Here is a 144179-nt window from a genome sequence, read left to right as displayed (position 1 = left end):
AATTTTGCCCACCACTTATGAAACACTCTGTATACATATATGAAATATACATCAGTGTTCAACATACATATGTAAAATAAATTTTATTACAATAAACATGTATATCAATATTATTTATTAATTTAATTACATACTTTAAAAATATATTGAAATAAAACACATTTTTTAAAAATCATGTTTAAAACATTTGTTTTTTTAAATATGTTTAATACAAAATTGTATTTAATTTGATGTAAAAAACATGTTTTAAACATTTGCTTCAAAGATAAATGTTTAAAACGTAACAATCCTGTTACATATTCACGTAATTTTAAAAGACATGAAGAATGATATATTTTACTTTGTAAATTAATTTTGTATATTAAACACTTATTTATTAAGCGATTGATGTAACACGGCATCATTCGTTATGCCACTTATGGATTTATTCGATTGTTTTACCGCGCTTTTTCGAAATCAAATTCTATAATATATAATTTTGCATTTTAAAGGACTAACTTATAGCAAACTAAATAAATAAATAAACTAATGTTGAGAAGAAAAAGAATAAAAAACATAAATAAATAAATAAATAGCGTGGAATTAAGAGAGAATATATTATTATAATATTTTTATTATAATAAATTATTATTAATTAAATTATTTATATTCTTATTTATATTATTTATATTATTTATATTATTAGGGAGAAGACTGAAAGGTGTTATAGTCTGCTTGATTTCTGAAAGAGTCTTTTTTCTGAATGCGGCATCTGTGGACATTAAAAAGAGAATAACATATATATGTTGCTCTCTGAGAACATTCGTGGACATTGGCCTTGTAGTTCATGACCACGTTTCAGCGATCATTTAACAGCAGGCCACCTCTCTATCTTCGCTCTAGTTTTAGTATGTATTAGAGTTCATTAATGTCTCTTGTTGGGAAAAGCCTTATATCTCTCATATTTACGAATATTTATTATTTATATATATATATATATATATATATATATATATATATGTATATATATTGTAAAAGCTTATTGTAAAATTATCTACAAATTTATAAAGATATTTGTTTTTGTATAAATCGATAAAATAAAATGTATCGTGCATATAATTAAATAAATTAATTAGAAATCATATACTTAAATATTTTTTTATTGCCTTTAAATATTATTTAAAAGTTGTCAATCAATGATAAATGAAATATATCGAGATAAAATTTAAAAACTGCAAATATATATACATATAAAATAGGAAATTTTTATACGATATTTTAACATAATTCATAGAATAAGAACATACAAATATTAAAATAACTATTAAAAATAAAACACATTTATACATAATAGATTTTATTTGGCAAGCAATAAGGTAAATATTAATATTTACGACGGATAAAGAGAAGGATAATCTATTAACTGTTTACGAAAGCTTCGTTTTTTATTAAATGTCTCTTATTTAATGCTTATATCGATAATTTATATACGACTATCTTACATACACTCGGCAATAAAAATATTTTAATACACGCAATAAATGGACAATTAGCCATTTATCCGTCTAATTTCAAATAATCCATTTAATATATTGAATTCCAACAAAGGATCCAGTTTATTAAACAAATTACTTTAAATCAAATCAATTTGCCAGAAATTAAACTGACAAAAGACAAGAAATATACATTAGATCTTATGTTAGCCTGTATCAATCCTTTTAATGGCTTTATTTTTACCCATTTACTGATGAAAATTTAAATACGAGTTTGTTAAGTTTGTCGTCGCGTAGCGTACAAACGAAAAGACACATGTCATACACTAATATACATTTTTGTTATTTGAAAATGTTGCACATTCTGCTATAATATTGTTAAATAATATCTTTGCAATATTTCTGCAACTTTATAATGCAATGATCATAGCATTATAATATAACATTGCAGAAATATTGTTGCCATCTTCTTTGTTGTATGAGATATAAATAATATTCTTGGAAGTAAATTTAAATATATTCAAGATTGCTTATATTATTCTTTTATCGCGGCTTCATAGTAAGGAATACACCTTCTTTGGGCGTAAGTACAGCGTTATTCGGATTATAAGTTAACGGGATCATAGTTCGGGGATCAAGTTTGAATTTGAATTTCGACAGAAGACTTACGAGTCCAATCTTGGTTTGCATATAGCCAAATCTTGAACCTAAAAATTAATAGTAATAATAACGTAAGATTGATACATTGATTGGATAATATCGTAATACTTCATACAGCACGGAACATTGCAGCAATATTGCGACCATATTGCAATGTTGCTACAATGTTACAACAATATTAATAATACTGCAACAATATTCTGTGCTGTCTGCGTGACAAGATAATGATAGATAATTCACATTTGTTATAGTCATTACATAATAAAATATTACACAGATATTACATAGTAAAATAATTGATAATTTATATACATATAATTAAATATAAACTTTTTTAGATTACCTTTTAGAATTTTTTTAAAAATATTTAAAGTTAATAACATCTCTAATTAAAATATAATCAAAATATAATTATAATATCTTAATAAATCATAATAATAAATCATAATCTTAAATAATCATATACAATTTATTCAATAACATATTAATAATCAATGAAATATTGCAATATAAATAACTCAAAATCGAACAAATCAGAGCCAGCGCTAGATAAAAAGCGCTAAAAGAATAATTATATCACTCTTCTTAAATTAAATCATATATTATTCAATAATGTTGCTAACATAATATCATAAATAAATATTAAGAAGAAAAGACTTTTGGAAAAATATCTAAAAAATATATTATATTATATTTACACTATAAATAAAATATTTAATTATTTAATTATATGTGTTTTGAAATATATGTATTAATCTATATATATTTGTATCCCCCCTTCATAATTTAATAAAAAATTGCTATAAAAATATATTGAAAGAAATTAATAATATAAAAAGTTAAAAAAAAATTCGCGTAAACAATGAGAAAACAGATTTTATCAATTAGATAGACAAGACTTATCTACATCTTATCTCACCGATACAAATTCGTGGTCCTTCTCCAAATGGTAAATAAGTGTAAGGATGTCTGGCTGCTATCTTATCCTCGTTAAATCGTTCAGGATCAAATCTATCAGGATCTGGATATATCGATGGATCTCGATGTAATCCGAATATCGGTATAGTTATTGATGTGTCTTTTGAAACATGAATATTTGTAGTTGGAAGATCTATTTCTTCGGTACATATGCGATTCAAAATAGGTACAGGCGGATATTTCCTCAGTGTCTCTGCAATATACAAAAGAATATAAAAACACTTCAAAATATATAATCAATTATTATTAGACATATTTACTTAGATATATGTAAATCAAGAAATATTAGTGTGTATGTGTGTGTAGAAACTTCCAGTTAGAATTTGTAATCTGTTTGTGCAGGAAACTTGATAAGAATAATTAGTCCCGATGACTTTACAATATAGATTATCAACTTGCCATTTATTACTTTGTGAAGATATGTCATTTCGTTCACAGCATTATAAGTCAATTCGCCATGATTTTTTAATATTTCATCGATTTCATTGCGAAGTTTGTCTTGCAAGTGTTGATGTTGAGCTAATTCGTATAAACAAAATGTTGCTGTTGTCGAAGAAGTTTCGAAGCCAGCAGCGAAAAAGACGAAAGCTTGCGCACCAGCTTCTGACAAAGTGAGCCTGTTGATGGTAGCTATATATAAGCAAAACATTTTATATTAATCTTATTTCTTTTAGAAATATTCTAAAAGAAAAATTAAAAATGCTTTTATATAATTACTACACACAACTTATTATATCGTCATATTGTTGTCTGTATTTAATTAAAATAAGAATTGTATGTATTATATTTAAAAACAAAATTGATTTTAAAAGACAAAATAAGCGCGATAGAAAACAAATATTTAAAACAATTATATACATATTTACAAGATTTATCGATATCCTTTATATCATCGGATTCAACGTAGCCCTTCTCCATAAGTTGTATGAGCAGATTCATAAAATCCTGCTTGATGATGTTATGACTTTGTCTATATTCCACATTCTCTCGAAAAGTTTTCATAAAAAATTCTCTGATACTTCGTATATGTAAAGGAATGGAAAAGAAATTCAAAATTTGAGGCATAAGAAAAAATAAAGCACTCCAAAACGGATGAATTTCAAAGATCTTTTTTCCCCAATATCGAAACTCACTATCCTCTTTCGCTATGCAATTGGATTTGACTCCAAAAGCTGTTGACATAATTATATCCGTTGTAAATCTACAAATACATTTTCAACAATTTATTGTGGTAATATTAAAAAACTTTTTTTATGTACAATTTTTTTTAACAATCCTTGTACGAATATATATATTATTCATACAAAGATTATCTCTTTAAAAAAATTTTACCTTCCAAACCAATCTTTTATCTCGATTGAATCTCCTGTTTGTGCCACATTTTCTAAATTTTTCACAAATTCATCGGCGCACATTTTCATAATCGCAAACATTTGCTTCATTTTTCCTGAAGTAAAAGTGGGTGTCAACTTGACTCGCAAATTCCGCCACTTCTGCCCAGACAGTGCAAACAAATGACCGGTTAGTGGATCAATCTTCTCGTTGCAAAACACTCCGCGATCATGGAAATTCTTGAATTCCTTTGTTAGCACCATTCGAATAAGATCAGGATCAGTAATTATCAGATTTGGCTTGAAAAATACGTATATTCCAAAGGCACGATGTTCCTTATATTTCATGTAGACATCATGGAAGAATTTGCCTGTTAACAAAATTTTTTTCCATCAGTTTTTATTTCAAATAAAATGAAAAAAGGAGAACAGAGTAGAAAGAACAAATATTAAAGATAATAAAGATTGCTTGCGTAAAAATAAATGCATTATAAGGATTATAATATATTCTTATAATATATATAATATTATAAGAAAATATACTCACCTATTGATCTTTTTTTAGTCACTATGGATCCAATATTACCAGTTGGCACAACAGGTTTAATATAAAAAATATTTCTTTTGCGCCAGTAATTGAATAACACATACTTATAATAAGTATACGCAATAATCAAAGCAACAATGAAAATCCCAATTAATTCCGCGAATAACATCGTAAGTTTTCGTCTAAAATAAATAAAATTAAGCTATTTCATTATATTTGGTTACAATCATAAATCATCATGATTATCAAATTATAAAATCAAATTCAATAATTTGATTAGAATCATAAAATTGCAAAATATTGCGAAGATATAAAGCCAATAAAATAAATTAGTATATTTAACATTGAGTTTATTATTAGAGAAATTAAAGTTAATTTTTATTTTCTTTCTTTTGCATGAATTAGGAGAAAAATATTATATTAATATAGAAAATGTTCTTTTTGTTCATAAATTAATTTTACTTTAATAGAATTTTAATTTTATAATAGTAAAAGAGGCTCCTATCTAAATAAATTAAACAGTAATCAGGATTGAGGAGCTAATATTATTATAATATTAGCTCCTCAATCCTGATTACTGTTTAATTTAATTTTATAATATTATTTGATTGACTCGATGATAGTATTTAAATATTTAAATATCAAATTTTAAAAACTCTTACGATAAATAATATTTTTGCATGTTTATATTAAAAATTGACTTATTAAATAATCTGTTATTATAAAAATATGCAAATTTATTTGAAATAATTTTTATATATTAAATTTTAAAAAAATTTATGCAAATTAAGACAAGGTGAAAAGCATTTACGAGCAATCACATGTTATTGAGTGTGAGAAAGTAAAATTTAATACATATTTAAGTGGACGTTTCGGTTCTTTCTTTGAACCCTCTTCAGCACATTCTACAATTTAACAATTTAAAAAATTTTTAATATATATATCATCGGTCGATCATTAACGGAACTAAAAACATTCAAATAACAATAAAAGCGGTCAATCCATTGTATGGACATTTATGCAATACAAAAATCTAATGCGTATATATAATTTTTACGCTCGAGTTTCAAATTAATTACGGTCCTGGTTTGTGGTTTCATCGAACTTATCTCTCGTTGTTTGGCAAGGGAGGTTGATGATGTCAAGATCCTTGATAATAATTATTATATAGAGTAATAGAATCGAACACTCGGGCACCGATAAAGTAAAAAACAAAAAATATAAGAAATTATAATATGTAATTTTAACGTACCCAAAATTCGCAAACACAGATATATTTATTGTTGCAAAGTTAAAACGTATCGAGGCTAACGAACAATAAACTCGTATAGGTCGCTCTATGTCTTATATATATAGGAACGAATGTTATTTATTATTGTGTTTTTTAGATAATTTGTCTATAGCTGTAACGTATAAAATTTATGCAGTTATCAATATTACCTTTTTTACACAAGGAACGTTTAAAATAATTTTTCCATCAAAAAGCAATCAATTGTTTGTAAGCTATATCACTGTCACTACATGTGTACGACGATATATTGAATGTATATGTTTTCATCAATATTTTTAAAATACTGAATGATATTTCAATCGCGGATGCGCTTATATAATGAACATTTCGTTATATAATCATTATTTTTTAAATATCATATATTCACTATTTTTTTATTAACATTATATGTAAGAGAACATTATATGTAAGTGAAGTAAATGTGCAATAACAAGAGTTATCTTTTCAAAATATCTTTATAAATTGCTGCCTAATCTTTTTTTTTTATCTTAATAATAATATTCACACTGCAAGCAGAATATGCGACTTTGGAGTCGTCGATTTAAGTGCAAATGCAAATTATTTGCATTAAAAATTCATTCATATGTAAAGAGAATTTTATTCGTAGAATGAATATATACAGGCTGAGCCATTTTAATTTATCCACCCCAATAACTTTTTTATATTTGAATGTACAACAAAATGTTTCAAATAAAAGTTGCTTGACTTCGAAGGGGACAGAAGATGGGTGGCAAAAATTTGACCTTGGATAGTCATTTGAAAGTCGCATAAAGGTTACCTTCAATTTCCTAAATAGAACCCCCTATTTTTCATTGCATATTCTTGTAGCTTATCTCGAGAGCTTTCCAAAACACTATAATGAAGTACCTTTTCATTAAGTACTTTTTGAGTTACAAGGCTTGAAATAATTTCTTAATTTTACATAAACCTTAAAATATCTAAAATAAATTAAACAAAGTTAAAGGCTCCTCTAAATTAACAAAACTAAATGAATAATGAAAGGCAATAAAGAGCCAACGCAGTTGTAGGGCGTGGATAAAATAATTTCCAAAGCAGCGATTCAATTCTAACGATCCATTCGCTTTATTCCAAACGTTTCGGCCTCAACTCGACTCAATTCGAGCCTTCTTCAGTGATTCTGATAAAACAAAGAAAAAATACATAAATCAAATGAGAACAAGATAGAAACGCAATATCGGTAAAATACAAAAGAGAGGAGAAAGCATAGTCACATGAATGCATGGTCTATAAGAGCGACACGACTTCGTCACGGCTGATCCATCCGAGAAAGCATGATGCAAAAGCCCTCTCAGCGGTACAAAGCGCGAAGAGCGATGCACTAACAAAATATATATAATCAAAACTAGTCACATGTCTTAAAAGCGAGAGAAATTCATTAACGTTAGTCAAAGGACACTCACTCACTCAGACAAAAGACGAATCAGCAAAAACGAGACGAAATAATCGACACGGTAACAGTCGAACGGGCCGATAATTTGAACGATAACGGTATCATAGTGTGGTCGGCAATAACAAACTAAATATAATGAGGACAAAGCCAGTAAAATAGAAAAACAATCCGTTAAATTTTTGGCATGTTTTCAATAATCGACAGACATGAAGCATTCAATTTTAAAGTCGCTTTGGAGGTTCAACGACTTCTTTTGGCGCTTAATATGAATCATATTTCTTAAAATATCTAGTAAACCATTCATTTTTCGATTATCTTACCTTAATACTTTTATATAAAAAATAATGAGATAAATAAATTGGTGTAAAGAAAACATACAGTTGTTTTTAAGAAAAAATATGGAATTGTTAATTGCAAATTACATATTTTTTCTTAGAAACAACTATGTGTTTTCCACATATATATATATATATATATATATATATATATATATATATATATATAGGGTGACCCATTTTAACTTAGGCAGCCAAATATCTCGAAAACCAAGTCCGAGAGAGAAAAATGTTTCAGACAAAAGTTGTATGGTTTCAAGGGGGACATAAGATGGTACCATTGGTTTGACCTTGAAGAGTTATTTGAAGGTCACATGAAGGTCACCTTCATGTGACCTTCAAATAACTCTTCAAGGTCAAACCAATGATACCATCTTATGTCCCCCTTGAAACCATACAACTTTTGTCTGAAACATTTTTCTCTCTCGGACTTGGTTTTCGAGATATTTGGCTGCCTAAGTTAAAATGGGTCACCCTGTATATATATATATATATATATTTATATATTACTTAAATATATATATATATATATATATATATATATATTTATTTATATATATATGTTTTGAAGCCTACGTTTAAAAGGCAAACCTATATATATATATATATATATATATATATATATATATATATCTATATATATATATAGGTTTGCCTTATGAACGTAGGCTTCAAAACATTTAATCGACCCTTTATAAGGCCAAAAATTATTTAGAACATCAGAGTTTTTATTTTCCAATTATTTTGGATTTAAATTATTCGCGTGTTATCTAATCTACTTATTTTACATTCAGTCATTGCTTCGATGATATCAATTAAAAAATCTCTTCTTATTAAGTATGTTATATTGAAAGATTATTTTCTACTTTTGGCTTATATAGTAAAATACTCAATAGGCTGGAAACAGAAAAAGAGTCCAAACTGATATTTATTATGAGAACTTTATTCAAATATTATTTTATTCTAAATGATGATTAAAAATAATATTTATTTTAATGTTTAATTTGAAATTCATTTCTATTCATTCTTTATAATATAATATATTACAATATATTATTCTCCATTCCGCTTTTGGCTTGATATATACAGGGTGTTCGGAAATTCAACCGACAAATTTTCAGAGATTGTCGGGGGCACCATAAGAATCATATTTTGCAAATAAATCTGGGGTCGCAAACGTGTCGTTACATCCCTACGGCATACGGAGTGTTCAAAAGAGTCGGGACTTCGAAATATCACAAAAAATAGAAGTTTTACAAAAAATTGTTTTAAACAAAAATTGTAGGGTATAAAAAGGTCTATTTACTGGTGCTATGTGTTTGACCTTGGATGGCATCGCCAAGGTCACGACAAGGCAACCTTGAATTTTTTAAATGGAACTCTCTACTTTTTATTACATATTCTTGTAGCCCTTCTTTAGAAGACCTTTTCAAAACACTATAATTAGGTTAGTTTTCATTAAGATTCTTTCCGAGTTATGAGGCCTAAAATCATTTTTTAATTTTATATAAAATATCTTGTAAGATATTCATTTTTTAATTTTATATAAAATATCTTGTAAAATATTCATTTTTCAATTATCTTACCTTAATACTTTTATATACAAAATAATGAGAGGAATCAATTGGTATAAAGAAAACACAGTTTCGAAAAAAAATATGTAATTGTTAATTGCAAAATACATATTTTTTCTGTTACCGAACTTGGAAAACATTGTTAATGCTTGTAAGAGGACTTCTAAGACGAGAAATGAGACAAAATTTTGTATTACAAAAATTTCAAAAACTCAAAAATTAATTATTTCCGAATCTATGTAGATTAACTTCTTTTTCTTCTCTAAGTATGAGGAATCCATTCCTGAAATTTTGCCCACCACTTATGAAACACTCTGTATACATATGAAATATACATCAGTGTTCAACATACACATGTAAAATAAATTTTATTACAATAAACATGTATATTAATATTATTTATTAATTTAATTACATACTTTAAAAATGTATTGAAATAAAACACATTTTTTTTAAATCATGTTTAAAACATTTGTTTCTTTAAATATGTTTAATATAAAATTGTATTTAATTTGATGTAAAAAACATGTTTTAAACATTTGCTTTAAACATAAATGTTTAAAACGTAACAATCCTGTTACATATTCACGTAATTTTAAAAGACATGGAGAATGATATATTTTACTTTGTAAATTAATTATTAAACACTTATTTATTAAGCGATTGATGTAACACGGCACCATTATGCTACTTATTTGGATTTATTCGATTGTTTTACCGCTCTTTTTCGAAATCAAATTCTATAATATTTAGTTTTGCATTTTAAAGGACTAACTTATAGCAAACTAAATAAATAAATAAACTAATGTTGAGAAGAAAAAGAATAAAAAACATAAATAAATAAATAAATAGCGTGGAATTAAGAGAGAATATATTATTATAATATTTTTATTATAATAAATTATTATTAATTAAATTATTTATATTCTTATTTATATTATTTATATTATTAGAGAGAAGACAGAAAGGTGTTATGGTCTGCTTGATTTCTGAAAGAGTCTTTTTTCTGAATACGGCATCTGTAAACATTAAAAAGAGAATAACATATATATGTTGCTCTCTGAGAACATTCGTGGACATTGGCCTTGTAGTTCATGACCACGTTTCAGGGATCATTTAAAAGCAGGCCACCTCTCTATCTTCGCTCTAGTTTTAGAATGTAATAGAGTTCATTAATGTCTCTTGTTGAGAAATACCTTATATCTCTCATATTTACGAATATAAACAGAATTAGTAAAACGAAACTAATATTAGTCTGTTGCAAGATTTTTTGTTTTATTAAATATTCTTTGCAATGACTACGATTACATCATTACCTAACGAAATAATCATTTTTATTTTGAAATGTGAGATTATCGACATCGAAGATATAGTAAGATTTGGATCCACGTGCACGAGATTTCAAAAGTTATTACAAGACAAGAGTTTGTGGAGACAGAAATATTATAAGAAATATTTATTTCTTGTTTATTTTAATATATTCCTATTATTTTATTCTTTTTAATTTTTTATATTAATTTCATTTGATTGACTTTCATCGTTCAATGGAATATTTTTCATGAAAATAAATAAACATCAAATAACGACAAATAATTGATTTGTTTAATGTTCTAAATCCCAATGAGGGAGAAATAATTTGTTTAATAATCGCGATTACTTACTGAAATTCAGAATATTAAACAGATTTTTCAATTAGATGAGTAAATTGGAAATAGTCCATTTATAAGAGAATACAAAATTAATTGAAAATTCGAAAATGCTTATCGCAAACAAAGTCTTTATCCAGACAGAAAAAGAATGATATCATCTGCACCATGATGTTTTTGGCCTTTTCCTGAACCTAAAGGCCCTTGCACAATGCTAGGCAACAGGCAATAAGAACAGAAATACTATCTATTCTCTGCTCCTATTGGCGAATATTTCCTATTCCGCGTTTTATTGGTGAATAATTTCTATTCCCTATTTCTATTGCCTATTATCTAGCATTGTGCAAGAGCCTGACAACGTATGCCTATTACATATATATGTTCTCTACTTTTTATTTTTATAGATTTCTTATTTCTATTTTTGTAGATTTTGTTACTAAATTATAAACAAAGAAACTAACTATGTTCCCCATAGTGTATGTCGCCTTTTTATATTAACTAATTAATAAAACTACTTAAGATTTTTGAAATACAAATCTCAAAAAAAATAATTTTTAATATAAAAATTATATTATCTATAACAATCTTTAATTTTTAATTCGACCTTATAATTAAATCCAATTTGACCTTATAATTAAAAGAGGAGTTTATTTTTGTGTTGTGAAAAGAATAGAAAGATATCAAATTAGATTATTATTATATCTATTTTTAAACTATTTTCTATTAAAACTTCGTAATAATGAACCTCAAAGTATAACACGTAAAATCAATATTGTATACAATTTTTAGAATTTAATCCAAATATTGATATAAATGCAATTAAAAAATTTGTACATATTTTAGAAATTAGAATTTATTATTGGTTTAAAATAATTATTAAATAATAATTAAATAATTATTATAGTTTTGCCTAAAATTTATTATTGTTTTAATTTTTAGGTATCCATGTGGATGGAGGAAAGACGTAATACAGAAAAGTGGAAGAAACTTACCAATTTAGATTTTCAAGAACAACTAGCGATTATGGGCGATATTATAATATCGTTTCAAAGCATGTGAAAAACCTACAGTATTTGGTATAAAAATTTTCCTACAGTATTTGGTTTAAAAATTAAGAATTTATTAATAACTTTTTGACATAAAAATACAAACAATTATTCTTTTATGAATATTTTAAAAATATATACTGCAGAAACAAATACTTTAATTTAATAAATTACTATTATGTTAATTACTATTATGTAATCATTACATATACTTTGGATAATTTTTCGTGTAATTTGCATAAAAATTTACAATTGTAAATACAATTTTATATAATATAATTATAGTCATAATTGTATTGTATTTTAGAATTAAAATATTAATGTTAAATTATAATTAAAATACAATTACAACTATTTATAAATTACAATTTACAATTTACAAATTTATGATGCTATCAATATCAAATAATAATATTCCATTTATTCAATATTTAATAACATCGATATAATAATTTGATATTGATAGCATTAACATTTAAATTTAATATTATATTATATTTGATTTAATACACATATATTTTTTAAGTTTTAAAATAAAATATAATATGTTAAGATCTCTTAAACGTTAATAATTGTGCAATTTGTTTAATATTTTAATCCATTTAATATATTGAATTCCAACAAAGGATCCAGTTTATTAAACAAATTATTTTAAATCAAGTCAGTTTGCCAGAAATTAAACTGACAAAAGAAAAGAAATATACTTTAGATCTTATGTTAGTCTGTATCAATCCTTTTGATGGCTTTATTTTTACCCATTTTCTGATGAAAATTATAAATACGAGTTAGTTAAGTTTGTCGTCGCGTAGCGACAAACAAAAAGGCACATGTCATACACTAACATACATTTTTGTTGTTTGAAAATGTTGCACATTCTGCTATAATATTGTTAAATAATATCTTTGCAATATTTCTGCAACTTTATAATGCAATGATCATAGCATTATAATATAACATTGCAGAAATATTGTTGCCATCTTCTTTGTTGTATGAGATATAAATAATATTCTTGGAAGTAAATTTAAATATATTCAAGATTGCTTATATTATTCTTTTATCGCGGCTTCATAGTAAGGAATACACCTTCTTTGGGCGTAAGTACAGCGTTATTCGGATTATAAGTTAACGGGATCATAGTTCGGGGATCAAGTTTGAATTTGAATTTCGACAGAAGACTTACGAGTCCAATCTTGGTTTGCATATAGCCAAATCTTGAACCTAAAAATTAATAGTAATAATAACGTAAGATTGATACATTGATTGGATAATATCGTAATACTTCATACAGCACGGAACATTGCAGCAATATTGCGACCATATTGCAATGTTGCTACAATGTTACAACAATATTAATAATACTGCAACAATATTCTGTGCTGTCTGGGTGACAAGATAATGATAGATAATTCACATTTGTTATAGTCATTACATAATAAAATATTACACAGATATTACATAGTAAAATAATTGATAATTTATATACATATAATTAAATATAAACTTTTTTAGATTACTTTTTAGAATTTTTTAAAAAATATTTAAAGTTAATAACATCTCTAATTAAAATATAATCAAAATATAATTATAATATCTTAATAAATCATAATAATAAATCATAATCTTAAATAATCATATACAATTTATTCAATAACATATACTATTAATAATCAATGAAATATTACAATATAAATAACTCAAAATCGAACAAATCAGAGCCAGAGCTAGATAAAAAGCGCTAAAAGAATAATTATATCACTCTTCTTAAATTATATCATATATTATTCAATAATGTTGCTAACATAATATCATAAATAAATATTAAGAAGAAAAGACTTTTGGAAAAATATCTAAAAAATATATTATATTATATTTACACTATAAATAAAATATTTAATTATTTAATTATATGTGTTTTGAAATATATGTATTAATCTATATATATTTGTATCCCCCCTTCATAATTTAATAAAAAATTGCTATAAAAATATATTGAAAGAAATTAATAATATAAAAAGTTAAAAAAAAATTCGCGTAAACAATGAGAAAACAGATTTTATCAATTAGATAGACAAGACTTATCTACATCTTATCTCACCGATACAAATTCGTGGTCCTTCTCCAAATGGTAAATAAGTGTAAGGATGTCTGGCTGCTATCTTATCCTCGTTAAATCGTTCAGGATCAAATCTATCAGGATCTGGATATATCGATGGATCTCGATGTAATCCGAATATCGGTATAGTTATTGATGTGTCTTTTGAAACATGAATATTTGTAGTTGGAAGATCTATTTCTTCGGTACATATGCGATTCAAAATAGGTACAGGCGGATATTTCCTCAGTGTCTCTGCAATATACAAAAGAATATAAAAACACTTCAAAATATATAATCAATTATTATTAGACATATTTACTTAGATATATGTAAATCAAGAAATATTAGTGTGTATGTGTGTGTAGAAACTTCCAGTTAGAATTTGTAATCTGTTTGTGCAGGAAACTTGATAAGAATAATTAGTCCCGATGACTTTACAATATAGATTATCAACTTGCCATTTATTACTTTGTGAAGATATGTCATTTCGTTCACAGCATTATAAGTCAATTCGCCATGATTTTTTAATATTTCATCGATTTCATTGCGAAGTTTGTCTTGCAAGTGTTGATGTTGAGCTAATTCGTATAAACAAAATGTTGCTGTTGTCGAAGAAGTTTCGAAGCCAGCAGCGAAAAAGACGAAAGCTTGCGCACCAGCTTCTGACAAAGTGAGCCTGTTGATGGTAACTATATATAAGCAAAACATTTTATATTAATCTTATTTCTTTTAGAAATATTCTTTTAGAAATATTCTAAAAGAAAAAAATGCTTTTATACATTTACTACACACAACTTATTATATCGTCATATTGTTGTCTGTATTTAATTAAAATAAGAATTGTATGTATTACATTCAAAAATAAAATTGATTTTAAAAGACAAAATAAGCGCGATAGAAAACAAATATTTAAAACAATTATATACATATTTACAAGATTTATCGATATCCTTTATATCATCGGATTCAACGTAGCCCTTCTCCATAAGTTGTATGAGTAGATTCATAAAATCCTGCTTGATGATGTTATGACTTTGTCTATATTCCACATTCTCTCGAAAAGTTTTCATAAAAAATTCTCTGATACTTCGTTTATGTAAAGGAATGGAAAAGAAATTCAAAATTTGAGGCATAAGCAGAAATAAAGCAACCCAAAACGGATGAATTTCAAAGATCTTTTTTCCCCAATATCGAAACTCACTATCCTCTTTCGCTATGCAATTGGATTTGACTCCAAAAGCTGTTGACATAATTATATCCGTTGTATATCTACAAATACATTTTCAACAAATTATTGTGGTAATATTAAAAAACTTCTTTTATGTACAATTTTTTTAACAATCCTTGTATGAATATATATTATATTCATACAAAGATTATCTCTTTAAAAAAATTTTACCTTCCAAACCAATCTTTTATCTCGATTAAATCTCCTGTTTGTGCCACATTTTCTAAATTTTTCACAAATTCATCGCCGCACATTTTCATAATCGCAAACATTTGCTTTATTTTTCCTGAAGTAAAAGTGGGTGTCAACCTGACGCGCAAATTCCGCCACTTCTGCCCAGGCAGTGCAAACAAATGACCGGTCAGTGGATCAATCTTCTCGTTGCAAAACACTCCGCGATCATGGAAATTCTTGAATTCCTTTGTCAGCACCATTCGAATAAGATCAGGATCAGTAATTATCAGATTTGGCTTGAAAAATACGTATATTCCAAAGGCACGATGTTCCTTATATTTCATGTAGACATCATGGAAGAATTCGCCTGTTAACAAAATTTTTTTCCACCAGTTTTTGTTTCGAATAAAATGAAAAAAGGAAAACAGAGTAAAAAGAATAAATATTAAAGATAATAAAGATTGCTTGCGTAAAAATAAATGCATTATAAGGATTATAATATATTCTTATAATATATATAATATTATAAGAAAATATACTCGCCTATTGTTCTTTTTTTAGTCACTATGGATCCAATATTACCAGTTGGCACAACAGGTTCAATATAAAAAATATTTCTTTTGCGCCAGTAATTGAATAACACATACTTATAATAAGTATACGCAATAATCAAAGCAACAATGAAAATCCCAATTAATTCCGCGAATAACATCGTAAGTTTTCGTCTAAAATAAATAAAATTAAGCTATTTCATTATATTTGGTTACAATCATAAATCATCAAGATTATCAAATTATAAAATCAAATTCAATAATTTGATTAGAATCATAAAAATGCAAAATATTGCGAAGATATAAAGCCAATAAAAAAAATTAGTATATTTAACATAAAGTTTATTATTAGAGAAATTAAAGTTAATTTTTATTTTCTCTTTCTTTTGCATGAAGTAGGAGAAAAATATTATAATAATATAGAAAATGTTCTTTTTGTTCATAAATTAATTTTACTTTAATAGAATTTTAATTTTATAATAGTAAAAGAGGCTCCTATCTAAATAAATTAAACAGTAATCAGGCTTGAGGAACTAATATTATTATAATAATATAATATTATAATCAAATAATATTATAAAATTAAATTAAACAGTCATCGAGCTTGAGGAGCTAATATTATTATATTAATATTAGCTCCTCAAGCCCAATTACTGTTTAATTTAATTTTATAATATTATTTGATTATAATATTATATTATTATAATAATATTAGTTCCTCGATGATAGTATTTAAATATTTAAATATCAAATCTTAAAAACTCTTACGATAAATAATATTTTTGCATGTTTATATTAAAAATTGACTTATTAAATAATCTGTTCTTATAAAAATATGCAAATTTATCTAAAATATTTTTTATATGTTAAATTTAAAAAAAATTTATGCAGTTATCAATATTACCTTTTTTACACAAGGAACGTTTAATATAATTTTTCCATCAAAAAGCAATCAATTGTTTGTAAGCTATATCACTGTCACTACATGTGTACGACGATATATTGAATGTATATGTTTTCATCAATATTTTTAAAGTACTGAAGGATATTTCAATCGCGGATGCGCTTATATAATGAACATTTCGTTATATAATCATTATTTTTTAAATATCATATATTCACTATTTTTTTATTAACATTATATGTAAGAGAACATTATATATAAGTAAAGTAAATGTGCAATAACAGGAGTTATCTTTTCAAAATATCTTTATAAATTGCTGACTAATCTTTTTTTTTTATCTTAATGATAATATTCACTGCAAGCAGAATATGCGACTTTGAAGTCATCGATTTAAGTGCAAATACATATTATTTGCATTAAAAATTCTTTCATATGTAAAGAGAATTTTATTCGTAGAATGAATATATACAGGATGAGCCATTTTAATTTATCCATCCCAATAACTTTTTTATATTTGAATGTACAACAAAATGTTTCAAATAAAAGTTGCTTGACTTCGAGGGAGACAGATGATGGGTGGCAAAAATTTGACCTTGGATAGTCATTTGAAAGTCGCATAAAGGTTACTTTCTTAAATGGAACCCCCTATTTTTCATTGCATATTCTTGTAGCTTATCTCGAGAGCTTTCCAAAACACTATAATTAGCACCTTTTCATTAAGTACTTTTTGAGTTATAATGCTTGAAATAATTTCTTAATTTTACATAAATCTTAAAATATCTAGTAAACCATTCATTTTTCGATTATCTTATCTTAATACTTTTATATACAAAATAATGAGAGGAATCAATTGGTGTAAAGAAAACATACAGTTGTTTTTAAGAAAAAATATGGAATTGTTAATTGCAAATTACATATTTTTTCTTAGAAACAATTATGTGTTTTCCTATATATATATATATATATATATATATATATATATATATATATATATATATAGGTATCAAGAACGTAGGCTTCAAAACATTTAATCGACCCTTTATAAGGCCAAAAATTATTTAAAACATCGGAGTTTTTATTTTCCAATTATTTTGGATTTAAATTATTCGCGTGTTATCTAATCTACTTATTTTACAATACATTCAATCATTGCTTCGATGATATCAATTAAAAAATCTCTTCCTATTAAGTATGTTATATTGAAAGATTATTTTCTACTTTCGGCTTATACAGTAAAATACGCAATAGGCTGGAAACAGAAAAAGGGTCCAAACTGATATTTATTATGAGAACTTTATTCAAACATTATTTTATTCTGAGTGATGATTAGAAATAATATTTATTTTAATGTTTAATTTAAAATTCATATTTCTATTCATTTTTTATAATATAATATATTATTAAATATTATTCTCCATTCCGCTTTCGGCTTAATATATACAGGGTGTTTGGAAATTCAACCGACAAATTTTCAGAGATTGTCGAAGGCACCATAAGAATCATATTTTGCAAATAAATCTGGGGTCGCAAACGTGTCGTTACATCCCTACGGCATACGGAGTGTTCAAAAGAGTCGGGACTTCGAAATATCACAAAAAATAGAAGTTTTACAAAAAATTGTTTTAAACAAAAATTGTAGGGTATAAAAAGGTCTATTTACTGGTGCTATGTGTTTGACCTTGGATGGCATCGCCAAGGTCACGACAAGGCAACCTTGAATTTTTTAAATGGAACTCTCTATTTTTTATTACATATTCTTGTAGCCCTTCTTTAGAAGACCTTTTCAAAACACTATAATTAAGTTAGTTTTCATTAAGATTCTTTCCGAGTTATGAGGCCTGAAATCATTTTTTAATTTTATATAAAATATCTTGTAAAATATTCATTTTTCAATTATCTTACCTCAATACTTTTATGTACAAAATAATGAGAGGAATCAATTGGTATAAAGAAAAACATTGGTATAAAGAAAACACAGTTTCGAAAAAAAAATATGTAATTGTTAATTGCAAATTACATATTTTTTCTGTTGCCGAACTTGGAAAACATTATTAATGCCTGTAAGAGGATTTCTAAGACGAGAAATGAAACAAAATTTTGTATTACAAAAATTTTAATAACTCAAAAACTAATTATTTCCGAACCTATGTAGATTAACTTCTTTTTCTTCTCTAAGTATGAGGAATCCATTCTTGAAATTTTGCTCACCACTTATGTAACACCCTGTATATGAAATATATATCAGTGTTCAACATACATATGTAAAATAAATTTTATTACAATAAACATGTATATTAATATTATTTATTAATTTAATTACATACTTTAAAAATATATTGAAATAAAACACATTTTTTTAAAATCATGTTTAAAACATTTGTTTTTTTAAATATGTTTAATACAAAATTGTATTTAATTTGATGTAATGTAAAAAACATGTTTTAAACATTTACTTCAAACATAAATGTTTAAAACGTAACAATCCTGTTACATATTCACGCGTAATTTTAAATGATATGGAGAATGATATATTTTATTTTATAAATTAATTATTAAACAATTATTTATTAAGCGATTGATGTAACACGGCACCATTCGTTATGCTACATATTTGGATTTATTCGATTGTTTTACCGCTCTTTTTCGAAATCAAATTCTATAATATTTAGTTTTGCATTTTAAAGGACTAACTTATAGCGAACTAAATAAATAAATAAACTAATGTTGAGAAGAAAAAGAATAAAAAACATAAATAAATAAATAAATAGCGTGGAATTAAGAGAGAATATATTAATATTTTTATTATAATAAATTATTATGAATTAAATTATTTATATTCTTATTTATATTTTTTATATTATTTATATTATTAGGGAGAAGACTGTGTCATGGTCTGCTTGATTTCTGAAAGAGCCTTTTTTCTGAATAAGGCATCTGTAGACATTAAAAAGAGAATAACATATATATGTTGCTCTCTGAGAACATTCGTAGACATTGGCCTTGTAGTTCATGACCACGTTTCAGGGATCATTTAAAAGCAGGCCACCTCTCTATCTTCACTCTAGTTTTAGTATGTATTAGAGTTTATTAATGCCTCTTGTTGGGAAAAGCCTTATATCTCTCATATTTACGAAATTAGTTACTAGTTATTAAACAGAATTAGTAAAACGAAACTAATATTAGTCTGTTGCAAGATTTTTTGTTTTATTAAATATTCTTTGCAATGACTACGATTACATCATTACCTAACGAAATAATCATTTTTATTTTGAAATGTGAGATTATCGACATCGAAGATATAGTAAGATTTGGATCCACGTGCACGAGATTCCAAGAGTTAATACAAGACAAGAGTTTGTGGAGACAGAAATATTATAAGAGGTATTTATTTCTTATTTATTTTAATATATTTTTATTATTTTATTCTTTTTAATTTTTTATATTAATTTTATTTGATTGACTTTCATCGTTCAATGAAATATTTTTCATGAAAATTAATAAACGTAAAATAACGACAAATAATTGATTTGTTTAATGTTCTAAATCCCAATGAGGGAGAAATAATTTGTTTAATAATCGCGATTACTTTGAAACTCAGAATATTAAAGATACAGATTTTTCAATTAGATGAGTAAATTGGAAATAGTCCATTTATAAGAGAATACAAAATTAATTGAAAATTCGAAAATGCTTATCGCAAACAAAGTCTTTAGCCAGACAGAAAGAGAATGATATCATTTGCACCATGATGTTTTTGACCTTCTCCTGAACCTAAAGGCCTTTGCACAATGCTAGGCAACAGGCAATAGGAACAGAAATACTATCTATTATCTGCTGCTATTGGCGAATATTTCCTATTCCGCGTTTTATTGGTGAATAATTTCTATTCCCTATTTCTATTGCCTATTATCTAGCATTGTGCAAGAGCCTGACAACGTATGCCTATTACATATATATGTTCTCTACTTTTTATTTTTATAGATTTCTTATTTCTATTTTTGTAGATTTTGTTACTAAATTATAAACAAAGAAACTAACTATGTTCCCCATAGTGTATGTCGCCTTTTTATATTAACTAATTAATAAAACTACTTAAGATTTTTGAAATACAAATCTCAAAAAAAATAATTTTTAATATAAAAATTATATTATCTATAACAATCTTTAATTTTTAATTCGACCTTATAATTAAATCCAATTTGACCTTATAATTAAAAGAGGAGTTTATTTTTGTGTTGTGAAAAGAATAGAAAGATATCAAATTAGATTATTATTATATCTATTTTTAAACTATTTTCTATTAAAACTTCGTAATAATGAACCTCAAAGTATAACACGTAAAATCAATATTGTATACAATTTTTAGAATTTAATCCAAATATTGATATAAATGCAATTAAAAAATTTGTACATATTTTAGAAATTAGAATTTATTATTGGTTTAAAATAATTGTTATTGTTTTGCCTAAAATTTATTATTGTTTTAATTTTTAGGTATCCATGGATGGAGGAAAGACATAATACAGAAAGGTGGAAGAAACTTACCAATTTAGATTTTCAAGAACAACTAATAGCGATTATGGGCGATATTATAATATCATTTCAAAGCATGTGAAAAACCTACAGCATTATCCGTCTGCGATATATAAAAATGAGTCATTAATCACTCAAAAAGACATTATTAAAGAAGAATTCGATAGGCTTTTGTACTCCGTAGCTGCAAATTCTGAGGTTTTCACATTTATTTTTTTGAGTTATTTAGAATTGTTTCTAAAAAATGATCAAGGTAGAATTCAATAAACTAAATTGCTATTAACATTAAATTAATGTAATTATTATATAGTTAATAATTAAATTTTTATTTAGAAATTTTGCAAGAATGTGCACTAACATATTTGACTACAACTTCATTTTACGACGTTTAGACGATCAAGAACTATATATAAATTCGTCATACATCGACCATTGCATGCACGACTACATAATTCGCTATATAAATGAAATTGAGCGATATCTCCTATCGCACGTGTCTTATTCGAAAATGCATGGTTAGATGATATCGAGCAAGAAATATTGTCTCGCTTTAAAAATAAATATCTTACATATCCAATATTTTGGATATGTTCTGAGAAACTCTCCTTTTGCGGAGAGACCAATATCACTGACACTTTCTGGAATGAGACAGAAATTAATACAAATTGTAGAAACACTCGACGAGTATGTATTTTCGAAGGTAATGCTCCGTAAATTGGATCAACTATGACAAAAATTAGATCCGAAAGACTATCGTAACTATGTAAGTTATTTTGAACAATACATTACGGATTATATGAATTAAACTTTGTTAAGAGAAATGTTTCCACACTTTTTTTAGAATATATTAAAGTGATGAATTATTTAAAATATTTTCAAGTTGTCTGACAATAATAAATACGCACAAAAAAGAAAATGTCAAAGAATGTCTCCGAATTTTAAAAAATTAAAGTCTTTCAAAATTCAAAATTTACATCTCCATTACGCAATATATTAAATTATACAATCATATTTTGTTCCGCGTTAAATACATCTTTATGCTCGGTATGAATATTCACAGAATCATATAGTCTAACGTTTAATTTATGCCTTAGGAACAGTGTTGACAATTTAGCTACTTTGTAGCTAGATATAGCTATTTTTTCTTTCATCTAGCTTGTGAAAAATGGATTTAGCTATTTAGCTTTTTTCTTGCTTTTTTTCATAAAGTTAAAACATTTTTGTACGGTATTAATGATTACAAATGTTTTAAAATTTTGAATTAAGGTCTTTGCATGTACAAAAATTTTAGTTGTAATCGTAAAATCGTAAGGAAACTGACAAATCATAGTCGAGTATTCTGATGAAAATCCTTTTAAGAACATTGCAGAAGTAGCTTTATTATTTCTAGTACTTCTAATTTCAAATGCAGAAGTTGAGCGTATTTTCAGTTAACTCAACTTAATAAAAAATAAAACAAGAAATAATCTAAGTCTTAATATGATTAATTCAATATTATGTGTACGCTATGGTTCAAAAAGGCACGGTAAATATTGTCACGATTATGAGTTACCAGAAAAAAATATTAAAAATTATTGGTACAAACAAAGCTTATCTCTAAAAATATGAAAATTTTTAACTTAAATGATTTTTACTTAACAAATTTTTAACAAATATTTCAGCTAGTTTGCTTTATCTCTTAAAAAATTCTCACTTAAATAAAATATATATACATATATGTATATATATATATATATATATATATATATATATCATTTAAGTGAGAATTTAAATATATTAAAATAAATATTATATGGATATATTTATTTATTTATATTGCTTAATAATAAAATTTAAATATTATAGCTTAAAAATAAAAATACAGAAATTTTTATAAAATATTTTATTCATTGAAATAAGCACCTTCACAAATTATAATTTTTTTTCGAGGTACAAGTTTATAAATTTTACCTTTATAAACTGTATTTTTAGAAATAAAAAAATTTGATAATTTTCATTTCACTCTGTACTCTGGACTTTAACTGTCATTTTTTAAAAAACAAATCTTACTGATAAGTATTATGTAATAAAATCTTGCGTTAAATTTTAACTATTAATCTAGCTATTATTTTAACTATTAATCTAGCTATTATTTTTTCTTGACATTAAAATTCAGCTATTATTTAGCTTTTTTTAAAATACTGTCTAGATTTTTTTTTCCCAGCTGTTGGCAACACTGCTGGCCAATGACGATGCTCTGGAGCCATGGCTGCTGATGCTCACTCTCAGATCTCTCTCTGTGTTGTTATAAACGAGAATTGTATTAAAAATTTTTATTTTGACTGCTCTACAATTAAATTGATCGGAATTTAATTGAAGTAGCTCTTGATTAATAATTAGGATTCATATTGTATAATAAAAGTGCTTTTATTCAATATTCTACGTGCGTTAAAAATATCAATCTCAAGGTAAGAGAATAATGATATTCAACAAGTGCAATATTCGATGGGCAGCTCAAAACAGATGATCTATAGAGAAATAACGCGGTAACAAAAAATCGACCGCTAATCATGTTCACGTAAGTATTAATTTTTTTTTTCTAATTTTGTGAGCCGATATTAATTTTTCATCTATTGGGAGGAAAATCATTCAAATTAAACGAAAGAAATAATTACTTAAATGTTTTATAAAGAAATAATTAAATATTTTAGTATTTAATGTTTTAGTATAATTAAATTAATTATACCAAAATATAACATTAATTTATTGTAATATTATTTTCTCCCATCTGAGATATTTTATATTTTAAGGACCTTTTTTTATCTTTATAAATTGCAAAAATTTTGTTTGCTTTTTTTAGGTTGAGAAAATAAGGGATAAATGCCCTTTTTACGAAAGTTTCTATTAAGGCTGACGATTCTTGCATTGTTTCTGGTAGCCCTCTACTGCTATCAGACATCTAATGGTGGGCACTGGATTGTGCCTAATCTACGAATGCGAAATGCAAGCCTGGCGAATCATACAACCACCTTAAAGGTGACAAATTATTCCATCGAGACTGCTCAAGACAATTATTTATCTTCGACAACAAATGCTCTGCCACACAATTGGACAGACTATTACAATATTTGGTGTATCTTCACCAAAGTTGCTTCAAACTCGCCCATGAGACGCAAGTTCCAGATATTTGTAGATTCTTTGCTCAGATTCACCTCTGTAAACATTGCCTTCCATGTTATAAGTGATGATGAGAGTCAAAATATAGCACAAATTGTTATTGGAGATGTTATGGTTAATACTGGAAAGTTTATGAGGGTATATATATCCTGTTTTATTTATGATAATATTTATATAATATATCATATATAATATTTTAATTTATATAATATATATCATATATAATATTTTAATTTAAATAATATATCAATATATCATTTATTGTAGTATTACATTATAGGTCAAATCTAAATTTATTCATACATATATATACAGGTGTCCCAAAAGTCCCAGACCAGTCGAATATTTCATAAACTATGCACTTTAGAAAGAAATGTTTCAGACAAAAGTTGTATGGCTTGAAGGGGGCCATCAGATACTGGCAATGATTTGACATGGGAGAGTCATTTGAAAGTCACATGAAGATCATCGTCAATTTCTTAAATGGAACTCCCTATTTTTTATTACATATTCGTGTAGCTCGAGAGCTTTCCAAAACACTATAATTAAGTTAGTTTTCATTAAGTACTTTGCGAATTATGAGGCTTGAAATCATTTCTTAATTTTATATAAATCGTAAAATATCTTGTAAAATATTCACTTTTCGATTATCTTACCTTAATACTTTTACGTACAAAATAATGAGAGGAATCAATTGGTGTAAAGAAAAAACATAGTTGCTTTTAAGAAAAAAATATGTAATTTGCAATTAACAATTACATATTTTTTTTTTTAAACAATTATGTGTTTTCTTTACACCAATTGATTCCTCTCATTATTTTGTACATAAAAGTATTAAGGTAAGATAATCGAAAAATGAATATTTTACTAGATACTTTATAGTTTATGTAAAAGTAATCTTAAGTAATTAAGAAATGATTTCAAGCCTTATAACTCGAAAAGTACTCAATGAAGAAATACTTTATTATAGTGTTTTGGAAAGCTCTCGAGATAAGCTACACGAATATATAATAAAAAATAGAGGGTTCTGTTTAAGAAATTGACGGTGATCTTCACGTGACTTTCAAATGACTCTACAAGGTCAAATCATTGCCATTATCTGATGGCCCATACAACTTTTGTCTGAAACATTTCTTTCTAAAGTGCATAGTTTATGAAATATTCGACCGGTCTGAGACTTTTGGGATACCCTGTGTGTATATATATATATATACATATATATATATATATATATATATATATATATATATGTAAATGTAAATGATAATATGTAAATGTAAATGATATATATATATGTAATGTAAATGATAATTAATTTGTCAAAATATAAAATCACACTTTGTGTCTAAAAAAGATACAATATGTCAAAAAAATATCTTAAAAAAGAAACATATATATATATATATATATATATATATATGTTTCTTTTTTAAGATATTTTTTTGACATATTGTATCTTTTTTAGACACAAAGTGTGATTTTACATTTTGACAAATTAATTATCATTTACATTTATACTTTGTGTGATTACATAATTAAATGTTTTATTAAATTTATTTTCAGGTGTTTTATTATGATGTACATAAACTGGCCACACAATTAGAGGATATTGTATCAGTTATGTCCCCACATTTTAGTAGTAAACCAGGAACGTATTATTCTGATGCATTGTTCTTTCTCTCGCTGGGCATGCACAAGATTGCACCGAGTCACCAGAAACTTGCCGCGATGTTCGATGCGGATACAAAATTTCGCAGAGACGTAAAGGATTTATTTGAAGAGTTTAATAATTTTGGGAAGGAGGCTTTGTTCGGCTTGGCTCCAGAGTTGACCCCCGTTTACCGACATGTTTTGTACTTATATCGTACTAAACATCCAACAACAATGTTTGGCGAACCTCGGCACAAGGGCGGATATCCTGGCTACAATAGTGGGATGGTGCTTTTTAATTTAGAAAGATTACGAAAGTCTCTCGAATACAATGAAATTCTTACTAAGAATAGTGTGGATATAATGACAGAGAAATATCACTTCAAGGTAAATTTGAATAATTGTGCAACTTATTTTTTTTTTGTGGCTTTGTATAACAAAAATTTTGCGTTATATAATACAACATGATAATCTTTTATTTATCCAAAAAAAAATATTCCATTATAATAATTTCTTTCCTATCTTTTTTTGATAAATTTATATTTATTCTAAATCTCCATTTATTTTTCTCTGACTAAATACTATTTTAAAAATTAAAATTCAACTTCAAATTTATATAAATCCATATGATCAAATATATCATTTATTAAGAGACTTGAAAAAATATTTTTATAAAATTTTAAAAAGAAAACTGCGATTATTAGGACTGAAAGTACATTTAATAGATATCTTTTACACCAAACATATAGAATATGATAATCTATATTTATTAGATATTGAACATCACTTGTCTTGTTGTAGGGTCATTTAGGCGATCAAGATTTTTACACACTTCTAGGCATGGAAAGACCAGAACTTATCCACACAGTTGATTGCGGTTGGAATAGGCAACTTTGTACCTGGTGGCGTAATCGTGGTTATGCGGATATATTTGCCAACTACTCAGAATGCCACTCAGAGATCAAACTGTGGCATGGGAATTGCAATACTCCTATACCTGATGATTAATGATTTATAATTTTTATCGAAATTTCACATGTACGCATGTGTGTATATAGTAAATATTAAATATAAAAAATGCTTCCAATTTGTAATTTTAAGAACAATGGTATTAAAGTATGAACAAAATGATACACAAACTAAGAATGTTAAAGAGAATTATAAGTAAAATTACATAATGCTTATTTATGTTAATAAATTTAATAAATTTTATTTGCTTTAGAATTATTGACTAAGAAACATAGAAAAGTGTATATTTTTCTCTCTATTATTTTTATCCTTTTAAAATTGAATACTTATTAATTAAAGGAGTGATTTTTAATATAAACAAAGAGCAAGGAATTAAAAAGTATAATTTAAAGAGTACTTGTTATAATGCAAAGTTCATTAATACTTGATTGTGCTTATAGAATTTGATTCAATATTTTGCTTTTTGTGCAACTGTGATTTTTCATTGCAATATATATTTCTATGTTTCCTTTCCAGTGGCAATATATGTTGTATTATATAATTAATATAGTATCTAATTGGTTTATAATAGGAATCATTCCTGCAGATTATATAATTATATAATATTATATAATTATATAATATTATATTATATAATTATATAATATTATATAATTATAATATTATATAATTATAATATTATATAATTATATTATATAATTATATAATATTATATAATTATATAATATTATATAAAAATTATATAATATAGAATATATTATGATATATCGTAATTATATATATTAAAATAAATCAATATCTATATAAGTTTATATATAAGGCAATTTTATATTGAAGTAAATGTGCATACTTATATCAAAAATTATATTCTATTAGACGAAAGAGGAGTTATGCCTATTCCAGATAATTAATAACGAATTTAATTTTTGAGTAAATTTGTCGCCGATCTTGCATATATTTTGTTTACTGGATAATTATATTGTGAAAAAAAAATAGATTTATAGGTATATAATACAAACAAAGACTAATTTATATTTGAATATATATGTATATATAATACTTTACACCTTATGCCAAAATACAATCGTTTGTTATATCGACACAATATATTTATGGAGAAAAATAAATTGCTCAATTTAAATATAACGTATTCTTTTCTACAAGTAGTTCTAGTTTAAGTCCAATTATTTCGATTATTTATAACTCAATATTGACCAGATTTAAAGACTATTTTGTATTTAGTATAATAACGCATTCTACACAACTTTAAATTAGTGTACAATAGATAAAATAAGATATCACCTTTGGTCCCGTTGACAGAAACTTATAGTTAATCGTGAAAATTGTGTGGAAACATGTTAATGTTTAGCATTAAATCGCTATTAGTATCTATCTGTTCACGATTAATTTTGGTATTATATATCCTTTTTATAAGTATATCTCACAGTAAAGCTAAAATCAAACTGTTCTATCCAACTAAAAATAACTAATCTAATTTTCTCTCTTCACGTTAATTAATGAGCAATCGTTGATGACTATTCATGTAAATAAAATAAAATAATTTCCCGTCCTTTTTTTACGAGCAAGTAAATATGGAATACACTTCGAATACTATGTACATTTTCTATCGTCTTGCGACGGAGTTTTGGTTGTTGTAGCTTTTTCTGTATCATATTTACATGTGCTTAACGTGGAGCCATAATCAGATTTTCGGTCCGTTTAGTTATTTCTATTGAAAGTATAGCTTGAGAAAAATATACATGATAAAATATAACGTTCGAACAACTTGCAATATCAATTACTAATATTGCAAGCACATATTTCTGAATTGTTCTCTCTCTCTCTCCACGTTAAATGCTGATGCGGAAAATATAAATATTTCCTTTTCCTGAATTTATACATATATAATATGTGTGTATTATATATAAAAGCATGTGTAAATGTTTCGAAAAATATTTCACTTATTATATTAAAATGCCATTTGGATATTTATTTCTTAAATTAATCCTAAAATACTACAAAAAAAAACAAAATACAATAATTATGTTAACACTAAAATTGCAGATGAAATATTTTTGTCTTATTTCTAAATTTAAATTGACATTGATTTTACATTTTTGCACTACAAAATTGTAAATTTTTATTTACATGTAAAATTTATAATAATATCTTCATAATTAAACAGATGAAAATACTGTAATAATATATATTCGTTTCTAATGATTTTAAAGATTTAACAACATCAGCAGTTTTAGTGTTAAATATTAATTACACATATATATATATATATATATATATATATATACATATATATATATATATATATATATATATATATATATATATATATGAAAGATCAGATATCTGTTCAAAGATTTTAAAAAATCACGAATTATTGAAGTTTTTCGAAAGTTTTTTATTTATCTTATTTGAAAAAAAAAATCTTTAGTAGTATTTCAGGATTAAATAGAAATTTTTTCAAAATTATTTGCACATACTTTTTTGTAAACAAAAAAAATAGAGCTTTAACATTTAATCTGAAAACAAATGCAATAAATTTATATCTAATGAAATAAAAAAAAAACACTCAGAAATCTTGAAGTTACACAAATTTCGGTTTAAACGAATTCTTTACTATATCCAAAATCACTGTGCTTATTATAAGTGATTATTTATAAAGACTCAATAACACACAACAGCACACAAATTAATATCTCCCAGCGATCTGAAACAGAAAATTATTATTTTTTATAACAATTAATTTGTTTAATAATTTAATTTGTTAATAATTTATTTTATAGTACACACATACTGTTCGTTACAATGTATATATAATATGTATGCAATATATTTACAATATAATAAGATAACAAATCATATAATGTAAGTTTAAATTTGACGATTATTTAAACTTCAAGTTTCAATTTTTTTTCAAAATTATAGTCTATTTTTTTAATTTAAAAGAAAATTACAAAGAACAATAGATTTTTTAAGATAATTTTTTGAAAATTATAATCTATTTTTTTTATTTAAAAAAAATTACAAAGAACAATAGATTTTTTGATATAATTTTTTAAAAAATGACTATTTTGAGGCATAAAATTTGCATCGATATACTTACACTTTTTAACTTTTCACGTCCGCCGAAATTCCTGATAGACTCCAACAGCGTATCCCTAGAATCTAATTGAACCGGTGCCGATTTGGGTCTTGTGCTTGTATTTTTCAGCGTTACTCCCGTTATTATTGGCATGGTTGGAGGTTTACAAGATTGAATATCATTGTAACTATCCATTGCTGATAGTTCCTTATGCTTTATTTGATTGTTATTCATCTTGGAGTCGCCAATAGGTATCTTGAATCCCTTTACAACAGGCATCGGTGGATTGATCCTTATACTATTACTGATATTACACTTGAGAGACGTTTCATTTTGCGGCCTGAAATTTTGACTCGTCCCATTTACGCCCACGACGGACGTGAATCTCTTTGCCTGTGAGTTCTCCTGAATATCGTGCATCCAGGACTGATTCTTGGAAGAGAGGTCATTCTGATTAGGTGCCTTGGCAAACTTGGGGTGACCGTTTTGCTTGACACTCGTGTCTACCGTTCCTTCTATTTTATCCAACTGTATATCGCAATTCGCCGAGTGTCTATTAAGATTAGTGCGTTTAGGCTTCTGCTTAAAGTTCACATTCTGACCGAACGAATTTGTCAATTCTCTGAAATTTATTGGCGTATCGATTTCGTTCTCACTGTTCTTCGGCAGCTCAACGAATGTCTTCTTCAACTCGACCCCCATCACGAAAGGTCTATCCTTGTTCTTCGTCGAATCGAATGCGTTAACTCGGTTCGGCATTGGTGCCTTGAAGCCCGACGCTGTTGTGTGTGTAATCAGCTTTCTCGTGAGTTCATCAGGATTTTTATTCGCCGAAGAATTCACGTTAATCTCGTGCTTAGCGGTGTTATTTTTATTGCTGACGTTGCTGGCATAATTCGTGAAATCTTTCTCGCTTTTTGCGCTGTTAATATTAACAATAGTCTTACTGCTGTTCGTATTGTTTCTTCCTAGTTTGTAATCGGTATCCATTTTAATTTGGACATTGACGCTGGGTCTTTCCGACCAACTGCCCAGACTGATCGCAGGTGGACCGGTGTAAACATAACGTTTCGTATTTTTTTCCTTCGACAATTGTTTACATTCCGAGTCTAAATCTTGAGATTCCAGTGTTGAAGCTGCATTCGTTTTGGTCAAATGTTCGTTGGGTTCAGGCTCGTATCTGCTGGAAAATAATTTCTTTGGTGTAAAATATATATTGTCTGATTTATGCAATCAATATTGAAAAGTGATAAGATAATCAATATTACGATATTAAGTAGCACTATACTAAATATTTATATTAAGAAAATTTAAATACATAATTATAAAGAGCTTTAAAAGTCATAGAATTTCTGTTTGAAATAATTTTTCATAATAATGTTGATAATAATTTTTTATACGTTACAGTTTCGTTTGAACTCGAATATATCGAATTTTTTATTTAAAATTTTTAATTTAATTTTTATTTAAAATTTTGATACATTTTTATTTCTTTGCAAGAAATAATACTCACTTTTTTTCAGTCAATAATGCGCTACTGTATTCTTTGGATATATTTTCTTCCGCTTGTTGAGCATTTTTCAACTGCGGTAAAATACTTTTCAGCACCTATAAATTCAAAATAATATTTTTATGCGATTGTTGATAGAGCTGAAATATTACATCATTAATTTTATCATGAAAATCACACTTACAATTATTACAATTATTAAATTATTGTATATAATTATTGTATACAAGCTTAATTTTAATAGAAATTATATCAGTGGCAACAATTATAGTAATAATATTTATAATATTTATTAATATTTATTAATAGAATATTTATTAATATTAATATTTATATTAATATTATATAATTTATAATTTTATTATATTATTAATATTAATATTAATATTTATAATAGAAATAATAAAATAATAAAACTGACATAATCTCTGTAAAAATTTGCCGCATATTATTCTGTAATTTATTTACTTTTCAAAATAAATCATCTTTTTCTAATGCATACCAAGTTGAACCCATCACATTTGACTCATGATTTTCACTCTATAACTCCAAATTACCTGCAATGATTGTAATTGCTTCTCTTTGCTAGGTTCCTTCTGATGTTTTAACACGTTGTCTCTCCACTGCGAAAACTTTTCGTTGCCCCGCAATACGTCGACATTTAAATCTGTGATATTCGTAGATTTTCTTTCATCAATAATCCCCTGCTCGTGCTTTCTCTCAATTTTCTGCACATCTGTCTGGTACTTGGCGTTACTGGATATCGAGATATAACTCTTGGATCGCTGAATATTAGTCTTTTCGTTAAGAGACTGCAATCTAGGGGTCAACTCATTTTGATTGTAACATTTTTGGATTGGGACACTTTGGGACAAATCGAGATTAAGAGCGTTCGATTCTTCGAACTTGGTCGTCTCCTTATCGCGCGATATGTTGTTAATTAAATGCATACTTTTCGTCGTATTTTTCTTATCATTATCTTCTGCTTTGCTCCTCGAAAGCGTGGCAAATGTTTTAATAAATCTGTCATCCGAGTTTCTGGACTCCGCAAACTCCTCGAAAATGTCTATGCTGTTCTGTTTGGTATAAGTGGTGATCGTAAAGTTGGATAAAGTATTGTCCACGGGTGCTAATAAGCTGCTCGTGCTTTTCCGATCAAAATCCCTATTGATAGTCTGCGCTAATGCTCCAGTCTCTATTTTGCTCTCCAATTCCGAAATAATTTCCCTCCGCAAATCTGGATCGGCTTTTCTCTTGTGGGACACGACGGACATTTGCTCGACAGATCTGCCCAGTATTGGTTCATCGATTTCCGTTTCGGACGCCAAGTCCGTTTTTCCACTTGAAGCTCTTTGAAGTTGAAAATCTGCCTCCGAGCTATTCAATAAGTTCCTCGTCGATTCGATATTCTTACTGTTGTCTGTCGCATCAACGGACTCTGGAACCGGGCTTCCTGGCGGGTCCTTGAAGGCCTCTACCGATCCTAGCGTGATTGTGTCGTATTCAGTGTCGAAGACAGGGGAATGTGAATCGCGAAAGGCACTTGGTGGAGCCGGAAGATGATATTCCCAATCGCTGATCGACAGGTCCTCGCTCATCGCTGACACATAATCAGAGGTATTCACTTGCGAACCCGCTGTCGCAGTCATATTTGGTGTGCTAGCGCTCAAAGTATTTTCTGGGAGGTCGACACACGACTTGTAGATCTCGTTCGACTCATCCTTGATATCGACAGGTTCCGATTTGATCGTGGAATCGTCGAGAATGGCGACGTCTGCTTGCTTAGATGCAGTTGTACAACTCGATTTAAACGGCAACGATATTTCCGGTATTGGAGACGATGAGGTCGGTAGCACACTTGATAAGGTGTCTGATACTTTCTGCAGCAGGATATCGGTTTCAGATGGAGCATCCTGATTATCTATTGTAAATATAAGCAGAATAAAAATAAATTAGTCATATATTATTGGTCTTCTCTTATATTAAGATTATTTAATTAAATGCTTATTAAAAGATTGTTAAAAGTATGATCTAAAGATTAATTTTAAAAATATAATCTAAAGATTAATTTTAATGTTAACAATATTGAAGAAGTCGGAAAAAGATGATTTATTACGAAGATGTAAAAAATATGACAAATAGAAAACAATATTTGAAATTAAAATAATTTAAATAGATTAGCATGATCTTTTATGAAGATAATGTGATGATTACGTGCAGCAAAAAATACTAAGCGTGAATACTAAATGGAACAAACATGAGAAATGTAATTTTTTTTACATAAATGGAACAAATTTAAATCAAGATAAAATTTTATTAAGATAAAATGGCAATATGCCAACAAGTTGAAGTATTATATAAAAATATCTCCAAATATAGTATTAGTTGGTAAAATTATTAAGATAATAATCTTAATAGAAGAGGATACAATTGTATATAATACATAATGTATGTATATATATAAATGTAAAAAATAAAAAATATTTTTTCTATTTGTTATTGACATAAATTGAATATATTCACAAAAGAGATTAATTCCATTATACACATACATGCATAAATAATCAGCTCCTTCCACTTTTCTACCTCCCTTCCTCTTTAATTTTTTTCTTTTTTTTCTTCTTTTTTTCTTTTTCTTTTCCTCTCTCTCTCTTCTTTTCTTTTCCTCTCTCTATCTCTATTTCATCTTCTCCCTTTTCCTCCCTTTCTTTCCCTTTTGCTTCCTCTTTTTTTCTTTTCCATTTCTTCCTTTTTCTCCTTCTTTTTTCTATCTCCCTTCTTTTTTTTTATTAAATTGATAAACCCGTGAAAAAAATTAAATATGAAGTATGATAATAAAATACCTTGTATCTTACAAATTGATAAATTTTTCGATTATATAAAAATACTTTTATGCATAGATTGCATATGAATATATATATATATATATATATATATATATATATATATATTACTTATATATTTAAAGATAATATTTATATAATATATTAACATTTTTATTCTACATTTTCATTGCAACAGAAAGAAACTTTCTTAATATATCTTTTCTCTATTCTCTCCTCTTTCTTTTTTTTCTATATAAATCTAAAATTATTTTACTTTAAAAATAAATTAAATTTATAAAATTAGTAAGAGATTTATAAATTTAGTAGAGATTTAAAAATAAATAAATTTATATGTACGCCCCGACTTTTGCTATCTTATTATTATATTATAAAACACTATAAACATTTTTAATTGCATGCATAATATAAAAGAAGCGTAAATTCTAAAAGGATGTTAAAAAAGGATCAACATTAAATGAAATGGGATAGAGATTTCGGAAAGTATCATCGATACAATAACTACGACACTAGAAAAAACAAATATATGAAAGTGATAATAGATTCGAGATAAGAGGATATCGTTACATACATGCTGATATAGCACACATTCATGCATATCGATACAATTGATTAATCAGAAAGTCCTAATGTTCAATTGATAATATGGGCTATCAGATCCAGCGCAACTTGACAAATTAAGAAAAATTTCGAAATATACAGAGTGAACTCATAAAATGAATTTTATTAGATATTTTATGATTTATGTAAAATCAAGAAATCATTTCAAGCCTCATAACTCGAAAAGTACTCAATGGAAAAATACTTTATTATAATGTTTTGGAAAGTTAAGAGATATAAGAATAAGTGATAAGAAACAGAGAGTTCCGTTTAAAAAATTAAAAGTGCCCTTCATGTGACCTTAAAACAATTATCCAAGGTCAAACCAAATGGCATTATCTTATGTCCCCCTTCGAGTCAAACAACTTTTGTCTGAAACATTTTTTCGAAAAACTTCTCTTTTTCGAGATATTCGCGTAAATAGATTAAAATGGTCCACCCTGTATATTAAATAATTTCAATATAACCGAAGAAGAGCAAGTAAATTATTTGCTCTTTATTAAAGTCAAACATCTCTCTCAACTCTTATAGGATTAATTTTTCTATTAAATATTTTTTCACTTTTGACTCTTTAAATAAACTATTTTTTAACGCCCTATATATACACATACATTATACATGCATACAATTTCAAGATAGTACGCAGGATATGTAATTGAAAAAGTTGCAAACTTGCGAAGGATAATAAGGATCAAAATAGAGAAGTAGTTAGCAGTGTTTGCTGATATCTAGATAAAATTATCTAGATAATTATCTATCTAGATAAAGAAATGGATCATCTTTATCTTTAACTAGATGAAGAAATACAAAGTATCTTTATCTTTATCTTAGATGAAAAATATGTCATCTAAAAATTGTTTAAGATGACGTTTTCATTATGCGAAAAAGTTTTCCAGGCATGCTTCTAAAAATCTATCTAAAATATATTTTTTATATTATTATTATTAATATATTATAAATATATTATTATTATATTATTAATATATTATAAATATATTATAAATATAAATTAATAAATAAATATTTATCATATCATTTATATACCTTTTGCTATTATTTAAATATTCTTTAGGAATAGAGAAAGAATGTGTTTATGATTTTAATATCGCATTTATAATCTGCGTCACATTTTTTAGAAATATTTATAGTCTTCTAAAATAAACAAAAATATCTAGATAATTATCTAGATTATCGCAATAATTATCTTATCTTTCATTATCTTATCTTTCTAGATTAAGTAAAAGCAAAATCATCTTTATCTCATCTAAGATAAATTTACGGATTTTTATCTTTATCGTTATCTAGATAATTTTGAAATTATCTACAGCAAACACTGGTAGTTAGTAATATAATGACATGCACCTGTAACTCTCTCATTTACATCCACATCCCTTGTACGATTAATGCAATGCCCCGCATTAATTTGCTCCTGCTCTGTGCTTTGTGACGCACTTGAAGATATTGAGTTCCCGGCAGAGAAATTCAGATTCAGAGCATGCACGATGTCCTCCGGAGGCGAAGTGAGATATCGCTTCTGTCTCTTCAAGGTATCCATTTCAAAATCATCCGAGCTGGACTGGCTTCGAATCACTTTCGTCCGTTTCGTGATCTTCACGTTGTTCGATTCTTCGCCTCGACCTTCAATTCCAAGTTTTGGGCTCGATTCATTGGCATTTTCCGCAATGTTACATTTTATGATGTCGTTCAAAGTATCGTCTTCTCTAATGACATCGAAATGATCGCACTTTGGTATAGTGGAGATCACCGTGCACGTATCTTTGTTTCTTTCAAACCCACTCTTCATTTCTGGGCCACTCGTCGCATCTTTTGGACGCAAATATTTCCCTGTTTCAATCTCGTCGCGAGTAATTCTTTTCCTCGGCGCTCTGGGTGGTCTTTGGCAAGCAGGTTGATAATGCGATGGCTTCAGTTGTTCGCTTTTCACCTCAATCATGTCCGGTTTGGGCATACTTTTGTTCAGAGAATTCGATAACACGTATGATTTATCGTCCTGATTTTCATTTTCGTCACAAGAATCCATGTTTTTAGATTTTATCTTGCAATCTTGTTGTAAAATATTCTCTTCTTCTTTGGAAGTAACATTACGTTCCAGTAATAACAGGTTTCTTTGCAATTCATTTAACTCTATGGAATCAGAATGTAAACCAATATTTTCTTCCTTACTTAAATGTTGGCTCAAATTTAATAATTCCTGATCTTTTACATCGACAATCTCTGGTATTTCGTCCTTTTTGCTAAACTTATCTTCAAAATGTGTTTCTGGATTAATAGGGATAATTGATTCCATACAATTAGAGTTGGCTAACTCAAAATTGTTGTCCATTTTATGATTGGGATATTGACTTGATTTTAAAGACACTCTGTCATCGATCTTTGTTTTTTCTATTTGGTCCATCTGATCTTCTTTGAAAGGTATAGAATCGACTTTTGACTTCGAATGTATCCTTTCTCGCTTAATGTGTCTAACAAGATCATCTTCCATCGACGATATATTGTCGGTATTTAAATTGTAGCAATGTGTTTCATTTTTAAGGTTTGCACGTTCACGTGATAAACTGTTTATATGATCGCGTTCCATGCTCAAGGTTCTAGGTGGTGCCAAGGGTGGAATCACTTTACGTTTAGGTGCCTTTGGATGTTCTGAAGCGCTAATCTTACACGTGTTAACCTTTCGAGGCATGGGAAGGGGTACAGGTTCTCCAACTAGTTTGGATAAAGAAAGAAAAAAATGACCATCACCGAAAATACAAGCTAGCAAAATGTGGTATACAAACAAGCAAACTGATCAAAGTATATGTACATACTATGCGTCGGATAGAGCAACAAGAATGCATTGTTATAAATTCTAGAGATACGTAAATCAAGTCTTGGTGCAAAATCGTGTGTCCATATACTTTTGTGTAAAAAAGAAAAGGATATTCGGAATCACATCATTTTCTAAATAGAGGAATGTATTTTGTATTAATGAATTATTTCATAAAATACGAATAAGAATAATAAGAAAATGTGTAAAAAATCTTTCTTTAATTTATTCCTCCTTTTTAATTTATAATATAATCTGCAATTCAGAAAATTAAGCGATTCCAAACTCTCTTGATGATGCATATACAAATATAAATAATGTAGAATTTTAAATAAAATTAATTAAAAACAACTCTTATGAAAAAGTGCAAATAAACAATATAAATAACATATCATGTGGTTGGTGAAAAAAAAGAGTAATATGTATTAAATATATTTTCAAAAGATTTTTGCTGATTCAATTTTTTAATTTAAAGATTAACCGTTATCATAATAATTAATTATCATAATTATCGAGATATATATAAAATTGGAAATTAGAAAATTGTCAAAACAAGACAATCTTCGGAAAAAAATTCGAAAATTTATTCATTTCTATTCCTAATTAATAGAATTTGAACATTATTTCTATTCGTTCTAACGAGAAGTCTATTACAGAGATCCACTATGTCTATCGAGTTTCAAACAAATTCGCCAACTCTACTCTCGAGAATCGAATTCAACTGGGCCAGAAAACAATTCCAATTTTCATTCGATTCTTGACGATTGACCAAGCCAGGCGGTGGTGGTTGCAAGATGCTTAACTTCCTCTCCTCTAATTTGTTCTCGGTATGATTTATCATAGGTAACGAGGGTAGCTTGTCAATGTCACTAGGTATAGAATCTGTGGATGCCATTTGGATGTCTAATGGCTTTCTAGAGATCGCAAATATTTGCAAGGTACTCAGAAGCGGAGGAGACAAATTGTTTCCCGCGTATTGTTTCGAAGAATTATTCCCAGGATCTTCCGATATTTCGTATCCCATATTTTTTACGTTCAATTTTGTATCCTCCCGATCATTCATTAACGTCTGCATTTTTAATCGGCAAATCCTATTCGATCTGTTCACGGGAAACTTACGATTGGAAATTAATTCTTTATGATTTTCACGTAAACTTGGTAGCCTTCTAAGACTTTGGGATTTTCTATCTATTACATTTTGGATATGATCTTTAGTTGCGATACCGAGCGAAATATTATTTACAAAGTTAGGACCCATAGAGCTATCATATTGCGAGTATCTATCAATAAATAATTCATCCCTCTGTGAAAACCCACACTTTCCAGAATATAACGTAGCGTGTGATGTTTCATCATCCATATTTTCGCGGATTTGATGCGGATTTCCCGAAGGACCTCGCGCTTTAAAACTACGGAGCAAAGTATTTGAGCTACTAGGCCCTAACTTACCTTTCTTTGTTACTATTCTAGCTTGCTCTACTTTTGGGGAGGCTTCTACAGGCGCGATCACTTCCACATCCGCTTTAACAAGCTTATGGCTGACCGAATCTGTTTCAGAACATGCCTCGACATTCGTTTCCGTCTTCGCGGTACGATTCTGCTGAATGTTGTCATCGAATTCGTACGTCGTGGCTTCCGACTTTGGCTCATAGCCCAACTCGAGTATAGATTGCGTGCTGATGGCGATGTCGGAATTAGCCTTGGGACAATCGATATCGGAATTAGCTTTCGATGGCGCACCAATGTCCGAGGGCGGTTTCGAAGGATCCATATCGGACGTTAATGATTCCTCAGAGTCGACGATGCGTTCTAATGCCTGCGTGGAAATAGCCGACGAAAGTGGTCTGGGCGTCGGCGGAGGAGGAGCTACTCTCTTCTTTCGACCTATAAGCAATTTACATGGACCAATTGTAACAAACAATTCCATTTTTCTCAAGTAATATATGTTCACTACCAGTGTTTGCTGGTATCTAGATAAAATTATCTAGATAATCTATATAATCATCTAGATAAAGAAATGAATCATCTTTATCTTTAACCAGATGAAGAAATACAAAGTATCTTTATCTTAATCTTAGATGAAAAATATATGTCATCTTATCTAAAAAGTGTCTAAGGTATGACGTTTTCATTATGCAAAAAAGTTTTCCAGGCAAGCTTCTAAAATCTATCTAAAATATCTAAAATATATTTTTCATATTACTATTATTAATATATTATAAATATATTATTATTATATTATTAATATATTATAAATATATTATAAATATAAATTAATAAATAAATATTTATCATATCATTTATATACCTTTTTGCTATTATTTAAATATTCTTTAGGAAAAGAGAATAAGTGTTTATGATTTTAATATCCCATTTATAATCAGCGTCACATTTTTTACAAATATTTATAATCTTCTAAAATAAACAAAAATATCTAGATAATTATCTAGATTATCGAAATTATCTCATCTAGATTAAGTACAAGCAAAATCATCTTTATCTCATCTAAGATAAATTTACAATTTTTCGATTTTACGAATTTATGATTTACGATCTTTATCTTTTTTTAGATACTTTTGAAATTATTTACAGCAAACACTGTTCACTACTAATCTACTATTTCCCCAATAACAGTGGGAATTCATTATTAGACTATGTAAGTTCGATACGATCAAAAATCTCACCAGTGAGAGAAGTGCTGCTGATCCCCCGACTAAGCGTCCCACCGGTCATCGCCAGATTGTTCAAACTCTTACTGGACTGCGAAGTTTGCGCGAGTTTTCTGGAAGTGTTGGACATGCCAGGTGCTTTGCTTCTCCTTGGCAGAGTTTCCGGTAGTCTCGCGGCCAAATCTGGATTATCGCTTAGCACAGAGGCTTCATGGTAACCGGAACTGTCGCTACTGTTCCGGCTATGATTGATCACCATTTTATCTTTGCCGCTGTCCCCAGACGTACCTTGAACAGGAGGCACGGCGTGCGTAGGCGGTTTCGGAGCTGGTCTCCTTTTTCTCTGTGGTCGAGTTGGCGGCTGAAGGGGACTGGCGCTTCTCGCAGTTTCGTCACTTCTGGCCGGTGACACGCTGCGACCCCCGAGACTATCCGTACTAAGCGAGGTCTCTTTGGATTTTTTGAACATAAAACCGAACACACTTTGCTTGGTCTGCTGCCGGCGTCGCTCCTCTTGCCTCTGCAGCGCCATTATGTCCTGCGTACTTAATGACGGACCTAGACCCTTGGCCTGTTTTGCGTAAAGAGTCACTTCCTGCAGATGATAGTCCTGCAGCGATAGCGATAAGTCCAACGTCTCTTCCAGATTAGCTGGAATAAAGAAAACTAATCAAATACTGATCAAATACTGATAGAAATACTGACATATGATCAAATGCTGAGATCCAATACCAATTAAAATTAGATGCATGATAATTAATAATTGAATGAATTTATATTCTTATCATATTTATATTTTTATTATTTTATTTTTTATATGAATTTATATTTTATATCATTATAGGAATGTGAATAATTTAAAATAATCAAAATTTTTCACATATTTATAAATACTTATATTATAAGAGTGTAAGTAATATTAATGTGATTTTATCAATATTACAGCCAATTGCATCATGAAATGTATATTAATGTAAAATTATATATAAAATATAAAATTATAATATTTTATATTTTATATATAATTTTATATATATTTTTATATAATATTTTATATATAAAATTATATATAAAATATTATAAATATATTGTATTTAATTTCTTATATAAAGTTACATAAATAAAATTACACACACATATTATAATAAATAAAAAATTTTAAAAATATATATAAAATTCATATATTCATATATATATAATCTCTTTATTTATTTGATTTTTCGATTTGTATATGTATTATACATTGTTAGAGAGTATTAAATAGAAAAAAACTATTAAACAAAATTCAATACAAATAGAAATATATTTTAATGTTAAAAACTATCTAGAATTTTCACTTCTGCTATTTTATATGAAAACTTTTGTTATTTTATTAAAAAAGTTTATATAAAAGATTTCACATTTTTGTGCGTTCAAAATAAAATAAAATTTAACATAATTAAATATACCCCAGCAAACACCAAGTAACAAGTGTTATATAAATGTTATGTGCTAAATAACTGTTATATAACTGTTATGTGTTAAATAACAATTATATTGTTGAATGGGAAATTATAACTAACAATTATATAACTGTTACTTTTTGCTGGGACACAATCAAATATAATAAAATTAAATATAACGTAAAATCCTTCATTTTCACCTTTTATAAAATGGAAAATTACAAAATCGCTGTCGAAATAAATGAACTTTTAAAAAATATTTAAGAAAAATTGAGATTTTTTCAAAATTTTCGGAGCAAATTAGATATCACAGTTTGTTTTCTGGAATCAGATATACAGGGTGTCCCAAAACTCATAATCAATCTTTCAAAGACAGATTCCTGGAATCATTTGAAGACGATTTTTCCTCAGCGAAAATGTCGATAAAGGCCATTTGCAATTAAGCCTTAAATTAAAACTCAACTAAAGTAAACTCTATTTAAAATTAATCGAAGAATATGGTTTTGTTAATATTTTATTTCTGCAAAGCTTAGTTTGAACGAAAAACCCCTTATTTTCAATCACTTATAATTCAAAAATTATTAGTGCCTCAATATTTTCGTTGAGGAAAAATCGTCTTTGAAAGATTGATTATGAGTTTCGGGGCACCCTGTATGTGTGTAATTAATTAGAACTCTTGGAGAACAAATTCCTCTAATGAACATTGGACACATTCTAGAACTCATTAAAGGAAAAATATTTCAATCTCGGTGTCTGTGCGTGATATCAACTATATAAAGTATCTTACGCATTCGCTAGATTTACATTCTACAGGGTGGCCCCGAACGTTCCAGTCAGACTTTGAGATCTTATAGGAAATTTAATTCTGAATAAAAAATTTTGCATAAACATGGGTCGAAAAATGCTTCCTTAAGAAGTTATCGCTCAAAAACCTCTGATGAAGGAAGAGCAAAAGGTGAAAAGAAAATGAAATAAAAAGAAAATGAAACTAAATAAATTTCTTGAAAAAAACGATAAAAATAAAAAATAAAAATCTTTTTCTTTCATGAAAATAAAATAATTTTTTTTTTAACTAACTTTTATTTTATTTTCATAAAAGAAAAAGATTTTTATTTTTTATTCTTATCGTTTTTTTCAAGAAATTTATTTATTTTCATTTTCTTTCTATTTCATTTTCTTTTCATCTTTTGCTCTTCCTTCATCAAAGGTTTTTGAGCGATAACTTCTTAAGAAAGCATTTTTCGACCCACATTTATAGGAAATTTTTTCTTCAGAATTAAATTTCCGAATTTAATTTAATTTTTTCTTCAGAAATTTTTCTTCGGAAATTTTTTCTTCAGATTTAAATTTCCGAATTTAATTTAATTTTTTCTTCAGAAATTTTTCTTCGGAAATTTTTTCTTCAGAATTAAATTTCTTATAAGATCTCAAAATCTGGCTGGAACGTTCGGGGCCACCCTGTACATCTACGCATTCCTAGAAGCTTTTTAAAGAGAAGGTGGATATTTCCCTTCGGAACAAGTCCTACAAACACAACAACTACTTTTCAGCAGGTATATCGCCTCGATCTGCAGTTATTGCAAACAGACGCGGATGAACCGAATTATACTTCCAAGACAATCGCTCCGTGGAAAGAGGAGGAGGATGATAATTTTTGAGTGACGGAACCGCCTGGAGCACTCGCGATTTTTTTTCTCCTTTTAACGTACATCCTTCGTTTGCGTTATCGCGGATGCACAGGCCCGCCTGTCACAGCGAGTTCTCTCCTCAGCGCGAGCGTGAATGCACCTGGAGGTATGCGAGCGGGAACTGGAATTGCATTCTCCATTCCCCTCGCGCGGCGCGGATCAATTATAAAACGTACGCGGGCAAGCACGGGCGGAATGCCGCGCATTTACGCTCGTTCTTCCACAGGACGAGCGTGAGGATGAGAATGAGAAAAGCAGAGGCCCGACAGCCTAGGAGTAACAAGTGCTGCGGCAGCCTGCCGGCAACCTTGCGATAGTGATCTCAGCAGCCAACCTGTAACTAGCTAACTGAAATATCTCGTGCAGTGTCTCGTCAAAGGTGAGGATCACTTGGCGGTGGAACGCTTCACAGGTTCATACGAAAGCCTCTCATAAATAAATAAAATAAATAAATAAATAATTATTAATTATTCAATATTAGACAATTAATATATTTATTACACATTTATTAATTTATTTATATATTTTTTCATTCCTTTGCGAGAAATTTATGGATTAGATCATTGCTTATATTATAATATATTATAAGTGATTATTAATATATTAAATGTATATTGTAGAATTATTTAATTAATATATATTTTAATAATACATTAATAATATATCACATATAATAATAATTATAATTTATATTTTAATATATTAATAATATATATTTATTTATAATAATAAATACATATTTATTAATAATAAATATATATATATATATATATATATATATATTTATTTATTTATTTATTTATAAAGAACTTGCTTATTTGAAATTTATAATAATATATTTATATTATATATTATATTATATATAATATAATATAATATATAATATTTATATTATATATTATATTATATATATATATAATATATTATATAATATATATTTATTTATAAAATTATTTATATAAATATATATTTATAATATATTTATAATATATATTTATTTTATATAAAATAAATTTATTTTTATAAAATATATAAAATTTTTTTATTCTTATAAAATATGTGAAAGTTTCTGAATTTTAAGTCGGCGCTATATTTATTGGATAGATTTATTTTATTTCATTATGCTTTGATGGCACGCGGAAATAACCATGGCACGTATTGTGATGAAACTTGAGTTGAGTTTATGGAAATGAGCACGTGCGCAAGAATCGCCGAGGAATTAAAAAGGGAAATCAGACGAAGACTTTCATCGACGCATAATGCGAAAAGCATTTCCAGAAAATTGGATTGCGTCCCTGTCGTGTATGCACGCACCATTTGGCCCGAATCATTTGGCTTCCGAAGCCGTATCACGCTGTTCATGTACTAATTAAACTATAAATATTATGTAAAATTAAATATTTATGCGGAGTTTCAATAATTAAATAATTGTAATTAAATGCAAAAGAAGATTTTTTTGTTGTATATTTAATTATAATTTGATCATTTTGCGAGAATTAATTTTTCTTAAATTTATTCATACAATTTTATCGAACTCATATGATCAAAATGTGCAAGTGTACTCACATGGATGACGAAGCTCGTAATTATTTTTTGTCCAGATTCTTCTCACGACATACTTCATCTAGAATTTCTCCAAGGTTCATCTTCGGACTGACCCTCGATACATACAGTTGATTTCTTGGCAAATGCACCTGCGTCGATTATCAAATTATCGCGTATTGCATTACGATTTATTGCATTTTTATTGCATTCATATTGCGATCTATTCTAAGTACGTAACTGGTTTTAAATGAGATCATTCGCTTTCAACATTTGTCGGTAAATCGAACAAGTACAAAATCGATTTTGCAGCAAAATAATCTCTTGTGTTACAAGACATATTCTTTAATCGATTTTCACAAAACAAATAAAATTGCTTGTATGCACAATAAATAAGAAAATTATATACACATGTGCGTACATGTATATAAATTTGTTTAAATTTTATTTTTAAATATTATAAATATTTCTCTTGAATTTTAATATCTTATAAATAATTGATCATAATAAATACTTTTATTCAATTTTATTTCAATTGAAAAAAATAAAATAAAACAAACATTCTTCACATTTGAAAATATGTAAATAAAATAGGTAAGGAATATATGGCTTTAATGATAGAAAATATGTATACGTATAAAATTGCTAGGATTGTGTATGAATAAAATAATTAGATCAAGCCTCAATATGACTAATAATTAAAATTACTACTGTATTTTACCTGCAATCTAAATGTCGTTTCAAAAGGTTGATTAGCTTGCTTTGTTTTACGTGGCATACATGTCCCCTGTTTGGGAAGTAATTTAACCTAGAATAAAACAAAAGCACCTTTTAATTGTGTCGCAAATTTTATATTTTAGCTATAAAAATATGTGAAAATAAATTATTTTTTCGTAATATGAAAAATATGGCATTGAATCTTCTATTCAATCTTATATTTAATTTTTTTTATAAGACATAAAAGAAATTATATATATATATATAATATATATTATATATTATATATATTATATTATATATAATATATATATTATATATATATTATATATATATATATATATTATATAATATTACATACAGGGTGTCCCAAAAGTTCCAAAAGAAGAAATATTTTATTATAGTGTTTATTATAGTGTTTTGGAAAGCTCTCGAGATAAGCTACACGAATATGTAATAAAAAATAGGAGTTTCCGTTTCAGAAATTGAAGGTGATCTTTACGTTACCTTCAAATGACTTTTCAAGGTCAAATCATTTTCCACTATCTGATGGCCTCTTTCAAGCCATACAACTTTTGTCTGAAACATTTCTTTCTAAAGTGCATAGTTTATGAAATATTCGATCGGTCCGAGACTTTTGGGACAACCTGTGTGTGTTGTGTGTGTGTGTGTGTGTGTGTGTGTGTGTGTGTGTGTAAAATTTTTAATTTACATTTATGTGTGAAAAATAATTAATAACTGCCATATATGTGAAAATAATAATTTCAAATAAAATAAGGGCAAGAAATATTTATAAGTGTTTTTCTTTTATCAAGAAATATATATTTGGGCAAAAGTTCGATTATCGAAGTACTTTTTAATATTATTAAAATAATAATACTTAATAAAATAATTAGCTATTACAAAATCTGGAAAAAGTGAATGCATAAGATTCACAGAAGAAATCATATTAAATTCTTGTATCCCGGAGAGAAAGTATAACGATCGGTACTGGAAATTGACGTGCGAAAGGGTTAATCTAACACGCGAAGCAATGAACGAGCATCAAAGAATTGTCGTTAGAAAGTGTGTAGAAATTCTCGCGTAGAAATTCACGTGACACGCGTTGGGAAATTGTTAGAATCGTTAATGGCCGGTTGGTCGCCGCCCGAATGGAAAATCAAGAGGGTGATGACTTCTATTTGCGCAAATATCGTAAATCACAAAACCGTAAATCGTATGCAATTATCGATACGTGTAAAGAAAAACGACGAAATCGATTGCGCACAAATGATTGTGATTAGGTTTCTAATCAATCACTTTTTTTTTCGATAGTCGATTCTGTCTCCGAGATTGTTACCGAGATCTCGAGGACGCAGTTTTAATCATTTAATCTCCATGATTGTATATATGCAAAAAATTATAATTATATATATAAATAAATAATAATTATATATATATATAAATAAATAATATAATAATAATAAAAATAATAATAATAATAATAATAAAATAATAATTAATAAAATTAATAATTATATATAATTATATATAAATTAAATATAAAAAATTATAATGTATGTTATAAGCAAGATTATTATAAAAATTTTTAGTCTTGTATAAAATAAATAAAATCATAAAATAGGTATTTTCGATTACATAATATAAAAGTATTCTTTTAAATAGGATTTATATTTCAATTGAATTAAACCAACTAAAAAATTAATAATTACATACACCCATTGTATCTCCTGATAAAAAGGGAGCAATGTTTATCATGAATTAAACTTTGATATAAATTGCCTTTAAATTTTTATTTAATTTTTATGAACCCTATACAGTTTATATAAACCCTATACAGTTTATATAAACTTAGAAATGTGCATTATATCTTCATATAAAATATTTGAATTACCTGAAGAACGTCCAATGCTCCGATAGGAGTGTTTGGATGATGAGATAGAACTAAGCCATGTTCACCGATCGCTTGCAATGTATAATTCGAAGCTGTCAATTTATGGGCTGTCGCGATCTGCACTAGAAGATCCATCATTGGCGTGCTATAATTAATTACATCAACAATTATATATATATAATATAAGAATGTAATGACGATGATCGATACACATTAATTTTTCACAAATATCTTCTCTATCAGAAAGACTTAAAAGTCCATCAATCCATAATTTTTACAGTTTTTATTATTTTATTTTTATTTTGTTCTTTTATTATTTTATTTTTATTTTTTCTATTTTTTATAAATATTATTAATTATATGAACTTATCATTAATTTAAAGAAAATCAATATATCGATTAAGCTTTTAATTATATAATAAAAGTAATCATGTAATAAGAGTATTATGTAATAATAATAATTTAATTATATATAATAAAAGTATCAAATATATAATTTGATATAATAATGTATAATTAATGTAATATAATAAAGTATTCAATGTAATAATTTATACAATTTATATAATATATAACAAGAATTAGGATACTATTTTAACATTCATATTTCTAGAACAGTGAATTTAAAAATTCTTTATATATATAAATTGCAACTTATCTAACTGAAAATTTTAAATCGATAAACAAAATTCTCCCATAAAAGGCATAACGATGAAATCGCGATAACAGAATGACGTCATCAGAAGAGATAAGCAATCGTCTGATTATATGTACACAAATCTAATACCGATATCATACAATTCTTAATATTTTTTTTTAATTACTGCATTTACATAATACAAGAACATCTTTTCCTCTTTAATTTTTCTCTCTTTTTCTCCTTCTCTTCTCTCTTTCTACCCTGCTTTTTTTCCTTTCTCTTCCTTTTTCTCTTTTCCTTTCTCTACTTTCTCTATTTACACGTTAATTTATTTCACTTACAATTGTGTTATAATTTAATATTTAATAGTAGTAATTATCTAATTCTATATAAACTTATCCAATGTCATGCATGCATATACACCATCATTTATATAAGAAAGTAATTAATTAAGTAACATATTATAGAATCTGGAGTTTTTCCTTAACTGGCTAAATAAAATGTTACAAGAAAGATAAAAGAAGAAAAACATTTATTTGTATTAAAAGAAAATATAATTATTTATAGAAAATTAATTATTTTACAAATAGAGTTAAATGTTAATTATATATCCGCGAACTCGAGCAATCATATATATATACGTTATGATACATAGAATGACATGAAAGTTTATAGTAAAACTGACAGTATAAAAAAATTGAAAAATTTAATTTGGCTAATCCTTCATCGTTGAGATTAAATTGCAAACATTTTAACAATTTCAAATATTTATAGTTATTAATATTAATAATTGTTATACACTATTAATAATATTATTGTTATAATTATTAATATTATTAATTTATATATAATTTAATAAAATGATATTGATAAAATTAATAAAAAGAATAAAAACAGTTTTATTCTTGAATTTTTGGGATTGAAGAATTGTTGACGAAGATTGTTGTTGTGTTTAAAATTTTTATAAAAATATACCTTCTTAACACTGTAACTCTCTGCGTATGAAGATGATGATCGCGAGGTAGTTGAACCAGAAGCTCCATACTTCCAGCCAGCATGTCCGCCGGAGTGTCTTCTGTCACAGTAAGAACCATTCTGGATGGCCTCTCCTCTCTGCTCCTGAAATAAAATATATTTTTCAAATTATTATTTTTTTTTAAATATTTATTTAATTTTTTTTAAATATACTTCAATTAATTAATTTTTTAAAATATATTTCAAATTATTATTTTTTAAAAATATATTTTTGAAATTATTATTTAATAAATAAAATTTAATTACGCGTATAATTATGCTCTTTTGCGAAAGACAAGCAACACATAAATAAACAAATTTTATCTTTTTTTTTAATTTTGTATTTTTAGATTTACACATATTTGAAGCTTTGTATTAATATTATGTTTTTTTTTATATCTTACAACGTTACATATAAAACTTATTTTTAGAAGTTCTGCGATTATTTCTTTAATGTTCGTTAAGCTACTTAATTTGGTCTTCAACAATTTTACGGTCTATGGCTTGTAACGGATTATAACCATGTATAGCATGCTCGTTATAGCTACGTGTGTATAATATATATATTACACGTGTACGTATAGGTACTTTTACAAAATACTGTGTAATGCATTGAGGAAGTAATGTGCCCATTTAATTATTACATTAGATTCCATTTAATTAGATTTAACTTTCGCCTATTGAAAAAGAAAGCATGTTCTTGTCATGTTGTTTTGTTATTACTTCGATTTAATTAATTAATAAAATTTATAAAATGAATAAATTTCTTCTCTTAATAAAATTTATACAATACTGTGAGAAGATTCTTCTCTTCATTTTTCCGCATATGGAGTTTAATGACGGAAGTACGTAAACTTGAAATATTTTAAAGAGAATTATACCATATTTAATAATGCACAAACATCAATTTAAATTTTCATCTTTTCATAGATACGAAATATATTGCCGTAAAATTCAAAAATAGAGATGTTAAAAAATTTTACAATTTTTTTCATAGTTTAATATTAGACTCTATTTTATGTCGAATACGATAAAGGGAAAATACGAGAGGCTGAAATATTTTCACAGGATAAATATTTTCTTCGATCATACCCGAATTTTCTCGCGACGTTGCTAAGTTTCGCTAACTTTCTCGCGCTGCATCCGTCCTTTCGCATACCTTGCCAGCATTTAATAGAAACTGGATCAAGCACTTTTTTGCCTCTGTTATATTGTTCACAAACAGCGTTCACATGATTGTTACGATTCTCTTGAGAATGAATTCTTTTCACGAATGGTTGCAACGAATTACCAATATGCTATGTTTTCTCGTGTAAGAATGACACATCGAACATAATTAGAAGTAAACATAATTAAAGGTTGAAAATTCAGCAAAAAGCAGAATTTTATAAAATTATAATCAAAAGTCATAATTTTATTTTTTTGATGAAATATATTATTAAATTATTATTTATATATATTATTAAATATATTATTAAATATATTATTAAATATATTATTAAATATATTATTAAATATATTATTAAATATATTATTAAATTAATATTTGTGTTACAAATTTAAAGTTGAAATAACTTCTGACTTATTTCTGACAATTTTTTAAAATATGACTTTCTAATGATAGAAGAAGAAATTAATAGAAGAAGAAAATGATAGAACAAGAAAAACTGCATCGATCAGTATATTATAATTATAAGTACAAGATTTCATTAAAAAAAGTGCAACTGAAGCAACTGCATCCATGCATAAAAATGCATAAAAATAAAAGTAATATAAAAATAGAATTATAAAAATATAAAATAGAAAATAGAATTATAGAAATATAAAAATAGAATTTAAATTGCCTTCATTTTTATTACAATTATAAACAGGATGTTCCTTCTAAGTATCCACTTATATTACATCCTATATCATTATAATTGCGAAAATAAAAATTGAGGCAACTTGAATCCAATAATTAAAACACACATTTTGGAAAAATCGGAAGAATGTCATTTAAATGTAAGTGAAAATATTTAAAAAGTTTAGAAAGTTGAAGAGAAATTAAAATTTTGTGAATAAAATTTTCCAACAAAAAGATTCTTGTATAATCCTTATGTAATCCTTACTCTCTAATACGAAAGTAATCAAATAAATTATCAAAGCATTAATTTCGATTTTTTTAAATATCTTTTTTTTTATATTATGAATTGTAAAATAAAAAAAATTTAGTGACGACAAATTATGAAATAAAATCGTTAATAATGCAAAACAAGATTGAAGGACAAATATTTTTAAAAAAGCAAGCGTTGTGCAAGTTGCTTACATTTTATTGCCGCAATCCTGCATATAATTATCATATATATTATACTTGAAATCACTTTCAGGAAGTTAACTTCATCAATAAGAGGAGCTGCTTGTATAGTTCAATTTATAATATAAAGTGATAAGAAAATTTATTGTGATCTCATTGTCAGTGAAACTATTCCGATTTCATACTGTTATAAGCATCACTTTATAAAAAAAAAGCATTAAAAAATTAATTGATACTCTCGAGGATTTACGAGACTCTTTGATACGTCTATGAAAGTTCCAAGCCAGTAAGCATAATCATAATAAATCGGACACGTCTAACTGTTCAAGTTGTTCAATAATGCGATACAACAATTTTATTATAGGATATCTTAAAACTCCCGGATGTCTTTTTAATAATAAATTTTTTGAATAATTTGACAAACCTTCTATAGCAAAAGTGTCAAAATGTCAATAAATTTCAAATTATAAAAGATTAAAAAAGCATTTTACAAATTCCAAACTTTGTGGAATCCAAAGATTAACATTTCTTTTAAATTTTATTTTATTTTAATTTTATTTCTATTTTTTTTTAAATCTTTAAAATCTAATAATGCCTATTTTTTATAATATTTTTATAATAATTTTTATAATATTTTTTATTTGGTATTCATTCTTATCCTTTATTTTAATAAACATATGCAAACAATTGTTCTAAATAAAACACTTAAGATATTGGATTTTAATAAATAAATATTGATAACTAAATTTTAATAAATAAAACAAAAAAAATTCTTATTTTTTATCGAATTTTAAATAAAATGTGGTAAAAATTAAGAAATTGTATTTTACGTATATTTGTTTAAAACGATTAAATATATTTAATATAAAATAATAATGATTACGAATAATGTAAGAATATATAAATATATATTTATATATTATTTTATACATTTATTATTATATTATATTTATTATTATATTATTATATTATATATTATATATATTTATTATATTATACTATATATTATTTTATATATATTTAGAGTATCGTTACTTGTGGATCATAAATATGTAGAACGGCAAACTGGGTAATTGTAATTCACGACTTATAATGTCTGGCTTCGATAATCAACTTTTCTTGCCACTTTCGGATACATTAAAGTGATATTAACGTGTTATGTAGGGCATGTGATTTTAAAGTAGGATACGACATACATATAAAGGTACAAGCATCTACATATGTCCCATCGTATATAAATACAAGATGTCCAGTATTGCTAGTATTATTTAGTCCAAAGGCTGCACATGTAAAGATGAATAAACTACGACAGTAACGAGTTAATTAAGACGAGTGTACATGATACCACATAAATACATTAAAGGAAAAGAATAAGATGGCAAATATAAAAGCCAAGACGTGATAATTGCAACAAAAAAACGAATGTATCACAGAAAAAATTCTTCATAAAATTACTTGAACATTTTAACCCCCTTTCCAGTCATCTTAAGCAGCACGAAATATTATAAAAATCAATACACACTATGTTCACAAAATTAACTGTCTAAAAAAGGAAGATTAATAAATATCATAATTAGATACATTATTATACACTTACTGCACACATTTGTGAAAACCAAACGTTGGAAACATTCTGGGAGACATTGTCGAGACACAAATCATCAGACGGATAAAGGAGCAAACAAGCAGATATATAAATAAAAAAATAGATGATAATAAGTGATAATGCCTTTAATCGGATCTTTATGAGAGAACAACAGATAAGGATTCGAACGCGAGAAAAAAAAAGAGAGAAGCGAGCAGGCTTTTATAAAAGAGACGAGTATTATTTCATTCAAGGTGAGGATTATTTGTCATACTCGTGGCATTCACGAGCATCACTTTCCTTTACGGGATTTGCTATTTCCGCTTTCTATCTGACCTTTCAGATTTTTCATAATCACGTTATATACCATCTTATCCCATAACTCGTCTGTTGTCTGGCGTTAATCAAAATGTGAATAAAAACTGTAATAGAATAAGATTAAACCTCTTTTATCCGTAATAATATTATTAATTAGAAATTTGCAAAAATTGTAAATTAAAAAGAAAAATCAACTTTAACCTTTAAAAATCAATCTTTTTTTTTCCTGTTGAATTATCTTAATCAATTCATCTAAACTCCAACTTCCAATAAAAACAATATATATTACTGTTAATATTAGGATAAAATTTAATTTTATATAAATGTTTTTCAGTTTCCATTTCGAACATGAAAAATTAAAATTGCGACAATAAATGGTTTCTGATAAAATCCTCGACCAGGAAAAAAATTATTCTAAATTCGTCAAAGAATTTAGAACTAAAAAGAAAAATTGCTGACAATGAAAAAAAGAATCTTCATTTTTTATCCAGCAAAAGAAGCGATTATAGATTAATATGTACATTTTACACCAATAGATACTGACATGCAAATAATATTAATAATTAAACGGTTTCTAAATAAACGAAATAATTATAAGATAACTAATAAAGCGAGATTATGCGAATTATATAAAGACATTTAGTTATAAATAGAATATTATGATAAAAAAGAAATATATATGTTGTTCTTTTTCAATAGAATTTTATAAAATCTTTTATCGATGACGATAGAAAAAATATTTTTATTTTATTGAATTTTTAATCACTCAATAAATTCCTCAATCTTATCCTAAGAAAATCATACAAATCATAGACATATACAGGGTGTCCCAAAAGTCCTGGACCGGTCGAATATTTCATAAACTATGCACTTTAGAAAGAAATGTTTCAGACAAAAATTGTATGGCAAAAATTGTATGGTATAATTAAGTTAGTTTTCATTAAGTACTTTCCGAATTATGAGGCTTGAAATCATTCCTTAATTTTACATAAACCGTAAAATATCTTGTAAAATATTCATTTTTCGATTATCTTACCTTAATACTTTTATGTACAAAATAATGAAAGGAATCAATTGGTGTAAAGAAAAAACATAGTTGTTTTTAAGAAAAAAATATGTAATTTGCAATTAACAATTATATATATATTTTTTAAAACAACTATGTGTTTTCTTTATACCAATTGATTCCTCTCATTATTTTGTACATAAAAGTATTAAGGTAAGATAATCGGAAAATGAATATTTTACAAGATATTTTACGGTTTAAGATATTTAACGGTAAAATTAAGAAATGATTTCAAGCCTCATAATTCGGAAAATACTTAATTGAAAACTAATTTAATTATAGTGTTTTGGAAAGCTCTCGACGTGAGCTACTAGAATATTTAATAAAAAATAGGGAGTTCCATTTAAGAAATTGACGGTGATCTTCACGTGACTTTCAAATGACTCTCCCATGTCAAATAATTGCCACTATCTAATGGCCCCCTTCAGGCCATACAACTTTTGTCTGAAACATTTCTTTCTAAAGTGCATAATTTATGAAATATTCGTCCGGTCCGGGACTTTTGGGACATCCTGTATATATAATAAACTACGCATTCCTTTGCGACAATTGATAAGATTGAAGAACGATGAGCGAGGTAAATAATTTCTAGAATGATAAAAAAGGGTAATGTAAGGGAAACAAGAAGAGTGAGAGTGAGAGTGAGAGGCGACCGCTTCTCCTCTTTCCTTTTCCCCAGTAACCGTAAAATCGGACAAAAACACACACAAACATCTGTAACAGATGTGGCACGAAAAGTTCGCAGATCTGTTTATATACAAAGCTATAATTTACATGCCAACCTAATTTTTTTTTTATTTATCTTGCGCTTTTAATTAAATCTCGAATATTTGCATATATTTTTCAATGAAACAAAGAAAAAGGATAATTCTAAAAGAAATGCTAATAGAAAATTCTAAAAGAAATAATAATAAATTATTATTGTGATAAAATAAAAAAAATATATAAGAAATTTTGTACGTTATTCCTAATAACTCTTGACCTGTGAAATTAAGCTCATCTTCAATATATTTATAATAAATATTATTACATTGTATGATAATAAAAACCTAGCTAAAAAATAAGAGAAATTGTGAAAAATAAAAAGATAAGTATAAATATTATATATTATATACAATTTTTTTTAAATGTTGGTAACACTGGGATATTTTACGTTGTAATTGAATTTTTATTGTGTCACACAATGTGACACAGTTGGAACATTCATTCTTTGAACGTAATATTACACTGTGTTATCTGTATAACTTGCTAGAAAAAACACCTATTAGGTTACCCAAGTATTGAAAATGTTATACTTAAGCGCAAGAAGATTATGCAATGAAATAAATGTAATTTTTGCAATTTATACTTTTAAAAATAAATTTATATAACAATAAAAATTTGAATTGAAAATATTCTCGTATATTAAGACAATCAATAACTGAAAATTGATTCACATAGATACATATTTATTTATCATTTATTTATTTTTGCTCAATTTTTATTTATTTATTTATTTATTATCAATTATTATTTATTTATTTATTATCAATTATTATTAATTATTAATTATTTTCTGTATCGAGTATTTTCTTGTATTAATATATAACTTACTTAAAATATCAGGTTATTTCTGAAATATTTGCATACTTATTTATAAACTTTGTTACAAAAATAAATACATACAAACATGAAATTTCGACAATTCTTTTAATTATTTAATTTTATCAATTTATCTTTTTTAACGAATTTAGTTTTTTTCTCTTAATTTTAATTTATTTTATATCTTATTCAAAAAATTTGATTTCAAGAATGCATCGTAAAATTTTAAAAAAACATTCAATAATTTAGAATGAGTATCCTTGAAGTACATCTGAATTTTCAATGATAATGGACAATTAAAATATAATACTAGCGTCAAAAAGATAATACTACACTGAGAAAAAAAATTATCTTGAAATAAAAAAATTATTGTTAACTCAAGAAAGCCATTTATTCGGTGAGTACTAATCACGTATTTACTTGTATTCAAAATGTCTATTTGCTTAAGTTAAGTATTTATTTACATATGTTTAAAAAAATATAATTTTTAATGAAATATTTTTATTTTAATTTTACAAAATATTTATTAAAATGCATTTTTTATTCCCAAAAACTTTAAATTTTTTAATTTTAAAAAATAATATATTTAATTTAATAAATTATAGTATACATTTTACGAAAATAGTATTTAAATATAAAAAATATATAAATAGAAATAATGTACTTAATTTAACATGCATATTTAATTAAAATTAAATACTTTTGCTTAAATGAAATAAACAATTCCTTGCATTTAAAGTAAAACAAATTTCAAGAAAACAAATCTATTTGATTTAAAAAAATTTTTCCCTCAGTGTAAATTGCGTCTCTGAATATTTTTTCATTATTAATGTTATGTTACCTTGTATTATTTTCGAAAACGTCATCAAGAAGCTCTCGCGAGACCGAGCTCTCGTAAGGCGTACCTGTTTGACACTGAGAAATATAAGCAGCTATTACTGGTTTACAAGTCACGAGAAGACGGCAGGTCTCGTCATGAATTGCATCACCGCGATCCACCAACCTTGCAATGTCGCCGGCGTGTTTTTCTGTTTTTCCTTCCCTTCTAGTCGACCAATCGATTCAGAAGGAGAGGCCACATCCTCGTAGGACATGTCATCATCGTCATCATCTATATTCTATGCGAGTCGCATCCGTTAACAGTAATTGCTGCTCCGATGCCGATGAGTCGCGACGAATTCATCTGTCGCGCGATTATTCGCGCGATCAAGGTCGAGCTAGAGGTAATTTATTCTATTTCGCGGATGACGAACAAGGCGAGAACTTTACGTGCAACGTGTGCATTTTTTTACACGCATGCGAGACGATTTGGGCGTGTCGTGAAAAAAATCAATGTGATTACGGACGTGTTAAGATTGTTGAGGCGTCGCATGACATACTTATGACAGAAGGGCTCGGCACAATAACGCGTCATTGGATATCTCTTTTTTTTCAAATCTTTACGAAGACAAAATAATTTCACAGTTTCCTTGAATAATTCTATCGATATTAAAATTAATTGTCGAATTAATTAAATAAATAATTGAGTAAAATCCTTTAATTCTTCTTTCGTTTATATACAATCAATATAAGAGCTACAACTATTTTTTACTTTTTTATTAAAGAAACGATATCTCAAATTGAAAAATAAAATCACCAAGAAATTTTTTTATTAATGTTTTATTACATTTTTAATGTACGTATTTATCTTTATTATTTAATGCAATTTTTTCACGTCATTATTCTGAGAAAAAACCAGATTTCAATAATAAAATATATATTAAAGCTATACTTCTTTAACAACAATATTTTAAATATATATGTATGTATATTTCTTTTTATCTTTTCTTAAAAAGATAATTTCTTTAATACTTATATGCATTAAAATAGAGAATTAAAATAAAGGATCTTATTTTTTTATAAAAAAGAAAATTGAAAATAATAATTACAATTATAAATAATAACAATTTTTGTATGACAGAATATAGTATTGCATTTAATTTAATTAAAAAATATATCCTCTCTATGTGTAAAGTGCTTCTAAAGTAAGTTTAATATATCTATTCTACAGATATATTGGATAAGATAATCTATAGATATATTATTCTATATTATTTATAGATATATTAGATAAATAATTTCACAATTTCCTCGAATAATTCAATCGATATTAAAATTAATTGTCGAATTAATTAAATAAATAATTGAGTAAAATCCTTTAATTCTTTTTTCGTTTATATACAACCTATATGAAAGCTACAACTATTTTTTACATTTTTATTAAAGAAACGATATCTCAAATTGAAAAATAAAATCACCAAGAAATTTTTTTATTAACATTTTATTACATTTTTAATGTACGTATTTATCTTTATTATTTAATGCAATTTTTTCACGTCATTATTCTGAGAAAAAACCAGATTTCAATAATAAAATATATATATTAAAGTTATATACTTCTTTGACAACAATATTTTAAATATATATGTATGTAGATTTCCTTTTATCTTTTCTTAAAAAGATAATTTCTTTAATTTACATGCATTAAAATAAAGAACTAAAATAAAGGATCTTATTTTTTTATAAAAAAGAAAATTAAAAATAATAATTACAATTATAAATAATAACAATTTTTGTATGGCAGAACATAGTATTGCATTTAATTTAATTAAAAAATATATCCTCTCTATGTGTAAAGTGCTCCTAAAGTATGTTTAATATATCTATTCTATAGATATATTAGATAAGATAATCTATAGATATATTATTCTATATTATTTATAGATATATTAGATAACATAATATAGATAATATATTCTATAGATATATTATATAAGATAATCTACCTTAATTTAACCTAATATATATGATTTGCGTAAGAAGAAAAAAAATTGACTTTTAACATATCAAATAAATTAAATCCTCAATCTTACTTAACATGACAAGCTGCATAAAAGTGTTTAATTGCGCGTATAATTATAAAATAAAAAAAGCGATTCTAAAACATATCTGTATATTTAATACAAGAGCTGCAATCGCGAAGAGAGATAATTAAAAAAATTGATGTTACACCATTAATCTTCAAAGATGAAAATAGCAATAAACTCGCTATATACGTAATTCCTTGTGAAGGATTGTTTTATGTTAGTAATTATTGTGCAATAAAATCGCATAATATCGGCATAAATTCATCCCGTGAAAATCGACAGAGAACTCGAGAAAAAGCGATTAAAATTAATTAACAACGGTTTTTCTAACGGCGCGCCGATGAAAATTACGGGGATCGAAAAACAAACGATCTTCTCGTTAAAAGAGTCGTAGCGTGTTTATCGATCGTAAATTACAATTGTGTGGTTTAAACACGAGGAAACGTAGCGCGCCGATAAGCGCACAGTATCAGTCAACATTGCAGCATGACATCAACATATTTGAGTATTGTAAGAAATACATACTTGTGAGAAGTCTTTTTCGAGTCGACCGCAAATCGCAAATACGCGATATCGATCAAATATTTCGAGTGCCAATTCATAAATATTTCGATGCGTAATATGTATTTCATAATAAAATCATGCAAACTTGCGACTTGATATAAAGCTTGATAATTAAAATTTACAAATTAAAAATTTAATCAAATTTAAAATTTAATTTTATCATAATATTAATTTTATATAAAATAAAATTTAAAATTTAATTTTTATAAAGCAGCGACTTAAAGGTTTTAATTTTCATGTTATGTTATCAGCATGGTTATCTTTAATAAACAGTTCCTGTATTTTTATTTTTTTAGACTTTCGGGCTCGAGAAATATAAATTATAATCGCTTATCGATTAATTTCTTGTTGAATTAATATAATAGTATTTATATTAATATTTTTATTATTTCATCAATTAAATTTTGCGAAGCACAAATATACTTAATTTTTTATATTGCATATATTTTATTGAAATAAAGTTCCTTTTTTTTAATATTGGACATATTAAATTTGATATATTTGCGGGTGTCCACCTTCTAATTTTTTTCTCTTATTTTAAAATTATTAAATGTGGACATTTCCTTGGACAATTGTATATAATATAAATTATATATGTATTTATGTAAGTGTTAAATATACTCATATACTTAAGAAAATTTAATTGATATAAAAATAAAAATATTAATATGAATAAAAACTAACAAGCCGCTATAATATTATATTAACTAAACAAAAACAATTAATCTATTGATAAATGATTATAAGTTATATTTCTCGAACTCGCAAAGGTCTAAAAATTGTTTATTAGATAGGCAATAATATTAAAATATAAATATAATAATATTAAAATATTATAATAATATTAAAATTAAAACATGTGAGTCATTGCACATGTTCTGTTATAAAAATTATTTTAAATTTTAATTATTGAATTATGTTATATTATTATATAAAAAAATTATAATATAATTTGATAGGATATATGTATAACTTATTTTATAATATATTATATTAATTGAATGCACCCAAAAATAATTAATCTGCATGTATAGATTATTTTCGATAAAAAAAACAACAAATGAAAAAAATGTTTAAGGAAAGAGTTACTCACAGTTACAAGAAGGCTTATGCTAATCAAAAAATCTTTTTTTTCGATCTTTCGTTTAAGAGATTTTGAAATATTATAATTATCTCCTCCAACAGTTTTCCTATTATCATATAATCCCGCAGCTTTTTTCTTCAATATTTTTATCATTACAAGCAACACAGAAATATTTCGAGTGATTCAAATATATAAAACATCCTATATATGGAATATTAATTAATTCCCTTCCACTAAATATAGAGCGCTATTTCTTGATAAAAAAAGTAACTTGAAATAGTCCTGAGCTTTTTTTCGATAGCTTAACGAAAGAGAGAAATTATCAAATAAAATCTACTTAATCAATTGCCACCACTAGACGAATACATTCGTGCGACTGGTAATATAACGTCGCTATCCGGCGCACGATTGGAGATATGCCTGATTAAATAACGGCGTTGTGTATGTGTGTGTGTGTGTGTGTGTGTGTGTGTGTGTGAGTCTTTCTTGCCTTTCCTCTCGTTAAGCATCGTAGAAAAAAACGTTTCAAGATTTTTTTAAATTTATTTTTCACCATGGAATACACATTTATATGCATACAAGATGACTTATATGCACATATAGGGTGTTTCAGACCACTCGTATCACCGTTTTTTAAAAACTAGAGAAGTGATTATTTCAAAAAAGTAAAAACATTTTCTTTATAAATCGGGTGTGCTCTATCGAATGGTGATATTTTCAACTTCTGGTTCCGACCGGAAATAGGCGATTCAGATCGGAAGTGCATTTTTTTAAATGGAACCTCCTATTTTTCATTGCATATTCTTGTAGCTTACCTCGAGAGCTTTCCAAAACACTATAATAAATTATTTTTCCATGAAGTACTTTTCAAGTTATGAGGCTTGAAATCATTTCTTAATTTTACATAAACCATAAAATATCTTGTAAAATATTCATTTTTCGATTATCTTACCTTAATACTTTTATGTACAAAATAATGAAAGGAATCAATTGATGTAAAGAAAACACAGTTGTTTCTAAGAAAAAATATGTAATTTGCAATTAACAATTCCATATTTTTTCTTAAAAACAACTGTATGTTTTCTTTACACCAATTGATTCCTCTCATTATTTTGTACATAAAAGTATTAAGGTAAGATAATCGAAAAATAAATATTTTACAAGTTGTAAAATTAAGAAATAATTTCAAATCTCATAACTCGAAAAGTATTTCATGAAAAAATAATTTATTATAGTATTTTGGAAAGCTCTCGAGGTAAGCTACAAGAATATGCAATAAAAAATAGGGGATTACATTTAAAAAAATGCACTTCCTGTCTGAATCGCCTATTTCCGACCGGAACTAGAAGTTGAAAATATCATCATTCGATAGAGCGAACCCGATTTATAAAGAAAATGCTTTTACTTTTTTGAAACTTCTCTAGTTTTTAAATGGGTGATACGGGTGGTCTGAAACACCCTGTATATTTCCTTGTTGAAAAATATGTGTACTTGAAGTATCAACGTCATGTTACTCTATTTGTAAGTGTAGCAAAATGTAAAACGAATAAGTTGTAATGATCTTGTAATTATTATTCCCAACTTGTCGAGTCGCCAGAACTGTTGGATATCTTCACGGAATTAACGGAATGTTTGACAGATGACCATTTCTAAAAATAACTACGCGAATGATTATTTTTTTATTTTAGATATATTTCACATTGAATAACATGATATGTGTGTATGTGGGGCGTAGATATAAAACAAATATAATTACGTATATATATAATGATATCATCCATTCTTTTTAACACACAATAACAAATAAAGTTTCGTAGCTATAGAAAGAATTAAGCAAAGTGATAAATAATTACAACAGATATTTGACAACTTATTTTTGAGAAATGATGCTAAGTATTACACATAAATGCCAACTAATGTAAATAAAGATGATAAATTATCCTTTAGGCTATTTCACATTCAATAAATCACTCTTTTCGGAGAAAAAACAACTTTAATTTTAAATTTTAATTTTAATATTTCTAAAAAAATATTATGTTAGAAATTTTAAAATTAAAGTGAATTGAGAAAAAAATGCGATATTTTCGAAAAAAGATATATCTTCTTGAATGATGAAATGTAACGAATCTTTCTTATGAGCTATTAATGTAAAGGAAAAAACTTAAAATCTACGATAAATATATGTTCGGAACAAAATTTGAGAATAAACAGTATATATTAAAGTGCGTAGTGTATCAAGGACTTTTCATGGAATTTATGGAATTCTTGAAAAAACAATTTGTTTCGAAGATTGAGTTTGAAATTTGTAATGTAATATAAATAAACATCGTATGATCGTATGATCGTACATTTGTTATATGAGTTGACATAAAATAACGCAATTCTTTACAATATATTTTTGCGGAAAAGCGATAAGATTGTAGTAAAAAAATCTTGAATTATTTATTGGACTGCGAAATTAATCTTCTATTATAATTGTAATAAAAAAATCTTAGATTTATTGCGTTCAAAGATTATCGCGTTACAGCGTTCATTAAATTCTTCTGTTATTCAATTAAATCAAAATGCATGACAAGTCATGTTTATTAACGGTTGTCGACGGAAGCAAATTAGGACGAATTTTTTTTTATTACCGATATATATAATCAATGTATACAAATAGTAGAATTTATACCTGTTTATCTATTTCTGTCAATTTTCTTATCTAGCAAAGCTCTTTTCATATCTTTTTCCATATTGAGTTAATGTAAATTGGGATTCCTTATATATCTTTTATATAAAAAAAATATCTGTTTACATATAACACATATAAATTATATTCTACATAAATTGTAGAATATAAATTATAAATTATAAAATATTTTTTAAAATATATATATGTTATATAAAATATTTCTCATATTATATATAAAAAAATCATATTATTTTACTAAGTAAAATAAAATCTATTTTACATCTATTTTATTTATTAAAAATATTATTTGTTATTAAACTAACACATGACGTATATAACTTTTTTAAAACGCGCAAAATAATAAAAATATGCACGTGTCGACAAGATAATTTCATTGATATAAAAAGACGCAAATAACCTGCAATTATTCTCAAATATCTTCAATACAATAAGAAATAAAATAACTATTTCGAACAATGCGAGTCGTAAGATAAGCTCGAGTAATATCGCCTCGATAAAATATCGCTCCGAACAACTGGCACATTTCATTATTTGCGCTACCTTGGCGACTTAATGAGTAACTTGTGTCTCTCGAGCGAGATAATAATCTATATCAAATGCTATTTTTTCAGCGATCGAGATTGATAGATTTGGATTTGGATCACTCGATGATATCATAAACAACGTGTCTCGTATCAACCTCGTAAATATGCCTACACTTGGAAATATATTTGAAGGTCGTTCATGTGTCAAACCTGTATAACCGTATCTATCTATGCCTCCTTAACGAATACCGTTTGCGTAATTGCTGTAAATGCCACGTTGTCGCCATTCACGAAGTTTACGTAGCAAAAATAATCTCAATATTTACCTTGGTCGGAGGGTAATGATGTCTCATAACGCAACAGCGTATTTTTCAATATTTAAATACGTTCGATTTGCACAACGTGTAAACACGCCTATTTTCACTTCTGCTCCGATTTGCGACTAGGTACACCGATGCACGTCGTTTTAAACGGAGTTACTTCGAATTTTGGAGTATAAATGCCACGTAAAGAATAATATCTCACCTTAAAGCTCCGATCTCGCTCCTGTTACATCATCGGCGAGCGACTCCGAAATTCCGGCCAACGATCCGGTCATCGTCGACAATCTCTCGTCGCCCTATCGCCGCTCCAATTGATAAACGCAATTGTTACGACACGGTGATTTTTAAACAGCGTGCATTTCCGGCGAGGAAAAAGATGTCGCGCGGCAACAACCTGGATAACAACCCAAATTCCCCCTCGTTCCTCCTTAATTGTCGATCGCCGTACGCAACAACACCGTAAAAGCACATTCACGAGTGTAAGATTTAAATCGCGCGATCTCGTTCAGTGGGTACACGTGCACTTGCCGAAAATCTCAACATCGACGCGCAAACCGTCGCTCCGCGACTGACCGACAAGTAACGGCTTTCGCGCGCCGGAACACTTCAGCAATTTTCGCCCGCTCTCCCCTCCCCGCCCGCTCCCCGCTCCTCGCGCGCTCCCGCTCCCCGCTCCTCGCGCACCGCCCATCCCCACTCCTCGCGCGCTCCCGCTCCCCACTCCTCGCGCGCTCTCCCTCCCCACTCCTCGCGCGCCGCCCATCCCCACTCCTCACGCGCTGCCCATCCCCACTCCCCGCTCCCGCGCAGCTGTCGCGTCTTCGGACGGCTTCGCCGTCGTTCGGCCGCGTTCGGGCGCGCTCGCGCGTAACGACGGGGCCGACGCTCTTGCAGCACCGATGACAAATCAGCTGCTCGATTCGATTCCGGCCGCGTTTGCCGGATTCTATACGTCGGTGTACGAACGATGCTATAGAATTTTATATAAGAAACCTAATACCTTCGGAATTACGTTCAAATTTTTATACACGGGTCTGCGGTATAACTAGGAGGATGGTTCTAAAAAAAGTAACGGAAATAAAATAAATTTTGTAACATTTTATATTATTTTCTATACATTATTGTATATTATATATATTCAGGGTTGGGTAAGTTTATATTTTTTTTAAACTAAATTAAGTTAAAGTTAATGGGTTAAAAAAGTAATTTAGTTATGTTAAAAGTTATACAAATAAAAAATTAACTCAATAAAAGTTACGTTAAAATTAAATTAACGTTAGTTAAGATAAAAGTTAAAATTTTGAAAAGCATTATTTCACTTTATATTAAATTAGATTGTAATTTTAAAATTAGATTACTCTAAATAATAATAATATGAATCATCACAAATAAATTTGGAGAGAAAATTAATAAGTTTAAGTTTATGTGTTTTAAAAATAACTATATATATAATATATATAAAACTTTAGAAATATACAATATATAAAATATTATATATTATATTATATATTATATATTATATCATATATTATATATCTTCTAAAAATAGCATCGATAAATTCATGTTAACGATAAAAATTATACAAATTTTAAAGATAATTTTTTCTCAAAATTGATATTTTCTGAATAATATATAAAATTTCAATACATAAAAATAATTATTTTAAAAGTGATATATATATTATTTTTAAAAGAATCACTTTTGTAACATATTATATATATCATTTTTATATATTGAAATTTTATGTATTATTCAAGAAATCTTAATTTTGAAAAAAATTAACTTTACCTTAAAATTTGCATTGACTTACATTGTTAACATGAATTTATCGATGCTATTAAAAGTATGTTTTTAGAAGTCCTGCTGTTAGTATTTTAAGATTCCTATTTTTTTTCGTATTTTTAACATTTTGTTTCTGCTCTGTTTCTTATTACTTTATTACTTAGTCATGTAAACAGAATAAAATCGTTATGTAGATATGATTTCCGAATATTTTTTTTGTATTTTGTGCATGATGTTGGAATAAAAAGAACTGAAAAAGAAAATATTAAGAAAAAAGAGATATTAAAAAATTTTTTAAATTTCATTTGCTATGCATACGAAAGCTTAATTATAAGTACAAAAATTTAATATTCCATTTTATAAAATAATAGGAAATCTTTAATATTGCCGAGTGAATTATTTATAGGATTATAAGTGTCCATATTTTTTTCCTTCACAAATACAGTATTATATTTTTACTCACGTTCTTTCTCACGAGACGTAAAATTGTTGTCGAAAGTAATTTATTAGTCTATGGTACACACATGTCAAATTAAAATTATGTAAATTAAAAACAGAAAAAAGATTATATCGAAAATTTTTTAAAAAGACGCGCGCGCAATAGTCTCTTGACAGCAAGTATATAAAATTAATGACATGTCAAATTAACAAAGTATATGCACCAATACTTATGTAAGTGCAATATTAAAAATTTTTCATTTTTAAATTGACACAATTTATCCTTGAACATTTGAATTATATTATATTTATTTTATATAGACATATTTTCATTTGGATGGATATATTTTCATTTTTATTAATATTTTGTAATAAACAAGTGATTAAGACCTTTCAAATGTTCAAGGTTATACAAGTCAAAGCACTCAAGGCCATGAATGACCTTGATAAAATGTATCAAGATTAAGATTGGAGTTGATTCCCCTCGATGTATGCATTTACCTATTAAGATAATATTTAGTTTTTTACTACAAAAATATTGAATTTTGTATAAATATCTTAATAACCACTCTTGAAATAAAATTGATGATACATAACACCATATCATTAGAGATTATTAAAGTTTAAAAAAGCGTAAATATTGTCAATTTTCCAACTTTTATAATTGGTTATATAAAAAAAAGAAGGTTGTACAAAAAGAAATTTATTCTACATTTTTTATTTATTTTTTATGAAGAATTATCTGTTTCTCTCGATTATAATATGATTACTGCGTTTTGTACAATATAATAGTATCATTATAGAACTAATGTAACTAATGTATTTCTTTCTTCCGATATTAATATGTAATATTTTAAATTGGAATCATTTCTCTACTTTAGAAAATACAAATGTCTATAAATATTATATTAATTTATATTTTATTAATTTTAATTTTATTCATTTAATTATGGAAATATGATTGTTTATAAATGTAAAAGAGTATAAACATATGAAAAGGTGTGTATAAAAATAATAGTATTATGTATACTGCTCGATATAATTAACAATTACGAGGTAAAAAAGAGGTAAAAAATTCTAATTATACAATATCATTATAGAAAAAAATTTTCTATAATGATATCGCATAATAAAAAATTGCCTATGCTCTTTTTTTCACATGATTATCATTTTTTCCTTTATTATTTTACGATGCGAATTATATAATCTTGAGTGAGGAAGATTTATGAACGTAGAAAAGTCGCTTTGATGTTTGAGAAAGTGCAAACCGCTTTAATTCTATTATATGCATATCTATACATATAATGCTCCTCTCCCGTTTATATTAACACTATTCTCGAAGAAACTCTCCGTGTGTAGGAGAATCCTTGCAAAAGATCAAGAAAAGGAAATACAGTCTGATAAGGCGAAATCTTGCATAATCGAACATGACTCATGAAAGCTTCTAAAAGACTGTTACGATGCTACGAATTGAACGGAAGAATCAATTAAGGTCACATGCAAGTTAATTTATCAAGAATAATTTCAAAATGCGATGATATAATATTGGGAAAACTGAAGACACATTTGTGTGTGCATGTGTGCGTGCGTGTGTGTGTGCATATAATTATATTATATATACATATATATATATATATATATATATATATATATATATATATTGTTAATATATATAATATTAACTATATAATATTAATTAAAAATTTAATTTTTGCTATAATGTACGTTTAATGTAATTTAAATATTAGTAAAAAAATATTGTTCATTTTTATTTATTTATTAAATTATATATTTATTGTTAATATATATAATATTAACAATAAATATATAATTCAATTAATAAATAAAAATGAACAATATTTTTTTACTAATATTTAAATTACATTAAATGTACATTATAGCAAACATTAAATTTGAAATTCACTGTATACATTTACATGCGTATAAGAATATTTATGTGAAAACTCTTCGCCAAAAAAATCGATTTTTTTTACTACTAAAAAATTTGCATTCAAAAAATATATTACGCCAATTCACTAATGTATGAGAAATTTAAATTATTTCAATATATCTATTTAAAATTTTTTAGAATATTATTATATATTTATAAATATGTACGTCAAAAATAATTTATTCCAATGAAAGCGGAAACTATAACATAAATTTTCAAAGAGAATATGATTTATTGTATAAAAATGTGCATGCGTACGTGCGTGCCTGTATCTGTGTGACGAAAGAGATTATTTCAAATGAAAAACTCACAGCCTTGAGATTGTCGATAGCGAAAGGATAAAAGACGGCTAATAACTTTACGCAATGTAATTTTTGCAATTATGATTTACGTTGTTCCTCTTGTCTCTTGTATCATCTCTAACGGTAGCAAGAACTAATGACTGTATTCAAATCCACCTTCTCAAAGCATGGCTCTGTGCACGCAGCATACATGCTTTAGTGCAATAAACATGCAGGAACAATACCGTTGTTTAGCGATTGTAATAATTAATCGGAAAAAACAACGTAACGAATCTTTCCTTGCCTCTCTCTTTCCCATCAATTATATACGCTTGTTTAAAAATCGTTGGTTTCAAAAAATAAAATAAAAATAGACAAATTATAAAATAGTACGAAAGCCAAATTAAATTTAATTATGCATAAGATATATAAAAACATAATCTGTTCGAAAAATAAAGACTGTAAAAAAAACAAATTTAGTGCTATCAAGTTTTAGTATTATTTTATTTTATTTTATATATGCATGATCATTATTGAAATTTAGACATTTGTAAATCATGCGATGGTCCTGTAATTGTTGGTTCTAAAATTGCAAGTGCGAGTACCGATTTTGTTCTCTCAAAAAAATACATAAAAGTTAAGTGCCAAATTATATATATATAATACATACATGCATTTTTCGTTATTAAATTCCAAAAATTTAATAATATATATAAAATAAAAAATTATATTTCTCCGACATGACCTCGATTAAATTTCATTTATGCCAAAAAAAATTCTCCAAAAATATATCTACTTGAGATAATTTAAAATTTCACCAAAACGGGACCAATTTCACGAAAACGGGACTTTTTTTAAAACTTCAAGGGAATTATTTTTATATTATCTTTTTTCTTTTTTAATTTCTTTTTTAATTCTTTTTTAATTTAATTTAATTTAAATTTAAATTGTATGCATTCACATATATTTTCAGTTGAATATGCACTTTTGTTGCCATCGGTTATAACGCTAAAATCAGCTTATTTCATAAAAAAACCCGTATATATTGAATATATAAAAATAATTCGTATTATATAGACTTATGCCGGAAGAGAATAACGAGATACTCCGACATGATTTTTAATTACGAACGGTGGATGACTCACCTGTTCTTACGCGGTAGTGTCATAATGGCCATGTTCATCAAGGATCCCTCATAATTATTATTATCCTTTTTAGATCGTCTAGGAATGGCCGCGCAAACACCCTGCGTAAAGCTGTAGGTCCTTCGTTTTTTCAAGCACAACATCTTTTCGGCTGTCTTTACGTCTTCACGAACTCATAATTATTATACAATCACATTTTGATCTCCAACAAACTGTTTCTTTGAAATCATCGTTCGTTGCCCACCCTCATGTTTCTAATACGATGAATCCTCCGATACCTTTAATAATCCCTTATATCGGAGAGTTCAATGCTTGAGAAAATCACGAAGCGTAAATAGATAAACTTGTTGATACTGATCGATATAGATTTATCTCACGCTTGACAGGTAGTGCAATTTTGCATAAGTTAATAAATGCATCGAATAAATATAATTACATCGATATTTATTAAAATAGCTATTACGGTTGTTAACAACTCATTAATGTGGCTGACGTCGATGAACGCTCGAGGGTCTCACAATCAGTTAGAGTAAAATTCTTCTGCGATTTTTTTCCCCTTATTCGTTGTAAATTTAATGTCTGTCGAGGTGACTACGAAATTTCCGTCGAGACGATTACAATATGCGATTATTTAGAAAAAAAAAAGGTACGACTTATCGTGCGAACTCTCACGAGAAGAGCTCGAGACGTCAGGCTTGTACCGACGTTATAACTGTACTGAACGCTGCGTTCAGAATCTTTCCTCGGGCGCAAGTGCGCTCAGTGATAATGACCCCCACGAAAATTACGGGAACATCGTCTCCGTCCTTTGGAATCCCGCATGTATTTTTATCAAATAATATTTTTAACGTTGCCGAAATTGCGTTGCACGAAAATGGGAATAATATTATCGGCTATCAATTCGGAATCACCTCGAGACTCCGAGCAACGCATGTATAAATAAAATAAAAAATTATTATATATTATACACATAAATGTAAAATTATAATATTGTAGAATAATTATATTATATTACAAGAAATAATATTTTTAAAACAAAATAATATACGAAATATATTACAAGACGGTTTTTCATTTCCCTTGTAATTCGAATTCCTTCACATTTCATCAAATCGTAAAATCAAAGCCGACATGGTGCCAAATTGGCGTGAAGAATAAAAATGTAATCGTACGCTAAGAAAAAAAATCTTGACTGAAAACGCTTAATTAATTATCATGTTCCTTTAATTGAAATATTTAAATATTAAGTTTTTTTAAAATATTGAAATACATGTATTTAACTTAATATATTATCAATATATTAATATGTATTTAATTAATGTATTAAGTCAAATATTGAAATATGTTAATATTTTAAAAAAAACTTAATATTTCAATATTTCAATTTAAAAAATACGATAACTAATCTAGCGTTTTTTCAATCAACATTTTTTTCTTAGTGTACGATTACATTTTTATTATTAGATAATCAACTAAACATATTTAATCAAATTAATGATTTTTTTCTCAATACATAATCACAAAATTTTTATATAAGTCATTATTTTGCTATTATGTATTATGCTTATTATTTATGTATTATACTTATTTAACTTAAAATAAAGCTAAAAATTAAAAAAAAATCTTAATTTAATGTAATAGTGACAGAGATGCTAATTTAATAAAAATAACAGATATATTATTATTACAAATAATGAATTTTTCTTTCGTTCATTTTTCTCACAAAGTATAGTTCTCACAAAGTTTAATTACGATAAAGACTATTTAAAAAAGGAACAAACCAATTTTTTTAAATACTAGTTCCATTTTTTGAGACGTAAGACTACCAAGTTGTTCTTTATAAGATCACATTATAGAGACGAATAAAAATTTCATATAGAATTACTGACGCTTTACTTCCTAATGATGATAAATTTGCACTTTATGTCTGTTGAATATAAATGATTTAATGTAGATCAAAAATAGATTAATATAACAGTCTAATATAATATAATTAGTGAATTTCTTGTTCATTTATTATGTAAACCAAACCGATTAACACGCAAATAAACTAATACTTAGATGCATTTTTATACCTATTTTAAAGTGACAACTATATAAATAATCACGAGTGCATAAAATAATTCAGCAAAAACATATAATTTAACAAACAAGCGTAAATAATATAAATATATATTTTAGATATATAAATATATATATATCTAAAAATATAAATAACACAAGTATATATTTTAGATATATAAATATATCTAAGAATATATATTAATTAATATATTAATTAATAATTTAATTATTAATTAATATTTTAATAATTATTATTAATAATTATTATAATTATTAATTATTAATAATTATTAATTATTAATTCTTAAAATATGTGTATTCAAAAAATGTACATAGACTTCATCTGGTATAAATCTCATCTCAATCAGCTGTTCTGCATCGCATTTATACGCTACATAAGAACGTCCATTCCAGTGTAAATATAGGTTCCGTTGATGTTAGACTAACACGAGGAACCAGTCAGTCGAACCGGAAATGTATGATTCGTCTATACACACAAATATACATACATACACAAGTATAATGTAGTCACTAGTCCTGTTAAGCTACGTTTAAGCAGCTACACCTGCTTGTAGTACTACGAGAAAACCGCGAATTACATGTAATTTGTCTCACAGATTTTTCTTGAAATTCTTCGCGCTATCAATTAGTTCTTTTTATGGCCCTGCAATAAAACATTTTTAAATATATCGCTTTTTCACTTATATTTCTTTAAACATACGTTGAATATGGAAACTGGTAATTTTGAAAATACGAGCATGAAAATTTTCAACGAGATCTTCTTCCTTATTCTTTCAATTATTATATATGTATAATATCTCGTAACTAATAATAACCAGAATAAACAGATATAATAAACAGAATAATAAACAGAAAGATAATAATTCTATATGAAAAAAATGTGGAAAAATCGAAAACGTAGAAAAAATTTTTTTCATATACGAGAAGTTTTTATTTTTAACGAAATCAACTATAAAGATTAAACAATTTAGAAAAATTTGCAACATTATGCATATTATTTTTAAAAAATTGTTAAAAATGATTCAAACTTAAAACAGCATAATATTTGCACTATTATGCTTTTTTAAGTTTGAACCATTTCTAACAATTTTGTATCGAATTTATTTTAACAACGTAATAATATTGATTGAAAAATATATATAAAAGAATACATTTCGCCATCGAAAAATTAAAATAAAATTTATCCAAACACTTTAAACACAACATTCTCCTCTCTTTTTCTCTTTCATCGATGTAACTTAAATTATTTTAAATTGTCTTAAAATATTGTACTTTTATATTTATACTTTTTATATTTATATAGTATTTATAATAATTGCTGTCAAAATGAAAATAGTTCAAATGCAGTTCAAAATGAAAATGATTATCATTTAAATAGAAAAAAAACCGCAATTATATTAATTATATTAATTCTTCAAATTTTGAAATCAATTTTCTTAAAAACAAAATTTTGTATAAAAACGCTTTATTTTTATATAAACTTTTTTTATCTTTCCGATTGTACCTAGAGACACCTAATGCACACACATACACAAACTTAAGTGTGTGTACACACTATGTGTATGTATGCGTGTCTTTTATCTCATATTTTTTATTATTTAATTCAATAAATAATAAAACAATGTTTTTAATAGCAATATAATAAATATACGCATAATGCACGTATAACATTTGAGTTAAATTGAGGATCTATCCGATCGATAGCAAGTTGTGCAATCGAGATTATTTTATAAAGAAATAAAATATAAATAAAATATTTTTTATTATTTTAAAGAAATAAAATATAAATAAAAATATAAAATAAAAATATAAATAAAATATTTTATATTTTATTAAAAAAATATTTTAATTTTATATATTTTATTTTATATTTTTATTATATTTTATTTATTTAAAATAAAAATATAAATAAAATATTTTACATTTTATTTTATATTTTTGTTTATATTTTATTTATTTAAAATAATCTCGATCGCACAACTTTAAAATTGTAGCTTATAAGAAAACTGCGTGTAAAGAGAGGTGCACGGTAATACCACGAGCTTGCACAGGTTGATGCGGCACGGCAGAAGCAAGTGCAGTTATGTTACACTGACCGCTAGGATGCTCCAGCCAGACCAGCAGGGCGACTTGTTGCCATGCAACACATGATGTTTGTCAGAAAATAAAGAAAAATGCCGACGAATATCGTGCTAAGCGGAAGTAAAAGTAAAGCGTATAATTCTATCATTAATGTTGCCACTTATCATTCGAAAAAAAATCATAAAGAAAGCCAATTTTGAAAACTGCTGTTTGTCGAACTTTTAAATAATAAGCAAAGAAATCATTTTTTTAATTAAAGACAACAGTGATTATGTCTATTAGAAGCGCGAGAAATTACGTCTCTTCCTTCTTTTCACTCCAATGTGAGAAAGGATGAAACAATCAGACATCATTATCAATATGTATATATATATATATATATATATATATATATATATATAATATATATATGTATGTGTATATGTTATCACAAATACAGCACATATATATAAAAACATTTTTTATGGTTCCTTATAATTAATAAATGTAGAAACGTACAAACCTTACAAAGCTTGCCTTACAAAACTTAGGTATCAAAATGTTTACAGAATACTTAACTCACTTACACTTAACTCTATTCAGACAGGAGAAAACCAGATATATATATATATATATATATATATATATATATATATATATATATATATATATATTTGCTTCAAATAATTTGAGCAAGTATTTTTTAATGTACGCTAAATTTTTTGACCAATACAGCCAATTATTTTGTCAAATTGATACATCGTATTTATAATATTCTTGATACTAGAATAGAATATTTTTTACATTGATGAATTAAAGTATTAAAAAAACAGTGGATTAAATATATTTTAAATAATAATTTTTAAATAATACTTTAAAAATAATTTATTAACTTTAAATAACTTTAAAAACTTTGAAAATAAATGCTTTAAATTATATCAAAAAGATCTAATATATATCTCATAAATACTCGAATTTTAGTGGATCTGATTAGACTCATATCATTCTTGCATTAATTCTTGTAATTAATGTAATATTTTTTTTGTTCGATTTTTAAGCGATAGAGTAAAATTATTTATTTCAGGTTCAAGATTTCAAGATTTCAATTTATCTCGCAAATGTGTGGAATCAAAATTCAACATACATTAAAAATTACGTAGCTTATACCAGAGATCTCAAACTCATCCATTAGCAAGTTACAATAGAAGTAGGGAAGATGATTCCCACTTTTTGTAATTTTTAAATCTACAAACAGATTTTATTATCTTCCTTTCACCTATCTTTTCCATAAAATTTTATAGAAGATGGACCATGTTTGATTCAAGGGGCTATTGTTTAAGACCTCTGGCTTGTATTATATATACCATTCCTCGCTTTTTGCTAGAGAAATATGACATCGACTTAATTTTAATTTATTATTATTTCATTACTCTTATTATTGATATAATTTTTCTTATTATTTCCGATATTTTGTGATTTGTTCAAAACTTGACAGCTTAATATTAAAATTATTTGTATATTTTTACACTAAACAATTTAATTGTGATTTTGTAAAAATAAATAATGATCCATAGAAATATCGTCGACATTAAACGTTACAATATATCCGATTTCTTCAAAATTGTTTCATCAATTTTGAAAACTTTGTAAAATTAAAGTTGCAAACAAATTAATTTATTTTATTATACAGCTATGTGTGTGACTAGTATGTAATAAAAGTTATAAAAGTTATGTCCCAATCAAAGTTAAATATATGTTAAAAGGAATTTGTCGTGTCGATTAAAATTAATAAAATCTTTAGAGTTAAATCTAGGATTTATTGAAAAAAAAGTTGTAAATTAAAACATTGGAAATTTTTTTTATCAAATACTTTTCAATTATTTAAACTTAAAAAAAAATTAAGAATAAAACTTAAGAATAATTTTGATATCTATCATACTGACTCCATCATTTAACATAACTTTATAAAAAGTGTGAAAATTTCTTATAAGTATTAGTATTATAGTTATAAATTGGAACTTTGCTTCATTATCAATATTTATATTTATATTATATTATGTTTCTGCTCTTTATATAAGTTAATTAAGAAGAACCACTACAATTATTCGTTGTATATTCTAGTTTAAACACTACAATGTTTAGCTAGATTTATAAAATGCAATTTGACTAAAATATCATACTCTGATGACAATTCTTTTAAAAATTAAGGCGTAATAATATCGAGCAAATGTCGAATAAAATCGAATAAAATAGTCTTTATAAATAAATGTATAAGCTTATTAAAATTAAAAAACATAGTATACAAGCCAGTAATCTAGATTTCTTCTTAATTTGACTTATATTGCTTTATGAATTTTATAAAAATTACTCAGCAGTGCGATTCCAAATATAAACGTTACAAAATGATTGTCCTGTATAGATAATACTTAATTATATATTACATGTATGCAATTGTCGTACGTGTGCGATCAAATTAAAAAAATATGTGCGTTTTCGAAATAACATAAACACATAAAAAGTAGATAAACCTATATCATAATATAACATAAATCATAATAAATTTATACAAATATAAGCATTATATATGTATATTCAGATCCGTAAAAATTCATGGTTATAGCCTCGACTTCACTACACACACACACACACACACACACACGCACACAAATATATATATAAAATACTTAGTTTTATAAACACTTTCACGTAAAAAAAAATGTATTAGCTACATTTTTGTTATTTAATTACAAATTTCGGATCCTTATTGTGCAAATTATCACATCGCATTCACGTGTAAAAAAGATACAAGATCGACATTGCTTTACTTATCCAGCTTAACAAGGAACTGGTTCTTCTTGTTAATCTTTGACAGATTTTATATTAATACTAATTATTGTTTAGTCTTGCAAACCTTCTAGATAATATAAAGCACATGTCAAAAACACATCTATTTACTTCATCTACGCTTCTACATGTAAAGAAAATTTTATAAAAATTTGTCAAGGACCTCTCTTTCTCCTTCCACTTTGCTCTCTCTTTATTTTAGTTACTATTAAGGAAATATATAAAAAATGTATACAATTCAATCCAACTTGATTCTGCTTAGTTTTTTTTTCAGTCAAATTTAAAGCTCATATGTTTCTATATACATATTTAAACAATTAAAATAACTTTTTTCTAAACACATTTCCTCCTTATATTTCCATTTCTATAGCCAAGAACAGATTCCCATCAATGCAACTAATTTAAAAAATTGGTATTTTTCTTATAAACATGTGAAGATTAATTTAAAAGTTTTCAGTTTATACCTGTTATGTAAAATTAAAAGTTTTAACTCACACACTTGCTCTCTCTTTTTCTATATTTCTCTAGATAAATAGATATGCGGCTAAATAGGTAGGCAGATAAATAGATAGTTTTATTTCGTTATTATATAAAAACTATCTATCATACTTTTTATTTGATTTGATATATTTGATTTGCTTATATTCGATGTTCAAATATAATGCGAGATGTTTATATATTTGAATAACGATAATAATAATTGTCGTTACTCAAATATAAAGTTACTAGGAACAGACATACAAATAAATGACTCGAAATAAATTTTATCTATCTTATCTAATTTTATAAATCACACTGTACATCTATATTTATAAGCAATACATATTCCCAGCCAGCTATAGTCAATCAAATATTAGCGATAGAAAAAAGATATTATAATTTATATATCAATAATATAAATTATAATATATGTTATTATGACTTGTATAAAATAAATATTAGTAATTAAAGGACAAAGAACTTTTTAAAATTAATATTATCAATATTAATATTATCAATATTAATTATTATATAAAAACTATTATAATTTATATATTAATAATATAAATTATAATATATTTTATTATGACTTGTATAAAATAAATATTAGTAATTGAAGAACAAAGAGCTTTTTAAAATTAATATTATCAATATTAATTATTATATAAAAACTATTATAATTTATATATTAATAATATAAATTATAATATATTTTATTATGACTTGCATAAAATAAATATTAGTAATTGAAGGACAAAGAGCTTTTCAAAATTAATACCAGCTTAGAAATATATATTTTTTAATTGCAAGATAAAAGAGAAGCTATTTCGAGGAGAAGAAGAGTTTTCAATATTTAAAATAGAATGAGATAAAAATCAGCTTCTGAAGGTATAATCTCAAAACTGTTTAATCAATCCTCATCGCATCCCTTATTGCTTTTTACCATAATTGCTCGGAATCTCTAAACCGCGGCGGTATCTTCCGTGCTTCTCAAAAGCGCGGCCGCTTTAACGACGTCGCCGCCGCACTGGTTCAGCATCACTTTGCAGTCTTCGAGACCGACGAAATTGTTTTCCTTCTTCAGAAGCCCCTGAAGCCGCTCCAGCTTGATCGCCGCCAAAACGTCCCATTCGGTAACGTTCAACGCGGCGATGCAGGATTCCGGGGTCGACTGCTCGTGCAGCACCTTCATCATGATCCGCACCTCGTCAGACTGCTCCCCGTTGTGGGGTCCACGCGTTCGTCGCGTGTTCGGTCCATCGCAGGCGAACTCTAACAAATCCTCGCAAGAGACGTGATCCGACTGACGCGACAGGTCACTCACGTGACTCGGTGTCTTTTCGGACAAGAGGTAGACCTTCGAGATAAGACTCGAGTGGAAATCGTCGTTCGAGCTAATGTATATCAATGGCTCCTCGCGTTGAACAGGTGGAAACTTCTCCTCCGCGTATGCGTGATTCGTTTGTGATGCGTAGTTTAATAAAGCGGATTGATGCATCACAGGAAGCTGCGTCCCACCTGGCAAGGGATCCATCTTATTCCAATCTTTCGGTTTCGCAGAATTAGTCGGATCTGCCTCCACGCTCTCTTGTATTTTCGACGTGGAGTTTTTCGTCGATTTCGACTCGGCGCTAGCCTTCTTGCGTAAGTTGTCGATCAATGAATTATTCGACTGCTCGTTGTTCGTTTCCGAAATACCTTGATGCAGGTCCGACGCGTCGCTGCAGTCGATTAAATTGTCCGAGAATTCCAACAAGTCTTCCGAGATCACGCTGCATCGTCGGAATCGATTCTCTTCGGTGGGCAAAGAATCCAGCGCGGCCAGCTCAAAGTCTATGCGTTGCTCGAACTCTTCTGGCCTAAAAGTTTCGAGTATTCGAGTTACATGTCATGTATCCTAGATGAATGATTCAATCCCATAGTTTAAACCACTACTTCATTTTTGACACATCAATATGCTACGTTTCTTTCGTTCAAATCAAATATCAGATCATGTATCAGATAGCACACATGTCCAAAAGACATCTAAAAAACGACTTAAAGATGTCTTAAAGTCTTCTAGACATCTTTAAGATATCTTTTGGCCTTTTTGTGCTGTCTGGAATACATTATAACACCAGCATACAAAGTGGACCAGACTGGATACAGTCGAATATCTCGTATAGAATGCATTTTAGAATAAAATGCTTTATACAAAAGTTGTAAGGATTAAAAAGATGTATTTAACTGTAATATCCATTTGACATTGAATGGCGTCGCCAAGGTCAGGGCGAAGTCAACTTGAATTTTTTTAATGGAATCCCCTATTCTTCATTGCATATTCTTGTAGCTTACCTCGAGAGCTTTCTAAAACACTATAATTAAGTTAGTTTTCATTAAGTACTTTTCGAATTATGAGGCTTCAAAATCATTTCTTAATTTTACATAAACCGTAAAATATCTTGCAAAATATTCATAACCCGTAAAATATCTTGTAAAATATTCATAAAATAGTGTTTCAGAAAGCTCTCGAGATGAGCTACAAGAATATACAATGAAAAATAGGGGGTTCCATTAAAAAAATTCAAGTTGACCTCGCCCTGACCTTGGGGACGCCAATCCTTACAACCTTTGTCTAAAGCATTTTGTTCTAAAATGCATTCTATACGAGATATTCGACTGTATCCAGACTTTTGGTCCACCCTGTATGTTATAATTCTTTGAAGGATGCAAAACTTGTATTATTTTTCAGAGAGACCCACCCATTGATAGACTCTTCTAGAGAATAATTATCCTGCAACGAGGTCCCGGCAACCGGCGAGTTGACACTTTGTAACGTGAAATGGCCATCCACTTGATCCTCCACAGGCGACGTGGCCACTGCCATTTTAGCCAGCGTTCTGGTGACACCGCCCCCAGGTATGATCAGGGGATGCTTCCTCTGATGTCGGGGCAAGCTGGACTTGGGCTGAAGTGTCTTGGAGCGATCTCTGGGTGGCAAAGGTATCGGGTTCTCGTCGACGTTACTTTGATTCTGATTGTTCTCTATCTCCAAGGTGGAGTGATGCCTCTCGAGGATGCGAGATTGCGGCAGGGACAGACCTGTGTGAAGCGGAGGAGACACTCGAACCTTGGGCAGAGTCTTGGCGCCGCTGTGATGCATCTCGACGTGGAAGGTGTGCTCGCTGGACGCGTCCTCGGACGACATGGGGTGAGTCAGAGTGGCATGCTTGTTTCCACGAATTCTGGGCCTCACTATGGGTAATCCAGAGCGTAGCATGCGCAACGGGTTCGTGTCTCCTGGGCTCTCCATCGTCGGCGTCTCCACCAAGCTGTTGTACACTTCCTTGGCTTCATCCGACAGAGTAGCCTGAACATGTCGCGGGAGGGGATAGATACGAGGAGAGAAGAAATAAAATTAAACAAAAATAAGAGAATCGACGGAAACTATGGATATGGAAAATGCTAAAGAAACTCTCTCTTTCTCTTTCTCTCTCTCGCATGCACGCACATCTTTACCCTTCCTCTATCTTTCAGTCTCTCTTTCTCTCTCTTTGCGTCTGTGATATCGTGTACCAACTACCTCGGATAAGACTCAACTGTTAAGAGCTCAGAGGTAATACTTGACACTCGTTGGAGTCTTAAGTGCGATAAAAAATTACATTTAATTACATTCTCTTACACATAACTTATTCCAAGATTCTCAAACTTTTTTCTATTTCAAAAAAGCAAGGGGCTGTTCTTTTAAAAAAATTATTATGAAAAAGTAAAAGAAAAAAAGAAAATTCTATTTTCTCTAATCAAAAATAAATTATAAATTAAATACATAAATTATTAAATTATAAATAATCTTATTAAATTGTTAATATAATAAAAATGTATAAAATATAATAAAATTATATAATAAATAATTAATATAATAAAAATAAATTATAAATTAAATACATAAATCATTAAATTATAAATAATCTTATTAAATTGTTAATATAATAAAAATGTATAAAATATAATAAAATTATATAATAAATAATTAATATAATAAAAATATATAAAATTGTTAATATAAACCTTGCATTATATATACATATATTTATAAGTATTCAAAATGGAACATAATTGTTTGAAATTAATATGAAATAAACAAATATACAACTTATTTTTTTAGTTTACACAATATTATAAATCAAGCACAGAAATTTCTTGCTTCCAAGATCTAATGCTATCTTAGTTAATCAAAAAAAAAACTTAGTTACTTGTACGATATTGTCTTAAATTTTTATTTTTAAAGATAAATTATAACAAATCTTCATCTTTATTTTAAAATAAATCAAAACGATTCTGAATTATCTTGATTTTTCAAATTAATATAAAATATAAAATAAAATAATATAAATAAATAAATAAAAATAAATAAATAAAATAATATAAAACAATATAAAATAAAAATATATTCAAATACAGTAAATATAGTCAAATTTCTGCATTACTTGTTTTATTTTTTTGCAAAATATTTCTAAATTAAGTGGTCAAACTTTAGAGACATATATTCTATTTATAATGAATGAAAAAAATCATATGAACACGAGGATCTGAAAATGATTTCTTCAAGTTTTGATGGTTTTTTTTCACTTTTATGTAGATATAAAATGCTTTTATAGTTTTACCACTTTTGTAGAAATACCCTGCTCATTTTCCTTCACCATTTTTTTTCCTTTTACTCCTTTTCTGCTACTTCACACTTGCCACTTGATTATATATATGCATATTTAGAATAATAATACACACAACATTGTATTATTATTACACACACGATATTTTGAGTCTACATGACGTTAAATAACAAATGTAAAGCAATAGAAGAGTAATATAAACTAAAATGGTTAACAAATTCTATACACAAATGAATACAGAAATGCGACTATATTACTTTTAAACCCATTATAATTCTTAGACATCCAATAATTCAAAAAAGTGAAAATAATATTTTAACTATATATTGTCAGTTTCATAAAAAAGATATTTTTAAAATATAAAAAAATTTGATTATCTTCTTCTTTTTTATCTTTCGTTTTATTTCCATTTAAGTCTAAATAAAGCTTAATAAAACACGTAGCTTATTGATGATATCTTATATGTATTTCAGTTTGAGAATTCCGCTTTCTGTATTCCAAAAGATTGCAATTATTCAAAAATATGTAAATATAAATGTGTGTATAAAATGTACAAATTTTATTGGTGTAAAAACTAATGGCAGTCAACCGATTTACACACTATAACTTTGTATCAATTCTTCAAATACAATTGCTAGAAACGTGTAAAGGCATCCAAAGTATTCCAGTATATGTTAATATTATTCAATTTAATGATTAACACGACATGCAATCATGCATATGTGAAATGCAGGGCCGGGAATATTTAAATGAAAGTAATTCATTACCGTTACTCGCTGGAGATTTAAAAAAAAAGTAAATTTTATATGAAACATACACATATAAAATTTACATGTAACAAACAAATTTTATATCAAAATACAACTGATATAATTTTGATATTGATATTAAAATATGAAATAAATATAGGATAATTTTAAATATTAATTTTCCCATCAGATAATTTTAAATATTAATTTTCACATGAGAAAAAAGTGTTCTTTTTTTCTCGTGTGAAAATTAATATTTTTTTAAAACCCTATAAAGAGAGTATTTCCTTGATTCTTTTTCTTCTAATATATTCATTATTATAAATTATTAAAAAAAAAGAAAATATACCGTTTTGACAGCATTTATAAATAACGCATTTCTTCCCAACCCTGGTAAAATGTTGCTTCAGACAATATCGCACGCACACACGCACACACGTACATATTTATTAATTAACTATTGCATATATTAACTATCAGTGTTTGCTGATACCTAGAAAAAATTATCTAGATAATCATCTAGATAAAGAAATGGATCATCTTTATCTTTAACTAGATAAAGAAATACAAAGTATCTTTATCTTTATCTTAGATGAAAAATATGTCATCTTATTTAAAAATTGTCTAAGATGACGTTTTCATTATGCAAAAAATTTTTCCAGGCAAGCTTCTAAAAATCTATCTAAAATATCTAAAATATATTTTTTATATTATTATTATTAATAATTAATAAATATATTATAAATATATTATAAATATAAATTAATAAATAAATATTTGTCATATCATTTATATACCTTTTTGCTATTATTTCTTTATAATATTAAATATTCTTTAGGAAAAGAGAAAGAATATGTGTTTATGATTTTAATATCCCATTTATAATCTGCGTCACATTTTTTATAAATATTTATAGCCTTCTAAAATAAACAAAAATATCTAGATAATTATTATATTAGATTATCGCAATAATTATCTCATCTTTCATCTAGATAAAATAAAAGCAAAATCATCTTTATCTCATCTAAGATACATTTACAGATTTTTATCTTTATCTTTATCTGGATAATTTTGAAATTATCTACAGCAAACACTGTTAACTATGCATATATATGTTTATATGCTTTTATATGTATGTATGTGCGTGTTTGTGTACATATGTATGCATGTATATGCGTGTGTGTGCGCGCGTTGCGTATGCGGGTCTTTTGTAGGTCTCTAATGTCTATGGGAAAATTATCCTTTTAACGGCATTCTCAATTTTTTTAGGTCAAAGCATGAATGAATGTGCTTTTCATTTTTTTAAATTCTTAAACAACATAAATGTTTATTTTACGAACCCTGATCGTTTTTATTTTAAAAATTAATCGTTTTTAATTTTAAAAATTTTATTTTCTCTTTTATTTTCTATTTTGCTTTTTTATCTTCCTGCTATCACTTCTCATTCCGGGAATTAAAATTGAAAAGACCTACAAAAAACCGTATCAGACTTTTATAAAAACCATATCAAAATACGGGGAATCTGTATTCTAAAAGATCCTCTATTCTTAGTTTCTAACAATAGCTGTCTTTTTTTTCTTCAAACTAAGATTTTCCTTTTGCACCGCTCTCTTTTCTCACTTATACGATAACATGAAGGAGAAAAGGAATGAAAAACAGAACGCGCAACATTTTCATTCTATACTTGTGTCATTGGAATAAGAATGAGAATTGAAGATGAAAATTGTAGAATAGGGAGAAAATATCTTCAAGTCTCCTGATAACTTTAAAATAGAAAAAAAATCAATTATAAATCTTACACACTCTCTGCATTGATACGTTGGAGGAATGTATTTTAAACTGAATAAAATAATTATTGTATATACAGGGTGGACCAAAAGTCTAGATACAGTCGAATATCTTGTATAGAATGCATTTTAGAACAAAATGCTTTAGACAAAGATTGTAAGGATTAAAAAGATGTATTTAACTGTAATATCCATTTGACATTGAGTGGCGTCTCCAAGGTCAGGGCGAGGTCAACTTGAATTTTTTTAATGGAACCCCCTATTTTTCATTGCATATTCTTGTAGCTAATCTCGAGAGCTTTCTAAAACACTATAATTAAGTTAGTTTTCATTAAGTACTTTTCGAATTATGAGGCTTCAAAATCATTTCTTAATTTTACATAAACCGTAAAATATATCTTGTAAAATATTCATTTTTCGATTATGTTACCTTAATACTTTTATGTACAAAATAATGAGAGGAATCAATTGGTGTAAAGAAAACACATAGTTACTTTTAAGAAAAAATATTTAATTGATAATTGTAAATTACTAATTATTTTTTCTTAAAAGTAACTATGTGTTTTCTTTACACCAATTGATTCCTCTCATTATTTTGTACATAAAAGTATTCAGGTAAAATAATCGAAAAATGAATATTTTACAAGATATTTTACGGTTTATGTAAAATTAAGAAATGACTTCAAGCCTTACAACTCAAAAAGTACTTGTGGGAAAAATAATTTATTATAGTGTTTTGGAAAGCTCTCGAGATAATCTACAAGAATATGCAATGAAACATAGGGGATTCCATTTAAAAAATTCAAGTTGACCTTGCTCTGACCTTGGCGACGCCACTCAATGTCAAATGGATATTACAATTAAATACATCTTTTTAATCCTTACAACTTTTGTCCAAGGCATTTTGTTCTAAAATGCATTCTATACGAGATATTCGACTGTATCCAGACTTTTGGTATTCACCCTGTATATTATCTAAAAAGAAACTATAATAATTTAAAAAAAAATCAATCTAGTTTAACCATCAGATTTTTTGTATATAAGTTAATATAACTAGCATGCATTTGTAACATAACAATTTTTCCAGCCACTCTGCGAAATTGTCGAGGCTCGATACATGAAAAAGCTGCATCCGAATTGATCGAGGCCGAAGTCATAAATTTGTCCTTCAACTTTAAGGAGCTGGAGAGGGAGGAAACGTCAGAACGTCATTCGTGAACTCTGGGTACTCGGAGCTGGTGTCCGAGTCGAAGTCAGAATTGCTGGTGAACGTCAAGCTCGAGCTGGGCGCGCTTTCCGGCCAGGAGAGCAGATTGTTCTTGGAGGAGAACGGTGGCGACAGCGAGTTTAGGAAGCTCGTTGACGGCGGCGGCGACTTCCCGCAAAGCTCAACCGTGGAGAACCCCTTCGCGGAATCCGGATGCAAAAACGGGGCCTTGTACTTGAAATTTAAGCGCAGATTGTGCGGAACCTTCTTGTGTCTACGTTTGTAACGCAGGCGGCTTCTGATGTCCATCTCCGAGTGCGAGACCGAGTCCGAGTCCTCGCTGGAGTCGTTTCTGGGATGGAAGGACCTGCGTACGTTCTTCACCGGTTTTCTATTTTCCGATAAGGACGATGTCCTGTGTCGATAGACGTTGACAGAGCCGGGAACCTTTTCCTGTTTGGGCAGTTCCTTTCTGACGGGCTCATTCTGATACAATTTCGGCGGCTCCAGAATGTGTTGAGGCATCGTGGGACTTGGCAGGTTCGTTTTTTGCATCAAGCCCAGCTTCGCGTTGATCGGTGCTTGATTTTGAAGCGGTATGTTCAGATCCAGATGTTTGGGCTTCTGAATTGGGATATTTAGACTTCGCAATGGCGAGTGAGACGTCGACAGGTCCAGGTTTCTCATGTTGGAGGCGAGAGACCTCGACGAGGCTGTCTCCAGGTTCCTCGAGTTTTGCGCGATGTTCTTACCCAACTGTATCATATTCTGGGTCAATTTGCCCAAGCCCAAGTTCAAGCCCTGGCTCTTCTTGGAATCCAAGTAGTTCTTCACGCTCTCCAAGCCAGAGACTTCCCGTTGGTACTTCTCTGCCAAGAGTTTGCTGTTCAGTTCTACTTGACTGGCTTCGGCGTCGGATTTTCGCCTGAGACGCTGGAAATTCACTCGCAAACTCTCGGAACTGCTGTAGATGGGGGATTCCTTCTTCTCGGATTCGGCGATAAATAAAGGGTTGTTGGATATCACAAACGGAAAGCCCTCGTGGCCATTTTGATTCTGTTCAATCTTACGGAAGCTTTGTATATTTATTTTTACCGCCTCTATGTTGCCCCTGGGACTATCCGAACCGTCCGTTTTCGCGCTTGTCTTAATATTGTCCGACGAACCGTACATCGTACTCGCATCTTGGTTCGTGTTCCTAGGCATGAAGGGCATCTTCGCATTTCTAGACTTGGGAAAGTCAATCTTCTTGAATTCCGTGATGTTCATCTTCGTGGACTCGGTGAAGGCAATGGGTATCTTCGGCCGGGTCCCGAGATCGAGGTTCTTCTTATCTTTAACCCCATCGAATTTCTTGGGCTTATTGCGAGGGGACTCCAAGTTGGCCATTTTTTCCTTCAAGAAGTTCTCATCCGACCATGTATCGAGGTGCGTGATATTATTCTTGAGTTGCAGCTCGCAGTTGTTCAGTTTGCTCTGTAACTGGGCTTGATTTAATCTACCTCCAACCGAAGAGCCCTGCTCCAGAGCATTCGAATAATAGGCAGGCCTATTGGGCTGTTCCAGATTATTAAGCTTATCATACTTATCCAATTTCTCTTCCACAAAATGCGCCTTTTCGTTGGCGCACTCTAGAATACCCTCATCATCGCAGTATTTGGGTTGCTCGAAATAACGTTCGACGTAGCTGGTGGACACTCTTTTGATCTCGCACGGTAAATCGTAGGTCGACGAGTTGTCCATGTTGAAGATCTTACCATTCTGATGGCGAATATTCGATTTGGCTTCGAGATCAGCCGCGCTCTCGCAATTCAAGTGATTCCTTTTATTCTCCTTCTTTAAGAACTCGGTGGATTTCACTAAATTTTGCCTCGTTATCTGATTATCCAGTATGTGCGTATCCAAATCAATGTCCATGTACGAGGCCCAGGCGCTCGGTTTCGTTAAAAGTTCCCTCGATTTCGCGAAACAAAATTCTGCCGAGGCTTTATCCCACAAGGGAAGCTTCAGGGTCGACGGTGCACCGAAGGATTCTATGCTAGATACCGTAGACGAAAGCGATTGCAGGCTCGAACACAGCCACTTTTCGCACAATTCGAAAACGACATGCAGGGAAATAAGTGAAAAATGACAAAGATATTTTAAGTGCATGCATAATATACAGAAAGACATGCACAAATATATAAAGTTTTGCAGTTGGCAAAAATATTTGGGGTTTGCATTTATCGGCAAAAATAAAGAAAATATGATTGTGATGCAATAAAAAAAAACAGGTTAAATTATACAGGTTAAATTATAACAGGTTAAATTATACATAACCAAAGTATACAGGTTAAATTATACATAATCAAAGTATACAGAAACCAATAAGAAGTAATGAGAGGGGAAAAGGATAAGAGAAAAATCGAGATTAGTTATGTTATAAGTAAATAAGCTAACTAGATTAAGAAACTTAAAATACAATGGATAAACTTCAAAGTAAATTTATAGTTTTGATTTTACCTATTTTTTTATCTTATGTGACAGCAGGAATTAACTTTGTTCCATAACAGTATTAAAATGGTTTTAAATAATATTCAAATATGTATGTGCAATGTACATACAGGGTGTCGCAAAAGTCCCGGACCAGTCGAATATTTCATAAACTATGCACTTTAGAAAGAAATGTTTCAGACAAAAGTTGTATGGCTTGAAGAGGGCCATCAGATAGTGGCAATGATTTGACATGGGAGAGTCATTTGAAAGTCACGTGAAGATCATCGTCAATTTCTTAAACGGAACATCCTACTTTTTATTAAATATTCTGGTAGCTCACGTCGAGAGCTTTCCAAAACACTATAATTAAGTTAGTTTTCATTAAGTACTTTCCGAATTATGAGGCTTGAAATTTTTTAATTTTACATAAACCGTAAAATATCTTGTAAAATATTCATTTTTCGATTATCTTACCTTAATACTTTTATGTACAAAATAATGAGAGGAATCAATTGGTGTAAAGAAAAAACATAGTTGTTTTTAAGAAAAAAATATGTAATTTGCAATTAATAATTACATATTTTTTTTAAAACAACTATGTGTTTTCTTTACACCAATTGATTCCTCTCATTATTTTGTACATAAAAGTATTAAGGTAAGATAATCGAAAAATAATTATTTCACTAGATATTTTATGGTTTATGCAAAATTAAGAAATGATTTCAAGCCTCATAACTTGAAAAGTACTCAATGAAGAAATACTTTATTATAGTGTTTTGGAAAGTTCTCGAGATAAGCTACACGAATATGTAATGAAAAATAGGGGGTTCCATTTAAGAAATTGAATGTGACCTTTACGTCACCTTCAAATGACTCTCCAAGGTCAAACCATTGCCACTATCTGATGGTCCTCTTCAAGCCATACAACTTTTGTCTGAAACATTTCTTTCTAAAGTGCATAGTTTATGAAATATTCGACCGGTCCGGGACTTTTGGGACACCCTGTATACCAGATATTCCGTAATTAATAGTATAAGAGAAAGAATCAGCAAAGAAGAAATAAATTAAAAATAAAGAATAAAATCTTTTCATATAAAATCTTGTTTTGGAAAAAATTAATTTAAAAATTTGAAAAATTAGTAACACTGACGTTTTTTTAAATCTAAAAAAAATACATTTTTAGTAAAACAATTTTAAAATCATTTAAGTTACACGGGACAGAAAGAATTAAATATAAAGTATTTGTAGACAATTTTTTTTTCAATAAAAAATTTTTACATATTTTAATAGTCACTGTCAAAATAAATTTTTTTAATATTATAAAGTTAGAGAAATTATTTTTTAGCTTAAAAACTCATAAAATATGCAATCAATATTCCAATTTTTAAAGTCAATTTTGTTAAAAATAAAACTTTGCATAAAAAAATTTTATTCTGATTTTTAACTGTATTTTTTATGTATTATTATTTTCTCCTTTGATTATACCATTAATTACGGAATAGTCTGTAGTGTATTATTCAATTTTATCGTATTCCTATCATATCCAAATCAAATTATCATAGTTACAGTACATGTCATCTCGTCATATTTATAAATATTTTAATTGTAAAGCAATTTCTTGCATAAATTTTATGTATTTAAATATGTAAAAAGTGTAATGATGTATGTATATAACATCTAATTGCTGCAGTATGTTAAATATTAATTAAAAAAACAAAGGAAGAGTTAAATCTGTAATATTAAATAACTTGGGGAAACAACTGTAATCGAGAATGCAAAGATAAATGTAGAAAATATGTAAAATCGTATTAATAATTTAGAAACTTTTTGCATTATTTGTTGCTTCATTTTTATTGCAATATTTATATACGTCAATATATTATTAATCCATACTCTAGAAATACCAAGTAATTTTGCAGAATTTTTAATAATTATTATATAAATCATAATAAAAATTAGAATGTTAAGTAAGAATGTAAAGACTTTGACATTTTTCTTGTCTTCCTTTGTTGTAGATTTTTTGATCTGTTTAACTTTTTAATATATTTCTGGAATAAAACAAAAGCCGTTTTATGTACCTGTATGTCAGGTATACTGGCAGCTTCTTCGGAAAAATGTCGTCTATCTGGTTTAGGACTGTATTGATGTGGCAACTTAAAAGAGAATTTTCTGCGTCTTGAAGGACTGGCAGGTGTACGGGGAGACTCCGGTGGATGTTCAAGATCTGTCATGGAACGTGCTGTCAATTCCTGTGCCATAGCAATGGCTGAGTAGAGAGTTTTCTGATCGGCAGCTGAGATAGGTTTCACCTAGATACAAGAGAAATGTTTACTCTCTCCGTCATATCAACGGTAGGTCAACATTTCTGTGCAATTCTCTCTCTAAAGAAAAATATACATATTGCTACTGTCTTACTTAAACATGAATATATATTTTAAAAGTTTATATTAAGTACAGATCAAGAAATCGAAACTTCATTATACTGCATTAAACTTGAATTATTGCTTCTGCATAAGAATTTTACATCAAATTTCAATTTCTTTTGCCTTAATAACATATTGTATAAATATAAATAAAAATAATATCTAAAGATAGCAAATAATAAATAAAGAACAAGTAACACTGAATAATAATAATAAATATATTGTTAAATATAATGAATAAATTATATAATAATAAAAAATAATAAAAGATTACTGTACATTTATTGGACTCACGGTGGCTTGTTTCTTCTTGCTAGATTGTTTCGCTTGAATTTCCCGCAATTCGTTTCTCACGTTACTTGATTCATGTTCAGTGGGTAAAGGAAGACCAGGTGGTGGAGGAGGAGGAGAAGAACCTAGAAAAAAAAACAATCATATATCAGAAACATTATCTATACATCTTATTGTAAAAAATAGAATATTTATTTTCCAATTTCTTTTACCTAATGATCTGAACATTTGATCCATTTCTGCCAAAAGACTTGGACCAAAGTCAAAATTCAACGTTTTATCAAATCTTAACGGACTTTCTTGATTTTCCTCGTCACTGATTTCATGATATTCATGATCAGCTTCAAGAACATCAGTGTTACTGCCTGTATTAGACGTTATGGATTGCTTCTTTGCATTGCTTTCTGTATTCACTTGACATATGTCCAAACTCACATCAGACCATAAATTCTCTATATAAACATATAAGATAATAGAGTCATAAAGTAGCGTAAAGATCAAATATGATTAATATTTAATTAATCTTTCTTCCATGTATAAAGTTTATTTCTATTAATTCTTAATCAAATTATACCTAATGAAATTATAAATTACATAAATAATATTGCATATTTATTAAATATTTATTTATATTAAATATTATTTTATTTTAAATAATATAATATTATTCATATACAGGGTGTATCAGACCACCCGTGCCAGCCGAATATCTCAAAAACCGAGAACGGCAGACAAAAATGTTTCCTACAAAAGTTGTAGGTTTTCGAATAACGCATTACATAGTAATATTAGTATGATCTTGAATAGCGTTGTCAAGGTCGTGTAAAGATCACCTTCAATTTCTTAAATGGAATCCCTCATTTTTCATTACATATCCTTGTAACTTATTTCGAGAGCTTTCCAAAACACTATAATAAAATATTTTTCCATGAAGTACTTTTCGAGTTACGAGGCTTGAAATCATTTCTTAATTTTACATAAACCGTAAAATATCTTGTAAAATATTCATTTTTCGATTATCTTACCTTGATATTTTTATGTACAAAATAATGAGAGAAATCAGTTGGTGTAAAGAAAACATACAGTTGTTTTTAAGAAAAAATATGGAATTGTTAATTGCAAATTACATATTTTTTCTCAAAAACAACTGTATGTTTTCTTTACACCAATTGATTCCTCTCATTATTTTGTACATAAAAGTATTAAGGTAAGATAATCGAAAAATGAATATTTTACAAGATATATTACGTTTTATGTAAAATTAAGAAATGATTTCAAGCCTCATAATTCGAAAAGTACTTCATGGAAAAATAATTTATTATAGTGTTTTGGAAAGCTCTCGAGGTAAGCTACAAGAATATGCAATGAAAAATAGGATGTTCCATTTAAAAAAAATGCACTTCCGATCTGAATCGCCTATTTCCGGCCGGAACTAGAAGTTGAAATTATCATCATTCGATAGAGTGCACCCGATTTATAAAGAAAATGTTTTTACTTTTTTTAAATAACCACTTCTCTAGTTTTTAAATGACTGGTACGGGTGGTCTGAAACACCCTGTATATTAAATATTTATTAAATGAAGTGATAATTGTAAACAATTTTGCATATTCATTAAATAAATTCATGCATACACATATGCAAAATTAAGTAATTTAATAAAATAATTTAATAAAATATATAAGAAATATATAAAATATTAATTTTATTATATATAAAATTATTATTTTATTAACTTTATTATATATAAAGTATATAATAAAATAATAAAGTAATTTAATAAAATAATAAGAAGATTTATTATAACAGAAAATAGAATACCGTGTTTGTTTTGAGCCTCTTGCTGCATATTCCTACTATCTCTCGCTGATTCTCTATTTGTATCGACACTTCTAGCATCCTGATTTAAACTTTGAGAATTATCAGTTGCGTCTTCCTGCGGTTTATATGGTGTCACAACTTGACGAGGTAGATGCGGATACTTTCCACCTAGAAAGCTAATGTCACCAAAGTACGCTCCGTCCAAACCCACATGACCGGTATGCTTGAGATCGCCCTGCGGCGAGGATATCATGTCCGTACGGATTTTTCTACGCTGCGAGGAAAAAGCATTCTTGCCATCTCCCCGCGTAAATTCGCCGGGCTTATTGCTAGGTAGATTGGAACCGAGGTACGCGATCGTATGTGCCGGATTAAAGAATCCCGTTTTGCCGTTATTCAAAACACCCTTCCACAAGATATTGCTACTGCCTTTATCCAAGACTGTAATTATGTCGTTTTGCCTGTAAGCGAGCTGATTCGGCTCAGTATTATCCTGGACCGCTTGAACTTGTTCCGGCTTTAGATCAGGCAACAGATTGATCAATTCGGAAAACTTGGGTCTTTTCAGAGCCTCGTGTTGCCAACATTGTTGCATGAGAGAAAAGTAGTCCTTTGGACAGCACTCGGGTTGCTCGAGCCTCTGAAAATTCGGCTCGTCTATCGCTTCGAGAATCTGATGGCCGGTCAGCGCTGCCCAGGGTTGAAATCCGTAACTGAAGATCTCCCACAGAGTAACCCCGTACGCCCAAACGTCGCTCGCCGACGTGAATTTCAGATAGGATATGCATTCAGGTGCGCACCACGCGATGGGTAGCTTCAAATTCACGTTGAAATTCGTCTGATAATAATCCTTGCCGACCCCTAGGGCGCGCGACAACCCGAAATCCGATATCTTGACTTTATTCTTCGAGAATACAAGGATGTTTCTGGCAGCCAGGTCACGATGTATCAGTCTTTTCGCCTCCAAATATTGCATCCCGTCAGCAATCTGCACGGCGAAGTCGCACAACGACAAAACCGGGAAACTGGCGCGCAAACTGGGCTCCTTCAGGCACTCCAGCAATGAACGTAACGGCGCCAGTTCTGTTACCAGCATCAACGAATTTGTGTCGAGCACGACGCCGTACAGCCGCACGATATGTTCGTGATCGATCGCGTGCATTATCGCGGCCTCCTTTAGAAATTCTATAGGATTATTCTGCATTCGTTCGCGGGACAGGCATTTGATTGCCACCTGTATCCTTTCTCCGTCGTTTGTCCAGACACCCTGCTGCACGACCCCGAATTCTCCAGTGCCCAATTCTTTATTCACAATAATCGCATCGGCTGGGATCATGTGTTTATTGGGCACGCGTACCGACGGTCTGTCCTGTCTCTCTTCCGGCAACATGCTTAGCGCACCGGGAGTCTGTTCCTCGCGCTTTGGTAGAAGCATTTTCTTGAATTTCGACAGGTAATTTTGAGGAAAATGCTTCTGGAAGTATTTTTTTAGACGCCGCATTTCCGGCTTGCTCATCCCTATCGCGTTCAGATCTTCTTCCGTTACATACTTCAATTGTGCTGTGGTCTGCACCTTCAAATCTCCTGGAAAAAAGCCTCTCTTTTAATTTTATAATTATTTTTATAAATTATATTTATAAATATAAATAATATATTAAATAAATATATTTATAAATATTATATTTATATTTATAAATTATATAAAAACAATTAATATAAAAACAATTTTAAAAATGTAATAATTTAATAGAAATTCTTTTGCAGATTTTAAAAGTGCACAAATAGCACAATTATATAATTATTTCTTTCCACTAGATAGAAAAGGAGCAAATTAATTAAACAAATAATATTCTTTTTTAATCTTTCTTTTATAATATTTTTCTTAATATTAAATTCTTAATATTAATATTATTATTTTTATAAATTATATTTATAAATATAAATAATATATTAAATAAATATATTTATAAATATTATATTTATAAATATAAATAATATATTAAATAAATATATAATTATATTTATAAATATCATTTATAAATATAAATAATATTTATAAATTATATAAAAACAATAAATATAGAAACAATTTTAAAAATGTAATAATTTAACAGAAATTCTTTTGCAGATTTTAAAAGTGCACAAATAGCACATAATTATATAATTATTTCTTTCCACTAGATAGAAAAGAAACAAATTAATTAAACAAATGATATTCTTTTTTAATCTTTCTTTTATAATATTTTTCTTAATATTAAATTTTAATTAGAAATTTAATTGAAACATTAAGAAATTATACATCAAAGATATTTAATTAGACATTAAAATATTAATTAATATGTCTTAGAATATTATTTAAAAAAAGTATAACAAGATATGACTGAAATAAATAAAATTACCTCGAATTCCAGGGTAATATTGCTGTAACTCAGCTTCCATAAGGAACTCGTAAAGACCAGGTCCATTGTTGCGAGACATTTCTACTTGTGTATCTAGAATCAAATTAAATTTACAATTAATATCTATAAAAGAAACATTATTGATAATCATTCACAATAGTTAGATTAACCTTTTATGAAATTACTAGACATATTATAAAAGAGTATTATAGGTAACAATGTTTGAAATAAAAGATACTAATATTTCTCAAATACGAACAATTGTTTATTGATTAGTTATTATTAGAAAATGAAATTGATTCACAATAATATCATTTTAAGGAGATTATTCAACTGCATCATGCTTAAGAGTTTGGAAAGTATAAAATAAAAATTTTTAAATCAAAGAAAAAAGATTTTAAATTACAAATCACTTAAATTCTTTCAAATTCATAAAAATTATAATTTCACTACTTTAACATAAAGCGCAATTGTAAACCTAATATCTAATGTTAATGAAATTGAATATTATCTTTAAAATTCTACATAATAATTTAGACTCTTTTGTTATTTTAATATTTCATAGATACTGCCTTTTTGAAAAATTCTTTTATATACCATTCTGACTTAATATAAAAATGATGACTTTCATATATTTAGTCATATTCATGATTTTCAATTGTTGTAATTTATATATTTTCATATAATTTACATATTTCTAAAATGCAACAAAAAGAACGATTAAAAAAATGATAAAATTAATAAATTTGTCTGAAGAAAATATAAATTTGTGGAATTCATATTATCAATACTAAACAAATCCAGATATAAAAGTAAAATTTTTATTTCTTTAATGCTTTACAAATGTAATTCAAAAAAAGTTGCACAATTTGAAATCAGGAATTTTTATACACATTCATTATCTATGACTTTCAATTATTACAATTGCACTGTATTATATAATTATAACAGAAAAAAAGAAAAAAATTGCAATTAATATCTATTTTTTAATACCAATTACATCAGTGCAATCTGTCCTAAATTGAAATCATAATCTGACATTACAAACATATAACTCTACAATTTTCTCACCCATTCTACGCTATCGTAGAGAGATATAAGGTGACTTCTCGTCTCCTTGAAATACGACCAACTGCTGCTTTAGTTCTATCCTATCAGGACATGATCACATTCGTTTTGGTTTCCTTTTCAGTGCATCATTTTGCCTTGAATAATTTACATTGTACATTTATTACATGATTTCTTGTATATGAGATATTTATAACATAAATCTCAGATTAATCTTTTATCCCAGGAACAAAAATTTTTATTTAAAATAAAATCTTAATTTATATTTCTGTATCATCATAAATAAAAATAAATAAAATAGAAAATGTATATAAAATTATGGTAATCACTTATATGGAAAAAAAAATTTTCTCATCATTAAATTTGCTTTTATGCATACATCTATATTTATAAACAAACTTTTTAAAATTGTTAAAATTTTCTACATTTTTTTTAAATTTCTACATTATTTTAACTATTTCTGTATTTTACTTGATGGTATTAATTCGTGGGAAAAAATAAAGTTAGAATTAGGTCAGGTCAAAGCGTGTTAAAATTAAATCTACCATGTATCTTGTTAATGATAAAAAAGTTTTGCTTTTCTAAACTGCTTTCTCCATACTTGTTATTTTTTCTTATTCTCCACAAAGTACTAATATAGTACAATTTTTTTAGTATAATTTATTTTATCTTGAAAAGTATAATCAAATGTAATTTAAAGCAAATCTAGTCGCTGAGTTACATAATGTACATATCGCCATATTCAATTTAGCTTTTCTAAAATATTTAATTTGAAATAATTTCTTAATAGTCTCTTAATATTTCAAAAAAATTTTAAAAAAAAAAAATAAAATGAATAAGATAATAAAGAAATATTATTAATTGTATTATTAGTTTAAAAAACTGATAGATCAATTTGGACTATATTTTCAAAAGAATAAAAACGCTATTATTGTATTTAATAATAAAAAAATTATAAATATAATAAAATTAATATTAAAAATTACAAATATAATAAAATTAATATTAAAAATTATAAATATAATTTTTACAGACACAGAAATCAGTTCTTTCTTTCTCCCATTTCTTTTAATAATCCCAAAGTATTTTAATTACTTTGAAAAAAAAATATAAAAAACAATTGAATAGAATGATTGAAGATAATATTTATCAAATATAAATATTCGAATACATGGAATATATCTTTAAATATTCATAAATCAACAATAAACTCTGCGCAAAAATTTTATTTCGCGGAAAGATTTTCAAAATTTTGCTAATCGTATATCCATATTATCGCATTTTTATTGAAATAAAAAAAAAGTATATTCGCGAAAAGTGGAAAATACGAAAGAAAATCACACATTATAGATAAACAGAAAACAAAGAAGCGTACGTAAAAAAAAATTTTTCAAACTTTGCGCCCAAGAAGAGGAAGAGAGAAAAAAATAATATGTCAGAGAATACTCGAAAAATGTTGAGAGATATATTAATATCATTTTTATAAAAGGTGCACACCTCTCGCCGATCCGTTGACAGGACTCTGAAATCACGGAGCCTCTCGATCTCCCCCTCGTCTTTTTTTCGCATCAAAATGATGGGCACAGCAGCTGTCCCTTTTTCCCCGCCCAAGTCTCCTGTTTCTTTCTCTTCCCCCTTTAACGAGCTTATCCCGCTGTACCTTCAAGCCTCACATTTTCCCACGCGAGTTCACGTCGTTCGCTAAATCACGCCCAAGTCGCTTGTCCGCGCATCACAAGAACTTACGGGGCTCTTTAGTCGCGACTCGCATGTTTGCGTCCACCGAAGAAGATATCACCATTCTCACTGTTCATCTCGAACATCACAAACGTAACGTGAGACGAGAAAGACCTTTGGACTGATATTCATAGTTCGTTCTTATATTCAAGATCATTTTAGGGCTGACGCACAATGAGCGAGATAAAGCCAGTATCGGATGATGTTTTAGTCCCGATGTACAATTTAAGTCCTGAGCCTTAGCCCGGGTCCACAATAGGTAATTTAAGCCCTAAGCCTTAAGAAATTGACCAATCACAGTCAAGTATGAAGAGAATATCTGACTGTGATTGGTCAATTTCTTAAGGCTTAGGGCTTAAATTACCTATTGTAGACCCGGGCTTAAGAAATTGACCAATCACAGTCGAGTATTCTCTTCATACTCGATTGTGATTGGTCAATCTCTTAAGGCCCGTCTACAATGGCAGTATCAGTAGGTCGTAGCAGTTGTAAACGAAATGAACTAAATCCATTTCCTACGGCTACGATGTATGTTCTACGGCGAACGCGCAATCAGAATTAAAAACGCAGAATTCTTCCGTGACTGCGTATGCGCAACCGCCGTAGAACTCACGAAAACCGTAGGAAATGGATGTGGTTCATTTCGCTTACAACTGCTACGACCTACTGATACTGTCATTGTAGACGGGCCTTTAAGGCTTAAGAAATTGACTAATCACAGTCGAGTATTTTCTTACATAATGTACATATCGTCATATTCAATTTAGCTTTTCTCAAATATTTAATTTGAAATAATCTCTTAATATTTCAAAAATTTTTTAAATTTTAGAAAATTATAAAAATCAAATAAAATGAATAAAATAATTAGAGAAATGTTATTAATTGTATTATTAGTTTAAAAAACTAATAGATCAATTTGGACTATATTTTCAAAAGAATAAAAATGCTATTATTGTATTTAATAATAAAAAATTATAAATATAATAAAATTAATATTAGAAATTATAAATATAATTTTTATAGACACAGAAATCAGTTCTTTTTTTCTCTCATTTCTTTTAATAATCCCGAAGTATTTTAATTACTTTGAAAAAAATATAAAAAAACAATTGAATAGAATGATTGAAGATAACATTCAAATATAAATATTCCAATACATGATATGTATCTTTAAATATTCATAAATCAACAATAAACTCTGCACAAATTTTATTTCGCGGAAAGATTTTCTTCACTCTTCATACTTCTCTTAAGGCTTAAGAAATTGACCAATCACAGTCGAGTATTCTCTTCATACTTGACTGTGATTGATCAATCTCTTAAGGCTTAAATTATCTATTGTAGACCCGGCCTAAAGGCGCCATTGGCAGATATATTTGTATAGCAACGCCATTTTAAATACGTAATTTCCGGTACTTTCGTCCTCGTTTCCGACTTGTTCCTTCGTGCCACGTTTTCACCATCTACGAGATATCGTTTTAATCAAAGGTAATCATCCTTTTTCTCTTATTAATTCGATATTTTTTCAAATATTAAACAAGATTTAAGGATATTTTCCTATATATTTTATAATAATATTGCTCATATTAACAGTTCGGTAGGATAAAATATTTCAGAAAATCTAAGGTTACATTAATAGAAAGTTGTGCGCACAAAATGTACATATATATCGTTTCTTACTCTTTGTTACGTAATATTCTCTTTATATTGTAATTCTGAAGAAATTTATATCTGTATTTTGCAGGTTGTTTTTTGTGCATCTCATCCTGCGTCGACATATATATATCGTTTCTTACTCTTTTTCTTACGTAAAATTCTCTTTCTATTTTAATTTCAAAGAAATTTATATCTGTATTTTGCAGATTGTGTTTTGTGCATCTCATCCTGTATCGACATATACAGAGATATGGACAAAGCAAAGTAAGTATCTCAGTAAACTCTGTTATTAATATTATAACAAGCATATATATATATATATATATATATATATATATATATAATCATATGTAAAAATGACTCAACTAGCACAAATTAATTCTTTATTATTCAAACATACAAAGTTTCGATCATTTGGTTGTGGTCCTTTTCAAATATAAATTTCAATAAAGATGGTCGATATTGTAGATAAAGAATGCAAGAAACTAGCACATGTCAAAAAATATTAGTTAAATTTGAAAGATAGAAACGAGAGAAACTGAAAACATTGTATCAGAGTCAAGATTTGTTACATTACAGTAAAAGTTGAGTCATTTCTACATATGATTATTTATATCTTGAATTAATTATTAGTGAGTTTTTTAACATTGAGAATTTGATTTGGTTATATGTATATATTTATTTATTTATTTTATTTATTTATTTATTTATTTATTCATTTAAATATAACATGTAATATAACATGTTATATTGCAGTTATGAAGTAAATGTAATATATATATATATATATATATATATATATATATAAAAGTTAATTTTATATAAAATATAAATGATAATATGTTTCAAAAATTATTTTAATGAAAAGTATTTTGTACCTTAAAGTTTTTTTGACATAAATATATAATCATATATAATACATACATAATACATACATAATATTTAGACTGCATTTCGTTATTCACTGCCAGTACTGAAAATCTGTAGCATATGTGATGAAAATTATAGCTTTCTAGCAGTAAATATCAGAATGTAGCTTTAGTCATACATAAACTTGTATCACAAGAATATTAAAAAAAAAATGTATCATTTTCAAATATTTGCAAACCTTAAAAACAAAATTATTTTTTACTTCTTTATATATATTTTTTTTTATTTATTCATTAATTATATATATAAAGTATAATATATTATATTACAATAATTATTATATTAATTATTATATTAATATAATATATTACAGATCAATAGTATTGTTGGGAAAGCCTTCATGCATTTGCCAAGGTAGCTATTCATTCAGGAGTATTAATCTCATAAAATGGATAATGACGAGAATCGTGCAATTCACGGAGACATGAGACATCCAAATCAACGGTTGAAGGTAAGTATGCAGAAAATAATTTTCATTTTAAAAATAAAATATGCTCACATATTTTGTTTATACATGGAGTAAATTTTATATTAATATGTAATACAATTTTATATCACTTTTTACTATTTTTTGCATGATCAATGGACCATAACTTTATAGAATAAATTATAGTACAATAGTAAAATTTAAAACTAACACTTAACATATTTCATTATTTGCCGTAGTAAAAATTCGTAGGTGCTAAATTATAATCTTTATTATGTATTATTGTAAAACATTACAATACTAAATCTCAATTTTTACAACTTGCATAAATGTATTGTTTATTCTTTCTTTTATTACTTTTTTCTGGATTTTTCTCTTTTTGTTTTTTCATTAATTTTACTTAATAATTAGTAATATTTCATTCATTATTGAACGGATACAATAAATAATATACAATTTGATTTAATTTAATAAAAATATATTAAAGACAGATACAAACTGAAATACAATAAATATATTTACAATAACAGAAAAATCATATATAAAATAATCAACTAAATAAAAATCAAGAAAAGAAATTAAAGAAACTTATATATGTATACATGTTTTCATATCCTATATTCAGATTCCTATATTCCTTTTAGTATATATACATGACCATTAGAAGATTTAATTCTGTAACATAAAATATATTGAAAAATAATTTCTTTTTATTGCATATAAAATAATTTCTTTTTATTGCATATTAAGAGTGGATTACATATAAATTTTAATTAATAAAATTTAAACTTACTCTAAAGTACAGAGTTTCTGTTGTGGAGAAACTTTTAACAAAATATTGTCTAATTCTTTTCGAATTATGAGTCGTGATAATCGATTACGAGCATTGGGAGTTAAAAATTCATGCTGCTTTTGGATGGCCAAAATAGACTGACCTTCTCCCTCTTTAAGTAAAAAATTATACAATTTCTAGACGAATAAAGCTTATGATTTAGATGAAATAGAAAATATAAATCAAAATTGTAATGTAAATATTATTGTAGAGTTAACAAATCGTCTCATTAATTCTAATTCTATGTCCACTATCCAGTTGCTCTATTGAAATAATTTCAGATATTGACAATACTTCAGAATCTGATGAATTTTCGGCCAAAATCTAGAATTAATAATTTGTGCAAAATATATAAATACTGATAAAGGCTTAAATTAATTATAAATTAATTTATCATTTATAAATTAAGTATAATATAAAAAAATATTTTGAATATGTTAATAAGAATTTTCTTCTAATAATAAAAATAATAATAGGTACCACTAGCAATTGTTAATCAATATGTTGAATTTCTGTGTTCTGAGGAGTTTGAAGCGATGTTAAATCTTGTCTCTGACACTCTTTCTCATTTTCAAATGACTATAAAGGAGGTAAAAAAAGATAAATTAGTTTCTTTCATTACATTATAATTATATTCAAACAAGGAAAAATAAAATACTATCTCCATATATTATATCTAACGTCTTAGTTTTACGTCTTACAAGGGGAGGGCGCGACCTTTGGAATACCGATTTGGATAAAATTTTAAGTGCGTGTAGTACTTGACCAAAGAAGTTTTTGAGGAAAGTGAGAGGATGCAACGCCCGAGTTACGCCGTTTACTTGACGATCAATCTAAACTCACCGGTATTTTTTCACTTACAAGGGAAGTTCGGCAAGTGTAAAATTCAAAAAAATCTGTAACTTTGCATAAGTTTAGACTAGATGGACCTAATCACGAAGCAATTTTTTTTAGCGGCTGATATTCGGTTTTAAGGGTGGAAACACCCTCTTGAAAAAAATCTGTGTTTACGTTTCTGAGTGAATATCTTCGAAACAATAAGAAATATCGAAAAATGTTTTAAATAAAAGTTTTATGGTTTCAAGAGCACTTTACAACGGTGTAATTAGATTTTTAAAAAATGTTAATTTTTTCAAAATATCCCCACCACTTATTTTTTATTTAAATTTTAAATTTTTCTTGCAACTAAATTAAAGTTCATTTCACGCCAAATTCAACCATATATAATAAAGTTATGTTCCGTGAATGCGTCTTTGAGAAATAAGCTAAAAACGACGCCCTTATAGGCATACTCTCAATTTCATCGACTCGCTACTTGGCTACGACAGTGCTTCTCTTTCTCCTATAACTTTCCGCAATACAAAAATATGATAAAACGGATGTTTATAATAAACCTAATCACGTTAGTGATTTTTGTATATTACACATGTTATATATAATATAGTTATCATAATATATGTATATATCATAATACATATGACATATATGTATATCGCGAGAGGAAAATTAAATTCGTCAAGAAAATAATTACTTATTTAAATCTTTGGTAAAGAAACATTAAAGATTATCGTCTAGAATGATACAACGCAACGAAATAAACGGGTACTATAACGTACTATAACGTATATGTAATATTTTCTGTTTATATAAACATCATTATATTTATGAATGAAACACGAATGAAAATGAATACACCTAAATATAGTCAAATCTATTTATTTCATGCGTAAATAGATCCAGAAATACAGCAAACGTACATATGTGTATATGTATACATATAAAAAAAACACGTATTATATAAGAGGTTATAATTAATTAATTAAAAATTAAGTCAATGTGGTGGTTATAAGAAAAATTCTAATAATTGAGTATATGAATTAGGCAGAAAAAAATCACAGTATAAATGTCAAAAATTATAAAAATGCTAAAATGATACAATGGTAACATAAAAGAGATTCAAGTTAGAGAAAATTAAGTTACAAAAAAATTCATAGAAAGAGATCAAATACAATAGATTAGTTACGCAAGATTAAATTCGCAAACGTTTCGATCTAATCCAGATCATTTTCAATGCGACAATAATAATAAAAACGAAAGTTCAAATAAATTAAAATGATGATATAGAAAAGATAATTATAAATAATACTGGTCGCTCGCAACGGAAAGCAAAAAGATTCAAACTGTAATACAAGGTGAAACGCTCAAGTAAACACTCATGGTCGAAATCAATAATACATACATATGAGATAAATATACGCATATTAGCTTCCGAAATTTATAATTAAGAAATAAAAGAATTAAGTTCTTAGATAGCGAGAAATAGCCGTGTGAATGTCCGCAAGCCTGCATGCTACTCACCAATGCGCAACACAAGATCGTGGCTGTGTAGAAAAAAGAGTGATGAGAAAAAAGATGGTATGCGCGTAGAGGACATAGATACCGCATACGTTCCACACTCTGTATATCGTTGAAAAGATTCCTTATTATGCATTAACAATTCATGCCAAAGCCAGAATAATTATAAACTGAAAAATAAAGCAAGCAGAGCAACACGCATTCTCGCAAGAACACCGCAAAAGCAATAAAAATTACAAATAAAGAAAAGATATACAAATTATTTGAGAGAATAATTAATACAGAAAAATGAAATTTTTAAAGAAAAGTTACATACAAGCAATTATGAAATGCTGAAAAGATCGTAGTGAGAAAAAAGCAGAGCAAAATTATCGCAAGACACAGGAGACATGTACACCAAACGAGACGACGAAATGTACTGAGACGCGTGATGGAGAGCCAGGCATGCCAATCCGATGGAGAGGGAAAGGGAGGGGGAGAGGGGAATTCAGGAGCGGATGACAAAAATAAAAATGGAAATTGATATGGGAATTAAAAATGTGAAGATTTTATAATAGGAAGATAAACTTTATCAAATTTCTCCGTATCTTTCTGAACGTTGAGACTATTGCTCTGTCGTATAATATGGATCATTTCAGAAGTGGTTTTTCTGAGAAAAGAAGCATCTTGATCCAAGACCTCGACATCATCCCAAGCAAAATCATGTCCTGTAAGTCTATGTTGAGATAAGACAGATAGATGTTCGGAGAGTCGATCAATGTTGGATCGATGCTCATGGATGCCAAATTTTGCGACGTTTTTCACCTTCTTGGCTCTAAGTTTGGTCGGATAGAACGCCGTCAAACACAGGAGGAATATGCGATTTCCGCGCTCGGAGGAACAGGGATGAAGGGTGCTCGCGCGGGCCGCGGCGGAGCGGAGCGGAGGCAGTTCGATATCTCGATAGGTTGGGCGCCAGATGCGGTCTTTCACGCATCAGTTTTTCTACGGAATTTTTAAACAGCGCGAAAGATGATTACCTCCTTCGCCACGGGTTGACTAGCTCGCCTAACGGTAGAGGGGAGGGGTTCTTCGAGCGAGGCAATTAATTAATTCGAGGCGCGAGAGACACATAAACGGATATCTATGACCACAGGGGACGAACCTTCAAATAAATTACGCGAATTTAACTAGACAATATAACAGATTTATTAATAATAAAAAAAAGAATAACAAATGAAAGAAAAATATAATAATCCAATCGAACGACATATCAGATCGACGCAAGGTTCACAATACTTCGATTAACGACAACCAAATGACGTATAAAATACAATCGAAACTAACCGGAATAATGAGCCGTGATTCACCACAACTGTTCGCTCGAGATAACTAATCGAAAAGAAATCTAAGACGGTATAACAGTGGTAAACCGAGTCAAATACGCAAGGCTTTATAATTACGGTAAACAGACTCGGATGCGCGAAACTCTATTATTACGGAGAATAGAGAGAAGCGCCCTGAATATGACAAGTACTGAGAACTGAAAGAAAGGCGCGAGCGCTTGCAATTACGAAGAACGAAAAGAAGCGCGCGAGCGCTTACGATTTCGGAGAACCGAACGAGGCGCGCGATTACGCGTACGAAAAACAGAAAGAAATACGAGATCTCAGAATTACCGAAAACATACATGAACATTTGATACTTTATTTTTTTATTTAATTGCAGTAGCCGAGATAACTCCAAGACGATGTACACTACTGCAAGAACGGCAATCTCTAATCGATCGGAACGCGGAATTCGCGTATCGCAACGCTAAGGCGTTCCCGCCGGTGCACGCACGGCCCGGCGGGTGTCGACAGCTTAAGCCTCCGACAGCCGATTATTCGCACGTCCGCGGTGAGCGGACTGCGGGTCGCCAAAAAAGAAAACGCACGTAGAGAGAGATGGTCGAGAATCGAGGTCCGTTTTGGTCGCGCAACTTCCGGTCCGCTGTCACAATTTCCAAGGTACTCACCAATTCGCCGCTCAAACTGTCGCGGAACGTTTCCCCTGGGGTGGCGGTCGACAGCCCTCACAATCGGTCGGAGTCGCTCCATTCCGACCGGCGATAGCCTCGAGATCAAAATTCTGCACTTAACGCGCGTCACACGGATAACGGAGAGGCGAACGAGTATATCGGATGAGACCGATCGCCGGATCACTGTCGCCCCTTGACTACGGTCGCACTCGACTTCTTTTCACTATCGCGAAATTTACGCAAACGAAACTCTAATCGCGACCGGCCAGAGGGGTCGACTCGCGAGCCGTACCGGTGGACGCCGTATAAATTTTCGAAATAAAATTCTAGATAGCCGGGTGACCTCACCGTAGAACTCGTCTCTCGTTGCTTCCGCCACGTCGTCTTTTCCCGTGCCGAGCGTTCGCGATACTCTCTCTTCACTTTCTTCGAAAACTCGCAGAACAAGTCTAGAGAGGAGTCCTATTACCATCTTGCCATGATTTTATCACTCTCTTGAGTATGACTGATGGGTCAAATCCTTGGTATCTACTAGCGTAAATGACCCTTTTAATCCTGTTTAAATTTTCATCAGAATCATAAAAAAATACAGCATCAATTAAAGTTCTCCATGATCTTTGAGGAACACCTGCAAGTTTCATAATATGATAAAGCTGATCAAGAAAAGGGTCTTTTGGATCATGTTCTTTTCTCATGTCAACTGATGCTTGTATATCATGAAGATGTTTGACCTCTTCTAACAATGTAACTGCAGATGGATCATAATCTTCAGATTGATCTATCAATAAGTTTTGATAAGCAACCAAACCAATATGGTCACTAATTTCAAAATCTGCAATTAGTTTGATTTCACTTAACAAAGCCATTCCACGGGTTTTCCTTTCTGTTGGCAGAGTGATCCTAGATCTTATTGGTTCATATTCCCTTTTGGGTCGGCCATCATTTTCATTATCATCATTGTTTGCAGTGGAAGGTCCTGGTTGAGGATTCCTCTTTGGAGCCTTATCTGCGCCAGCTGACAATCTATCTGTTCGTTTCATTATTCGTTTAGGCTTGGCTCCTAAAGATGTAATAGATGTTTTCTTCTCCTCTTCAAACAGAGGTAACCCTCTAATCACCCTTTCTCTTCCTTTTTCTTCCTCTGATTCTACATCAGAAATTTGTTTTTCTCCTAGATCCTCATCTGATCCTTTCTTACTTGAAACTGACATCTTTAATTAATCTCCCTGACAAATCAGTAGTAGCTTGGTAATGTTTAAGCTGTTTTGTAGATTCTAACTTGATAGAATCTTCTTTGTGAATCTCTCTTTCAGAGTCAGTATTCTGACCTATAGATCGTTTTTTAGTGTCGCTAATAGTCGATTTTATATCTTCCAATTTAACACTAATCTGATCTAACTTATCAGATAAGTCACTAAAGGCTTTATATACAAGTAAAGCACAGCCAGTTAAGGCAATACTCACTATTATCGTGGATGGTTTAATCGGAATCAATTCCAAACAAACTACACTATATTTAGGCATATAATATTCTTTATTATTAGATATACTATATTGTGTGCCTGTCAATGTGCTCTGAGAGTCGATACGAGTCGAGATCATTCTACTCGTCTGTCCCACATACGATGCTGAGCAATCAGAACAAAAGATTTTATATACTACATTTGAGTGACAATCCATTGGGAGAGGATCTTTATGCGCTTTAATAAAGCAATTCAATTTATTCAAGACCACATGGGCCAAAGATTTGTTAAGTTTGCAGGCAATGTCTCTAAAATGTTCTGAAACTCCCTTAATGTATGGAATAACAAAAAATGATAGAGTGGGAGAGGGAGAAGGAAGGGGGGAGGAAGCGGATGAAGGAACAGACTGATTATGAATCAGGAGCTTGATTCAGGCTTGTGATGGTATTAAAAATGAAATTCGCCGGATAACCATTGCTGGAAAGGATCTCAGAGATGATAACGAAATTCTTCTCATGATATCTCGGATGTGACAATTTGAAAATTTTGTCTGAGTCCAATAATTACTCCCTTTTTATGAGCTAACGGGTGTTGAGAAAAGAAATTGAGGAACCTTCCAGAAAAAGTAGGTTTCCTATACCAGTCGAACTCAATATGACTATTATTAATAATAATAGTCACATCTAAAAAATTGAGACGACTATCCTTGGCAATCTCCATAGTGAATTTCAGCCTATCATGAAAAGAATTAAAAACAGAATTAATGAGATCCAAACAGGAAGAGGGAGCAATTAAGGCAATGTCATCAACGTATCTGAAGTAAAATGGAAGGTGAAAAGGAAGTTGTGAAATGGCTTTTTCTTCAAGGTCTTGGAGAACGAGGTCCGCACAAATAGGAGAGAGAGGGGAGCTCATAGGTGTTCCAAAAATTTGCTTATAGATTTTATCATTGAATCTGAAAAAAGTAGAGTTAAGAACCAGTCTAAGTCCGATAATAAATTCAGAGAAAGGAATTTTAATTTTGTTTTTAATTAAATGCCAACGTTTTCCGACACTACCAATAATAAGATCCGTGGGAACATTGGTAAATAACGACACCACATCAAGAGAAATGAGTTCAAGATGGTCATCCACATAAAGATTATTAATCTTATCAACCAACTCATAGCTGTTAGCAATGTGGCTCTTGCAATGTGGGAGGTTGTCACGAAGGCAATAATGTAGAAAAGTAGCAAATTTGTGGAGTGGGCTATTAATGGAAGAAACAATAATTCTTAGAGGGGAATTAGGTTTGTGGACTTTTGGCAGGCCATAAGCTCGAGGTAATGTGCCATCGCTACAATACAAAGATCGTTTTTTAGAAGCCGAAATGTAACCTAACCGTTGCTATCTTTTCAATATGTCGTTCAGCTCATTACACATTTTTTTAGCGGAGTCTCTATTCACAATCATATAAGTATCCGAGTCATTCAACAAATCATTTTTTTTACCGGACCTCCACCTTCGAACAGTGGTGCTCTATCCATTAAGCTAGAGGGCAAAACTTATCTAACTAAGGATGCTATCCAAGCATATTTCCAATTGTTGTTGAATAATCGATATGTGCATCCATTTTCCCGTTCCAACTTTCGCGTATCCCGTAGCCTTTGCAAATGTATCTATCATTTGGAGACTCGCCAAAGAGATGTGTTGATCTAATGTACATCTCAGGGTCGGATATCGCTTCAGACGCCCAGAAGTCTGTTATTTTGCCGCGTAGCGGCACGGCGTCATAGTTGAGTTCACCATCAATCCCATAATCTTGCATCGGGTGGTCATTACAGCGCAGGGTACCGATGTCATTGGTTACAAGCATAGAAGCTGAGTCTGGCGCTTTGTAATCAATAGCTCCACATTGAATGTATTTTGAGAACTTTCGGCCTACGACTGAGATCAGCGCTTGCACGCAAGACACATCATCCAATAGCTCATCATCACCGTATCCTCCAGGCCAGAAATCGGCTGGATTCGCGAGTATCGGGAAGAGATCTGAGTCGGGCAAACGGATCGGTGCATCATCCTCTACGGCAGCAGCCGATGTCGAGGGAGCAGCACGAACCGGATCTGAGAAAGCAGATCTTGAACCTCTCCACTTAGCCCCAGGTAATGGATTGTGGTGATAGAAATAATCACGCTCTTGAAGTGGCGTGTTGCCATCAGCCATTCGGCGAACAATCCAGGCGAGGGATGAATAGTGCACAGAAACAGGGTCCGCGACTCGCCTTCCACCATAAGTAGGTGTCTGGGTGATTCTGGGAATGAATGTCGTTCCGAATCCTTTAATAAGTCCGAGATTACGGATCATGTTAGCAAAAGGAGCGATGTTAACTCCAAGGTCACTGCAGATGCGAATCTGTTCTAAAGTGATCTTTAAGACGAGAAATACGTCTTCGGATCCTATATCACGACAGCATTGTTCTGTCATTGCAGCACTGACACGTGCCTCTAGTTGTAGAAGAGTTACACGGAAAAGGCTGTAGATGGAACATCGCGGCATGTTAATGCGTAACATGGCGAATTTGCAATACAGACACTGACACATAAATCCGACTGAACGAAAGGTGACAGGAATGATAGCAGAGCTTGGTACTGAGACGATTTGCATGGAGCGCATGACCTCTACTTCTGATCGGTACCCAAACATAAGTTCGTCGTAGATTCGGCGTTTCTCCTTAGCATCGTGTTGTTCACTCAGTTTTGCTCGATGACTATCCATACGTTCATTGGATCTGCGTCGCATTGCCGGTGAACGGCGGGCCTTCGTTTGAACCGGGACTTCAGATGGTTCGTCAACCGATTCTTTTGAAGGTTTGAACTTGCGCACAGAGCGCTTGTTCTTGTTAGATTTAGCTGCAGAATTATTCATTCTAGAAATGGTAGCAATAAAGCCAGGACGGAATCCGTACCTAAACTCATCTGACTCATCAACTCATCGTACTCATCTGACCATTTTTGTCAGTTGTTTCGTTTTTAAGATATTCTACTGTTTCTATTAAAATGAAACATCTTGTAAGAAGCAATACAAAAATATAACTTACATTATTGTTAGTATTATTATTTGTATATAAAACTCTCCGGTATTTTTATGAACAGTTTCTTTTCGGTTTTATTTTAACAGAAATAAGATATTTATTTTATATAATTGTTACAATAATGATATTGTTCAAAGAAATGATCAAAAAAATAATTTTTGCACCACGCACAACGTATAAAAGCCATTTTACCACAAATGCTGCATTTTGGTATATTCTTTTCTTCTTTAAAATAACAATAATTGATTGGATTCTCAAACTTTTCCGGCCTTGTTGATAAATAACCACTTTTGTACCAACTATATTTAAATAAATTTTTAAATCTTGGAGAAGAAAGTTGATTATGTGTCAAAGACTGTAATTTTATGATGTTATTGCGTAAATGTAAATTTACATCGTAATTATGTAAAATAACATTATCAGAAAAGCTTCGAATAAAATTTTTCCAGATTCTGAAGCCAAAAACATCTAAAGGTTGTACAAAAGCAGTTGTTTTCTTTGGTATTGTTACAATAGTTACTTGTTTGTCTTTTGGTATATGTTCTATTAATTGTTCTGGACAATGGCCTGTCCATGAATCTAACAATAGCAAACTTTTCTCTTTAGTATTTGGAAGATATACTTCTAAAAACCAAATTTTTAAGTGTTGAGTTGTAAGCTTTCCGGATTTTGAAGCCGCAATGTAAACATTAACAGGTGGAAAAAGGGTTTCTTCTACTCGTGGACCAAATGATCCAGTAATTTCTTTTAAGACTATATATAGAGGCGAAAGAAGAGATCCATCCGCAGATATAATTGGCATAATAGTATAACTGTGACTTATAGAAGATAAAGATTGAATAGTAGCTTCGATTGTCTTTGCTCCCATATTAGCTAATGTTCTTCCAGAATGTATATTTCTAGATTAAATCCGCTTTCATCTGCATTATAAGTTGATCCTTCACTAATTACATCAATATGTGGTTTTACAGTTTTCACAAATTCTGCATTTTGACGTATCAGTACATCAGATTGTGAATTAGATTGCGATTTAAATTTTGTTATTTTACGTGATGTAATGTGATGAGTCTTTTTAAAATTCCATATCCACCAATGTCCTGCTCTAAACGTAGTAAAATCAACTTGCTCTTTTGCTTCTAGCGCCCACCTTCGTAAATCTATAGTAGAGGATTATTTTCATAGGACGTGCAAAAATGACAGTAATAGTATTCAGTAGGAAAACAATAGTAACCATCCAATTCTTCATGTAGTAATTGAGACAGATTATAAAGAGTTTGGTCCGACAATATTTTAGGTAATGAGTCTTTTCGGTTTTTCTTTCCGACAAATCTTCGGTAAAAGATTACCTTTTTGCATTCTGCTTTATGGAAGTTAGATAGGTGAGGTGTAAGATTGTAGATTAGATTGCAACAAGGCTCATATATATAGTTCATTGTTAGCTTTAACAACTTCTGTTGAAGTTAAATTCTAACGCTTGCTCGGTTTGTAAGTAATAAAGGAGGCACTTCCTACATTCAATGAGAGGGGTACATAAAGCTATGTGTCTATCGCACATATAGCATCTAGTATTGTAAAGAAGACGTGGGGGAAAATAAGAAACGTGGTGATAAGTTGCAGGTTGTAAAGGGTTGGTCTCATAAGATGCGCAGGAGTGACACTAATAATAATCATTAGAAGAACAGAAATAATTCAATTCTTCGTGCAATAGTTCAGAAAGAGTGTAAAGAGTTTGATCAGATAATATTTTAAGTAAGATTTACGTTTTGGTGCAAGTTCAAGTTCTCGTTCTCCCGCCAGATACAAGAAGAAACATTGGCGACAGTCGATTAGTGGAGTCACAATAGATATGCTTTTCCCACATAAGCAACATTTAGATTCGGAGACATCGGGAAAGTTTCCTGAGACAGAATGATATTTTAATCGAGTATGTATTTCCATGGAGTTCCGCGCATGCAAGACAGTTATATACACAATTCCCAACTAGGTATCCATCAACGATTTCGTAATTAGTCATTATAGTGTATTAGTCATTATAATAACTATTTACTTCCTTGATTTTTCTCAAACATTGCTCTTTCGAGATAAGAGTATACGCAATCATTGCATTCGAATATAGGACGTTTAAATTCTAAAGAGGAGTTGCAGTACTCACATCGAGGAAAATTAATATCTCCATAAGCTACCCAGTGGCAAACAATTAAATCGGCCTTTTTTCGCAATTGTCGCAATCTGTAACATGGGCAACACATGTATGTCTTTGCGATTCTTTTTCCCTACAAATCTTCGATAAAAGATTACTTTCTTACATTCGGCCTTATGAAAATTAGATAAGTGGGATATAAGTTCATGTATAGGGTGATTGCAGGAAGGTTCATTTAAATCATTCATTATTAATTTCAATAATTTCTATTGAAGTTAAATTCTTGAACTTGTTCGGTTTGCAAGTAATATAAAAAACATTTCCTACATTCAATCAAAGGAGTGCGTAGAGCTATGGATCTATAACATATATAACATCTAAAACTGTTAAGATAAAGTGGGGAAAAATGGGAGACGTTGTGATAAGTCACAAGTTGTAGTGGTTTGTTTTCAAAAGATATGTAGGAATAGCAATAGTATTTGTCATTGAAAGGACAAAAGTAACCATCTAATTCTTCATGCAGTAATTTAGATAGGTTTTAGAGAATTTGATCAGATATTAATTCAGATAAGATATTCATTTGGTCAATTGTGATGAAAGCTCTCGTTCTCATTCTCCTTCCAAATAGAGTAAGAAACACTGTCTACAGTCGACTAAAGGAGTTATGGTGGATACTTTACACCCACAGAAGCAACATTTAGATTCAGTAGCGTTAGGAAAATCTTGGGAAACACTGTGATATTTTAGTTGAGCAGCGTTAGGATTGAGACGCTTTGCACATGGAGGGCAATAATATTCGTTGCCAGACAGATATCCATCAACTATTTCATGCGTTACTTGAGACAAGGTATTTGGATTTTCTTCAGAGGACATATCAAAGAAGAATTTAACTTGAAGGTCCCACTTCGCTTATTGCGAGATTAGAGGGATGAGTAACTCGAAATATTTCTTCAATATTTCGTAAGCAGATCGTACAATCAGCAATGGCAGGAAGAATCATTTGAGTTATTCATTATTAATTTCAACAATTTCTGTTGAAATTAAATTCTTAAACTTGTTCGGTTTGTAAATAATATAAAAAACATTTCCTACAATCAACCAAAGGGATGCGTAAAGCTATGGGTCTGTAGCATATACAACACCTAAAAGTGTCAGAGTAAAGTGAGGGAAAGTGAGAAACGTGGTAAGTCACATGTTGGAGTGGTTTATTTTCAAAAGACGTGCATTATCTAAATTATTGCATGAAGAACTGAACGGTTACTTTTGTCCTTTTAATGACAAATATTGCCATTCCTGCACGTCTTTTGAAAATAAATATAATATATCTTTCAAGCATTACATGAGACAAGGTATCTAATAATATATCTTAAATAATATATTCAAACATATTAAACACAATGTAGGCTATAAGACCACTAGGCGCAGATCTATGACGCAAATTAATAAAAATGACAATATAAATTCAGATCAGAAATCACAAAAAAATAAATATTTTATTTTAAAAAACAAAAGAAAGGGCAAACGTTTCGATCTGCTCCAGATCATTATCAATGCCAAGAATCGCAGGAGAAAGACATGTAAATAATATATAATATATAATATTATATAATATATAAATATCAGTTAAATAATATATAATATATCTTTCATGCGTTACATAAGACATGGTGTCTAGATTTTCCTCAGAAGAGACATATTCAAGAAAAGAAATTTAATTTGAAGGTCTCACTTCGCTTATTACGAAATTAGAGGGGTGAGTAATTCGAAATATTTCTTCTGTAGCACTTTTATATAAAAACAACATAATAATTTAGTATCGAGCACTAAGAGCCCATAAACGCGGATGGCAATGCGTAAATTTTTACGAACATTAATTGTTCGCGAAAAAATTTTTTTAAGACATATGCACATAAGCCAGGTTATAGATTCTCTTGGTTTGAGACTTCTATAACAACCCCTTTTCTCGGGTTCGATTCCCGATTCAGCGACTTCGCCCCGATATTTTTCCTGTCTACATCTCTCCAGGGGGGTAAAAGGGGTTGTTATAGAAGTCTCAAACCAAGAGAATCTATAACCTTGCATATGTGCATATGTCTTAAAAAAATTTTTTCGCGAACAATTAATGTTCGTAAAAATTTACGCATTGCCATCCGCGTTTATGGGCTCTTAGTGCTCGATACTAAATTATTATGTTGTTTAAAATACATAGAGCCGAATTATATACCAATTTATTTTATATAAAATATATAATACAAAAATTTCTTTGATATTTGAACTTTCATAATTTACATGAATATTAAAATTCCAGGTTTAAATCGTGTAAACTTATCTTATTCCGACGTTTTCTGAATAATTCAATTTATTTTGTTCAGGATTCGCCCTGCGACTCGAATGAAAGATTCAATTAAAGTAATACTGGCGTCGTCCGTTCACGATCGATCGAACTCTAGTATTGCCATCCTTGTTTTGCCAAATTAGCCAGGATCCTCGTGATCGCGTAGGACATGGTCCTGGCCAATCCGGCAATCGAAAAATCACACGATTTGACTAAACAGGATAGGCTCAAATCGAATCACCCGACTTGCGATCGAATCTTTATCTTGACGGAGAAAGCCTCTCTCCGAGAGAGTCGTTGTCTGATCATCGAGAGTATCGTTAGATTACTAAAAAGAAAGAAAGTCGTTAGAACCCGAGCACACATGACGAAAGTCATGATCTCGAATCATCATGTCGGTTCAGAATTACGTGTGAATCATTATCAGTGCTGTCACGGACTCAAAGTCTGAGCGCGAGTGCCGTGACATAGTTGAGTGCCTCCTTTAGTGAAGAGGAGGAGCGTCCTTGCTCCTTCGGACTCCGCTCACTCGTGTGCTCCTCAATAAGCGCTGTCTCCCTTACTCTCGCGAACCGTCGTATAGTGCGTGCGGTCTCGCATCCACTCGTGCGACTCTCGACATGCTCAGAGCACTCGAATTAGCATCTTGGACGCTTCGAACGTTCTTAAACATAGTAAATATCGTGTGCCATATTGCAATAAAGTTAAAAGTAACTCTCTTATGGATGTCACTGTGTGAAAATCAAAGGAGGAAGTTTACATTATTTAATCCGGTCACTCATCCTTGCCGAAGTCACTTGTCTTCCCATCTCGCGATACCCACTCGGGTGTGTACTGGCATTACTCACGCAATTCAAAATTGCGATCCCGAACATATTTCATTAGAAAGAAACAATCTGATATTATAATTACTTACATATTTATCAACAAAATCTTTTTGTTATAAACGAGTTTCCATGTTTCTTATATTTTCGATCGATCTCAACGATAAATAATTTTTGATCCGTTCTAGCAAGGAAATTATTTTCACTGTTGTAATCCTGTCGATATGCTGAATTATATTTTTTTATCTTATAACTCGACAATCATTTTCACAAATATTTTTGTATTTACTGAAATAAATAATACAATTGTATTATTAATATTTTTCGCATAAATTTTTCATAAAGCAAATTTAATTTACTTTAATAAATTAATAAATGGATAAAGAATTAGGCTCTTTATGTATTTAACAACACGATACACTAGAAAAGAACGATTAAGTCACCGCAGTTGGTAGTGCGTAATTTTTTTTTATATAATTATTCGCGAAAATTAAAACGCGACAATATGCATATATTTTACGTGCATAAATATCCTCAAGGATATTTTTGGAGGATTTTGTTCTTAATAGGGAAGAGGTGTTATGTCTCGTCATTAAAATTTTTCTTTTGTATAATTTTTGTCAAAATTGATAAAAAAAATCCTTCAGGTTTGTCTGTTTAACATTGCGTTAGACAAAATTCTAGCAGTGTGTACTGCTGCTCTTGGATAAGAATACTTATTATCTGTTATATTATCATCAGATCTTGGAAGGTATACAGCAATCTTCACTTTAGTACTAGTCTTAAAAGTCTTATATTGACCTGCATAAATCTTTCTGTAGTTATTACCTATTTGTTCGGTATTCGTTATCTTTTTCCATCAGTCGAAGTCCTAGTTCCATTTTCTCTTCTATCTCTTTGTCCCGATCTTCTGAAAAATGAATGTCGAATCTCGTGCTAAGGCCCGGTTCAACAGTGTCCAGTTAGCTTAACTAGTAGTCAAGTAGTGATCCCAACCACCGAAACAAAATTCGGTAAGCTATTTACAAGATTAGATTTTAAAAAGTTGCATTTTCGCAAAATATATATAAGTGAAATATTAAAAATTTATAAATTTTGTAAATAAATGTGATTTATTTATATTATATTTAATATTTTTATTCGCGAGCCCGACAGTTGCTTTGCTGATTATATTCGTCCAATATCTTCAGCCAAGCCTCTTCTTTGTCTCTAATACTCACAGCATCAGTCCGCTTATTTTCTATTATCAATTTGTATTTTTTTATTAATGATACAAGTACCAGTTTTTCCTCATGACAATTTGGTGCTCGTATACGATTTGTTTTGATATTCATTTTCATTTTGCGAGGTATCGTAATGAGAACGAAGCTGAATATTAATTATTTTAGTGTTCAATAAATATGTATATATATTTTCAATATTTCACTTATGTATATTTTGCGAAAATGCAACTTGTCAAAATCTAACCTTGTAAAATAGCTTACCGAATTTTGTTCCAGTGCTTGGCATCACTACTTAACTACTAGTTAAGATAACTGGCCACTGTTGAACCGGACCTAAATTGTCATCATCAGTTATCTGATGTATCAGTTTGAACCCCGACGTTAAAGTGTCAGCATCAAATGTTATAACAGTTCCCATGTTTTGCTGCTTTTATGACTGTCATTGCGGATCTAATCAGGTCTTTTTTGTCCTTGTGATTATATTCACGTCATATGCTAAGACTTGGACGATTTTATTTATGATAGTTCTTCTGGTGTCTTTTTTGGTTTCTCTCACTATTTCTAAGGTTGAATAATAGTCAAGGCAAGGTGTCTCTCTTGTTGTAAGTTTATCCGCGAGATGAATGCTTTTATGTGCGATATTCAACAGTTTCCGTACTATGTCGGTACGATTAAAAATTTTATAGGTCGCATTTTTAGCTCACATGATATATACTTAATATGTATATACTTTGAACGACACTCCCGGTTTTGGTACGAGCGAAAATCCCACTTACTTTCACTTACGAGAATCAACTTCGAGTTAATAGGTCGGGAATAATCGATGCAAATACGATTAAAAATTTTATATGTCTATAGGTTATGATGTTCACAGATCGCGCGATACTTTTAACGACACTTCCGCATTCACGTGCGATATTTTTATCACTATTTCCGCACTTTTATGGGCGATACTCAACAGTTCCCGTACTATTTCGGTACGATTAAAAATTTTATAGGTCGCATTTTTAGGTCACATGATATATACTTAATATGTATATACTTTGAACGACACTCCCGGTTTTGGTACGAAAATCCCACTTACTTTCACTTACAAGAATCAACTTCGAGTTAATAGGTCGGGAATAATCGATGCAAATACGATTAAAAATTTTATATGTCTATAGGTTATGATGTTCACAGATCGCGCGATACTTTTAACGACATTTCCGCACTCACGTGTGATATTTTTATCACTATTTCCGCACTTTTATGGGTGATACTCAACAGTTCCCGTACTATTTCGGTACGATTAAAAATTTCATAGGTCGCATTTTTGAGTCACATGATATATACTTAATATGTATATACTTTGAACGACACTCCCGGTTTTGGTACGAGCGAAAATCTCACTTACTTTCACTTACAAGAATCAACTTCGAGTTAATAGGTCGGGAATGATCGATGCAAATACGATTAAAAATTGTATATGTTTATAGGTTATGTTTACAGGTCGAGCGATACTTTTAACGACATTTCCGCACTCACGTGTGATATTTTTATCACTATTTCCGCACTTTTATGGGCCATACTCAACAGTTCCCGTACTATTTCGGTACGATTAAAAATTTCATAGGTCGCATTTTTGAGTCACATGATATATACTTAATATGTATATACTTTGAACGACACTCCCGGTTTTGGTACGAGCGAAAATCCCACTTACTTTCACTTACAAGAATCAACTTCGAGTTAATAGGTCGGGAATAATCGATGCAAATATGATTAAAAATTTTATATGTTTACAGATCGCGCGATACTTTTAACGACACTTCCGCACTCACGTGTGATATTTTTATCACTATTTCCGCACTTTTATGGGACATACTCAACAGTTCCTGTACTATTTCGGTACGATTAAAAATTTTATAGGTCGCATGTTTAGGTCGCATGATATATAATTAATATTGGATGATTGCATAAGTTCGTGCCCGATTTAAAGATAAACTTCAATAGGTTATATTTTAAAGAATACACTTTTATTAATCAATTATATAGTCTCCATTCTCCTCTACAATGGTTTTCCAACGATCTACAAGCTTGTCGATTCCATTTTTGAAGAAAAAACTTGGTTTTTTTTGAAAAAAGTTTGTAAGGTGCTTTTCGACAGCTTCCTCGGAATTGAGATTCTTGCCATTCAAACTATTCTGCAAAGACCGGAACAGATGAAAATCTGAAGGCGCAATGTCTGGAGAGTATGGCGGGTGCTGCAGAATTTCCCATTGCAACTCCTGCAGTTTTCGCAGCGTCTGTTGGGCGACGTGTGGCCTAGCATTGTCGTGATGGAAGATGATGCCTTTTCGATTGGCTAAAACCGGACGTTTTTCTCGAATAGCTGCATCGAGTCTAGTGAGTTGCTCACAGTATTTGTCCGCCGTGATTGTTTCGCCGCGTCGGAGCAGCTCGAAGTGAATAATTCCCCTGCAATCCCACCAAACACACAGCAACACCTTCATCGGATGCAGGCCAGCTTTTGCGACGGGTTCTGCTCCTTCAGCTGCTTTTTTCCATGTCCTCTTCCGCTGTACGTTGTTGTAGAGAATCCACTTCTCATCGCCTGTTACCATTCGATCCAAAAAAGGCTCTTTTTTGTTACGCTCGAGAAGGGAAAGGGCTACAGTCATGCGGTTCAGCTTATTCCTTTCAGTCAGGAGATGCGGCACCCACGTATTATCGAGCTTGGAAACGTATCCAAGCTTTTTTAAATGGCGAAAAGCGGTTGAATTATCAATGTTCAGCCTCTCAGCAATATCCTCAGTTGTAATCCTTGGGTTTTTTTCCACTAAGGCACACACAATGTCGTCATCAATGCCAGAAGGCCGTCCAGAGCGGGGTTGATCTTCCATGTTAAAATCACCATTTCGAAATCTGCCAAACCACTTTTTGACTGTCCGGAGAGCAGGAGCACGGTCCAAATAAACGCTCTGAATGTTTTTTTGTGCAGTCCCAACACTCACGCCTTTTCGAAATTCATATAGCATTACATGTCGCAAATGCACCTTTTCGTTCTCCATTTTTAATAATTTCTCTTATGCACAAATGGACTTATCTGAACAATGCCTGATGCTAAAGTGACATAAGACACTGTCACCTATCCGGTGCAAGCAATATTACCAAACGAAAACAATAGAACTCCGTCATGCAATAACTTAATGCCATCTATGAAAATCGGGCACGAACTTATGCAATTATCCAATATATATAAAATATATACATACTTTGTAATATATTACTTTATAATTTTAATATATACATACATTTATATATATGTATATATATATACGACACTTGGTTTTGGTACGAGCGAAAATAATACTTTCTTTCACTTACAAGAATCAACTTTGAGTTAATAGGTCGGGAATAATCGATGCAAATACGATTAAAAATTGTATATGTTTATAGGTCGCGTGATACTTTTAACGACACTTCCGCACTCACGTGCGATATTTTTATCACTATTTCCGCACTTTTATGGGTGATACTCAACAGATCCCGTACTATTTCGGTACGATTAAAAATTTCATAGGTCGCATTTTTGAGTCACATGATATATACTTAATATGTATATACTTTGAACGACACTCCCGGTTTTGGTACGAGCGAAAATCCCACTTACTTTCACTTACAAGAATCAACTTCGAGTTAATAGGTCGGGAATAATCGATGCAAATACGATTAAAAATTGTATATGTTTATAGGTTATGTTTACAGGTCGCGCGATACTTTTAACGACACTTCCGCACTCACGTGCGATATTTTTATCACTATTTTCGCACTTTTATGGGCCATACTCAACAGTTCCCGTACTATTTCGGTACGATTAAAAATTTTATAGGTCGCATGTTTAGGTCGCATGATATATACTTAATATATATAATATATATACATACTTTGTAATATATTACTTTGTAATTTTAATATATACATATGTTTATATATATGTATATATATATGACACTCTTGGTTTTGGTACGAGTGAAAATCGTACTTTCTTTCACTTACAAGAATCAACTTCGAGTTAATATGTCGGGAATAATCGATGCAAATACGATTAAAAATTGTATATGTTTATAGGTTATGTTTACAGGTTGCGCGATACTTTTAACGACACTTCCGCACTCACGTGCGATATTTTTATCACTATTTCCGCACTTTTATGGGTGATACTCAACAGTTCCCGTACTATTTCGGTACGATTAAAAATTTCATAGGTCGCATTTTTGAGTCACATGAGATATACTTAATATGTATATACTTTGAACGACACTCCCGGTTTTGGTACGAGCGAAAATCCCACTTACTTTCACTTACAAGAATCATCTTCGAGTTAATAGGTCGGGAATAATCGATGCAAATACGATTAAAAATTTTATATGTTTATAGGTCGCGCGAAACTTTTAACGACACTTCCGCACTCATGTGCGATATATTTATCACTATTTCCGCACTTTTATGGGTGATACTCAACAGTTCCCGTACTATTTCGGTACGATTAAAAATTTCATAGGTCGCATTTTTGAGTCACATGATATATACTTAATATGTATATACTTTGAACGACACTCCCGATTTTGGTACGAGCGAAAATCCCACTTACTTTCACTTAGAATCAACTTCGAGTTAATAGGTCGGGAATAATCGATGCAAATACGATTAAAAATTTCATATGTTTATAGGTTTTGTTCACACTTCCGCACTCACGTGCGATATTTTTATCATTATTTCCGCACTTTTATGGGCGATATTCAACAGTTTATTTCTCGTTAGTACGTCCCAGTAGGTCGCATCGTCGTGCGCTATCTGGAAAAAAAGCGTTTATTTCTTGTTATTACGTCTCAGTAGGTCACATCGTCGTGCGCTATCCGAAAAAAAGCGTTTAGTTCTCGTTAGTACGTTCCAGTAGGTCGCATCATCGTGCGCGGATGAAAAAAAAAGCATTTCTTTCTAGTTAGTTCACGTCCCAGTAGGTCGCATCGTCGTGCGCTATTCGGAAAGAAAGCGTTTATTTCTAGTTATTACGTCCCAATAGGTCGCATCGTCGTGCGCTATCTGGAAAAAAAGCGTTTATTTCTCGTTAGTACGTTCCAGTAGGTCGCATCGTCGTGCGCTATTCGGAAAAAAAGCGTTTATTTCTTGTTATTACGTCCCAGTAGGTCGCATCGTCGTCCGCGGATGAAAAAAAAAGCATTTCTTTCTAGTTAGTATACGTCCCAATAGGTCGCATCGTCGTGCGCTATCCGGAAAAAAAGCGTTTATTTCTCGTTAGTACGTCCCAGTAGGTCGCATCGTCGTGCGCTATTCGGAAAAAAAGCGTTTATTTCTTGTTATTACGTCCCAGTAGGTCGCATCGTCGTGCGCGGATGAAAAAGAAAGCATTTCTTTCTAGTTAGTACACGTCCCAGTAGGTCGCATCGTCGCTATCCAACAGTCATCGGTTTAAAGGCCTGGCTCGCTGGATTAAATCTTTGGTTCAGTGTCAGCTTCGCTTATTTCCGTGTATGATTCTTCTGTTCATATCCGACAGATTTGACTGAACTTTTGCAAGTTTAATACGACCACTTAAAAAGTTTACATGGTTCAACACATTCGTCGACTCGCATAGGTGTTTCTTCATTTTGAAGAAGTATACTTTTTACTATAAAATCTCTTTCTACTGATGCGCTGCTTGCTGGATTTCGTCCATATCCGAATTTGTCGCGACAGATATATGACCAGAAAGGTAAAAACTTGATATGCTTCAATATTTTATTCGCGAATTATGGTAAATAATGCGCATTTTCTCCTTCTATGATATTTATTTTTACTATATTAAAATCTCGGAAATATAAAACAACAGAATGGCAGTTTCTAGGTCTATATAAAACAATGGAATGGCAGTTTTCAGGTCTATGTAAAATAGCGGAATGGAAGTTTTCTGGAATGCGGTTTTATGGGCATCTTGTGAAGCCATGGGCATTTGGTGGAATCCAAAGGCTAAGTCTAGTATTGAAAAATATTTGGCAGATCTAACAAGGAAAGGGTCGGAAGTGTCCCCCTCCGATTTTAATGAGCTTTGAATATGTTGTAGTCTAGATCAAAATAGGAGACACGTATTTTTTTATAAGTGCTGAGTCGGCCGTTAAGGGGGTGAAACACCTTCTTGAAAAAAATCGATTTTTTCATTTCTCAGCGGATACCGTCGAAGCGATAAGAGATATAAACAAAAGTTTCAAATAAAAGTTTTATGGTCTTTAATGTACTTCAAAATCATGTAATCAGATTTGTCGAAAATGTCATATTTTTCGAAATCCCCCCCCTCCCTTTTAATGTTTGAAAATTTTTAAATTTGTCTCATAACAAAACTTATAGCTCATTTAACGACAAATTCAATCATATATAATAAAGTTGTATTCCGAAGTCACATTTTTCAGAAATAAATTAAAAATATCCCTATACACTACTATACGCCCGCTTTATCCGCCTTATGACGCTCGTTATTCACAGCGACAGTCATTTTTCTTCGCAAACTCACAGAGGCAACCATAAATTAGCAATAAATAATTTATGAGAATATATTTTTATAAATTATAGAAATTATATTTATAAATATAATTATAAATTATATAATAATTATAATTATAATATATGTCTATATTATGTGACAATAAATATACATATAATTTATATGGAAAAGTAATGTTTTTAATGCATGAAAAATAAAACTAGTCGGACAAGGAAAATTATTGATCAGATGCCGATGTTAATAGATTCAATTCTATGAATAAACAAATGTCGCATTCGCGAAATGAGTTGGTGCAATATATTATTTTATTAACAACTGCGTGCAGTGGAACACATATTACTATTAAAGCGTCTATCGAATATACGCGAGCGCGATAGTAAATATATTTATATATATAAGAAAATAATTAAAAGGATTATAACTTATAAAGCGAGCGAAAAAATGCGTCGCGATAAGAAAGTCAGCTGCCCGAAGTGCTGATACAGCCAGTATCACACGGCCAAGTCATCAAACAGAGGAAGAAATCACTCTCGAAATAGCGCTGAATTGCAATAAAATGCGAGGAAGTCTTCGGACTTCCTTCGCTTGCATTTTGATCACGCCACTTTAGAAATAACCAATGATTTTATTTGGTCATGCCACCGCGCGATCCTCCTCCGATAATCGTTCAGAACCGGAGGCGTTAAAAGCCACCGCCTAGAAGCGGCGGACAGTCACAAATCAGTTATCAAATAATTAACAAGTGCTCGAGTTAATTAACAAGACTAGCCGTTATCCTGAAAAAACAATTGTGCCCCACGCACACAACAATACAGTATGTATGTACTTTTTCGATTTTTAAAACTTTTATAGTTTTTTGCTTTTACTTACACTTCATTCAAAATTGCGGTTTATCTGTTTTGTTTTAATGTATTTAAATTATAATTAATATTTTATTACTTTATTTAAGTTATGTGATAAAACTGTTCTATTTTTCATGAAACTCGGAAAACGTAACAAATTATTAATACGCATTAAATAATAAAATATTTTTGTTGCTAATAAGTATTTTTTTGCTAATATTTATAAAACAAATATACATAATGTTAATAATTTTTTTAGATAATGTTTAATCCAAGAAATGTAGCAGTACTGCTATACACTGCACTGTATATGACTGGGGAATTCCCAGAAAGTCCTGTTACAACAGATGAAAATGAAACAAAAGACATGATGGAAAATATGCTTCGATCAATGTATGAAGAAGCGTTTGAAGTTTATGAAGAATCATCATTAGATTTTCAAAACGAATTTGATATACCTGAAGTAGAACCTGTAATTGATGAAGAAAGAGAAGAAGACACATATTTTGTAAAAGAAATTGAATGTGTTGCGGATTCTGTACCAATAGAATATAAAAGAAATGCAGTAGAGTTATGGAGAAGTGGAACAAAAAAGTCAAGAACTCTTGCATCTATAAGAAATAGATTTCGGAAAGTCACGTCATTACGTCAATTAAGAAGATGGGAGCAGCAAGTAAATCAAGGTGGCAACAGATTTGATAAACTGAAAGAAATTTCAACATATACGTTAAATAAATTCCATGAAGGTATTGAAAAGGGAATAATTATTCATGACATTGATATTGCTCGATGGGCTCTTCGCGCACAGAAGGAAGTAAATCTACTTGGGTTTACAGCATCATTATCATGGGTAAAAAGGTTTAAGCTTGCACATAATATCGTATCTAGAAAAATTACAAAATTTATAACAAAAAAAAATTTAGCGTCAGACAAAGATTTAGAAGCACGAAGCAAGTCATTTATCGAAAATGTTAAATCTTCTATTATACAATATGGAATTGAAAATGTATATAATTCGGACCAAAGTGGATTTCAATTAGAATTTCATTCCGGTCGTTCACTATCACCTATTGGTATTAAAAAAGTAGAGCGCATAGTACAATCCATATCAGCAACTACACATAGTTATACTATACAACCTATTGTTTCAGCTGATGGTAGATTATTATCGCCTCTGTTTATTGTTTTAAAAGAACCTACTGGAACATTTGGTCCAATAGTAAAAGAAACAATGTTTAAAGATAATAATATCTTTGTCATGGCATCAAAATTTGGAAAATTAACATCGCATCATTTTGAGATCTGGATAAAAGAAGTGTTTTTTCCAAATGTTGGACCAAAATCAGTGTTATTATTAGATTCTTGGACTGGTCATTGTCCTGATATAATTCAAAGAAACAAACCAGATTTTATAGACAATATTAATTTGTTAACTATACCAGCTGGAGCAACGGGAAAAATACAACCTTTAGATGTATTCGGTTTTCGTTTATGGAAAAATTTTGTTAGACATTTTTCAGATACCATCATGCTTTTAGATCTTGACGTCAAGCTTCATTCAAGAAACAATATTTTAAAATTACAATCATTAACACATAATCAATTTTCATCACCAAGGTTTAAAAATTTATTCAAATATGCATGGTATAAAAGTGGTTATTTAGAAAAGAAACCAGAAGAATTTGATACACCAGTAGATTTTTGTTTCAAAACTAATTTAAAACCAACATGTGATATTTGCGGTGAAATTGCTGTAATTTCTTGCGCATGGTGTAAAAAATCCCTTTGTATAAATCATTTCTTTCATGATCATCATCTTTGTAACCGATATCAACCATGAATATTTGTTATTCTTGTATGCAATAATTATGTACGGTATTTTATGTAATATTTCCATATACATATATATAATGACTTCGGAATACAACTTTATTATATATGATTGAATTTGTCGTTAAATGAGCTGTAAGTTTTGTTATGAGACAAATTTAAAAATTTTCAAACATTAAAAGGGAGGGGGGGGGGATTTCGAAAAATATGACATTTTCGACAAATCTGATTACATGATTTTGAAGTACATTAAAGACCATAAAACTTTTATTTGAAACTTTTGTTTATATCTCTTATCGCTTCGACGGTATCCGCTGAGAAATGAAAAAATCGATTTTTTTCAAGAAGGTGTTTCACCCCCTTAACGGCCGACTCAGCACTTATAAAAAAATACGTGTCTCCTATTTTGATCTAGACTACAACATATTCAAAGCTCATTAAAATCGGAGGGGGACACTTCCGACCCTTTCCTTGTAAGTTGGTCCATATATTAAGTTACGTTAGGTAGAGGGTATGCATTTCCTATTGTTTTTTTCGTTAAAATTTCGATAATCAATTACCATTCGCCATCTTTTATTCCCTAAGGAGTCTAGCTTCTTCGGAACTATCCATAACGGAGAGTTATAAGGAGATGTAGATGGTTCAATTAAGTCTGAGGACAATAATTCATTTACTTGTCTGTTAATTTCTTCTTTGTGTACAGGAGGAAACCTGTATTGTTTTGTATGGACAGGCACATCATCAAGAGTAGGAATAAAATGTTGAACGGCATTCGGTAGTCGCTTGAAGAGCTTCGCCAGGAAGATGAAATCTATCAGAGTATTTGAGAACTAAAAGTCGAACATTTTCTGATTCCTCGGAATTCAGATGTTCGAGGCGGAGAAGCTGTATAATATCAGCTGTTCTATTGGTAGATTGAGATGGTGTTTGATTAAAGTACAGAGGGTTATCTATACTTCGAGAGAGAACCCCTAGGTGTTTGTATAAAGTAATAGAGTTATTGGAATTAGAAAACATTTCATCTAATGTGTTACGTCCAGACCCTTGAAAGGTCGGGCCATCTGGAAGAACGTAACCTACTTACCCGGTGACACACTTTCGGACGTGTGTATGGATCGGGTCGAGCGCACTGTGCTGGGGCCTAACACAGATCAGTGACCAGAATGGTCCCTTTAACACTGTGAGTGTCTTAAGCCGATGCACTCGTTAGTCCCTTTTTGGTAAGAGAATCTAATCTCTTTTACACGGGACGGGACCTTGTGCGATATTGGAAATAAAGGGGATGAGTGTGGGAAGATATAAATAAATTTATCCCTTTATTATAAATTAAAATTTATTCAAAATTATCATTAACGGGTTTACAAGAACATTTTTAATGCGCGAGTAGTGTGTGTGTGTGTGTGTGTGTGTGTGTGTGTTAATATGTAAATTCGCGGGTGTTACATTGATACGGAGGACATCAGCCAGGAATAAATAAAAGGAGTTGAGGAGGCTATATCCTGGCTGGATTTTACAATTTTCCTATTTAAACAAAAATCTAAAGGAGTATTTCAGGGAAGGGACAGAGGTTAAAGGTCATCGAACTGGATGGTGGACGGCGGAAATTTTCTTAATAGAGCTTGGATGGGGACGGCTAGTGGTAAAGGTGAACCGGGGAGGTACCAGGGTATTATTGAATCGGGAGGGGCAGTAGTTAGGTAATGTAGGAACTCTTCGTGGTCCACGTCACCTGGACCCACGCAATAAGATCCTTCAGGAATAGGGATATCGAGGAGGGGGAACTTGGCTTATAAAATAGTTTAATTGATCGGGATGGGAAGGTTCAGGTGTAGGATTCGGGAGAGGAGATTCTGACGGGGACTCTGGGGGGAAGTCGAAGGGATGGGAGCTCTCGTCAAAGTCAGGAGGATATCCTGCGAAATCCTCCGGGGATCCTCAAGGAACTCTGAGGCCTCCGACGAAGAATCGGAATCAAGAGTAATTATAGGTATGGGAGACGGGGATCGGGGCGCTAATAAAGGTTTGGGAGAAGAGGGAGGGGAAGGCTCGGGAGAGATCGGGGTGGAAGATCTGGGAGGTGATGCAAAAAGGGGAACAGGTGTACTGAGGGAGGAAATAGGGGAGTAACTAGGGGGAGGAATCAAAGGGGATTTGTTGAGTGAATGGGTACTGTTGTCTTTTGGCATGTTAACACTTAAACTAGACGAATTATTACGTGAACTCCCAGAAATTGATTGAGTTATCGATTCAGCCAGCCCTTCCTTTAACCACCGGTTCCGCCGATTCCGCCAACGCTTAATATTAGAGCGGAATTTGAGAGTCGATACTAATAAATTACAAGTACTCTGTTTAGTTACGATAGGAAGCGGATGATTAATCAGAGATTTTTAAAACGATATTTATTCAGAAACGATCTTTATGGTTTGCTAATGGATTGTTCCTTATATTTTGCGAAATATCCTGATATGATTTTTCTAAAGGAAAATATAAATATATATATATATATATATATATATATATATATACAGGGTGTCCCATTTTAATCCATCCAGGCAAATATCTCGAAAACCAAGCCCGAGAGAGAAAAATGTTTCAGACGAAAGTTGTATGGTTTCAAAAGTCCCATAAGAGGATACCATTGGTTTGACCTTGAAAAGTTATTTGAAGGTTATGCGAAGGTTACTTCAATTTTTTTTAATGGAACACTATATATTTTTGCATATTCTTGTAGCTCATCTCGAGAGCTTTCCAAAACACTATAATAAAATATTTCTTCATCGAGCACTTTTCGAGTTATGAGACTTGAAGTAATTTCTTAATTTTACATAAACCATAAAATGTCTAGTAAAATATTCATTTTTCGATTATCTTACCTTAATGCTTTTATGTAGAAAATAATGAGAGGAATCAATTGGTGTAAAGAAAACACATAATTGTTTGAAAAAAAAATATGTAATTTGCAATTCAATTCCATCTTTTTTTAAAAACAACTGTATGTTTTCTTTACACCAATTGATTCCTCTCATTATTTTGTACATAAAAATATTAAGGTAAGATAATCGAAAAATGAATATTTTACTAGACATTTTATGGTTTATGTAAAATTAAGAAATTATTTCAAGCCTCATAAATCGAAAAGTATTCAACCAAGAAATACTTTATTATAGTGTTTTGGAAAGATCTCGAGATGAGCTACAAGAATATATAAAAATATATAGGGTGTTTCATTTAAAAAAATTAAAGTGATCTTGGCATAATCTTCAAATGACTCTTCAAGGTCAAACCAATGATACCATCTTATGGCCCCCTTGAAACCATACAACTTTTGTCTGAAACATTTTTCTCTCTCGGGCTTGGTTTTCGAGATATTTGCCTGGATGGATTAAAATGGGACACGCTGTATATACAGGGTGACCCATTTTAACTTAGGCAGCCAAATAACTCGAAAACCAAACCCAGGAGAGAAAAATGTTTCAGACAAAAGTTGTTTGGTTTCGAGGAGGCCATAAGATGGTACCATTGGTTTGACCTTGAAGAGTCATTTGAAGGTCACGTGAAGGTCACCTCAATTTTTTTAAATGGCACCCCTTATTTTTTATTAGATATTCTTGTAGCTGACCTAGAGAGCTTTCCAAAACACTATAATAAAATATTTTTTCATAGAGTACTTTTCGAGTTATGAGGCTGGAAATCATTTCTTAATTTTACATAAACCATAATATATCTAGTAAAATATTCATTTCTCGATTATCTTGCCTTAATACTTTTATGTACAAAATAATGAGAGAAATCAATTGGTGTAAAAAAAACACATAGTTGTTTCAAAGAAAAAATATGTAATTGTTAATTGCTAATTACATATTTTTTCTTAAAAATAACTATGTTTTCTTTACACCAATCGATTTTTCACATTATTTTGTCCATAAAAGTATTAAGGTAAAATAATCGAAAAATGAATATTTCACTAGATATTTTATGATTTATGTAGAATTAAGAAATTATTCAAGCCTCATAACTCGAAAAATACTCAACAAAAAATATTTTATTATAGTGTTTTGGAAAGCTCTCGAGATCAGCTACAAGAATATGTAATAAAAAATAGGGGGTGCCATTTAAAAAAATTGAGGTGACCTTCACGTGACCTTCAAATGACTCTTCAAGGTCAAACCAATGATACCATCTTATGGCCCCCTCGAAACCAAACAACTTTTGTCTGAAACATTTTTCTCTCCTGGGTTTGGTTTCCGAGTTATTTGGCTGCCTAAGTTAAAATGGGTCACCCTGTATATATAAGGGTGAGTCATTTTAATCAATACACTCGAATATCTCGAAAACAGCACTCTTCAGAAAGAAATGTTTCAAACAAAAATTGTAGGGTGTGAAGGGGGACATAAGATGGTAGCATTGGTTTGACCTTGGAAAGTCATTTGAAGGTCACATAAAAGTCACCTTCAATTTTTTAAATTGAACCCACTATTTTTCATTACATATTCTTGTAGCTTATCTCGAGAGCTTTCCAAAACACTACAGACAAATGTTTTTTCATTAAGTACTTTTTGAGTTATAAGGCTTCAAAGTTTGCAGTACTTCGATATAAAATGCAAAATATCTCGTAAAATATTTAGTTTTCGGTAGTCTTACTCTAATACTTTTATGCACAAGATAATGAGACAAAACTATTGGTGCAAAGAAAACGTATGATTGTTTATAATAAAAAATGTGTAATTTGCAATGCACTTTTTATTATAAACAATCATACGTTTTCTTTGCACCAATAGTTTTGTCTCATTATCCAATAGTTTTGTCTCATTATCCTGTGCATAAAAGTATTAGGGTAAGACTACCGAAAACTAAATATTTTACGAGATATTTTGCATTTTATATCGAAGTACTGCAAACTTTGAAGCCTTATAACTCAAAAAGTACTTAATGAAAAAACATTTATCTGTAGTGTTTTGGAAAGCTCTCGAGATAAGCTACAAGAATATGTAATGAAAAATAGTGGGTTCAATTTAAGAAATTGAAGGTGACTTTTATGTGACCTTCAAATGACTTTCCAAGGTCAAACCAATGCCTACCATCTTATGTCCCCCTTCACACCCTACAATTTTTGTTTGAAACATTTCTTTCTGAAGAGTGCTGTTTTCGAGATATTCGAGTGTATTGATTAAAATGACTCACCCTGTATATATATATATATACAGGGTCTACCAAAAGTGTGGAAACCCCTAAATATCTCGGAAAATATACGTTTTACAGAAAAGTGTTTCCAACAAAAGTTGTAGGGTTTAAGAAGATCTATATACTGATTCTATCAGTTTGACCTTGGATGGCGTCGTCAAGGTCAGGTCAAGGTCACATTGACTTTTTTAAATGACACCCCCTACATTTGATTGCATATTCTTATAGCTTAATTCAAGAGCTTTCCAAAACACTATAATAATGTTCATTTTTATTAAGTACTTTGCGAGTTATGAGGGTTGAATGATAGAGTAGCGCCGGTATTAACATTATCCAAGGTGTACTACATGGAGGTTACTCGCTCGGATTTGCATCTGTTGTGTGTGTGATCCAGCTAACTAAGGCAAGATCGGTCGTGGATCCAGTCAGCAAAAGCAAAGACCCAACCAAATTACAATCGAGCATTTAAAGACCTGGAAAGCAATCGACATAGTAAACAGTAAATAAATTTGTGGATGCTCATTTATCATAATAATTGTTCGAAATGTGTGCGTGTGCGTGCGTGCGGTGCGTGTATACAGAGATCAGGTTAGGTTGCACCAAACGATTGCAAATGTGTTTCAATGTGTTAAAGTAAATGCTGAAAGTGGCTGCCATTTACTTCCTGACAATATGCTAATCTTTGGTAGAATGTAGAAATGACTTTACGATTCGTTTCAAAAGGTATCAAAGCCATTTCATCCCTTATTCGCTGTATCAATTCGTGAATGGTTTTAGGTTTTGTTCTGTAAACCTTACTCTTCAGATATCCCCATAGATAATAATCAAGAGGAGTTAGATCTGATGACCGAGGTGGCCAATCCTCTCCTCCCTCATTTCCGTTCCTTCTTCCTATCCACCGTAGCGGAAAAGTCTCATTTAAAATACGACGTGGTCCTGCACCAAAATGAGCAGGAGCTCCATCATGCTGAAACCATATTTCTTGGAAATTATTTGGAAAAGTATTCTGTATGGCTGGAATTATTTGATCAACAAGTAATCTCTCATACCTTTGAGCGTTCAAATATTCTTCAAAAAAAAACGGCCCTATTAAATAGCCATCTATTATTCCGCACCATACATTTATTTTTTGTGGATGTTGTGTGTGAGTTTCCCGCACCCAATTCGGATTCTCATCTGACCAGAAACGAAAATTTTGATTATTAACTTCTCCCGTTAAGGTAAAAGTTGCCTCGTCTGTGAAAACAATTTGATAAGGGAAGATGGGCCGGACATCTATTAGTGCCATCATTCTTTCACAGAAATGTATACGACGCTCCTCATCTCCGTTTTGCAATTCTTGAACGTATTGCAATTTATATGGATGGAACTTGTTCTTCTTTAAAATTCTCCAAACCGACATGGGAGCAATATCGTGAGTTTGAGCGACTCTCTGAACACTAGAATTGGGATCTTCAATAAATGTCTGCAGAACATCAAGTTGTTTTTCTTCGTTGGTTGCAGACAATGGTCTTCCTGACTTAGAGCGATTTCTTACGCTACCAGTTTGTCTAAAACGTTCTATTGTTTTTAACACAGTGGACTTATTAATTCGACGGTTCGGATATATAGAGTAAGTTGTGGTTAGCAATCAAGTGGGAGTGGGAGAATATACGTGAATGATCTTAGGAGATTTATTCGCGAATTCCAATGCTGAAATCCGGAGCAAATAAATTAAGGAAATACTCGTGAATTCCAATACTGAAATCCCGAACGAGCAGATAAAGATCTTAGGAATTTTATTCGCGAATTCCAATCCTGAAATCCGGAGCGAATAAATTAAGGAAATACTCGTGAATTCCAATACTGAAATCCCGAACGAGCGGATAAAGATCTTGAGAGTTTTATCCGCGAATTCCAATGCTGAAATCCGGAGCGAATAAATTAAGGAAATACTCGTGAATTCCAATACTGAAATCCCGAACGAGCGGATAAAGATCTTGGGAGTTTTATTCGCGAATTCCAATGCTGAAATCCGGAGCGAATAAATTGAGGAAATACTCGTGAATTCCAATACTGAAATCCCGAACGAGCGGATAAAGATCTTGGGAGTTTTATTCGCGAATTCCAATGCTGAAATCCGGAGCGAATAAATTAAAGGTTACGGAGAAGAGAATCGAATAGTTGGAAATTGATTATCGCTAGTAAATTCTTGCAAAATTCTAAAGGAACTAAAATAGTGTCATTCGGTCCTTTTCAAAGTCGTTAATTGAAGGAAAAAAGGGGAGTGGAGATTTCGAAATAGTTAAAACTTACTATTTATGGAGAGCGTTGAATTGAAATATTCTGGTTCAGGCCGGAGCCCCGGGGTTGCAGCCAGGAAGTGATTCGCCGTGAAATCAGTGATGTTCCTTTTTAAATTTGTAACTATCACTGGTTGGAATTGTACTGACTGATTCAAAATTTTATTATAATTCTGACTGACAAGGGAAGTTCGGCAAGTGTAAAATTCAAAAAAATCTATAACTTTGCATAAGTTTAGACTAGATGGACCTAATCACGAAGCAATTTTTTTTAGCGGGTGGAAACACCCTCTTGAAAAAAATCTGTGTTTACGTTTCTGAGTGAATATCTCCGAAACAATAAGAAATATCGAAAAATGTTTTAAATAAAAGTTTTATAGTTTCAAAAGCACTTTACAACGGTGTAATTAGATTTTTTTAAAATGTTAATTTTTTCGAAATATCCCCACCACTTATTTGTTTTTATTTAAATTTTAAATTTTTCTTGCAATTAAATTAAAGTTCATTTTACGCCAAATTCAACCATATATAATAAAGTTATGTTCCGTGAATGCGTCTTTGAGAAATAAGCTAAAAACGACGCCCTTATAGGCATACTCTCAATTTTATCGACTCGCTACTTGGCTACGACAGAGCTTCTTTTTCTCCTATAACTTTCCGCAATACAAAAATATGATAAAACGGATGTTTATAATAAACCTAATCACGTTATCACTTAATCACGATTTTTGTATATTACACATGTTATATATAATATAGTTATCATAATATATGTATATATCATAATACATATGATATATATGTATATCGCGAGAGGAAAATTAAATTCGTCAAGAAAATAATTACTTATTTAAATCTTTGGTAAAGGAACATCAAAGATTATCGTCTAGAATGATACAACGCAACGAAATAAACGGGTGTACTATAACGTATATGTAATATTTTCTGTTTATATAAACATCATTATATTTATGAGTGAAACACGAATGAAAATGAATACACCTAAATATAGTCAAATCTATTTATTTCATGCGTAAATAGATCCAGAAATACAGCAAACGCACATATGTGTATATGTATACATATAAAAAAAACACGTATTATATAAGAAGTTATAATTAATTAATTAATTTTCATCTGACCATTTTTGTCAGTTGTTTCGTTTTTAAGATATTCTACTGTTTCTATTAAAATGAAACATCTTGTAAGAAGCAATACAAAAATATGACTTACATTATTGTTAGTATTATTATTTGTATATAAAACTCTCCGGTATTTTTATGAACAGTTTCTTTTCGGTTTTATTTTAACAGAAATAAGATATTTATTTTATATAATTGTTACAATAATGATATTGTTCAAAGAAATGATCAAAACAAAAATAATTTTTGCACCACGCACAACGTATAAAAGCCATTTTACCACAAATGCTGCATTTTGGTATATTCTTTTCTTCTTTAAAATAACAATAATTGATTGGATTCTCAAACTTTTCCGGCCTTGTTGATAAATAACCACTTTTGTACCAACTATATTTAAATAAATTTTTAAATCTTGGAGAAGAAAGTTGATTATGTGTCAAAGACTGTAATTTTATGATGTTATTGCGTAAATGTAAATTTACATCGTAATTATGTAAAATAACATTATCAGAAAAGCTTCGAATAAAATTTTTCCAGATTCTGAAGCCAAAAACATCTAAAGGTTGTACAAAAGCAGTTGTTTTCTTTGGTATTGTTACAATAGTTACTTGTTTGTCTTTTGGTATATGTTCTATTAATTGTTCTGGATAATGGCCTGTCCATGAATCTAACAATAGCAAACTTTTCTCTTTAGTATTTGGAAGATATACTTCTGAAAACTAAATTTGAGGGCGAAGGTAATTTCTTGAATAACCAAACTATAAATAACAGGGGAATTGGCTTCGGAAGTTTCTTCGGTAATTTTGTTGGCAGGCCCTTCATACAGGGCATCGTATTGATGGAAATTGCAGGTGGTAGTTGGTATAAATTTCCAGTAGGTGTGTCCATCGTCTGCATCCAGGCAAAAGCCGTCGACGAGGTCACAAGTTGTGCCGGATTTTAATTTAATTTTTCCGGTATTCAGTTGGATAGAAACATAGGAGGATTTTAAGGAAATTTTCACAGCTGCTTAGACGACGTCCCATGTTCCGTATGGGTCGTTATACTGTGCTCCTTTACAATATCCGTCAACTTGCACACGGCCAGCTTATAATAATAATAATCTTATTACCGGTATAAAGGCAAACTACACGACCTATCGAAGCATAGTAATGCTTCTAGTTTACTCTAGCAATTTTTTGTTTAAACGCGTGATAGGCCCGGAGGCACGTTGTACATTCATAAAGGGGGCGACTTTCGCAACATGACTTACGGCATAATTTACATTCTTCAGTGAGTACTGTTCCGTATTGTAATACATGTGAAAAACGAGTTAAAACTCGATTATAAACCTCGGGGTTATAGCAACTAGTACATATGATATATGTGTGGTCGGAGTTTAACACGTCGTGGGTCATGATGGTGACGCATTTTACGTGTAAGCTATTAAAAAATGAATCGTCCAATAAGGGATGCGCTGGTGCTTTTGATTTCAGCAGTGGGCACATTATACTAATTGTCCATTTTAGGTTCGTAAACCCTGCCTATGCGTTCTGCAAAAAGCGAAAGCTTCCAGTGAGTTTATATTTCCTCCATGATTTCTTTCATATAAGGCTCGTTTGAGATAGGAGAAAATGCACTCGGTACAGTGCAGGATGGGACGGACGATTTCTAAGGTGGATTTACAATATTCACAGGTAGGAAAGCTTAGGTTGCCATAGATTGCCCAGTGGCAGATTACTAGGTCAGGTTTAATTCTAAGTTGTCTGAGTCTATAGCAAGGACAACACATGCGGGTAGGAGTGCGGGTTTTCCCGATATAGCTTCTATAAAATATGATTTTCCGACATTGTGCCTTATGAAGGTTTGAGAAATGCGATGAAAATTGATGGATAGGGTGGTTACAAGAAGGATCGCCGGCATTACTCATTGTGAATCGAACTGTCAACAGTTTCGGTTTGTTCCAAATTCTCGCATTTGTTCTCCTTGTGAGTAATATAGGGAACACCTTCTGCAATCCCACAGAGATGTGCACAGGGCTACAGGTTGAGCACATGTATAACATCTAAAGAAGGAGTAATATACTGGGGAGAAAATGGACACATAATGATAGTTAACATATAAAAGTTCTTCGGGCTCAAAAGAGGCGCATGAATAACAATAGAGTCGATCGTTGGATGGACATTTATAAGCGTCTCTATTTCTCGTGTACCAATTGGGATAGAATACTATTGGGTGTGTGAATATGACTCCGCCCTTTTTTGTGAAAATAAAACACATTTGCTTGTTTAGAAAATAGAAGAATTATTTATTCAAAGTATGCTCCATCTGCAGCTACAACCTTCGCCCATCTTTGAGGCAATTTACGTATTCCTTGCCTGAAGAAATCCTGATCTTTTGAGGCAATCCAATTATCAAGCCAAATTTTGACGCTTTCGTAAGAAGTAAATCGTTCGCTCGTAAGATCTGACTGCATCGTCCGGAATAAGTGGTAATCTGAAGGAGCTATGTCTAGCGAATATGGCGGGTGGGGTAGCACCTCCCAGTTCTGTCCATTTAAATATGTTTTCACGGCATTTGCAGTATGCGGTCTGGCGTTGTCATGTTGAAAAATTAATTTGTTATGCCTATTCACCCACTCTGGTCGTTTTTCTTCTATAGCTACCTTCAAACGCATTAGTTGTCGTCGGTAAACATCGCCAGTGATAGTTTCTGACGGTTTCAGCAACTCATAGTGCACAACACCTTTCTGATCCCACCAAATACAGAGCATAATCTTGGCGCAATGAATATCTTTCGACAATGCGCCTTATGAAAGTTTGGAAAGTGTGATGAAAATTGATGAATGGGGTGATTACAAGAAGGATCGCCGGCATTACTCATTATGAACCGAGCTGTCAACAGTTTCGGTTAGTTATAAATTCTTGCATATGTTCTCCTTGTGAGTAATGCAGGGTACACCTTCTGCAGTCCCACAATGATGTGCACAAGGCTACAGGTTGAGCACATACGTAACATCTAAAGAAAGAGTAATATGCTGTGGAGAAAATGGATACATAATGATAGTTAAGATATAAAAATTCTTCGATTTCGAAAGAGGCGCACGAGTAGCAATAAAGTTGGTCGGTGGAAGGGTTTTTATAAGCATTTAATTCTTCGTGTACCAACCGGGATAAGATACTATAATCTTCGTCAGATGTCAGTTCCAATAGTAGATCCATTTAATTGGTTCCACTAGAGTGTTTCCCGTGTGCTAATTCTCTTTCTCTTTCTCCTTGTAAATAGCGCAAGAAACACCTTCTGCAATTGGTTATCGGTGTGATAGTTGATACGTTATCATTGCACCGGCTGCATTTAGTCGTCTCTACGTGGGGGAAGTTTTCGGTTATGCTATGGTAATTGATGCGATGTAGTGGAAAGTCAATATACTGTTGACATCTGTTACAGTAATAGTTTCCTGTTTCGCTACAGTAACCGTCAAATTCCTCGTGTACTACTAGATAAGGGGTGTCTGAAGATGAGTGAGACAACATATTTATGAGGTGGACGAGGAAGGTCCTTGTTCAATGGATGAGAGGTTATTGAGGGCGGTGTCCCGAAGGATATGTATAAGGTTTCTGATACAGATGAGACAGGTGGAAAGGGGTCTTGCTATGGAGATTGGGCGTTGGCAATATATACACAAGGTTCGGTAGGGATGAGGGGCGACGGAAATGATGTGCGAATCGATAGGGAGAAAGAATCGTTGGTTAGAAGGAGTATGTAGAAGGCAATAACATGCACAGCAGTAATGATGTAAATTACTTAGATTTAGATAACCGTGTAGTTTAATGCATACAACACTAGAAAGTGATTGAGTCATTATAAAGAATTAATTGCGTACGGTGCGGACAGCGCAAGAATGTTGTAGATACAATAGAGGCATTGATTTAATGCTCTCAGGGTGACAAGTGAATGGAGGCAAAGACTACAATAAAGATTAATGTGGAGTGGTCCCAGAGAGATAAGGTGGAAAAGTAATAGAGGAAATTGTGTCGTAGGATGTGGAATTTGGGAATAGCAGGATTCACATATAAGGATATTTAGAGCGGGGGCGTGGTATCCTTTTACTTTTAGGCAACACGCAATGCCAGTGAGGGGCATGCTCTACGGCATGGGAGTTCGGTTATGGATATCTAGGACGAGAGGGTAATCGTAATCGTCAAGCGAAAGTGCTTCGGCGCTAAGCGCGTCGAGAAACTCACGGCCGACCGTTATGCAGGACACGCACTCGTCGATTGGACTGATTTTTGTTACGATGGCACCGCACGAAGAGCAGTATTCGTTTGTGACTGTGTGACCATTAACGAAGAAGTGTTTCTGCATATATCGGTATTTCTGTATGATTATGGTTGTGCGAAGTCTAGAGTAGCACTTTGTGCATAAATTGGTCTCGTCGTCTAGGTTGAGTGCCCCTACGACATGTATGCAATGGGCATACAGGAAGGTCTAGAGAACCTCTAGGAGAGAGAATGGACAACTGATCAAGCTTTTTCATGATTGGCTGGCAGAAAATGTATCAATTTTAGCTATTGCGACGCCAATGCAAAATATGATGACACACAAATAGGTTAATATATGTGTGTCATGTGTGTCCTATTTGTGTGTCATCATATTTTGCATTGGCATCGCAATAGCTAAAATTGATACATTTTCTGCCAGCCAATCATGAAAAAGCTTGATCACATGTCACATGATCAGTTGTCCATTCTCTCTCCTAGAGGTTCTCTAGGAAGGCCTGTTGAACACGCCTCAAGGAAGCGGCATCCGGCCTCGGCTGAATAGGCCGTCTATGCCAAAGCATCTGTAAGAATGAGAAGGTTAAATTATTATTTCACCCAGGTTGATGGTTTGACAATTTTATTTTGTTTACGTGAACTAGTCGGACTTGTTTCCCGACTTTGAGTTTGACATTAGGGGGTAAAATTTCAAGCACTTCATGAGGGCCTGTGTATTGGTCGGAGAGTTTCCCTTTCTGTGGTTCTTTTAATAGAAATACATACATTCCTCTTTCTAGTTGCTGTGGGTTTTGATTACGATCATAATACCTTTTACTTCTTTCCTTAGCTTGTATGAGGTTCAATCTGGCTTGTATTTGTAAGTCATTGATTTTATTAAAGAGGTTGGTTATATATTCATGATACGTAGGTTCGATATTCTCTTCAATAATAGAATGAGCTGAGGGTAATCGGGCTATTCGTCCGAAAACTAACTCGTAAGGTGAGTATTTTGTGCCTTCGTGAACGCTAGTGTTATAAGAAAACATGGCAAGCCTGATATACTCATCCCAATTTGTTTCCTTGTCTATCTGAGTTTTCAGATATTCAGTCAGCACATGATGAGATCTCCAAGGATCCATTAGACTGTGGATAATATGCGGTAGTTTTAAAATGTTGGATGTGAAATCTCTTAGTTAATTGTCGTATTAAAGCAGACAGGAAGTTCGTTCCTTGATCGGTTAATATGGCACGGGGTGTACCATAAATGCAGATAAAATCTTTCGTGAAAGCGTCTGCAATTGTTAGAGACGTAGCTTCTCTTAATGGTACGGCGACAGAATATTTAGTTAATAGATCTTGCATAGTTAATATGTATTGGTTACTTTTCATGGTTATGGGTAAGGGTCCCATGATGTCTAAGGATAATTTGTCGAAAGCAGAACCGGGGGTATCCGTGATAACCATAGGTTGTTTAGTTTTTACTCTGGTTAACTTCTTTAGTTGACAATCGCGGCAATTTCTAATAAATTCTTGAATGTCCTTTTTCATTGTTTTCCAATAATACTGAGGTCTAAGACGATTGTAAGTTTTTGTCACGCCTTTATGTCCACCAACAGCAAAGGCATGATTTTCTGAAATTAGGGATTGTCGATTGCTTATTTCGGGTGTTTGGATTAAATCCAAACATATCGTTATGTAAATTGGTAATTCTTGTAGATGTCTTTTAAGTTGATTTAGAATATACGACCATGGAAGGTCATCAAAACATTCGGTTTTATTAATGCTTAAAGAAGGAAGTTTAATTCCGGTGATAACATCTACTAGGGAGCGTAAATAATTTTTAAGATTTTGGGCTTCTATAAGAGTACGGTCGTTGTATTTAATGGGGAGGGCGATTAGAGTATTTCCCTTTACGGTGCATACTCTTGCTATTTCGAAGGTTAGTCCTTCATATTTGGGAAGTAGGTTAGCTTCCTGATATGCTCTTGCACCCTTGTCATAAGAAGCTCCATTTAGGTAAATGAAAATGACGTGGTTGTCCTTTTGTTGTAATAGGCTTCCTCTGACTTCCCGTGCTAAGGCTTGACTCCATGGCGGGGAGCAAGCAGATCTGGTCGGTGCGGTACAACGTTAGAATCCACTATTTCTGCATAATTTTTGTCATCACTTTCGGTAGAATCGGTTATTTCTTTGATACTGAGTGCATAATTATCATTGCTCAGGATTCTTTAGGATATCTTTGCATAATGTAAACATAAACCTTCCATGAATTTCAATATAAATGGTGGTGCAGCACCTTTTCGTTTGATGTTTAAGATACAAACTTTAAACGCATAAGCTATGGCCTTTTTGTGAATTTCCAAATTATCTATCATTAATCCTAAATTTGCTAATTTAGAGACAGCATCGGCAGTGAAGCTAACATTGATACCTTTTGTTTTTTTGCTCAAAGTGATAACAACGTCATTAATCATATTAAAGATCAAAAATATTAATGATTCTGCTTTGCTCAATTGAAGATAAACATGAGGTCTGACTCTAGATATTGTAACTAAACAAAATATACTTTGTGCTTCATTATTATTAGTGTCATGCAGTTTAGATACTCCTTTCAATATATTTTCATCTCTAGTTATCGACGATAAAAAATTATTTCTGTTATAATGCTCCCCATCCAATACTTAATCCTAGAGCAGAAGACATTCGTTTTTCAAGCATTTTTGTAGATAAAACCCTAGCAGTATGAACAGCAGCTCTTGGATATGAATAACGATTATCGGATATGTTGTCATCGGATCTAGGAAAATAAACAGCAGTTGTCTTACCTGAGCTCGTCTCGAATGTCTTGTTTTGCCCTTTGTACAAGTTCCTCATAACGTTCTCTTTCTCCATTAGTCTCAACCCAAGTTCCATTTCTTCATTTTGGCTCTGGAATTGTCACCTGAATAAAAGATATCAAATCTCTCAAAGTTATCTTCTGTCGTCATTTGATATATCATTCTAAACCCCGAAGCGATTGTGTCGACATCTGATGTAATCACTCTAGACAGTTCATCTTTTGCATCAAACATCAAGCTTAACTTATGTATCATGTTTCTGCATGCTTGTTCACAAATTTGTTTTTGTTGATCTGCGCGATTTTTTAACAAAGCAGTTACATCAAGAGATATCGTAAAAAATAATATATTTAAAAATGAAATAGCTTAATTTTTGTCCACAGTTGAAATTCTAACAAGTTCAATGACTTTAAGTTGATTCATATTTATCTTTAGTATGCGGTTAACCTCTCCTTTGAACTTGGAAATCTCATCTCTATTCAACTGTTGTGTCATAAAATAATGCTCCAAAAAAGATGTTTGTTTGTTTCCTTCTCTAAGATGTTTGTGCACGTGTCTAATTTTTGAAATTGCATCAGAGTCAACGAACCAATCTTTCAATTCCAGTAGTAAATTATCTAACCTATCATCTGACATTAAATTCGCTCATTTTGGTTTTAGAAGTCTATTAGGCCGTTTTTGCAATTTAATTTTTTCTCTAGCATTCACATCATGCGATACTTTTAACGACACTTCCGCACTCACGTGCGATATTTTTATCACTATTTCCGCACTTTTATGGGTGATACTCAACAGTTCCCGTACTATTTCGGTACGATTAAAAATTTCATAGGTCGCATTTTTGAGTCACATGATATATACTTAATATGTATATACTTTGAACGACACTCCTGGTTTTGGTGCGAGCGAAAATCCCACTTACTTTCACTTACAAGAATCAACTTCGAGTTAATAGGTCGGGAATAATCGATGCAAATACGATTAAAAATTTTATATGTTTATAGGTCGCGCGAAACTTTTAACGACACTTCCGCACTCATGTGCGATATATTTATCACTATTTCCGCACTTTTATGGGTGATACTCAACAGTTCCCGTACTATTTCGGTACGATTAAAAATTTCATAGGTCGCATTTTTGAGTCACATGATATATACTTAATATGTATATACTTTGAACGACACTCCCGGTTTTGGTACGAGCGAAAATCCCACTTACTTTCACTTACAAGAATCAACTTCGAGTTAATAGGTCGGGAATAATCGATGCAAATACGATTAAAAATTTTATATGTTTACAGATCGCGCGATACTTTTAACGACACTTCCGCACTCACGTGCGATATTTTTATCACTATTTCCGCACTTTTATGGGCCATACTCAACA

At 29.8% G+C, this 144179-nt stretch overlaps 7 protein-coding genes and 2 long non-coding RNA genes across 14 annotated transcripts; 2 read left to right on the top strand and 7 right to left on the bottom strand.

Annotated features, from left to right (window-relative positions):
- Positions 1-1636: 1636 nt before the first annotated feature.
- On the bottom strand, positions 1637-7078 carry LOC112637461 (cytochrome P450 6a2-like). Of its 2 annotated transcripts, none has more exons than XM_025407236.1 (7): positions 7058-7078; positions 4989-5170; positions 4443-4812; positions 3977-4311; positions 3510-3740; positions 3052-3303; positions 1637-2179 (listed from the first exon to the last, which is right to left on the bottom strand). In XM_025407236.1, the coding sequence occupies exons 2-7, from the start codon at positions 5155-5157 to the stop codon at positions 2016-2018; spliced, it is 1521 nt and encodes a 506-aa protein (XP_025263021.1). In that variant the 5' UTR covers positions 5158-5170; positions 7058-7078; the 3' UTR covers positions 1637-2015. The 2 variants fall into 2 exon arrangements, with proteins under 2 accessions (XP_025263021.1, XP_025263020.1); XM_025407235.1 differs by lacking the exon at positions 7058-7078 and adding an exon at positions 6429-6578.
- A 133-nt stretch (positions 7079-7211) lies between these two features.
- On the bottom strand, positions 7212-7801 carry LOC112637459. Its single transcript, XR_003122554.1, has 3 exons — positions 7701-7801; positions 7512-7618; positions 7212-7417 (listed from the first exon to the last, which is right to left on the bottom strand). It is a non-coding gene; the product is annotated as an uncharacterized LOC112637459 (long non-coding RNA).
- A 5124-nt stretch (positions 7802-12925) lies between these two features.
- LOC112637468 (cytochrome P450 6a2-like) lies at positions 12926-17366 on the bottom strand. The gene is made up of 7 exons (XM_025407244.1): positions 17244-17366; positions 16332-16513; positions 15786-16155; positions 15321-15655; positions 14845-15075; positions 14387-14638; positions 12926-13509 (listed from the first exon to the last, which is right to left on the bottom strand). The coding sequence occupies exons 2-7, from the start codon at positions 16498-16500 to the stop codon at positions 13346-13348; spliced, it is 1521 nt and encodes a 506-aa protein (XP_025263029.1). The 5' UTR covers positions 16501-16513; positions 17244-17366; the 3' UTR covers positions 12926-13345.
- A 6645-nt stretch (positions 17367-24011) lies between these two features.
- On the top strand, positions 24012-27755 carry LOC105254221 (xyloside xylosyltransferase 1). The gene is made up of 4 exons (XM_011262751.3): positions 24012-24333; positions 24616-25070; positions 26496-26969; positions 27384-27755. The coding sequence occupies exons 2-4, from the start codon at positions 24636-24638 to the stop codon at positions 27588-27590; spliced, it is 1116 nt and encodes a 371-aa protein (XP_011261053.1). The 5' UTR covers positions 24012-24333; positions 24616-24635; the 3' UTR covers positions 27591-27755.
- Positions 27756-30055: 2300 nt separating this feature from the next.
- LOC105254222 lies at positions 30056-70714 on the bottom strand. The gene is given in 13 exon segments (XM_025407218.1): positions 30056-30276; positions 30673-31831; positions 32165-32259; positions 32719-34082; positions 36967-38328; positions 39878-40312; positions 41113-41748; positions 45794-45821; positions 45823-45921; positions 46491-46577; positions 48381-48525; positions 49996-50139; positions 70572-70714. Coding segments are annotated over 13 exon segments (5715 nt in total). The 3' UTR covers positions 30056-30258.
- An 8084-nt stretch (positions 70715-78798) lies between these two features.
- On the bottom strand, positions 78799-98749 carry LOC105254223 (activated Cdc42 kinase-like). 5 transcript variants are annotated; one of them, XM_020028427.2, is made up of 9 exons: positions 98406-98749; positions 96912-97045; positions 95841-95933; positions 93442-95025; positions 91835-92074; positions 91611-91747; positions 90987-91217; positions 80783-81390; positions 78799-79900 (listed from the first exon to the last, which is right to left on the bottom strand). In XM_020028427.2, the coding sequence occupies exons 2-9, from the start codon at positions 96913-96915 to the stop codon at positions 79003-79005; spliced, it is 3795 nt and encodes a 1264-aa protein (XP_019883986.1). In that variant the 5' UTR covers positions 96916-97045; positions 98406-98749; the 3' UTR covers positions 78799-79002. The 5 variants fall into 5 exon arrangements, with proteins under 5 accessions (XP_019883986.1, XP_011261057.1, XP_011261058.1 ...); XM_011262755.3 differs by lacking the exons at positions 78799-79900; positions 80783-81390 and adding an exon at positions 86261-88515; XM_011262756.3 differs by lacking the exons at positions 78799-79900; positions 80783-81390 and adding an exon at positions 86261-88515 and having other exon boundaries at positions 91626-91747.
- Positions 98750-100064: 1315 nt separating this feature from the next.
- On the top strand, positions 100065-101816 carry LOC105254226. Its single transcript, XR_889432.2, has 3 exons — positions 100065-100133; positions 100508-100565; positions 101545-101816. It is a non-coding gene; the product is annotated as an uncharacterized LOC105254226 (long non-coding RNA).
- Positions 101817-111208: 9392 nt separating this feature from the next.
- Positions 111209-112989, bottom strand: LOC112637465. The gene is made up of 2 exons (XM_025407240.1): positions 111496-112989; positions 111209-111288 (listed from the first exon to the last, which is right to left on the bottom strand). Exons 1-2 carry the CDS (start codon positions 112244-112246, stop codon positions 111209-111211), a joined length of 831 nt encoding a protein of 276 aa, XP_025263025.1. The 5' UTR covers positions 112247-112989.
- Positions 112990-119921: 6932 nt separating this feature from the next.
- Positions 119922-120953, bottom strand: LOC112637464 (histone-lysine N-methyltransferase SETMAR-like). Its single transcript, XM_025407239.1, has one exon. The coding sequence runs from the start codon at positions 120951-120953 to the stop codon at positions 119922-119924; it is 1032 nt and encodes a 343-aa protein (XP_025263024.1).
- Between the last annotated feature and the right edge of the window lie 23226 nt (positions 120954-144179).

Source organism: Camponotus floridanus, unplaced genomic scaffold (assembly GCF_003227725.1).
Source record: "Camponotus floridanus strain SB8 unplaced genomic scaffold, Cflo_v7.5 scaffold169, whole genome shotgun sequence".
Taxonomy (NCBI): Eukaryota; Metazoa; Arthropoda; class Insecta; order Hymenoptera; family Formicidae; genus Camponotus; species Camponotus floridanus.
Note: the sequence above shows the minus strand (reverse complement) of the source record. Positions and strands in the feature narration are given on the sequence as shown.

What these genes read in the sequence shown, in the direction of transcription:
- LOC112637461 (XM_025407236.1), bottom strand. Translation starts at nt 5,157, where the DNA reads ATGTTATTCGCGGAATTAATTGGGATTTTCATTGTTGCTTTGATTATT. An exon ending in ATAAAAGATTGGTTTGGAAG is followed by an intron (nt 4,312 to 4,442) that starts GTAAAATTTTTT and finishes ATGTATTTGTAG; the next exon opens with ATTTACAACGGATATAATTA. An exon ending in AGGACCACGAATTTGTATCG is followed by an intron (nt 2,180 to 3,051) that starts GTGAGATAAGAT and finishes ATTAATTTTTAG; the next exon opens with GTTCAAGATTTGGCTATATG.
- LOC112637468 (XM_025407244.1), bottom strand. Translation starts at nt 16,500, where the DNA reads ATGTTATTCGCGGAATTAATTGGGATTTTCATTGTTGCTTTGATTATT. An exon ending in AAAGGATATCGATAAATCTT is followed by an intron (nt 15,076 to 15,320) that starts GTAAATATGTAT and finishes GCTTATATATAG; the next exon opens with TTACCATCAACAGGCTCACT. An exon ending in TCTTCACAAAGTAATAAATG is followed by an intron (nt 14,639 to 14,844) that starts GCAAGTTGATAA and finishes TGTATATTGCAG; the next exon opens with AGACACTGAGGAAATATCCG.
- LOC105254221 (XM_011262751.3), top strand. Translation starts at nt 24,636, where the DNA reads ATGCCCTTTTTACGAAAGTTTCTATTAAGGCTGACGATTCTTGCATTG. An exon ending in ATACTGGAAAGTTTATGAGG is followed by an intron (nt 25,071 to 26,495) that starts GTATATATATCC and finishes ATTTATTTTCAG; the next exon opens with GTGTTTTATTATGATGTACA. An exon ending in CAGAGAAATATCACTTCAAG is followed by an intron (nt 26,970 to 27,383) that starts GTAAATTTGAAT and finishes GTCTTGTTGTAG; the next exon opens with GGTCATTTAGGCGATCAAGA.
- LOC105254223 (XM_011262755.3), bottom strand. An exon ending in TCAAATGTTCAGATCATTAG is followed by an intron (nt 91,748 to 91,834) that starts GTAAAAGAAATT and finishes TTTTTTTTCTAG; the next exon opens with GTTCTTCTCCTCCTCCTCCA. An exon ending in CCAGTATACCTGACATACAG is followed by an intron (nt 88,516 to 90,986) that starts GTACATAAAACG and finishes TTGTGCGAAAAG; the next exon opens with TGGCTGTGTTCGAGCCTGCA.
- LOC112637465 (XM_025407240.1), bottom strand. Translation starts at nt 112,246, where the DNA reads ATGGGAGCAAAGACAATCGAAGCTACTATTCAATCTTTATCTTCTATA. An exon ending in CTTTGAACAATATCATTATT is followed by an intron (nt 111,289 to 111,495) that starts GTAACAATTATA and finishes AAAAATGGTCAG; the next exon opens with ATGAGTACGATGAGTTGATG.
- LOC112637464 (XM_025407239.1), bottom strand. Translation starts at nt 120,953, where the DNA reads ATGGAGAACGAAAAGGTGCATTTGCGACATGTAATGCTATATGAATTT.